At 46.6% G+C, this 125,481-nt stretch overlaps 1 protein-coding gene across 1 annotated transcript; it reads right to left on the reverse strand.

The window, feature by feature from the left end:
• Nucleotides 1-49,808: 49,808 nt before the first annotated feature.
• DCAF12 (DDB1 and CUL4 associated factor 12) lies at nt 49,809-106,084 on the reverse strand. The gene is made up of 9 exons (XM_040421177.1): nt 105,863-106,084; nt 72,171-72,425; nt 69,657-69,863; nt 67,767-67,827; nt 66,615-66,808; nt 65,818-65,883; nt 64,607-64,769; nt 62,295-62,467; nt 49,809-50,802 (listed from the first exon to the last, which is right to left on the reverse strand). The coding sequence occupies exons 1-9, from the start codon at nt 105,923-105,925 to the stop codon at nt 50,644-50,646; spliced, it is 1,341 nt and encodes a 446-aa protein (XP_040277111.1). The 5' UTR covers nt 105,926-106,084; the 3' UTR covers nt 49,809-50,643.
• Nucleotides 106,085-125,481: the final 19,397 nt, after the last annotated feature.

Here is a 125,481-nt window from a genome sequence, read left to right on the forward strand (position 1 = left end):
TCAAATACCTGGGCACGATGATCCCCAAGGATCTGAAGGAAGTGTTCTCTAGAAACTACATTCCCCGATTGAGTCGGATCAGAGTGGATCTCAAGAGATGGTCCAAAGGCCTATATACTTGGTTTGGCAGGTGCGCTATATCAAAATAATTGTCCTCCCACGCCCTATTATACTTATTCCAAACCCTCCCTATCCACATACCAGCTAGTTTCTTCAATTCTGCTCATCGTGACCTCTTCAAATTTATTTGGGCGGGAAGATATGCTGTGTATATTCAGATTCTATTGTCAGAATATCAATATGTTACTCATGTCTGTATGCCGGACTGGTTTCGGCTGTGCCATTTTGTTATATGTGATTTAACATGTTACAAGCCTTGTCATATTCTTGAAACTTATAAATAAAGAATTTAAAAAACAAAAAAACAAAAAAAAACAAAACCATCTACAAAACTATAGTGTAGTCTCTAACTTCAAAATCAATGAAAAAAACCCTCAAATTATGAGTACTGGCCTCCCCTCGCATGTCAAGCAGACCTTAAAGATTAAGTCACCCTACCTAGGTGAAAAGATAAGCCCATCCGTCCCTGATCTCTTTGCACTTAATTATACCCCCTTGCTCCAATCTATGTTTAAAGCCATAGACAACCTTAAAGGGATTCTGTCATCAGAATTTAGGCCTATAACCTAAACATATGGCGAGGTCCCTACTAATACACAGAATCCTAAAGTGACCTTATCAAATGCGCCTGTGGCTCTATAATCATATAAAACAGGCTGTAATCGGGCGGCCAAGGCAGGTTCTAGCGAAGTGCGCCGACCGGCGCATGCGCACTTCGCATAACGAGGCCGCTGCCAGGAGTGAACGATGAACTGAGGTAGGCGGCTCTAATGGAAGGGAGTGCGGAGATTTCAATTCAGAAGGCGGCGCTGGGCACCGAAAGGAGATGGCTGCAGCCGGGCACCCTGCATCATGAGACGTCCCCTTGGACAAATTTCTGACGTGAGTGACAGGTTATATAAACCTGTTTTGATATGATTATAGAGCCACAGGCGCATTTGATAAGGTCACTTTAGGATTCTGTGTATTAGTAGGGACCTCGCCATATGTTTAGGTTATAGGCCTAAATTCTGATGACAGAATCCCTTTAAATCTCCGTACCCCATACTTATCCTGGTTTGGACGTAAGAATCTCCTTTCGTCACTGATCATACCTCGTCTCACCTACCTCCAACAAGTTCTACCTATCCCTATACCTAAGCCATTACTATGAGTCTATTAGGAAAAAATTCAGATCCTTTATTTGGAATGGAAGGAAACCGAGGCTCTCATACTCCCAACTCTCAAAACCAGTGTCAGCGGGAGGATTGGACTCCCGGACCCTGAGGTTTATGGTATCGCAATACTCCTTTCTAGAGCAATTGAGTGGCTACGAAATAGTCCCGAAAAATCGTGGGGTCCCACTAGAACAACACTTAATGGCAGACCCCTACGGTCTTTACTTTTGGGAAGCCAAAATCCGACCTTCATGCCTAGTATGTCCCTCTTTACCAACCCTCACTCTGCCGCAACCTCGCTGCTCTCCCAGCCTAACCACTACAGTGCACACTTTTACTGCCATAATACTCCCCGAACAACTGCTTCTGCTCCATAAGAACCCTCTTCTCGGGATCTTACCCTTCCCTTGCAAGGACTCATATAATACACTATTAATTGGAAAAGGATACTATGACTCTTTGATAACTGTCAATACTATTGTGTATGTTGTTTGCCGAATTTATGCCACATTCTGTACCGCCCATTGGATTTGGTTATCCTGCTGATACAATCTTTATCAATGTCTTATCCTGTACTGTGTTACACGGTTCCTGTTGTTACACGATTATTGTCTCTTTACAAAAACTAATAAAAACTTTAAATATAAAAAACAAAAAAAACAAAACACATATGAATTCATACTCAAAATACACAGTGATAAATAATAAATAGTAAACCTGATAAAAATATACAAAAATATGGTGATTAAAAAATCCAGTGATACATTATCCAATGAGTGATTGAAAACCAAATAAATTAGTCTAATGAGTGATTGCAAACCAAATTAATAATCACCAACATTGAAAGAGACATTATTAAGAAAAAAACACACCCCTCAAGGTCAACATTCCTATATATTGATGAATGGTTTTCTTCAATCACAGCTGTTCCATCCTTCTTTTCCTAATCCTAAATCTTTTTTCTTCTTATAAGACGACTCTTTTTAGTGCGCTTCTCCACCATTTCAAAATGGATCAAGTCCACTTTCCCCACATTTTCTATTCTCTATAGAAATTGCAACACAATCTAATAAAATAATTTTATAAACATATAAAAAACAACAATGTCCCCTTATAACAATACTATCACTTTAGAAAAATGCGCTAAATCACTGATTTCATTTAAACCACTTGGTGCAATGATTCCCAACCTAAAAATCAATTTACTTTCCATTTGGGCTAGCTTTTTAGGCTACTTTCACACTAGCGTTTGACGGATCCGTTTGAAGGGCATTTCAAACGGATCCGTCAATAAACTGACTAAACGGAGCCAAACGGAAGCCATTCAGACGGATCCGTTTGTACGGATCCGTCTGATTTACGGATCCGTTTGTCACGTTGGTTTCCGTTTTGTCATCCGTTTAGCGGATCCGTTTTGGAAGGAAAAGCATCTTTAGGTTCCATCTTCATGTATTCAGATCTATAGGGTTGTAATGCTCCTATATTTCTCCAGGGCTATCTTGTTGAAGTTCCAAAGCTGGTCCGGCTTTGATAATGGACGACACCTTTTGGACTCTTGTACATGACTACATGCACTTAAAGATGTATAGTGTTCGTTAGAGGGCCATATGTCCCTGATCGTCATTGATCGTGCGTACAGGAGTACAGAGCATCATGATGCTGACCATGTTGTGCCGCAAACTGGGCTATTGTCCCACACTCATATGATCTATTAGTGCAAGACTATATCCCCGCGGGCAGCTCAACTTGCACAGGATGATTGTACACTATGATGCTGTGTGCTCTCGTGCGTACGATCAATGCCACTACGGGACATATGGCCCGCTCACGGACCGTATGTCTCTTGGGGCATACAGTCGTGTGCAAGAGGCCTTAAAGGGGTTTTCTCATCTCATACAATGGGGGCATACCACTTTAAGATATACCTACATTGTCTTATAGGTGCGGGTCCCACGGCTGGTACCCTCACATATATTGAGAACGAAGACAAGAAAGTAGATGAGGTCGCACTGTGCTGCCACCCTCCATTCACTTCTATGTGAGAGGCGGGGATTAGCGCTTGGTGGTGGACATACCATGGGAAATGTGTCCTACAGCAACAGTGCTCCCCGCTCCGTTCTCGATATAGGTGCGGGTCCTACCAATGTTTACCCACACCTATCAGACAATGGGGACATATTCAAGTGAAATCCCCCCCATTGTCTATGTGAATACCCCTTTAAAAACTGTATGTCCCTTGCGTGTCCCTTGTGGTAATCACACTGGTTATATTAGCGTCATCGGGAAATCATTAAACGTTAAAATCACAATTTATTAATGAATTCCTGATGATGCTGATGGACCGTGACTCCCACAAGGGCTCATATGAAAGGGCACAAGATTGAACAATGAACAAGCATTTGCTTGTTCATGTGCCAATCATAGGGTCTACGATCAATAAAGAGCCAAAAGATAGCTCATTATTGATGGTCAGGTTTTAATGGATCTTACGACATTGGCACTAATGCTGTTTTGATATAAAAACTACCAAGGGTGTTGTAATAAACGCACAGTAGTGAGACTAGGGTAGTTTTAATTTCAACACAGCTGTAGTGCCAAGGTTCCCTGTACAGGACAATAAACACAGACACAGTGCAGTAAAGTATAAACATTTTTTTATTTTTTTACAGAAAATAAATAAATAAAATAAACAAAAATTATATTTACAACTGTTCATAACGGTGAGGGGAGGTGGACTGTCGTGGGTTGATGGTCTGGGGCTGGCAATGGTAGCCCCCCTGTCCTGGCGATCCACTGAGGTAAAACTACGGGCCACAGGAAAGGATGCAGGGCGTGATTGCGGGCTGTGGAGAAAGGAAGGGTCTGAGTAGGAGGGGACCCGAGCATGTGTAGAGGTGGAGGGAGGTTGAAAAGAAGTAGGAGGAAAATACGGGGCAGGAGAAGAAAAAGAAGCAGAAGGAAACACATGCTCGGGGGGGTGGGAAGGGAAAGGTTGGCGGTACTGGCCACTCGTGTGGGATGGGGGGGTAGGTGTGGGATGGGGGGGGGGGTTGGGGGCGGTGCATGATTTCCCATGACCCGTTCTCTAGCATGCTCTTAAACTCATGCAACTGCTCGGGCGTCATTGAGTCCATCAAACTGATCATGCTTAGCCCAAAATGGTAGTTTGGGCTGCGTTGAAACGCCGACTCCGCCCCCTCCCAGCGGCGAATCAAGTCAGCACCAAACTCCATCTGATGTTGGGCAAAACCTTCTAGAGCGTCGGAAACGACCTCTACAAGGTTTGCATAATCAGCTCGATTTGACCTACCGGATCTCTGCCTGCTCACCAGGGCTCTCAAATTTTGACGAAAACCTAAGAGCCTCTGTTGAGCGGAGGGACCCGGTAGGGGACTCGGATTATCCTGAGCCGATGCATGAGGGACAGGAGGGCTGGCGATCTGTTCCGGTTCCGCCTCAGGAGGTTGGTCAGGCTCCCGAGTGCTGCTGGCACTTCTGTAGAAAAAAAAAAAGGGAAAGTTAGTAATTGTTCTTTAAATAAAACATCCATGTTCTATGCTATGTCTACCGTATACCATAGGGGGCTGGCCAAAACAGGGGAGCCAAACGCTCCGCTGTCTCAGACAGCCCCTTACAGTCAGACGGAGAGAACAGTTGTCCATCTGACTGTGGGGGGCTGGCCAAAACAGGGAAGCCAAACGCTACCCTGTCTCAGACAGCCCCTTACAGTCAGACGGAGAGAACAGTTGTCCCATCTGACTGTGGGGGGCTGGCCAAAACAGGGGAGCCAAACGCTACCCTGTCTCAGACAGCCCCTTACAGTCAGACGGAGAGAACAGTTGTCCATCTGACTGTGGGGGGCTGGCCAAAACAGGGGAGCCAAACGCTCCGCTGTCTCAGACAGCCCCTTACATTCAGACGGAGAGAACAGTTGTCCATCTGACTGTGGGGGCTGGCCAAAACAGGGGAGCCAAACGCTACCCTGTCTCAGACAGCCCCTTACAGTCAGACAGAGAGAACAGTTGTCCATCTGACTGTGGGGGGCTGGCCAAAACAGGGAGCCAAACGCTACCCTGTCTCAGACAGCCCTTACAGTCAGACGGAGAGAACAGTTGTCCATCTGACTGTGGGGGCTGGCCAAAACAGGGAAGCCAAACGCTACCCTGTCTCAGACAGCCCCTTTACAATTTATTTTTTGAAGGAACCCCAGGGCCGCCGTATGGATGTAGGTGGCCCCTGAGGTTCCTCTGGAGCCACTCGGGGCCTGAACCTCCTTGTTGTATCCCTCCTGAAGCGGTCCCGGATAGATCGCCAATGCGTTGTAACCAGTTTGACTATCGAAAAAAACAATAAAAACTAAAATCAGCATGATGAAAGGAAAAGAACAATATTTTAAAGTATTAAAATACATATTGTTTTACTTACCATATTTCTCCTGAGCCGCCGCATCTAGATCCCCCAGGTCTCAAAAACTGAAGCACAGATGTCCCTCCAGAGCCGCTGGGTACGACGATGATCGGCGTGGTGGCGGTCAGAGTGGTCCCATAATGCTGGACGCGCCTCCACCAGTCGGATGAGGAGCAGGTTATCTATGCTCGGAACCCCGAACTCCTCATCTTCCCTGGTGAGCCTACGGAACCCTGAAAAAAAGAAATACAAAATTTTATGTAAATCCTAATACAAAATGCTAATTAAAACTACTTAATTCAATACTTACACGTCTACGACCGCCACGCTCATTCCCGCGGACTCTGGAGGCGACTGGGGGATCCTCGCTGGCGGCTCTAGGTGCAGATTGCTAAAAACAAAATTTTTTTTTTTTTAGAAGACTGTACTTAAATTAAAAAAAAAATTAAGATCTCTATATATATATATACTTACTTCTTGACAGCCCCGGTCCGGGCTTGGTCCACCTCCCCTGGAGGCTGGCGATTCGGCAGGTGAGCCGGCCACAGATGGAGAGCCCTCCACAGACGATGATGAAGAAATCTATAATAAGAGCACATACTGATTAATGCAACGAATCAAACAGTAAAAACTCCAAATGTTGATTTTATACTTACCGGCCACTGAATATGGCGGCGACGCCTTCTGGGTGGGTCACTCCAGTCAATGGTTGTCTTCTTTGAGGACATCTGTACGCAACAGAATACCAGACAAAATGCAGATAACGTTAAGGAACTTGTAGAGCACTATTTCCCTCATATATCAACAATTTTTTTTTTTCAATACTACTTTTTAATGGGTTTCTGTCACCCCAAAACCCTCTTTTTTTTTTTTTTGGATATGTTAGATCCTTATAGGGCGATATAGGAGAATATAATAGTCTTACTTCCTTTTATGCGCCGATTCTTTATAAAACGAAGTTTATAATATGTAATGAGGCTCCCAGCAAGTAGGGCGTCTACTTGCTGGTAGCCGCAGCAGCAATCCGCCCCCTCGCCGTGTTGATTGACAGGGCCAGCCGGGATCTCCTCCTCCAGCCGGCCCTGTCAGTAATTCAAAAATCGCGCGCCTCTGGTCATTCGGCGCAGGCGCTCTGAGATGAGGAGGCTCGTCTCCTCAGTGCGCCTGCGCCGATGACATCACCGAAAGAGAAGACGTCATCGGCGCAGGCGCACTGAGGGAGTGCTGAGGAGACGAGCCTCCTCACCTCAGAGCGCCTGCGCCGAATGACCAGAGGCGCGCGATTTTTGAATTACTGACAGGGCCGGCCGGAGGAGGAGATCACGGCTGGCCCTGTCAATCAACACGGCGAGGGGGCGGATTGCTGCTGCGGCTACCAGCAAGTAGACGCCCTACTTGCTGGTAGAGCCCTCATTTACATATTATAAAACTTCGTTTTATAAAGAATCGGCCGCATGAAAGTAAGTAAGACTATTATATTCTCCTATATCGCCCTATAAGGAATCTAACTATCCCAAAAAAAAAAAAAGAGTTTTGTGGGGTGACAGAAACCCTTTAAAATATAGATCTGGGCTTGCCCACCGCAGATATTTTCAATTTTTTTTTTCTTTTTTTGGGAACGACCCTAATAATAAAATGATTAAAAAAATGAATCCGACAGGAGCCATGATCCCCCCCCCCCAACTGCCATAAACACCCCCAGAGACAGCAGCCCCGCATAGTGCTAGCAGCCCCCCACAATGACATCAGGCCCCCAGTTCCAAACAACCTTCCCACAGTGCCCTCAGCCCCCCCAATGCCAGCAGCCCCCACAGTTCCAGCCACAAACACCCCCGCAGTGCCAGCAGCAACCACAGTTCTAGCCACAAACACTCCTGCAGTGCCAGCAGACCCCACAGTTCCAGCCACAAAAACCCCTGCAATTTCAGAAGCACCGCACAGTTCCAGCCACAAACACCGCCGCAATGTCAGAAGCACCGCACAGTTCCAGCCACAAACACCCCCGCAATGTCAGAAGCACCGCACAGTTCCAGCCACAAACACCCCCGCAATGTCAGAAGCACCGCACAATTCCAGCCACAAACACCGCCGCAATGTCAGAAGCACCGCACAGTTCCAGCCACAAACACCCCCGCAATGTCAGAAGCACCGCACAATTCCAGCCACAAACACCCCCGCAATGTCAGAAGCACCGCACAGTTCCAGCCACAAACACCCCCGCAATGTCAGAAGCACCGCACAGTTCCAGCCACAAACACCCACCAAATGTCAGAAGCACCGCACAGTTCCAGCCACAAACACCCCCGCAATGTCAGAAGCACCGCACAGTTCCAGCCACAAACACCCACCAAATGTCAGAAGCACCGCACAGTTCCAGCCACAAACACCGCCGCAATGTCAGAAGCACCGCACAGTTCCAGCCACAAACACCGCCGCAATGTCATAAGCACCGCACAGTTCCAGCCACAAACACCGCCGCAATGTCAGAAGCACCGCACAGTTCCAGCCACATACACCGCCGCAATGTCAGAAGCACCGCACAGTTCCAGCCACATACACCGCCGCAATGTCAGAAGCACCGCACAGTTCCAGCCACATACACCGCCGCAATGTCAGAAGCACCGCACAGTTCCAGCCACAAACACCCCCGCAGTGCCAGCAGCAACCACAGCTTCAGCCACAAACATCATACCATTGCCAGCAGACCCCCCCCCAGTTCCAGCCACACACCCCTTCCCAAGTGCCAGCAGCCCCCCCACCCTAGAAATAGAGAGATAGATAGTAAAAAAAGAAAGATAGACAAACAGACAAAACTTCATACTTACCAGTCTCACCAAGTCGATAATCCAAAATGGCCAACGATGAGGGGGAGGGACAGGAAGTTACTGGGCATGTGCAGAGACGTGAACGGTTTCTAACGGATCCGTGTCAAAGCGGAGCCAGGACAGACGGATCCGTCCCCATTGACTTCCATTGTAAGTCTGAACGGATCCGCACGCCTCCGCACGGCCAGGCGGACATCAAAACGCTGCAAGCTGCGTTCGGGTGTCCGCCTGCTGAGCGGAACGGAGGCTGAACGCTGCCAGACTGATGCATTCTGAGCGGATCCTTATCCACTCAGAATGCATTGGGGCAGTACGGATCCGTTCGGGGCCGCTTGTGAGAGCCTTTGAACGGAAGTCACAAGCGGAGCCCCGAACGCTAGTGTGAAAGTAGCCTTACCTTTGTCCCCTCCTCTAGACACTAAATGAACCATATCAATACCTTTGAATCGCAGTAGGTTTGGATTACTGTTGTGGAAGATGTTGAAATGTTTGGGACTTTTAAACTGTTTACATCATCTTCATCATTTGCTTTTTCTATATCCCTCACATGTTCTCTAATACTTTTTCTTAATTCTCTTGTCATAAGACCCAAATATATTTTTTCACATGGATATGTGGCATGATATATTACTCCTGTAGAAGAGCAAGAAATATATTATCTGATCTCATATATTCTTTTCTTTTAGACATCTACAAAATTATTGTATCTCTCCATATTTTTGCATGCTTTACATGACCCACATGGAAAAGAACCTACCTTTCGTTTGCCAGTTTCCCTTTTATTTCCGGTATGTAATGGCTATGGACTAGGATGTTCTTTAAGTTTTTTTTTTATCTTATTGCTGTCATTAAAGGTCTGTCCATCATACATTTCCTTAAATTGATGTCAGTTTTTAATATTTCCCAATGCTTAGTTAATATTTCACTTATCTGTTTCCATTGTTTTTTATAGTTCGTTATGAACCTTGTCCCTAGATCTTTAGTCTTTTCAGATGTTTCATTCGGACATAATAGTTTCTCCCTTGGTTTTTGCCTTGCACTTTCAATTCCTTTTTTGATATGTTACTGTATCCTCTTTCCTGAAACCGTCTTTTTAGGTCACTGACCTGATTTTTGCATTGTGACTCATTAGAACAAAGTCACTTTAGCCTTAGGCCCCTTTCACACAAGCGAGTTTTCTGCGTGGAATCCGGACCCATTAATTTTAATGGGTCTGTGTACATGTTGCGTTGTTTTTCACGCATCACTTGTGCGTTGCATGAAAATCGCAGCATGTTCTATATTCTGTGTTTTCAAGTGCGGATGCGATGCGTTTTTCACTGATGGTTGCTAAGAGATGTTGTTTGTAAACCTTCAGTTTTTTATCACGCAAGTGAAAACCGCATCAATGCGAATTTCACCCGCGCAAAAAAAACGGAACCACTGAATGCAATTGCAGAAAAAACTGACTGAACTTGCTTGCAAAATGGTGCGAGTTTTCCTGAACGCATCCGGACCTCATCCGTATCGTTTGTGTGCAAAAGGCCTTAGGAACTGGCCTGTAGGAATTCCATTGATTGTCGATCTTGGATGTGCCAAATCAGCATGGAGAAGGGCGTTAACCGCTATTTGTTTTCTGTAAATATCAATCTCCGATTTCCCTTTTTCTCCCGCTTTAAAGGAAACCTGTCACCATGATTTTGCGCATAGAGCTGGGGACATGGGCTGCTAGATGGCCACTAGCTCATCTGCAGTACCCAGTCCCCACAGCTCTCTGCACTTTTATTGTGTTAAAAAACAGTTTTGATTTATATGCAAATTACCTGATATGAGTCCTGTAGCCGGAGATGAGTCAAGCGGAAAGAAGCCCAGCACCGCCCCGCGTCCTCCGAATCTCCTCCTTGCCGGCTGACGTCACAGAGCTGGAGCGCCGAAATCTCGCAATGCGCGAGCTAGCGCATGCGTAGTTCGTTCCCTGTGCTGATGCCAGCACAGGGAATGAACATGATGCCGACACTGCGCATGCGCTAGCTCGCGCATCGCGAGATTTCGGCGCTCCAGCTCTGTGACGTCAGCCGGCAAGGAGGAGATTCGGAGGACGCGGGGCGGTGCTGGGCTCCTTTCCGCTTGACTCATCTCCGGCTACAGGACTCATATCAGGTAATTTGCATATCACTCAAAACGGTTTTTTAACACAATAAAAGCGCAGAGAGCTATGGGACCTGGGTACTGCAGATGAGCTAGTGGCCATCTAGCAGCCCATGTCCCCAGCTCAATGCGCAAAATCATGGTGACAGGTTTCCTTTAATCTTCAGATCTAGGAAGTCTATTTTTCGCGCTGCCTGGAAAGTGAGTTTAATATTTTGATCATTCATATTAAGGACTTTCATAAATTTCTTTAGGTCCTCTTCCAACCCCTCCCACAAAAATAAAACATTGTCTATATAGCGCATCAATTATGTACCTTGTCAATCCTTGAATATTGTCATTATGGAAAATTTCTCTTTCTCAGGCTCCTAAAAATAGGTTTACATAAGATGGGGCACAAGTGGCCCCCATGGTCACTCCTTGGATTTGCAAAAATGTTTGTCTTTGAAGATGAAAAAAATATGTTTGAAAACAAAATCCAACAATTCCAAAATGAAATCATTACATTTTTGTTCCAAATTATTACCTTTTAAAAATCCTGCCACTGCTCCTAGGCCATCTTCATATCTAATACTTGTATAGAGAGACTCTACATCCGCTGTAACAATCAGCATTCCGTCATCTACTTGGATATTTTCCAATCTATTCAACGACATCGTTGTATCCTGTATGAATGAAGGTAAACTTACTACCAGTTGTTTCAGATGGCATTCAATTAATTTACAGATGTTTTCACTTAAACTCTCATTACCTGCAACTATAGGCCTCCCCAGTGGATCCAAACTATTTTTGTGATTTTTTGTAATTATATAAAAAGTTGGAATCTTCGGATGTGTCACCATCAGCATTTCCTTCACTTTTTTCAAAATCACATTTTCTTTTTGTGCCTGGTTCAAGATGTTATTCAACTCCTTTTGAAATAATGAAAGTGGGTTGTTAGACAGACTTCTGTAACACATCCTGTCTCTCAAAAGTTTATACACTTGTTTTTCGTACATTTCTGAGGTCCAACTTACTATATTTCCTCCATTATCTGCCTGCTTTATCACTATTCCTTAAACTTTTTTTTTAAATCTTCAAGAGCCCTAATCTCTGCTTTACTAAGATTATTTTTTTCTTTTGTCCTTGTCCTCTTTCCAATCTTGCCAAGTCCCCACTTACTAATTTGGTAAAGATATTAATTGCTGGGCAAATCTGAAATTGGGGATTGGTTTGTGACTTTTTCATGATCTCTTTGTATTAGGCTTACCTTTTCTTCATCATCTTTCTCATTTGCCAAATCCTCCAATATTTTTAAAGCATCCCTTTCTTCTTCAGTATTAAAAAATTCTTCCCCATAATTTTTGCTGTGTAATTTTTTTTAAAGTAATTTCATCGCAAATAAATGCATGTCTTTTATCACTATAAATAAATCCATATTAGATGTAGGAGAAAAACTCAGACCTTTTCTTAACACATTTATCTGATCTATAGTTAACTGTATAGAAGATAAATTGATTACCGGCAAAGCATTTTCTTTTCCTTTTTTATTTTTGTTTTATGTTTTAACATCAATTTTACGTTTTCCTCCTTGGTTTCTAATGGTCCAGTTGGTTTTTGCTCTCCCTGATCTCTGTACAAATTCATCATTTCTGGAGCTCCTTTCTGTTATTGAACTCACTGAAGAGAATGATGAGGTTCTTGAGAGAGAGCCTTCCCCTTCCATCTTTTTTTGCCACCTGAAAACCTTTTTATTGTTATAATCCGTAACATCTCGCTGAAATTTCTTTATTTTCTGTGTTGTTATCTCCTTTTCCCAAATTGTGAAGTTATTATTAATTTCTTCCTCGAATTTTCGAATTATATCTCCTGTTAGATCCCTTTCCATTTGTTTTTGCAATAATTCAATCTCATTTTCTAAACTAATTAATTTCCTACTATTGGCTTCCATGATTAAATCCATGAACTCTAGAGAGCATTTATTTGCCACTTCTTCCCATTTTTTTCTTCAGATCCTCATCTTCCAACCCAAAACTAGGGAATTTTTATATTTCTAGAGATGCTTTATTCCACCAGACTTTTGTTTTTTTTATGACAAAGGTTTTTATAATCTCTCATTAATTTCTTCCCCTTTAGCGTAGTATCATTTAAAACCAAGTTTGTTTCCTTACTGAAAATATTATTAGCTTGTGCGAGCCATGCTTGTTCTCTGGCTTCTATATCCATAGCTCGGATCGAAAAAGTGTTAAAAAAATCTCGGTTGTGATCACATGACCACCCAACTGGCTCGGGCTCTTCCACTGAAGACACAGGAGAACATCCAGTCAGAACCTCAGTGGAAGAAGAGCGTACAGCCAGTTGGGTGGTCACGTAGGAATTGCTAATGCGACAGAAGGCTAGGTACTGCTGAATCCCTCTTCCTTCAACAGGTTCCCGACTACCTCCCGGCTAGGAAATAGCAGACCGTCAGCGCTCGCCGTTTCAGTAGCTCCCATTGCAGTGCATGGGAATTAAAGGGGTTATCCAACCCCTATAATGCCCCCAAAATGCCTGGACACCTCGTACAGGTTACTTACCCCACGTCGCTCCTGATCCTCGCACGGCAACAATTGCATCTCCCCGTTGCGTGGATCAAAACATCTGGCAACGGGGGGGAAGCCAATAGCAGGCTGCGGCGGGGACAAGCCTCTCTAGTATCATATGTGACACTAGGGAGGCTCGTTGCCATCACGGGCTGCTATTGGCTGCCCCTCCAACACGGATGTTTTGATCCACACGATGGGGAGATGCAGTGGCGGCTGTGGGGCATCAGGAGCAAAGTGGGTGTCGGGGAGAGGAGTAAGTATAACCTGTATGAGGTGCTCGTATATTTTGGGGGGCATTATAGGGGTTGGATCACCCCTTTAAAGAAACAACATAGCACAGCAAGCTATACTACTCCCGAGTTAGGGAAACAGCATAGGAAAGTGTTCCACCCCTACTTCGTAATGGTGAAATGAGACAACCCCTTTACAACCAAATTGGCGGCACCCAGCACCCCTGCCGATTAGCTGTTTTCACAAGCTTTGGGCTCTGGTGCCAGAACCAGGCATCAGAACTACCCCATTCAAACATATAGAAGAGCCACAGACAGGGCCGGCGTCATAACCCGGCATCCCCGGGCAAGTGCCGGGGCCCAATGCTCCTGGGGGGGCCCACTGAGCTGCTATGAGCACTTCCATCAATACAGATGGGAGCTCTCACTGCTGTCATTTCACATACGCAGTACCCCTCTGGTGGGCCCTCTGAGCTGCAGAGACTCAGAACACGCCCCCTCTACACAGGACACGCCCCCTCTACACAGGACACACGCTGCCTGAGGAGAGAGACCGCAGCCTGAGGAGAGAGACCGCAGGGCTGGAGCTGGAGCAGAGAAGTGTGGAGACAGTCTGTGAGTGAGTCTGCACTGTGACTGTCTCTTCTCTGTGGGATAGAAGGAAAGGAAGGGGGACTCTTCGATCTGCTGCTTCATTCTATTTAGTGATTTTACTGTTTCATTAAGCTGTTTGTCTCCATGACACCTGCCCCCCCCCCCCATCCTGTCCTATCTCATCCTCATGGAGCCCCTGCTGTCTCCTTTCCTCCCTCATGTATCCAGAGCTCCTGTTCCACCTTCCTATTTCTGCCCTGCACAGACCTCCTGCCCCTACTTCTTGTATGAATCCCCCTCAGAGCCCCTTCCACCTACTTGCTGTGTCCACCCCTCCTGTCCATCCAGGGCCCTTGTCTCACTCCTCTGCCTCTCATTATGGTGGCATCTGAACCGCATTCACCATAAGGACCTTCTAACGTCACAGGGTCAAGTGACTGTGCCCCCCACCCTGTACAGTGCCCCCCACCCCGTTCTGTGCCCCTCACCCCGTACGGTGCCCCCTTATACCCTGCCTTGTGCCCTCCTACCACACCCTGTGCAGTGCCCATAGTCATTCCCTGTACTGTGCCCTCTTATACCCTTTTATCCGGTCACTATATGGCGGTGTTATCACTATATGGCGGTGGTATCCAATAATTGAATGGCCATAACTGTATCCCTTTCCCTGCCCACACCACTTTTTTTAGACCTGGCATGAGCGGGAAAAGATGCAGATTGCGGTGCTAAGGACCTTTGCGCCACAATCTGTGTCAGAAATACGCCTAACATAGACGTATTTCTATGTAATAAATGACCACCTAATTGTATTGTTATTCGGGGGTAGGGCTAATATCTTTATAGTATATATATTCTAGTGTATTATACTGCGCCCTGTATTTCCCAGTAGAAAATGATCCTTGGGAAGCACAGTCCTCACCCCTGACCACCAGGACCAGGTAGCGCTCTGTCAGTACATGGCGGCCTCCCTGAGTTCCGTCACAGGGGCTCTATACCGGAAAATAACTGATCAGCTTTATCCCCATGCATTCTGAATGGAGAGTAATCCGTTCAGTTTGCATCAGGATGTCTTCAGTTCAGTCGTTTTGACTGATCAGGCAAAAGAGAAAACCGCAGCATGCTACGGTTTTATTTCCGGCTAAAAAAACTGAAGACTTGCCTGAATACATTTTCCCATAGGAATGTATTAGTGCCGGATCCGTCCTTCCGGTATGCGCATGCGCAGACTGAAAAAAAAGGTGAAAAAATAAATGCCGGATCCGTTTTTGCCGGATGACACCGGAAAGACGGATCCGGCATTTCAATGCATTTTTTTCGACTGATCAGGCATTTTTAAGACTGATCAGGATCCTGATCAGTCTTACTAATGCCATCAGTTAGCATACGTTTTGCCTGATCCGGCAGGCAGTTACGGCGACGGAACTGCCTGCCGGATCTCTCTGCCGCAAGTGTGAAAGTAGCCTTATTCTGACACTAGGGCTGGGTTCACATCCTATTTTTTCCATCCATTTAACGAATACCAAAAATGTATGCGTTAACAGATGCCTCAGACTGATGCCGTACAGTGGCGTCCATTCACCATACAGTTCCATGGTAAAAAAACATATACCTTAACGTATGCATTTTTTACTTGACTCTGCAGGATACAAAAACATGGAGTGCTGCACATTTGTATACATCAAACCGATAGGAAAAACGTAATGTGAACACACATTGGGGGGGGAGGGGGGCGTACTTAATTTCGCTGTGGGGCCCAGTCAGTTCTAGCTACATCACTGCACATCTCCTTCTCTCCTCCAGGCCTGACCCACTGCTGCAGCGGGCCGGAGGAGAGAAGGAGCGCAGGGAGCTGCGGTTAGTGAATGACAGGACCACCAGCTCCCCTGCAATGATAGGTATGTGAGGGGGCCACTGGGGGGTCATTCATCACACTGTGAGGGCCCCTTACACAGTATAATGACTCCCAGTGCCCCCCATTTAGTATAATGATCCCCATTGACCCTCCATTTAGCATAATGACCACCAGAGCCCCCATTAAATATAATAACCCCTTGTGCCCCCTCCATACAGTATAACCCCCAGTGTGGGGGCGACTGGGGGTCATTATTCTGAATGGAGGGTCACTGTGGGGTCATTATACTGTGAGGGCCCTTTACATACTATAATGACCCCCAGTGTCCCCATTTAGTATAATGATCACCAATGACCCTCCATTCAGTATAATGACCCCCAGAGCCCCCACCATACAGTATTCCCCCAGTGTGGGGGCTGCTGGGGGTCATTATTCTAAATGGGGGCGACTGGGGGTTATTATTCTGAATGCAGGGCCACAGGTGGTCATTATACAGTGGGGGGGGGGGAATTGGGGGTTCATTATACTGTGTGAAGGGCCACTAGTAGTCATTATACTGTGTGAAGGGCCACTAGTAGTCATTATACTGTATAGGGGCCACTGGGGTCATTATACCGTGTAGGAGCCACAGGGGGACATGTCAATGTAAAAAATGCCTCATGGGGGCCCACTGGGATTTATCGCCCAAGGGCCCACATGAACCTGGAGCCGGCCCTGGCCACAGACATTACTAAGGCACGAACGTGTGTCGGCCGTTCCATGCATTGGGGACCCCTAATGCACGGGCACCATCCGCGCTGTTGCCGCAGGCGGATCCAGACCCATTCATCTTGAGTGGGTCTGTGATCCGTTCGCACCGCAAGAAAATAGAACTCTGCAGTGCTTCCGTGGGGTTCCGTGCCTCCACTCTTTCTGGATTGCGGGCCCATTCAAGTGAATACGGTCCGCAATACAGCCAATGGCTGTGTGGATGAGGCCTAAGGGAAAGCTAGGGGACTATAGCTGTGGTCTGTTTTAAAAGGGGGGAATTAAAGGGGTTTTCTGCTTTCTCCATATTGATGACATATCCTCAGTATAGATCATCACTATCAAATCGGCGGGTCCCTATTCCCGGCACCCCCGGCAATCACCCGTTTGAAAGGAACGCCACATTCTCAGTTCTGATATTGGTGACCTATCCTGAGGAAAGCAAATAACCCCTTTAAATTGTAAGTAGATGACTCTTCCGGGGTTCCTTTCTTTTATGATTCATTGGATGGTGACCCAGAACATTTGTTATTTGGACAGTCAGTCGTATAGGGGTTTCTTCCTGTGATAACATTAAAAGGCTACATTCACATGACCATATGTGTTTTGTGGTCCGCAAAACACTGATCCGCAAAAAATACGGATGACGTCCTGTTGGCATCTGTATTGCATCCTTTTTTTTTTGCGGATCCATTGTAACAATGCCTATTCTTGTAAAACTAAAGAATAGTCCCTCCAATTTGGGCTAGCAGCACCTGTTCCACAGTTCCGTCCAGAGTGAGCCACCGCCCCACTGTTTGTATACTATAACAATGCCTATTCTTGTCCGCAAAATGGACAAGAATAGGACATTCTCTATATTTTTGCGGGGCTACGGAACAGACATACGGATGCGGACAGGATGCTGTGCACATTTTTTGGGGACCCATTGAAATTAATGGGTCCTCATCCAATCTGCAAAAAAAACCGGAACGGACAAGGAAACAAAATATGTTTGTGTGAATGTAGCCTAAATGTATTTAGACCCCAAGTTAGTGGATCATGCGAAGTCTCTAGTGAATTGTCAGGTCCTGTGTCTCCATGGCAACACTTAAAGACACTGCATCCATCTACGCAGCCTTCCTGCCGCAGAAGCCCAGAGAACGGCCTTCTTGGAGCTTAGTTCTAACAGTCTTATAAACTGCTGCAATCTTACAAGGTTATTTCGCTAATAATGGAAGAAGAGAAACCGGCACAGAGACCGTGTCTTTATTCAATGCCGGCTACGCGGGTTGGGCTACTTTCAAATCTGTGCTTTTGCTGTCCGGTTTTGAGATTCGGCATGGGATCTCAAAACGACAGCAAAACGCTTCTGTTATAATAATACAACAGGCTGCATCCGTTCAGAACAGATCCGGTTGTATTATATCGAAAATGAAGAAACCGAATCCGGCACTAAAACCATTGTAAGTCATCTGTCAGCAGATTTGTACCTATGACACTGGCTGACCTGTTACATGTGCACTTGGCAGCTGAAGGCATCTGTGTTGGTCCCATGTTCATATGTGTCCGCATTGCTGAGAAAAATTATGTTTTTATATATGCAAATGAGCCTCTAGGAGCAACGGGGGCGTTGCTGTTACACCTAGAGGCTCTGCTCTCTCTGGAACTGCTGCTCGCTCTGCACTTTTATTGACAGGACTAAGCATTATGAGGTTTTCACTGCCTGGCTCTGTCAATCAGAGTGTGCGGCAGTTGCAGAGAGAGTAGAACCTCTATAGTCGTGGCCAAAAGTTTTGAGAATGACACAAATATTAGTTTTCACAAAGTTTGCTGCTAAACTGCTTTTAGATCTTTGTTTCAGTTGCTTCTGTGATGTAGTGAAATATAATTACACGCACTTCATACGTTTCAAAGGCTTTTATCGACAATTACATGACATTTATGCAAAGAGTCAGTATTTGCAGTGTTGGCCCTTCTTTTTCAGGACCTCTGCAATTCCACTGGGCATGCTCTCAATCAACTTCTGGGCCAATTCCTGACTGATAGCAACCCATTCTTTCATAATCACTTCTTGGAGTTTGTCAGAATTAGTGGGTTTTTGTTTGTCCACCCGCCTCTTGAGGATTGACCACAAGTTCAACGTTTGGGTCCCCGAGCCACTTAGTTATCACTTTTGCCTTATGGCACGGTGCTCCATCGTGCTGGAAAATGCATTGTTCTTCACCAAACTGTTGTTGGATTGTTGGAAGAAGTTGCTGTTGGAGGGTGTTTTGGTACCATTCTTTATTCATGGCTGTGTTTTTGGGCAAAATTGTGAGTGAGCCTACTCCCTTGGATGAAAAGCAACCCCACACATGAATGGTCTCAGGATGCTTTACTGTTGGCATTACACAGGACTGATGGTAGCGCTCACCTTTTCTTCTCCGGACAAGCCTTTTTCCAGATGCCCCAAACAATCGGAAAGAGGCTTCATCGAAGAATATGACTTTGCCCCAGTCCTTAGCAGTCCATTCACCATACTTTCTGCAGGAGATCAATCTGTCCCTCATGTTTTTTTTTGAGAGAAGTGGCTTCTTTGCTGGCCTTCTTGACACCAGGCCATCTTCCAAAAGTCTTCGCCTCACTGTGCGTGCAGATGCGCTCACACCTGCCTGCTGCCATTCCTGAGCAAGCTCTGCACTGGTGGCACTCCGATCCCGCAGCTGAATCCTCTTTAGGAGACGATCCTGGCGCTTGCTGGACTTTCTTGGACGCCCTGAAGCCTTCTTAACAAGAATTGAACCTCTTTCCTTGAAGTTCTTGATGATCCTATAAATTGTTGATTGAGGTGCAATCTTAGTAGCCACAATATCCTTGCCTGTGAAGCCATTTTTATGCAATGCAAGGTCACCATGGTTAACAATGGAAGAACAATGATTTCAAGCATCACCCACCTTTTAACATGTCAAATCTGCCATTTTAACCCAAATCAGCCTGACATAATGATCTCCAGCCTTGTGCTCGTCAACATTCTCACCTGAGTTAACAAGACGATTACTGAAATGATCTCAGCAGGTCCTTTAATGACAGCAATGAAATGCAGTGGAAAGGTTTTTTTGGGATTAAGTTAATTTTCATGGCAAAGAAGGACTATGCAATTCATCTGATCACTCTTCATAACATTCTGGAGTATATGCAAATTGCTATTATAAAAACTTAAGCAGCAACTTTTCCAATTTCCAATATTTATGTAATTCTCAAAACTTTTGGCCACGACTGTAGGTGTAACGGCAAACCCCGTTGTTACTAAAGGTTAATATATTAAAACATCATGTTTCTCAGCAATGCAGACACATATGGACATGGGACCAACACAGATGTCTTCAGCTGCCAAGTGCACATGTAACAGGTCAGCCAGTGTCATAGGTACAAAACTGCTGACAGATGCCCCAAGAGGTATAAATCATTTTGAGCATCTTCCTAAATTCTGCAGTGCCTCATTTTTTTTGCTCTTCTACACACAGTACATGTAAAATATGAATAAACTTTACGCCACGTTGTTACCACTACGTGACGATCATTATGCGATTGTCCATGACGATTGTCCCCTAGTAGGCAAAATTTTTAAAGGGGTTGTCTAGGATTACAAAGAAAGTTCACCTGTCTTTTCATTTACCCAGAAACATAGAAATGTCTGTTCATAGAAAATGGCCCTCCATAGTGTAAGGCTTCTTTCACATTAGCGTTAGGATTGTCCGGCAGGCTGTTCCAGCAGGGGAACAGCCTGCCGGATCCATACTCACGCTAGCCCATGTGTTCCGCCGGAAGTCCGCTCCGGCCCCAATCACTGCCGGCGGGCACACGTGGGCTAGCGTTAGTACAGAATCCTAACGCCAGGGTGAAAGAAGCCTAAACCATCCCAATAAGTTCAAAGGGTTGTGTCACTTCAGAAAATGGCATTTACCATGTAGAGAAAGTTAATACAAGCCACTTACTAATGTATTGTTATTATCCATATTGCTTCCTTTGCTCACATAGGCTGGCACATTTTTAACCTACATCCGACATAATAAATGCTGTTTGCTGATAATCCCTTTAAGGACTGCACAGCTTAATCTGTGCTTACCAGATGATCAGATAGTCAGGCATTGAAAATATCACATGGAGAACTTTCCTGGTGTCGGCGTCCCATGTATAATGACATTGGCTGCTGCTCCCTCTGGTTGGTCTCGTCGAGCTATGTCCTCAATTAAAATGCAGAATAAAATAAAAAATAACAGATTTGGAATGCTGCCAAAACAAATGAAGTAAAAAGCTTTATTGTTTAAAAAAAACAAAAAAACAATAGTAATCATAATTTAACAATAAAGCTATTTATACTTCATTCATTTTGGCAGCATTACAAATCTGTTAATTTTTTGTTTTATTCTGCATATGCTGTATCTGACATTGCAGTTCTGTGTAGCAAACCTAGAAATTTGCTATAATCAAGTGTTAGCTGTTGCAAAACTACAGCTGTTGCAAAACTACAACTCCCAGCATGCCATAATAGCTGTAGGCTGTCCAGGAATACTGGGAGTTGTAGTTTTGCAACAGCTGGAGGGTCACAGGTTGGGGATCGCTGCGCTATTGTCAATGGGGACAAAACTGAACTGAACGAAACGGAATGCACCAAAATGCATTCCATTCCGTTTGGTTGCGCTCCCATCACGGAGAGAAAGACGCTACAAGCAGTGTTTTTCTGTCCGCGATGTGGTGCGGAGCAAGATGGATCCGTCCTCACACACAATGTAAGTCAATGGGGGAAGATCCGTTTTCTCTAACACAATAGAAAACTGATCCGTCCACCATTGACTTTCAATGGTGTTCATGGCATCATGGCTATAGAAGATATATTACAACCAGATCCGTTACTGATGGATGCATGCGGTTGTATTATGGTAACGGAAGCGTTTTTGAAGATCCATGACGAATCCGCAAAAAACGCTAATGTGAAAGTAGCGTTAAAGGGGTACGACACCGGATCTCCTAAAAATGTCTTGCCCCAATGCTCATATCAGGGGGGCGGAGGGGTGAAGATGGGGATATGTCCGGGTTCGGCTGTATTGCGCAGGGCAAGGGAGAGTATCGGAGCTTGAAATGCTCTGATGCTCATATGAGGGCGGCCAGAGAAATAAAGATGGGGATATGTCCGGGTTCAGCTCTGAATCCGGACAACCCCTTTAAGAAATGGTTCCACGAAGGCCTCCAAATGGGAGCTGCCTCTTACTGCAGATAACTTGCAACAAGATCTTGGAATGTGTCAGTGAGATTTTGTGCCAGTTCCTCCCAAAGGTTTTGAATGGGGTTGTAGTCAATGTTATGAAGGGTCTTCCACATCAAATGTATGACGTCATGATGTGTTTGTTATGCTTTTTGCTAAATTAATAAATAAAAAGATACTATTAAAAAAAAATGTATGACGTCACATATTTATGGAGTTCTTTTTTTTGTACAAGCAAATAGTCATGCTGGAACAGGAAAGATCCTTCCCCAAATTGTCGTCATAAAATTAGAAGAGACAAACGTGTAAAGTGTTTTGATCTGCTGTAGCATTAATATTACTCTTCACTTGAAATAAGGGGTCAAACCCTGATAATCAGCCACATACCATTAGCTCTCAGGCACTATTTATTATATGCAAGTAGCATTCTTTGGGCAACTGCCAAACCTAGAATCCTCCATCGGACTGCCATGTAGTGAAATATGATTCATGACTTCAGAGAACACATGTTTACTGGTGAAGGGTGCAGTATGCTTTACAACACTCCAGCTAAAGCTTGACATTGTGATCAACCATGGAAACCCATTTCATTAAGCTCCTGACTCACAGTTCTTGTGCAAGCCATGATTGATATGTCTTTTTAAAAGGCGTTGCACCAGCAAATTTATAATGTACATTATGCAGGAAGCATATGTTATATCTCCCAAATGCAGTGCAGCCATAATGTTCCTGCCATTGTCAGACATCCCAACCTGCAAAAACTCATTTCAGGGAGGTGCACTTCTCATTTCAGGGAGGTTTTCTTTATTTTTCTTTCACAAACTTTTTATTACATTTTCCAGACATATGCAGTATCTGCACACTTTGCTCTATGGTGTGGAGGACCGGGCTCATTACCCTGCCCCAAATTATCATATTTATGTATATGATTAAAGGGATTCTGTCACCACCTATAAGCCCTGTGAGCTAAACATCTGCTCATGTCCAGGGCAGCATTCTGATTTCTATGGTGGCCTTATAAAAGCTATTTGCGGCTTTATTCTGCGGAAAAACAGGTTTTACTAACCGTCAATCATTGAATTAAGGTGCCCAAGCAGGGGAGGTCTGTGGATGCATGGTGCCCGGCCGCACGCATCACCGTTCGTGCCCAGCGCCGCCTTCTACTCCTCAGTGCCGCCTCTCCCTCCTCCCGCTTTGAGATCCCGCGCGTGCGCACAGGCTCAGCCTGATGCGCCGTTGCGGACTGCTGGCATTGGCTTCTTCTTGCACTGTGCGCACGCGCCGAGAAGGGGACACTGCTACAGGTTGCCGGAAAGGTTTACTGCAAGTAAACTAGAGATGGGAAGTTCGGATCTTTCACATGAATCGGTTCATTCGCTGAGCTGACAAGAAGCAAGGGAACCGAAGCTTAGGTTGCGCAATGCGCATGCGCTGATGACGGAAGCTTCGATTCACTTGCTGACTCGCTGAGTCGGCTCTTGGTCTGAGTCAGGAAGTTTATTCTTTAAAACCCTGTGTGTAATTATCTACCCCACTGTAGGAAAAAAACAAGCATCCAGGAGGTGAGAATTTAACACTGGGGTAAATAATATAATTAAAATCATTGAGGGTTAAATGTATTTAAAAAAAATACATCTCTCTCAATAGTTCTATAGCTAGTGAATGAGACAGAAGAAGGGATGCCTTTAACATATATATCTCCTTGAGAAGCCAATTTGACCCTAAAGGGTTAATTCAACCTGTAATCTAAACTCTGTCCTGTCACTTCTCTTATCTCTCTGCTCTGCTATCAGTAAACCTTTCCGGGATATATTGTCTCACAGGTGTCAGGGAGCCGCTATCTAATAGCGGGAGACTCCCTGAACCTCCGGGAGACTTGAGATCCCTGCATTGTTTCTGACCACGTTTCCCAGTTGTAGTTGACGGGGAGATATCCAGTGGCAAATTTGCTGCTTGACGCAGATTAGCAACTGGTCAGCTGTGTGGCTTCTCTCGCCCAGGCTCATCAGTTCTAAGACAGCATGGCAAAGCTGCAGTTTACACATATGATAGGAAGGAGGGGGAGCTGAAGTAACACTCTGTCCTGTTTCTTTTGGGTATGGGTGGATGTCCATTGAGGAGGAGGTGGATAAGCACCTGTTGCGGGGACTAGACTGGAGGTGAAACCTGACCTCATTGCTGCAGTGTAGAGTAACGCAAAACATTGACCCATTGGGCTGTCCAAGCTATGTACTGTCCCTGGGTGTAATTGCGGCTCCACGCGTAGATGGTTGCATGCACCGTGCCGCCCCGCAACAATTCCAAGGAGCAGCCCATGTTCTCTGCCACGTGAGAGTACTAGGGATGGTTTTAATTTTTTTATTAAATAATGGTGGCTAGGTATACTCCATTGAGGCTGAGCGCATGCCATCAGTTGCCTAAAGGCAGTGGAATCCACTAGGTGGTACAGCAACAACTGCACCGCAAGCTAGAGATGTGCAAATCAATTCGTCCTAAGTAATCAAATACATTAAAAATTTAGACTTCGTGAGCAGCGATGGGGTGGTCCCACTGCTCAAGAAACTTCCTCCTGCCCCTATGTTTGACAGGTGTTACCTGGCCCTGTCAATTTTGCACCAGTGCCATTGCTCTGAGTAGCTGTGCAAGCGCAGAGGCTCTGCTGCTGCTACCCAGGCAGCGCAGATGCCGACTGTGCATGCATCACTACACTTCAGTGTACCCAGAGCGGTGCAAGCACAGTGGGCATCTGCGCTGCTCAAGACTGATTTTTGAACAAATTCCATTCATTCATCTTTGCTGCAAGCAACTTGGCCAGGTGATGGTTCAGTTGGCACACAAATGGATTACTGGGCTCCTGTTGTTTCATGCCCACACATTCCATTATGCATGACTGACAATACGGTACTGGCCAGTTCGATATTTCCAGGTGATGCCGCCTTATCTGCTAAAGGACAACCATAGTTCCTTCATTTTCGGATGAACAGCTTTGTCTCCGTTTTTTTGCCTGCAGAGCTTGCATACTGCAATGCAGGGCTGGCCTTAGCGGGGCACTACCTATGCGACTGCACAGGGTGCACTTCCCTGGACTCCAGTTGGTCCCCTTTTTCAGGCACCCGTTCAACAGAATAATTAATCCGGTTTTCCGGGCACCGCTGTACTCAATTAAATCAGCGTCCACAGGACGCTGATACAATTGAATGCCATAGTGAAGCAGGGAGCTGTCAGCTCCCTGCTTCACTATAAACCGGCCTGTGCTCTCCAGCAGCATGCACAATGCAGGGACACATCGCCTGCTGGGCTGTGTAGAAGGAGCAGACAGGATGTGAATCTGCTGCTGGAGAGAGCGGGATGTTCACTCAGGGGATAGGAGACTGGTAGGTAAATATTCGATTTTTTTAAATTTTTTATTAACACTTAAAAGGGCAGCACTACTGGATGGGGACACTAAGGGGGACCTTTACTGTGTAGGGACACTACGGAGGCATTTTACTGTTAGGGGATACTTAAGTGGCATAACTACTCTGTGTGGTCACTAAGGGGGCATAATTAGTGTGTGTGGGTACTTGAGGGCATAACTACTGTGTAGTGGCACTAAAGAGGAATAGGTACTGTTCAGGGACATAAAGGGTGCTTTTTACTGTGTGGGGTCACTAAAGAGGCATTCTGCTGTGTGAGGGAGCACTAATGGGGCATAACTACTGTAAAAGGGCAGGCACACGCCAGAGCTGCAACATTCTGAGGCACACTATAGGAGAGAGCAGACCAGGAGACACTATAGGGCAGGGGTGGCCAACCTGCGGCTCTCCGGCTGTTGCAAAACTACAACTCCCAGCATGCCCAGACTGTCTACAACTATCAGCCTACAGCAGGGCATGGTGGGAATTGTAGTTTTACAACGGCTGGAGAGCCGCAGGTTGGCCATCCCTGCTATAGGGGGCACAGAACATGAGGTACTAATGGGGGGCACTGAGGAAGAGGCAGTATATAAAGGGGGCACATAATCTGACACCAGAACAGAAAATGGCAACATATTAAGGGGATACAGAGCAAGAGGTGCTACATAAAGGGGTCACAGATCCTGGCGCCAAAACCTGCCACTAAATACATTGGGCACAAGACGTGTGGCACTATATAAGGGGGCACAACCATTAAGGGCAGTGTGTATGTGGTACATTCTTTACAGGGGGCATAGTATGTGACACCACAGTGTATGCTATTATATTCAGGGTACAGTATGTGGCACTAAGATGAGTTGGTGTTAGTATATAGCTTGCCGATGTGTTGGTAAAGTGTGAAGCTGAAGACATCTGGGCGGCAAAATCTGCAGAGCACAGTGTATAACCGGATGGAAAGATAAGGAAACAGAACTCCAGAGGAGACGTCACCTGTAAGTCAATACATGTAAGTGTTTATTCTGCCACTGACTGTGTCTGATCTGTAGTCACTGGTATGGTCTGCAGTGTGATGATGGGTGGTAACATTCAGTTACCTTTACATCTATTCAGGCTATGCTGGGACTTGTAGTTTCACACTTTATATACTTATACAGTATGTCAAGGGCTAACTGGACTATGTCAATGATATCTGTATTGAGCTGTTTTGGAGCTGATGAGGTATACCGTATTTTTCGCCCCATAAGACGCACCTAGGTTTTTGGGGAGGAAAATAAGAAAAAAAATATTTTTAACCAAAAGGTGTGCTTTTGGTGGGTTTGGAACTAATGGTGGTCTATGGATGGCACTATTACTGGGGATCTGTGAAGGACACTGTTATGGGGGGATCTGTGGATGACGGACACTGTTATGGGGGGATCTGTGGATGACGGACACTGTTATGGGGGGATCTGTGGATGACGGACACTGTTATGGGGGGATCTGTGGATGACGGACACTGTTATGGGGGGGATCTGTGGATGACGGACACTGTTATGGCGGGATCTGTGGATGACGGACACTGTTATGGTGGGATCTGTGGATGACGGACACTGTTACAGGGGGGATCTGTGGATGACGGACACTGTTACAGGGGGGATCTGTGGATGACGGACACTGTTACAGGGGGGATCTGTGGCTGGCACTGTTACAGGGGGGATCTGTGGATGGCACTGTTAGAGGGGGGATCTGTGGATGGCACTGTTACAGGGGAGATCTGTGGATGGCACTGTTACAGGGGGGATCTGTGGATGGCACTGTTACAGGGGGGATCTGTGGCTGGCATTGTTATATATGTGCCATCCACAGACCCCCCCACCCCATAACAGTGCCATCCACAGACCCCCCACCCCTTAACTGTGCCATCCACGGATCAGCCCCCCCCCCCCAGTATACAAATATAAGATGTCTTATTCAATTAAAATGTATAACATATGCCCCCCTCACTCCTAAATTCCTAATAGTACCTTACATCCTATTCCTAATAGGTTCTGTACAATGCCGGTAGGCAGGCCGGGCGGCCGGCGCGTCACTCACTGACGTCACTTGCCTGCGCCACCTGCTTCATTCATAGAGTAGGCGGAGCAGGCACGTGACATCAGGGAGTTACGCTGCCGCCCGCCCGGTCTGCCTGCCGGCATTGTGCAGAACCTATTAGGAATAAGATTTAAGGTACTATTAGGAATTTAGGAGTGAGGGGGCATATGTAATACATTTTAATTGAAAAAGACATTTAATATTACTATACCGGAGCGGCGGGGCAGGGCTATAGTACACTGACTGCACCGCCCCGCCGCTATTCCGGCCCCCTGCTCCTCCTCCCAGTCCCTCCCCCGGCCCCCGCTCGCTCGTACATCGCATCCAGCGATGTTGAACTGTCAGCATTCGCCCCATAAGACGCAGGGGCATTTCCCCCCCATTTTTTTGGGGGGAAAAGTGTGTCTTATGGGGCGAAAAATACGGTATATTCACCATATTGGTTTTGGTGCTGTATTTATGTAATGAGCTTGGTATGACACGACTACTAATGTGCATGCATGGCGCACCCATCATTCACTGCTAAGGAACTGTAGCCAGTGTTCAGCTATTTTCTAAAGTCCTATAGTGGGAAATGGAACGGTGCTCACTCATGTTTGCAGAGGTATGTGTGTTTTGGGGGGACAGGACCCAAAAATAATTCTCGCCCAGGGTGGCATGTAACCAAAAGCCAGCCCTGCCGCAATGGTTTTGTCAGCCGTCACCGTGGAGCAGTGATACCCACTCAAGAGATACCCACCACCACCATGAACTAAGCTTGCCCTAGGTCTAACAGCTTTCGAACCTGCACCAACAGCGTCATCCATTCCTCAGCTGACCACAGCAGAAGCAGACCTGTTGCTGGCAATATTTTTTTGGAAGTTTTCCCCATTTACTGCTATGAGGCCAGGGCTATGTGAAAAAAAAAACCACACACACAATATAGAACATGCTGCAATTTTTCCTGAGGAGTGAAAATCAATGCGTGAATGTGTCAGAATTCAGTCCGGATGCTATGCGTTCACTACACGCTTCACATCCGGATGGAAAACTCACTCGTGTGAAATAGGCCTTAGTCGACTGAATTTAGCTTTTCTAAAGTTCCAGGAGTTCGTAGCTCCCTTTTGTTGGACTTTATTGACTATTATATTGAAACTCATCCTATTATGGTCGCCATTGCTGAAGTGTTCCGATATTGTATCTGGTCTGTTTGATAATACCAGATCCTGCAAATTGTCTCCTCTGGTTGGTTTCTAGAGCAGCTGCAAGAAGAAATTGTCTTAACAAAAACATACAGTTTGTAGCACAACCAGCAGGCTCAATGTTCCAATTAATGTCCGCCATAATAAGGACCCCCATTATTGCTCGCTGCCTTTCCTATCTGTCGCAGCATTTCATCCTCTTTTTGTTTGGCTATATTGGGGGGGGGGGGGGGTTTATAACAAATAATGTTGAGTGAATTTCAGGATAAATTCGATTCACCGCGAAGCCGAATTTCGTGCTTATCGGTACTAAATCGATTTAGCCTGAACTAAATCATACTTATCTGATCCATTTGCTCATGATGGGCCGGCCGCCGCCATCTTGCTTGAAGATGTCGCACGAAATCCCGTGCAAGGTGACGTATGACGTCGCCACGCCAGCCGGCATGATGACGTCATCACGGGCCGCGCAAGATTTTGTGACAGATCTTCACGCAAGATGGCGGCCGGCCCATTGCAAACAAATGGATCAGGTAAGTAGGATTTTTTATTTTTTTTATTTTACACACTGTTATTTATATCAGATGCCGTGATCAGCTGAGGGGTACAATGACGGGGGGCAGCGCAATCGCCGCTCCCTGTCATTGCACCCACTACTTACAAAGAAATGCGCTTCGTGACAAAGTAATTCTTCTTTTGTAAAATTCTGTGAAGTGGCAGAATCGCATTTTTCAATAATTCGCTCATCTCTAATAACAAACTACAATTATGTTCCTGTCTCCCATTATTGTTTTGTTATTATAGCAGTTATCAATTGGTTCTCTGAAGTATAACATGGCGCATGCCGTTTCACTGAATACCGGTCAAAGATGATAATTGCCTGTAGACTGATAGTACATGACAAATTTACATGGAGTGACAAAGAGCAGATAACTTATCATTCCACCATTTCCCAGAAGATGAGAATACGGTGGGGCTCAGTACATCGGCTTTAAAATATTTATCAAGTAAAATTTAGATCTCTTATTAAATCATTTGCCACAATCTAAAAAGGCTCAGATGGTTGCTAAGCAACAGGATTCAAAATGAAGAATTACGAGTTGTCTTATTGCTTGGCCTGCCACACAACGTAAAATCTTTTTGTTATGGTCACAAAGCTTCTCTCATCCCCGGGGGACACAATAGTCCTCCTGCTCCTCTTCCTTTATTTCATAAGGACAATCCAAATGATCAGTTTTGAGCAATTGAGCGGACGACTGTCGGGAAGAAAATGTTTCTTCCCGGCAATCGCCTGCTCGTCAGTGTAGGAGGAATCTGCATTTACAAGCAGCGATCCCCTCCACAGTATGGGTACAGGTGATCACTAATGCCATCGTTCGTCCTCATACATAATCATTGTTTTCCGGCAGCAGAGGCTGTTTAGATGGCACGATTTGCTGCCGGCAAACAATGATTTAGGTGACCGCACGAACGGTCCAATTACCCCATGAATGAATGTTTTGGCAGCACCATTCCACAGGCAGATTATCACTAACAAGTGTTCGTACGAATGCTTACTAGCGATAATCTGCCCAATGTTCAGACAATGTAAAGGGGCGTTTAGTCAGTACTCTTCCCTTACAAACTGATCTACTCTACAAACTGTGGTATTGCAAGGGTTAAATAGGTTGTCTCATCTTGGACACCTCTGGGACCCGCACCTTAGAACGGAGCCCACAAATTGCAGGAGGGTGCTGCAGCCACCCTACATTCATTTCTATGAGACTGCCGAAAATAGCTGAGCGCTGGCTTGGCTATTTCCGGCAGTCCCATAGTAACGAATGGAGGGTTGCCGCACATGCGCGGTGCTCCCTCCTGCACTTTACGGGCTCCGTTCTAAGGATAGGTGGGGGTCTCAGAGGCATTCAGCTCGGCATTTAAAACCATTGTTCCAAAGAAGCTGGTCCAGAAGCTGAGCAGACTGGGCCTGAACACCTCCATCTGCAACTCTTAGACTTCCTGTCAGGGAGGCCTCATACTGTTAGAGTAGAGAAAAACACCTCCAGAACTGTCACGCTGAGCACGGAAGCATCCCGGGGCTGCGTTCTCAGCCCACTATTGTTCTCTCTATTAACTCACGACTGCGCAGCAAAACATGACTCCAACCATATCATCAAGTTGGCAGATGACAAAACTGTGGTAGGCCTTAAAAGAAATAACGACGAGTCAGAGTATAGGAGCAAAGTGTAGTGGCTAATGGACTGGTGCAAGGAAAACAACCTGGTCATGAACATAGACAAAATGAAGGAGATAGTAGTGGACCTCAGGAGAAAAATGAGCACGCATCTGCCACTGTACATAGCTGGGGCCTCACTAGAAATTGTGGAACAAGGGTGTACACCTAACAGAGAAACTCACCTGGTCCACCAACTCCCTATGCAAGAAAGCACAGCAAACGCCTAGACTTCCTGAAATGGCTAAAGAAGGCGCACCCCCCCCCCCCCCCCCCCCCCCCTCCGATCTCATCACCTGCTACAGAGGGTGCATTATGAGCATCCTCAGCAGCTGTATTACTGCCGGTTTCAGAAACTGCAGCGTGAATAGTAGAAAAGATCATCGCCACCACTTTTTCTTCCATTGCGGACATCTATGTCAAGCGCTGTGTAAAAAGGCTCTGAACATCGTGGGAGACATTTCCCACCCTGCGAACAATCTCCTTAACCTCTTACCGTCTGGCAGGAGGTTCCAAAGCATCCGGACCTCCACCCCCAGACTACACAAGAGCTTCTTCCTACAAGCCATCAGATTGCTAAACGAACAAGGGCCAAACTCATCTGCTGGCATTGGGAAATGCTAGGCTCTGTGTACTATTTTATTAATCTACTATTTTACTAGTTGGGAGTTTTAAAGCAACTTGTGGGTCCCAGGGGGAACCGCCATTTTGTTTCTTATTATGTACCAATTACACTGTGTATAGTAGAAATGACAAATAAGGTGACTTATGTGGTATTAATAGCACTACTTCTGAAGGTCCACCAGCTATACACAGGGACAGGTCACGGACAAAAAATAAGTTAGTGTGAATAAGCTACAGTTGTGTTCCAAATTATTCAACCTCCAATGCTGTAAAGGGTTTTAGGGAATTTAGTGTACATTTGTAATTGTGTTCAGAATGAAATCTTACAAGGACTTTTTAAAGAACCAAATGCAACTAAAATGACATCAATTGTTTTTGTAATACAGTATTAAATGTTTTTTTTGTGATTTCTTCATTGACACAATTATTCAACCCCTTAAAGACTACCACTCTTAAGAACAGAGGTTCAATCAAGTGTTTTCGATCAGGTATTGAAAACACCTGTGGATGTCAAGGAGCAGCAATCAAGCATAATAAGCACCAATTAGGCAGATTTAAAAGGACTGTGATACTCAGCTCCTTCTAGACATTTACTGGTGTGTTTACAAACATGGTGAAGTCAAGAGAATGGTCCAGGAAGAAAAGAGAAGAGGTGATTTCTCTTCACAGGAAGGGCAATGGCTATAAGAAGATTGCAAAGATGTTAAAGATACCAAGAGACACCATAGGAAGCATCATTCGCAAATTCAAGGCAAAGGGCACTGTTGAAACGCTACCTGGTCGTGGCAGAAAGAAGATGCTGACTTCGACTGCTGTGCGCTACCTGAAGTGCAAAGTGGAGAAAAGTCCCTGTGTGACTGCTGAGGAACTGAAAAAAGATTTGTCAGATGTGGGTACTGAAGTTTCAGCTCAGACAATAAGGCGCACACTGCGTAATGAAGGCCTCCATGCCAGAACTCCCAGGCACACCCCCTTGCTGTCTCCAAAGAATAAGAAGAGTCGACTGTAGTATGCCAAAAGTCATGTGGACAAACCACAAAAGTTTCGGGATAGTGTTCTGTGGACTGATGAAACAAAATTAGAACTGTTTGGGCCCATGGATCAACGCTATGTTTGGAGGAGGAAGAACAAGGCCTATGAAGAAAAGAACACCTTGCCTACTGTGAAGCATGGTGGGGGGTCAATCATACTTTGGGGCTGTTTTGCTTCTACAGGTACAGGGAAGCTTCAGCGTGTGCAAGGTACCATGAATTCTCTTCAGTACCAGGAGATATTGGATGAAAATTTGATGCAGTCCGTCACAAACCTGAGGCTTGGGAGACGTTGGACCTTTCAACAGTACAATGATCCCAAGCATACCTCCAAGTCCACTAGAGCATGGTTGCAGATTAAAGGCTGGAACATTTTGAAGTGGCCATCGCAGTCACCAGACTTAAATCCGATTGAGAACCTCTGGTGGGACTTAAAGAAAGCAGTTGCAGCGCGCAAGCCTAAGAATGTGACTGAACTGGAGGCTTTTGCCCATGAAGAATGGGCGAAGATACACGTAGATCACTGCAAGACACTTGTGTCAAGCTATGCTTCACGTTTAAAAGCTGTTATAACTGGAAAAGGATGTAGTAATAAGTACTAAGATTGAATGTCACTTCGGGGTTGAATAAAACTGATAATGATGTGAGCACAGAAAAGACATTTGTGGTTATTTCATTATAAATGTTATGTTATATTTGTCTGACTTACAAGTGCCTCTTTGATTTAATTGTAAACAAGATGACTGAAATGATCAAAATCAATGTCAAACTGGCCAAAACACTCAATTTCAGTGGGGGTTGAAAATTTTTGAAAACAACTGTATATCTAAGAAATGTGATTTTATATATATATATATATATATATATATATATATATACACACATATATACACACACAGTACAGACCAAAAGTTTGGAAACACCTTCTCATTCAAAGAGTTTTCTTTATTTTCATGACTATGAAAATTGTAGATTCACACTGAAGGCATCAAAACTATGAATTAACACATGTGGAATTATATACATAACAAACAAGTGTGAAACAACTGAAAATATGTCATATTCTAGGTTCTTCAAATTAGCCACCTTTTGCTTTGATTACTGCTTTGCACACTCTTGGCATTCTCTTGATAAGCTTCAAGAGGTAGTCCCCTGAAATGGTTTTCACTTCACAGGTGTGCCCTGTCAGGTTTAATAAGTAGGATTTCTTTCCTTATAAATGGGGTTGGGACCATCAGTGGCGTTGAGGAGAAGTCAGGTGGATACACAGCTGATAGTCCTACTGAATAGACTGTTAGAATTTGTATTATGGCAAGAAAAAAGCAGCTAAGTAAAGAAAAACGAGTGGCTATCATTACTTTAAGAAATGAAGGTCAGTCAGTCAGCCGAAAAATTGGGAAAACTTTGAAAGTAAGGGCTATTTGACCATGAAGGAGAGTGATGGGGTGCTGCGCCAGATGACCTGGCCTCCACAGTCACAGGACCTGAACCCAATCGAGATGGTTTGGGGTGAGCTGGACCGCAGAGTGAAGGCAAAAGGGCCAACAAGTGCTAAGCATCTCTGGGAACTCCTTCAAGACTGTTGGAAGACCATTTCAGGGGACTACCTCTTGAAGCTCATCAAGAGAATGCCAAGAGTGTGCAAAGCAGTAATCAAAGCAAAAGGTGGCTACTTTGAAGAACCTAGAATATGACATATTTTCAGTTGTTTCACACTTGTTTGTTATGTATATAATTCCACATGTGTTAATTCATAGTTTTGATGCCTTCATAGTAATGAAAATAAAGAAAACTCTTTGAATGAGAACTTTTGGTCTGTACTGTATATATATATATATATATATATATATATATATATACACTCACCTAAAGAATTATTAGGAACACCATACTAATACGGGGTTGGACCCCCTTTTGCCTTCAGAACTGCCTTAATTCTACATGGCATTGATTCAACAAGGTGCTGATAGCATTCTTTCGAAATATTGGCCCATATTGATAGGATAGCATCTTGCAGTTGATGGAGATTTGAGGGATGCACATCCAGGGCACGAAGCTCCCGTTCCACCACATCCCAAAGATGCTCTATTGGGTTGAGATCTGGTGACTGTGGGGGCCATTTTAGTACAGTGAACTCATTGTCATGTTCAAGAAACCAATTTGAAATGATTCGAGCTTTGTGACATGGTGCATTATCCTGCTGGAAGTAGCCATCAGAGGATGGGTACATGGTGGTCATGAAGGGATGGACATGGTCAGAAACAATGCTCAGGTAGCCCGTGGCATTTAATCGATGCCCAATTGGCACTAAGGGGCCTAAAGTGTGCCCAGAAAACATCCCCCACACCATTACACCACCACCACCAGCATGCACAGTGGTAACAAGGCATGATGGATACATGTTCTCATTCTGTTTACGCCAAATTCGGACTCTACCATTTGAATGTCTCAACAGAAATCGAGACTCATCAGACCAGGCAACATTTTTCCAGTCTTCAACAGTCCAATTTTGGTGAGCTTGTGCAAATTGTAGCCTCTTTTTCCTATTTGTAGTGGAGATGAGTGGTACCCGGTGGGGTCTTCTGCTGTTGTAGCCCATCCGCCTCAAGGTTGTGCGTGTTGTGGCTTCACAAATGCTTTGCTGCATACCTCGGTTTTAACGAGTGGTTATTTCAGTCAAGGTTGCTCTTCTATCAGCTTGAATCAGTCGGCCCATTGTCCTCTGACCTCTAGCATCCACAAGGCATTTTTGCCCACAGGACTGCCGCATACTGGATGTTTTTCCCTTTTCACACCATTCTTTGTAAACCCTAGAAATGGTTGTGCTTGCTTGAAAATCCCAGTAACTGAGCAGATTGTGAAATACTCAGACCGGCCCGTCTGGCACCAACAACCATGCCACGCTCAAAATTGCTTAAATCACCTTTCTTTCCCATTCTGACATTCAGTTTGGAGTTCAGGAGATTGTCTTGACCAGAACCACACCCCTAAATGCATTGAAGCAACTGCCATGTGATTGGTTGACTAGATAATTGCATTAATGAGAAATAGAACTGGTGTTCCTAATAATTCTTTAGGTGAGTGTATATATATATATATATATATATATATATATACACATACACTGTATGTATATTAGACCTTATACTGAATCTATATATATAGTATACTGAATGAGCAATTACATGAAGAGAAATCCAAACTCACTGTCCACATTATCTTTTTGATTTTTTGTTTTTAAATGTTCCCTGCTCTCATAAAGGGGGTGGCCATACATATTTGTCACCTATAGTGGCTAAATAGTATTACTATCCTGTTACTGAACAAAACACTATAACACCATAGTGTTACTGAATACAAACACTGTAGAATATAATAATGCCCTGTGTGCTTCCTGGAAAGTAACTGTCACCCTTCTTTGCCCTTTACACAGTAAAGTGCCTCCTGCATGACTTTGTGAAGTTAATAATATCCACTTAAAATGTGATAATGTCCTGTGCTCCCCCCTAAAAATAATGATGCACTGTAAAGTGCCCCACACACAATAAAGTGCAACTGTTGTGCCCCAGAAAAAAAACAGACTCACTTCATCCAGACGAGTGTGGCAACTAAGTCCTCCTCTTGGCTGCACAGCTAGAATCCCTGCACAGGTGGCAGGATTCAGTGACGCCTAAAACAGTAGCTCCCTGCTGTATCTAGTTTTCAACTGTAGTTTTCCGCTTCCCGGAGGATCATTACTTTAAAAATAAAAAAAGATAAAAAAAGATCATTAGCAATATCGTAAAATGCCTGTAATATTAAAATATAAATATTTTATATAATAAATTTATGATAAACGTCGTAACAGAAAAAAAAAAAATAATGGCAAATTCTACAGCTTTTCGTTGCTTCACTTCCTGAAAATAATTTGAATGAAATGGGATCAAAAAGTCATACACATTCCAAAATCAATAAAAACAACAAATTGGCAAAAAATTGGCCTTTACACAGAAGGCAGAGATAAATATGAAAAAAATTATGGGGGGCAGTTTTTTTTTAAGCATTAAAACACAACAAAAACTATATGAATGTGGTATCGCTGTAATTGTACTGACCCACACAATGAAGGTAACAGGTCAGTTCTACCGGATAGGGAACACTGTAAAAACTAGAATTTTGTACTTACCGTAAAATCTGTTTCTCTTCTGTTCAATGTGGGGAAATGTAAAGAGGTATCTCCCAAGGAAGAGAACAATTTCGCTAATGCCACCTTGTGGAAGTGGCTCCCTAGGAGTCAAAATCTGACTTTTTAACAAGCCTTGGGATTTGACAAGGGAATATTGCCAAGTTAAATATCCATTTTGGCTAGATTCCCTTGTCAAAGCTTGTTAAAAAAAAATGCACTTTGACTTATAGGGAGCTACTTCCACAAAGAGAGAGATTCCTCTTTGCATATTCTTTACCCATGGAGCATTGCCAATAAGTCTCCATACCATGAAGTACTTCATTGAGATGAAAGGAAGATACCACTTTTGGAAAGGAGGAAAGGAGAGCAAAACAAAAGACCCGCAAGTTCCAAAACCCTACGAATCGAGGTTGACAGACAACAAAAACAGAACTCTGTAGGAGAGGAAATGGACACATTTGTTGTAGTGGTCTGAATGGTGGGGAATGGTGCTTCAAGCACTAAATTAAGATCCCACAGGGTCAAGGCGGTAAGAAGGTACAGAATAAGTAACCCCCTGCAGGAAGGTTTGAACCACAGAAAGAGGTGCCAGGTTACGCTGAAATAAAATGGAAAGGACTGAAACCTGGACTTTCAGGGAACTGAGAGCAAATCCCATTTCTAGGCAGGACTGGAGAAAAGATAGAAGTTTGGGGAGATTGTAGAGCATGGGAGAGAACTGTTTGTAACGGAAAAAGGACTTCCACATTCTATAATAGATCCTGGAGTAAGAAGGTTTTCTGGTTTGATTAACAAATTCCATAAAAGCTTGGGCTCTTAGAACGGCGGCTTGAACAGCCATGCTGTTAAATGCAGCAACTGTTAATTCGGGTGAAAAAGCGGTCCCTGGGAGAGAAGATCCTCTCAAATTGGAAGACTCCAAGGTTCGTCGTTGAGGCGGGCGATTAGAGAGGTGTGCCACACTGTACATGGCCAATCTGAAGCCAAGGTGAGCACCGGGAGACCCTTGGACTTGATCTTCAGGAGCAGCCTTGGAAGTAGAAGGCGACATACAGAAACATAAACTGAGTCCACGGAATCCTGAGTACACAGTTTGAAGCGGGAGCCATGCGGTCCACCTGTCACCGCCAGCTCTCTGAGAAGCTCTGGCAGACGTTCTTCTGTACCTCTTGCATGATGTTCTTTGTTTTAGTTTCACATTGTCATCTCTTTTCCTTCTCCCAGCTGTCACCTATTTACACTGATTGCCTCCCTTTATATTCCCTCCCATACTGCCTCACTTTGCGGTTTATACTACTTCCTGGATTGTGTTCACTGCTAGAGGCTGCAACTGCTGGTTCCTCAGATAAGTCTTTTTCCTTTATTTATGTTTCCGTGCTGGCTTGATTCTAGGTGACCCTGACTCCCTCCGTATTAAGTGCAGAGAGCCGGTGATTGTGTCCCCTCACTATTATAGGGTTTTCAGGTGTCACACAGCCTAGGTACGAGGGCATGCAATCGTCTATTATAAAGATCTTTGCATGGGCATAGCAGTCAGGGAGAGCTCTAGGGGTTTTATAGGGCTCACCCATATGTTCCTTAGTTTGGGATCAAGTCAGTCGGATGTTTATTTATAACTTCCAGTTTTCTGCAATACCATCCGTGACACCACCTCTGTCTGAACCTCTTCTCTGACAAATTGCATGAAACACTTGAGGGTGAAAAGACTAATTACCTGGATCTACACATCCTTAGCCAAGGAAATCCGCAATCCAGTTGTCAACGTCAGGGATGTGAACGGTCGACAGTGCTGGAACATAAAATTCTGCCCACTCGAGGATGCAAGCCATTTCTGACATCACCGCAGGACTTCATGTGCCGACCTGGTGGTTAAGGTAGACGACTGCCGTGGAATTGTCAGGTTGAATTTGGACTGGATGGCCCTGTAGGGGACCGATCCAAATGACTCAGAAATAGACAAATCGCCTTCAATTCTAAAATGTTGATCAGAAGAGAGCATTCTTCATGAGACCAAGTCCCAAGAACTGAGACATTCCAGAGTCTTCTTCCCCAGCCGTGGACATTGGTATCAGTCGTAACTAGAGTTGAGCGGACACCTGGATGTTCGGGTTCGACGGGTTCGGCCGAACTACACAAAAAAGTTCGAGTTCGGGACCCGAACTTGACCCCGAACCCGATTGAAGTCAATGGGGACCCGAATTTTGGAGCACTTAAATGGCTCTAAAAAAGTCATGGAAAGGGCTAGAAGGCTGCAAATGGCAGTAAAATGTGGTTAAGATTATGGCAAGTGCTCTGCAAACAAATTTGGATAGGAAAATGACTTAAAATAACATAACATACGTAAAAATAAAACATAATAACCTTGATCTAGGAGGAGGAGGTCCATATGGAGTAGGAGGTTGAGGAGGTGGTGGATGTGGCGGTTTAAATTTGGGTAGACCCCAAAACATTTGGAAATATAACCTGTGATAACCCCCTCCAGCCGTGCTAAACAAACGTTCAGACAATACACTGGCTGCAGGGCAGGCCAGCACCTTCAAGGCGTAAAGGGCAAGCTCAGGCCATGTGCCCAATTTGGAGACCCAGAAGTTGAAGGGGGCAGACCCATCAGTCAGTACGTGTAGGCGTGTGCACACATATTGCTTAACCATGTCGCACGTCCCCGTGACATCCACGATCCAATTGGTGATCATGGCTAGCGGGGATTCAGAGTTCCCGGCCGGAGAGGGAGCCTGAGAAAGGGATACCACATCCAAGGGAGGTCAATGGATGAAATTAAATGTGATCGAGCGGAAATGTGGGACAAATTATTGAAGCTGAAGCTTCCAAGTAAAGGAGTGGACGCGTGGCAATTGCCCACTCCCGACTCGGGAGGTAGTAACGATAAATAACAATACAGGACTCTTAAAATGCCCTGGTATTGGAATGATTAATAAAAAATTACAGGGAATGTCACTGGGGTATTTTGGATTTGAAAACGTTAGACAGGAGAGGCCATGCTGCCGCTTTGTTGACTCTTGATAACTTCTGCCTGATCGCCCGTCCCTGTGACGTCCACGATCCAATTGGATATCTTCTCTATCAACTTTCGATGTTCTTTTCTGCGCCTACCATGTTGATCACGGTTAGCGGCGAATCAGGGTTCCACGTCGGAGAGGGAGCGTGAGAAAGGTATACCACATCCAAGGAATGTCAATGGCTGAAATGTGATTGAGCGGAAATGTGGGACAAGTTGTTAAAGCGGAAGGATCGAATGAAAGGAGGTGGCGAGCGTCAATTAAAAACGAATTTTAGAAATTTAAGTCCGTCACTTATGCAGAGCAGGGGTTTTTCATCGGCAAAAATGGGTTAATATCATCCACCAATGGAACAGACGATTTTACAAAAATTAGGTCCCTGTCACCTATGCACAGCAGGGGTTTGTATACGGCAAAATTGGTAAAATGTCACTTGACAATCTAACAGATGATTTTTTTAAATTTTGGTCCCTGTCATCTATGCAGAGCATGGGTTTATTCATGGCAAAAATGTTAAAATGTCACCCAAGAATGTAACAGAAGCTTTTGCATCCTGCTCCCTCTTTTGCTGTGCTAGTGCCTCTGTGCGACCACCGCCTCTCCCTCCGAACTAGACAGGTCACTCGCATGACCTTAATTCCATGTAGGGTCTAGTATCTCATCATCCTCCACATCATCTTCCACCCATTCTTTTCCCTGCTCTTCTTGTCGGTCTGCAGAAAGCTGCAGCAGTTGGCACCTGTGTTTTGTCATCATCAGAGACGTGCTGCCGTGGTCTTCCAATGTCCTCATCCTGAAACATAAGTGGTTGGGCATCAGTGCACTCAATCTCTTCCACTTCTGGTGCAGGGCTATGTGGATGGCCCACATAAATCCTGCCAGCAGAGTGATAAAAAAGCATAACAGACGGTTGCATGACTCGGGGCTCAGACTGCTTGCCTGATTTGCAAGGGGGTGAGTTGAAAGACAGATGGCCATGGGCTGTAGGTGCCAACTCTGATCTTTTAGCAGGGGACTGGGTGGGAGACAATGCAAAGGAACTGTAGGCACTGTCAGCCCCCCGATCTACTATAGTCTATACTATAGTCTATAGCCTCACTATTCGTACTGTCCTAAATGCAGTGTAGGCCACAAATGTACTTTCTAGCGCAAAAGATGAGCATTTGGCACCCAACAATGTAACAGACGAATTAGTGAAATGTATTTCCTTGTCCACTAGGTAGAGCAGGGGTATATCACAGCCAAAAATTGGTGAATTTCACCCGACAATGTAACAGACAAATTAGTGAAATGTATTTCCCTGTCTACTAGGTAGAGCAGGGGTATATCACAGCCCAAAATTTGGGAATTTCACCCGACAATGTAACAGACAAATTAGTGAAATGTATTTCCCTGTCTACTAGGTAGAGCAGGGGTATATCAAAGCCCAAAATTTGGGATATGTAACCCAACAATGTATCAGACAAATTAGTGAAATGACTTAAAATATAATACGTAAAAATAAAAAAAAATAATCTTGATCTATGAGGTGGAGGTCCATATGAAGTAGAAGGTTGAGGAGGCAGTGGATGTAGCGGTGTAGGTGGAAGCGGCGGTGGAGGAGGAGGAGGTAGCCAACACTGTTTTTTGGCTTTAATTAAATTATTTTTAAATTAGAGTACACCCCAAAAGAGTGTGAAATATCAAAAATACAACAATGAGCAATTGTGCTGGAGTATAACAATGGCTGGGTAAGGCCGGTTTACATGTCTATTCTGCACAAGGTACGGACAAGTCCTGTAGGATCCATGCCTGGCTCATTTTAATGAACGTGAGCTTGTCCACATTGGCTGAGGACAGGCGGCTGCGCTCGTCTGTGATAACGCCCCCTGCCGTGCTAAACACACGTTCAGACAATACACTGGCTGCAGGGCAGGCCAGCACCTCCAAGGCGTAAAGGGCAAGCTCAGGCCATGTACCCAATTTGGAGACCCAGAAGTTGAAGGGGGCAGACCAATCATTCAGTACGTGTAGGCGTGTGCACACATACTGCTCCACCATATTGCTGAAATGCTGCCTCCTGCTAAGACGTTCCATATCAGCTGGTGGTGCTGGTTGTTGTGGCAAGCTGACAAAACTTTTCCACATTTTGGCCATGCTAACCCTGCCTTCTGAGGTGCTGGCGGTGCCCCAGCTGCGTTGGCGACCTCTTCCTCCTCTGCTTTCACCTTGTGCTTCCACTGTGCCCCCGCTGTCAGGTGGGAATGCCACCAGCAGCGCGTCTTCCAGTGTGCGCTTGTACTCGCGTATCTTACGATCACGCTCCAGTGACGGAATTAAGGATGGTACTTTGTCCTTGTAACGGGGATCCAGCAGCATGGCCACCCAGTAATCAGCACAATTTAGAATGTGGCCAACTCGGCGGTCGTTGCGGAGACACTGCAGCATGTAATCGCTCATGTGTGCCAGGCAGACCAGAGGCAATGACAATCTGTCCTCTGTGGGAGGTGCATCGTCTGTGTCCTCTGTATCCCCCCAGCCACGCACCAGTGATGGCATGAGCTGGTCTGGGTGCCACCCTGCTGTGAACACGGTTCCTCCACCTCGTCATCCTCCAGAACTGTGCCCTTGCTGACTAATTGTGTACCTGGCGTTTGTGGGTGCAGGAACCCACCCTCGGAGCCACTTGTGAATGACTGGCCTGAAACCCTTGGAAATGATCCCTCTTCCTCCTCCTGTGCGACATCCTCTTCCATCATCGCCCGAAGCGTTTTTTCAAAGAGGCATAGAAGTGGGATAGTAACGCTTAAACGGCGTCATTGGCACTGGCCATGTTGGTGGAGTACTAGAAACAACGCAACAAGGCACACAGGTCTCGGATGGAGGCCCACTCATTGGTGGTGAAGTGGTGCTGTTCCGCAGAGCGACTCACCTGTGCGTGCTGCAGCTGAAACTCCACTATCATAGAAACATAGAATGTGTCGACAGATAAGAACCATTTGGCCCATCTAGTTTGCCCAATATATCTGAATCCTATTAATAGTCCCTGGCCCTATCTTATATGAAGGATAGCCTTATGCCTATCCCATGCATGCTTAAACTCCTTCACTGTATTTGCAGCTACCACTTCTGCAGGAAGGCTATTCCATGCATCCACTACTCTCTCAGTAAAGTAATACTTCCTTATATTACTTTTAAACCTATGCCCCTCTAATTTAAAACTGTGTCCTCTTGTGGTAGTTTTTCTTCTTTTAAATATTCTCTCCTCCTTTACCGAGTTGATTCCCTTTATGTATATAAAAGTTTCTATCATATCCCCTCTGTCTCTTCTTTCTTCCAAGCTATACATATTAAGGTCCTTTAACCTTTCCTGGTAAGTTTTATCCTGCAATCCATGTACTAGTTTAGTAGCTCTTCTCTGAACTCTCTCTAGAGTATCTATATCCTTCTGGAGATATGGCCTCCAGTACTGCGCACAATACTCCAAGTGAGGTCTCACCAGTGTTCTGTACAGCGGCATAAGCACTTCACTCTTTCTACTGCTTATACCTCTCCCTATACATCCAAGCATTCTGCTGGCATTTCGTGCTGCCCTATTACATTGTCTTCCCACCTTTAAGTCTTCTGAAATAATTACTCCTAAATCCCTTTCCTCAGATACTGAGGTCAGGACTGTGTCAAATATTCTATATTCTGCCCTTGGGTTTTTACGCCCCAGGTGCATTATCTTGCACTTATCCTTGGAGCTGGCACTATCGTCTGCTGCTGCTCGCACAGTCTGGCCAGCATGTGCAAGATGGAGTTCCACCTTGTGGGCACGTCACATATGAGGCGGTGAGGGGGAAGGCCAAAGTTGCGCTGCAGCGCTGACAGGCGAACAGCAGCAGGGTGAGAACGCCGAAAGCACGCACAGACGGCCCGCACTTTCTGCAGCAGCTCTGACATATCGGGGTAATTTTTAAGGAACCTCTGCACCACCAAATTCAGCACATGCGCAAGGCAAGGGATGTGCGTCAAACCGGCTAGGCCCAGAGCTGCTACGAGATTTCGCCCATTATCGCACACCACCAGGCCGGGCTTGAGGCTCACTGGCACCAACCACTCATAGGTCTGTTGTTCCATGCTCGTCCACAGCTCCTGCGCGGTGTGGGGTTTGTCCCCCAAACAGATGAGTTTTAAAACTGCCTGCTGTCGTGTTCCCCTGGCTGTGCTGAAGTTGGTGGTGAAGGTGTTACGCTGACCGGTGAGGAGGCAGTAGAGGATGTGGAAGCGGAGTAGGAGGAGGAAGCAACAGGAGGCAAAGAGGAGCGCCCTGCATGTGGAAGTACATGCACCAAACTACTATCCGCCTCAGGCCCAGCCGCCACTGCATTTACCCAGTGTGCTGTTATATCTCCCTAACGTCCCTGACCGTGCTGATTCACGTATCCGTAGTTAGGTGGACCTTGCCACAGATGGCGTTGCGCAGTGCACACCTGATTTTGTCCCCCACTTGGTTGTGCAGGGAAGGGATGGCTCACCTGGAAAAGTAGTGGCGGCTGGGCACGATGTACTGTGGGACAGCCACCGCCATTAGGCTTTTAAAACTCTCCGCCTTCACCAGACGGAATGACAGCATTTCAAAGGCCAGTAATTTTGAAATGCTGGGATTCAGGGCCAGCGATCGCAGGTGGGTAGGGGGGGGTACTTCCTCTTTCGCTCCAGTGTTTGGGAGATGGAGAGCTGAACGCTTCCATGGGACATTGTAGAGATGCTTGGTGACCCAGGTGGTGGCATTGCTGGCAGATCCTCTGTTTGCGGGTTGGCAGGTGCCACTGTCACGCCAGAGGGGGATGAAGAGGCCGAGACTGCAGCAGAAGAGGAAGCAGGAGGAGCCAGAGACCTTTCTTGGTTTTTGAGGTGTCTACTCCACTGCAGCGCGTGCTTTGCATGTAGATGCCTGGTCATGCAGGTTGTGCTCAGGTTGAGAACGTTTATGACTCGCTTCAGGCTCTGATTGCACAGCGTGCAAACCACTCGTGTCTTGTCGTCAGCACATTGTCTGAAGAACTGCCACGCCAGGGATCTCCTTGGAGCTGGCTTAGGTGTGCTCGGTCCCTTGCTGCGGTGGGCAGTAGCAGGCGTATTGTCTAGGGGACGGCCACTCCACTTTTTCACCCGGCTCCCTCTTCTGCTGTGCTGGTGGCTCTGTGCGACCACCGCCTCTTCCTCCAAACTAGACAGGTCACTCGCATGACCTTGATTCCATGTGGGGTCAAGGACCTCATTGTCCTCCACATCATCTTCCACCCTGCTCTCCTTGTTGGTCTGCACACTGAAGAAAGCCACAGCAGTTAGCACCTGTGTTTCATCATCATCATCATTTGAGACATGCTGCGGTGGTCCTCCCATGTACTCATCCTGAAACTAAAATGGTTGGGCATCAGTGCACTCAATCTCTTCCACTTCTGGGGCAGGGCTATGTGGATGGCCCTGGGAAACCCTGCTAGCAGAGTCATCAAAAAGCAGAAGAGACTGCTGCATGACTTGGGGCTCTGACTGCTTGGCCGATTTGCAAGGGGGTGAGGTAAAGACTGAATGCCATGGGCTGCAGGTGCCAACTCTGATCTTTCAGCAGGAGACTGGGTGCGAGACAATGTGAAGGAATTGGTGGCACTGTCAGCCACCCAATCTACTAGCGCCTGTACTTGTTCTGGCCTCACCATTCGTAGAGCCGCATTCGGCCCTACCAAATAACACTGAAGATTCTGTCGCCTACTCGCACCTGAGGAAAGTGTTTCACTTGTGCGTGTAGCTGGCACAGATCGACCACGTCCTCTCCCTGCAACAGGAGCTCCACCAGCAGCACCACGACCGGGGCCACGTCCCTTATTTGACGCTCTCCTCACTCTTTGCGTTCACCCACCAAACTTACAGATGGTTTAGGTCAGGCGGTGTAACCGCCAATAGTCAACAATTAAGTTCACTGAGGGTAAGGCAGTGGCGGTGTCATAAAGATTAAACATTTCTTGAGGTCACACAACAGTGTGACAGGCAAATTTTATACAATTACTTCACGGTCACAAAAATGTTAATTTGTCAACCAACAATGTAACTGCAGTATTGACTGGTTGTATTTGACTGTGACAAATGCAGCAAAGGCCCCAAATGTACAATGGGTGTTTTTTTTTAAACCCAGAATATAACTGCAGTATTTAAAGTTTGTATTTGATTGTCACAAATGCAACAAAGGCCGCAAATGTATTATCTTGCCCAAAATGGGTGTTTTTTAAAAAAACCAGAATCTAACAGCAGTATCTAAACGCTTGTATTTCACTGTGACAAATGCAGCAAAGGCCCCAGATGTAGGGTCTTGCAAAAAAAATGGGTTTTTTTTAAACCTTGAATATAACTGCAGTATTTAAACCTTGTATTTGACTGTCATAAATGCACATATGCTGTGCTGGTGCACTGAACTTGCACAAAATGGCCGCCGCCGACCACCTAACTAACAGACGGATAAAAGTAATTTTTCTGTGATACTGGGCTCAGGGCAGGGTAAAAAAAAAAAAATGGTGCACTGCACCCACAAAAAAAAAATAAAAATAAAAAATCGCTGTAGATCATGGAGTTAACAAGCACTTCTGATAACAGATTCTTTCCTATTCTCTCCCTCACAGCAGCAGCATCCCTACACTAGTAAGAGCAGAGTGACGTGCAGCGCTACGTGACTCCAGCTGATATAGAGGCTGGGTCACATGCTGCACTGGCCAATCACAGCCATGCCATTAGTAGGCATGGCTGTGATGGCTTCTAAGGGCACACGAGTTAAACGCTTGTTGTTTGGCTACTCTGCAGCCTTTCAAAAAGCGCCATTAACTCCCCGAACACTGAACTCAAACTTTTACTGAAAAGTTCGGGTTCGCTCACCCCTTGTCGTAACTACTATCAATTAAAAAGGACTGAAGGAGTGGCCGATCGTCAACGTTGGTGACGATATCCACCATCTGAGAGTTTGATTAGTCGATGCAGGTAGAGGATGATCCCAGGATGCCGTGGACTTGTACCGTTTGGTTCGCTGAAGGGGTCTGGTGTGGAATTGGGCGTAAGGAACTGCTTCGATGACCGAGATAATGAGACCCAGTACTCTCATGCACTGGCGAATGGACATGGTCGCAGAGGGGGAAGCATATTCTGTTTACAGGTGAAACTCGAAAAATTTGAATATTGTGCAAAAGTCCATTTATTTCAGTAAAACAAATCAAAAGGAATTGCATTAATGCAGCTAAAAATGTTAATTTTTTTTAAAGGTTCAATATTCTAGGCTCAAAGTGTCACACTCTAGTCAGCTAATTAATCCATACCCAATGAGCGAAGGGTACCTCAAAAGTGTGTAAAGCTGTAAACCATAATCATCCACATTATAAACAAATAAAGGCTTGAAATATCTCATTTTGCATGTAATGAGCCCATCTCATATGTTAGTTTCACCTTTTAAGTTGCTTTACTGAAATAAATGAACTTTGCACAATATTATCATTTTTCGAGTTTTACCTGTAAGGTTGATGATCAGGCTTAACCAGTCCAATGCATTTAATGTGTCTGCAGACTGTCTAATTTAGAAGACTGCAGCGGTGTCAAGAAGTCATCCACATAAGGGATTGCTATGATCCCCTGCGCATGGAGAAGGCTGTAGAAACTATGGACAAAGGAGAGGGCCCCAAACTGGTAATGGAAAGGTCCCACTGCTAACTGAAGACAACACTGGTGGCTCACACATGACGTGTGCAGGTACGCTCCCTTGATATCTATTGAGGACCATAGATGGAATTATTGATTTAAGGGACCTTATCTAGAATCCTTTCACGCGGATGAAGTAACCGACTGCTTTGAGATTCAAGATCAGGTGAACTGTGTCGTCCTCCTTGAGAACTACAAAAAGATTGAAGTAAAAACAAACAGTCTTGGGAGGGTACCAGAACGCTCAAGACCTGAAAAAAAGGTACAAACCCCGGATAGAGATTTTGGGGGAGTAGAATGGAAAAAGACAGCCGGGCAAGTGGAGGCAAACTAGCTTGTACCCCTCCAAGACTACCTTGCGAAGACAAGCATTTGAAACATGTGCCAACCAGACCTCTTGAAACAAGTGTAGACAACCAACCCACTGAAGGGCTAATCGAGTAGGGGCCGCATCTCCGTGAATGGGGATGCTAGAAGGGGTGTGGTTTGAAGGAAGGTTTCCTTTTTTAGTCTATCCATGTGTAGGCTAAATGTAAATGAAAAAAAAAAAAAAAGTCTACCCTTTCTGGTCCTGCTGGAATGAGAGGTAGGAGTGCTTTTTCCTTCATAGCACCAGACAAAAGTAGGGCCGTGAGGGCCCTCTAGGATGCATTATCCACAGCCCAGCAGGAGAGCCAGAGGGTCCTAAGAGTTCCAACAAGGGGGGGGGGGCGATGAACGAGCTATAAATCTGGCCACATCCAATAAGCCCTCACAAAGATAAGTACTGGAGTGAAAAATCTGCAAGGCAATGTTTGCAAGTTCTCTAGGAGATTCTGTCGAGCCAATGCCCTGTGGCAATATGTTCACCCACTCCTCCGTAACTTTTCTAACCCAGGAAGAGGTGAACGCCAACCACCTCAAAAGGAAGATTTGGCAAAGGATTCCAGCATCTTGTCCCGTTGGTCTGAAAAGGAAGCTGCATCCACCATGGGCAAAGTGGTGCGATAAGCCAGACAATATAATGGCAGATCTACAGGGTAAGAGGACTGTTTTTTAATCAAATCTTCCTGGAAGGGATAAAGGAGCTCTAGACATTTTGGCATGGAGAAATGTTGATCCAGGAAGTTCCAAACTTTGGTGAGAGGAATCAAAATCCTCATGGTCAGGAAAATATTTTGATTAACGGCAGGGGCTCTGAAACAAACATCACCCCTCTTTGGGAAAAATAATCCTCGTCTTGAGGTGTCTCCACTACAGCCTCAATTATGCTAATGTCTAGCTCTGTGTTTAACCCACCTTTGAGCACACATCAGAGCGAGCATCTCTATAAGGAGGGGGAAAGAGGGAGGAAGCAGCGGATACAGAACATCTGGAAAAGTGGGACATTCTGGCCGTTTGTGTGGACGGCCACTGCAGGAGCCTGTAGTGGATTTCTCCGAGTCAGAATGGAGAGCATTCGGCTGTAAGGACAAGCGTCTCTGCATGCATTTCTACAATGGCCTTGTTGGTTTGAGAAATGTCCTGCACTATTTTGGAAAGGGAAAGTGTCCACTCAGGTTCTACCATCAGCTGGGAAGCAGGGACAGATGGGCTTGGGTCCCGGATGCTAGTTGGTGGCGCTGAGCAATAAGTGCAGAGGAGATCTGACTGACCACCGCAGCCTGTTTGGGGACAACAGCTCTGTGTTCCGACATTGTGCCGTGCTAAATGACCCTCCAGAGGAGGGAAAGACCTAGAATGAAGGGATGGGTGCGACTAGGGCAGCTGTTACCCAGTCTTCCACTTATGTTCCTCAAGGACTAAAATAACAGGAGTGGGTAGCGGAGAATGCAACCAACCTCCGGAAGCCTAGAAAAAAAAGGTATAATATAAGTGTTTATATTTGTGAGTTATAACCTCCATTCTGATCCTCAGCTGTGTCATGTAACTAGCAATCTGATCTCCAACTGACCCAGGACAGGAAGTCAGTTACTTCTTTATTCATTCCTATGAGATTGACATTGAGGCTCCCATAGAAACACACAGATAAACTGGTTTCCTGTCCACATATAAGGTGCTGTGTTATTTGGAGAGTAAGAGTGTTGGGCTCAGGATCAGAAGGGAGGTTATAACTCACAAACACTCACAGTCACTTGTTTTAGCTTAGTCCCTGTAGGAATTGTTTGTCTGGTGGGAGCAGCTCACACTTTTTGCTTACTGTCCGCCTCCTAGTGGCAGCAGCTATACCCCCATGGTCTTGCCCATGTCCCTCAAATTTTTTCCAGCTTCCCACTACATCGTCTGCAATGATGCAATATGAAATGGTGCCATTAGAAAGTACATCTTGTCCCACAAAAAACAAGCCCTCATATGGCTATGTCCTTCCAAGGGCTTATGGGATTTTCCAGGATTACTTTTTTTTTTTTTTTTAAACAGATATGCTCATGTAGTTTCTTACCTCATGTACATCTTCCAGTTTGGACTCTTCTGACCATGTAGATCAATCTCGCTTGTTTAAAATAAACCCCTTTAAGACAATTCTTTGTCCATCACAATCTTTCTCTCAGCAGGGTATGGCTTATGACACAAATAATGACCAGGTAATCCGTTTCTGTTACAATTTATTGTGTTGATTCTCTCAATATACAGTTTTGTTAGAATCTTTTACACTTAAAAAAGGAATGATAAAACAAGTCCCGCAATCAGGACCTAACGAATAAAGCCTTTTTGTATCAATTATGTTAATGACATGACATAGGTATTTACTCCCAGTAATTTAAATGCTTTGTACTTAACACAAAAAAGTACCCTGCAGGCACACACACACACGCATACACATACACTAGAATAGTTTCCAGGATTTTCACAGAAAACCTGGAACTGTCCACCAAAATATTACACATATTTGTCCAGAGCTAATTACAGCTGCAGTCCCACTTAGCCCATGAGCGTGCAATTTAAGTGGCCCCGAATGTGGCTTCTGGCTGGAAGGTGCATGAAGTGCACGACATCCACGATTACAGGAGGTGGCGGTGACGAACCAAGTGCTTAAAGCATTTAGAGGGTCCAGCAAATAACCTCATGTGACAGAGCGTACAGAACAGTTCACTTCTAACCTTGATTTTTTTTTTTCCAGGAAAATGCAGGCGTGATTTGTGGCGCCACAGGAGTGAAACAGTAGGGGACAAAGAAAAAAACAAAACGAAAAAAAAAAAAAATTCTTCTAAGAAACAGTTGTGTAAAAGCTTAAATTATACTTGACAGGATGGCCGAGGAGTATCACTGAAGAATGTGCCGAGTTTCACTAAATAAAACAAATGGACAAAAGGAAAGAAAAGGGGCGGACATTGTTTTGAGGCTGCCAGAGGATCTTTTGATGCATTGCACATTAGGAGGGAAAGGGTTAAAAGACTGCGCCACCTCTTGTAGGACCTCTCCCCTAGCTCCACAGGCTGGCATAGTTTCCGTGAAGACCCGTTGGCAAAGGACCGCCTGCCACAAAGAGTTTTGTTCCGGACGAGTCGTAGCAGTGGGTGTAAACAGCATTAGGGCAGCAGTCGATATCAGAGAAGTAATTCCTCCACATGTCATTGTGGTTCTGAGGAGACAAAAAATAAAAAAAAAAGTTAAATTTACCTTGTTGGCCAAGGGAGGACATTTATTGCATTACAAGGTTTGATAAAGAGCAGCTTCCTTTAGGCTACTTTCACACTTGCGTTGTGCTGTCTGGTTTTGAGATCCGGCACATGGTCTCAAAACCGCAGCACAACGCTTCAGTTTTGTCCCCATTCACGGGCAATGGGTACAAAACTAAACAAAATGAAACGGAGTGCACCAGAATGCATTTTGTTTTTGTTCGCTGCGTTCCCACGCCGGACACAAAATTGCTGCAAGCGGAGTTTTTGTGTCCAGCTTGGGAAACTGAACAAGCCAGATCTGGCTCCAGAAACCATGTAAGTCAGTGGTGTCAGATCCGTTTTTTCGAACACGAAAAAAAAAACAACAGATCCAGCGCCCCTTGACTTACAATGGTTTTAGTGCCGGATCCGGTTTCCTTCATTTTCAATATAATACAACTGGATCAGTTCTGAACGGATGCAGCAGGTTGTATTATTCGAACGGCTGCGCTTCGCTGTAGTTTTGAGATTCCCTGCCGGATCTCAAAACCATACAGCATAAACGCATATGTGAAAGAAGCCTTAGATGAACCTACATTGGTCATAAAAATGTATTAGTAAAACTGGTCCTTATATACACGGGAACAATCAGATAACAGGATAGACGTTTCCCAGAATATAGGCGCTGTTTATGGCGACCTGTGCTCTGCCTATGCTGAAGCAGGGACGTGCTGTAATGACAGCCTGTGCGTGCCAACAGACTGCAATAGGTTACAGTATTAGCTTCAAATCACTCTCGCTCATACATGAAGCAACTACCCAATTCACAAGCCTTTGTCCACCTTCTATCTACCATTTCCCACTCAGTCCAGGATCCTGTAATACACTGCACACTGTGGTTTTTGTCTGGCCGCCTCTCGGCATGTTTGCAGTGCTGCGGCCGCATCTTAGACCCCCCCCCCCATTATAGTGAATGGAGCCGGGCGGACTTCTGGTAGCACAAGTGTGCAAGCGTTAGTATGGATCCGGCAGGCTGTTCCTCTGCCAGAACAGCCTGCCAGACAATCCTAACGCTAATGTGAAAGAAGCCTTAAAAGGGTACATTCAAGTGTTTGGCAAGCACATAGATTTCTGCAAGCACCATTTGGATGAGTCGCAGAAACCCCATGAAAAAAAATCTGTGGGTCTGAATATCCCTTAATACACAGACTTTATTAAAATGTAAATTTTCCATGTGAGAGTGTAAAAACTTTTACAAAGCCAGATAAACCCTTTAAACAGATCCATTGAGATGGCTGCATGGATAAACTCATGAAAGTAGTCACTACCTATACAACTTTGGTCCCTAAGACCTCAGCTCAGACTGAAGACCTCAAAATTAGAGATGGCCTTGCAATTCGCCCAGCGGTCGTTTCGCGGCAAACTTTGCTTGTTTGCGATTCGCCGAACATGCGAAAATATGGAGATATTCGCACGCGCTATATTTTTTTGCATAGCGCCGAACCTTGACCCATGAAACATCCATCAGGTGGGACAGGACAGCCAATTGAGACGTTTCAGCACATGGACACACCCCCAACCTTATAACAGAACCCGATCTGGCAGCCATTTTACATTGTGTGTTTTTCCAGTGTAGGGAGAGGTTGCATTTTGGAGCAGGGACAGTTAGGGAAACCAAATGCTAGCTAATAGGGCCACAAAAGTCCCTTTAAGGACTGGTATAGGTGTGCTATCAATAGGTGCGATATAGAGGGGTGTGATATACTTATAATATACTTTCTAACATAGAAATTATATTATAGTGTAGTGTATTTGTATTGTGCAGTATTGTGAGCGGTTCTGTTGCGATATCGCAGCTAGATAGAGGGACAAACGCTATTGGAGTAACTAATTGCAACGGGTGTGATATACCTGTTAGCCTAAAAAAAAAAAACTGCTTGAGGGTTACGATATACCTTCTTCCACGAAATCCTGATTGAGGGGTGCTATATACCAGTTTCCACCAAATACTGATTGATGGGTGCCATATACCTTCTTCCACAAAATACTGATTGAGGGGTGCCATATACCTGTTTCTGCCAAATCCTGATTGAGGGGTGCCATATACCTTCTTCCACGAAATACTGATTGAGGGGTGCTATATACCTGTTTCCGACAAATACTAATTTAGGGTGCTATTGCTACATATCATCTTCCACCAAATACTGATGGAGGTCTGTGATACACCTGCTTCCACAAAATACTGATTGAGGGGTGCCATATACCTGTTTCCACCAAATACTGATTGTGGGGTGCAATATACCTTCTTCCACAAATACTGCTCTTCTCTACGGACTTAGGCAGAGGGTCATTTAGAAAAGGGAGGGATGGTAGGGGATGGGCAGGTGCACCAGACCGGAGCCTAAATGGGAAGTTGGAGAAGGCGCGTGCGATAACTTCAAAGGGCGCACCAGAGTTGGTTGAGTGGCTCACTCAGCCTTCCGCTTCTGTACCCTCCTCACTCTCTGCTGTGTGCACCCCCAAAGACACCACCACAACCTTAGCCCCTCCACTCGAGTCAGTGAAATTATTTTCCCATCCATTCCCAGACCTTACCGATGCGCAGCCATTCTTGGCATCAGATGAGGAAGAGGAGGTAGCAACGGCCGCCACCCAGCGGTCTGACCACAGTACCCAGATCAGCCCAAGGACGGTGGTCCCCGCTGTTGCTGCTTACTCCGAGATCTCTAATGTCAGTGGTAGTGAAGGTGACGATGACGTGTCGATGGACTTCACGTGGGTGCCCACAAGAGAGATAGAAGAGGGGAGAGACAGCAGATAGGGAGGAGAAGCAGGAAGAACTCGCAGTGCACAGGAGGCAAAAAAGCAGACTGCAAATGTATCTGGAGCGAGCCATCCACCATGCACGGTCACATCTTGCGCTCCCAGGATGCCGGCACATGGCTTCACAGTGTGGGCGTTTTTTTAACATTTCAGCTGCTGATAATAGTGTTGTCATCTGCAGTCTGTGCTGTCAATGCATAAAAGTCGCGGAAAGCCCAACACTCACCTAGGGATGACCGCCTTAAGAAGGCACCTAGCCTCCAATCCCCGAGTCCAGTGGGAGCAACGCAGTCAGAACCCACAAAGCCACACTCCCGGCGCTCCACGTTCTGCCTCTTCTCCTTCTCGTCTCTCCTCCCATTTGTCCTCCACTCCACCTTCCACGTGCCGTTGTCGCGTTCATCTGGCAGAAGACAGGCTTCCGTGGCCCAAATGTTTGAGCGTAAAAACAAGATTTTGTAAAACTTACCAGTAAAATCTCTTTCTCGCTCTTCACTGGGGGACACAGACCATGGGTATAGCCAGAGGTCGCAATAACGCCTGTACAAGCGCCATAGACGCCTGTTCAGACCATTTTACTCCTTGAAAAAAGTCCCTAGTACCAATACGCCTTAGACTTTTCCCCTACATTCAGCAGCTCAGGGCGCGCAGTGGACGGCACAGGTAGCGCAGAAATGCTGCCTGTGCCTGACATAACCAATAAAAAAGCTCCTCACAGCAAGGAGCTTTGTTATTGGTTGCTTTGAGCGGGCTGCCGACCATTCGGCACGCTACTGTAAAGATGTAGCGCGCAATCTATCTATATGTGCACACCATCTGCACAGGGCAGCCAGTGCTGCCCACACTCTACAACACTCGGAGCACCATGTGCAGAAACTAGAGCAGCGCTCGTCCTCCGGTCCCAGCTGCTGCTCAGGATGAGCCCAGTAAGTTAGCTCCTCTTCTCTTGCGGTGAGACGCGCTATAGGGGGCCACCAGGTATCTTCTCTACAATGTGTGCCACTGTCAATGCACCAAAAGAATGTTCTGAGGATTACCGGATGCTGTGAACTTGTATAATACCGGACTGTGCCAAGCTTTTCATCCTGTGACTGGGTGACAAAAAAGGTATTACTCTATCTCACTCAAAACCTGGGCCGATTTCCTGCTCAGGATGAGCCCAGTAAGTTAACTCCTCTTCTCCTGTGGTGAGAGGCACTGTGGGTACAGGGGCACCAGCTGTCACCTCTACAGTGTGTGTATTCATCCATGGTGTATGGGCACGGAAGGAGCTGTGGCACTCACTAGATAAGTACAACGGAGTATGTATTACGTATTGATGCGGACAATATCAGGACCGACCGGAGCAACAGAGGCCCATGGAGATGGGGGGGGGGGCGGGACGGGGACCCACAAGTGATGCTAGGAACCCCCTGGAAGACAGAGGATGTCATAATCAGGTGCGGAACCAGCACCAAAAAAAGGATGTAAGGATGAATAGCCCCTGTATCCACTGGTGGCACCCTTATAACACTAGGGTAAGAGTGTCGGGCGCCTGCGAGAACCAACTGTAGCCACGCCCTCTTGGAAATAAGCGAAGGCACCTAGAGCCGTAGAAGATGTTTAGTTACTCCCCGCTAGTGGATCACTAGTGGAAGGGGGAAACGCTACGGAAGCACGGTGATGTGCAACACTCCGCCTATGGAAGGATAGCGGACAGTCGGAACCGTATTCAATGGTAGAGTAATTAGCTACCTAAGGAAGGTGTGAGCATACGGCAAATACTGGTCAGTGGTAGGGAGAATACCCCACCTAAGAAGGGGGGCGAATGTCCATAGCGAACTAGCGCATATGGCGAGTCCTGGACCCCGTGGAGTGCAATAGTGCACCTAAGGGGGTAATGCATACAGCACATAATGTAACCAGTGACAATATCATCGCACCACCGATGGATCTGCATATGGCAGGTCCCGAACCCCAAGTCATTGTACTTAGTCCACCTATCGCAGGGGACAATGTATAAAGCAGGCACTGTATCCTGAAGTAGTGCAGTTAAACCACCAAAGGAAGTGGGTAATGCATACGACAGTACTACTGGCCACCTAGACGCAATCTCTGGAAGATTGCTTCGGACTCATATCAGGATCCGAATCAGAGATTCTCCCCTCTTTCTAGACAGACCCGCCCCAGTAAGGGAGGGTGTGTCTGAGCATGATTTTTAGGGAGGAAGAGTAGGGGAGCATAAATATTCGAGGAGAAAATTGTCCTGCTGCGGTTCGCTTTCGCGTAGAGCTACCCTTCAGAATCTCGCCCCTGGCAGTTGTGGACTGCGCAGGCGGGGACTTATCAACCAAACCACCCGAGGGTGGAACGGAAACTCCCAGAAGTCTCTCCACCAGATTGCGAAGGTGGTGCATTATTAACCAAAGAACCCCGGAGGGTGGATGGGAGATTTCAGCGGACCCCACTGGATTGCGCAGGTGGAGAATTATTAACCAACAACCAGGAGGGTGGATTGGGAATCCCAGAGGTCCTCCACTGTATGGCGCAGGTGGAGAATTTATCAACCAAACGGCCCCGTAGGACAGATTGGGATCCTGCAGAGAACCTTCACTGAGTTGCGCAGGTGGAGAATAATCAACCAACCCTGCGGTGGTCCGTCATTGGATTTTGCAGGTGGAGAATGATCAACCAAACGGCCCCGGAGGACGGATTGGGATCCTACAGTGGTCCCGCATTGGATAGTGCAGGTGGAGAATCATCAACCAAAACGGCCCCGGAGGACGGAATTGGGATCCTGCAGTGGTCCTTCACTGGATTGCGCTGGTGGAAAATCATCAAACGGCCCAGGAGGACGGATTGGATCCTGCAGGGGTCCGTCACTGGATTGCGCATGTGGAGAATCATCAACCAAACGGCCCAGAGGCGGTATTGGGAATTATGCGAGTGTGGCTGAGTAGGGGGACCCGTATGGACGGACATGTCCTATATTATTATTATTATTATTATTTTTTTTATAAAACTAGGAAGCCGGCCTCAATGACAAGAGGCAGTAAGGGGTTAAATCCTCCACTCATGTACAGTGTACTTAGGGGAAGGGCCCCAGATAATCAGGTGCCAGCCTAAGAATGGTCGGTGGCCATGAAGGGTTAAGGCAGTGGCTCAGCAGGCGACTGGGGGAGGGGGAGAAGGCTTTTCAGAGATTGCCTCCCCCCCACCTTGCTGCCCCCGGCCGTGTCACAGACCAGGCCGGGCCGTTGATAGCGGGGGTCAAGCAGAGAAGGCGCGGGCCGGAGCACCGATGCGGTGCACGGCCGATCGCGCTGTAGTTAACCCCTTCCGGAGCAGCGGCGTCCGCTTTAAGGGGTGTAATGTGGGAGGTGTCGGGGAGCGGAGTCTCCTCCGCATGTATGACCGTCCGCCCTGCTGGCCGCCATATTTTTTGAGCGGGCGGCAAAAATCTAAGTTAACCCCTTCCCGGAGCGGCGGCATCTGCTCCAAGGGGAGTTAATGTGGGAGGTGTCGGGGGGCGGAGCTCCTCCGCATGTGTGAACGGCCGCCCTGCTGGCCTCCATCGCGGCCGGAGCACCGAAGCGGTGCCGGCCGAACCAAGGGTGGTTAACCCCCTCAGGAGCGACGCGCCCGGCATCCGCTCCTGAAGGGGTGGAGAAAGGTAAATGCCGCCATGTCGGTGAGCGGAATATGTGCCACTCCTTGCTGCGCTCCGCGTCCTGCACCAAAGCACGATTCCTCCTATGTAAATAAGGAATTAGCACAAGGGAGTTACATAGTCCACCTAATTTGGCGCCAGTAAGCATACCGCACCTATTAACCCCCTATGTCCTCCTCAATCAACCAAACGGCCTGTGCCGGAGGGGAATGCTTCAGGGGTGCTGGGCTATGCGGAAGCCCTGTCTGGTCGCAGACTATTGCCACCAAGAGGGAGGCGGGACCAACCCAGAGGGTTAAATACTCACCTAGTCCCGTGTACTCACCTCTCTTCTCTCTCCTGACGCCATCTGGTCCAGCAGGGTCACCCCTTCAGCTACTGGCACCGTAGTGGCAGGACGCTGGAAAGGGGGGCTTGGATGGTTGACCCCTTGGCTGGCGGGATGCAGGGGAGCGAGGCTGCCCTGGTCCACCTTGTCTTCTGTGGGGGAGGCAGCAGTGCGGGACACCGGCACTAGTGCAACTCGACCCCGGGAGAACAGGGAGGCTAGATAAAGCTGTTTGCCCATCTGAAAAAGAAGGGAAAAAAAAAAAATCTTCAGGAGATCCCTGCGGAGCAGGGAGGTCTTGCCTCCTATTGACACTAGAAAAAACTTAAGCTCTCTCTCCAGGCTGGAGGGGGTATAGCTGCCAGGGGAGGAGCTAACAGCTTTATCTAGTGCCAACGCCTCCTAGAGGACATAGCTATACCCACGGTTCCTGTGTCCCCCAATGAATATGGGCGAGAAAAGTTGATGACGCTGGATAACCCTCTTGCCCAATGGCTGACTGCTGACCTGTCAGAACTGCTAGCCCACAAACTATTGCCATATAAACTGGTGGACTCGGAAGCCTTTAGAAAATTTGTGGCCATTGGCACACCACAATGGAAGGTCCCAGGAAGGAAATATTTCTACCAGAAGGGCATCCCAGAGCTATATATCCACGTTCAGCGGCAAGTGAATAAATCTCTGTCACAGAGTGTTAGTGCCAAGATACATCTGACCACAGACACGTGATCAAGCAAACACGGGCAGGGAAGGTACATAACTTATACTGCCCACTGGGTGAACCTTCTGACGGCCCTCAAGCATGTAACCTGTGGCTCCCATGTGGATTTGGTGTTACCGCCAAGGATTGCATGCAGGCCTGCCTCTTCTCCTCCTCCTACACCATCTCAGCTTACTCCTCCTTTTCCACTGCTACCGCCTCTTCCGCTGTGCCCCCCAAGCATCCCAGAACCTATTCAATGTCCCAGGTGAGACGTTGCCATGCTGTGCTGCGGCTGTTGTGCCTGGAAGCCAAGAGCCACACCGGTCCTGCACTGCTTTCAGCTCTGCGGTCACAGGCCAATCAGTGGCTAACCCCGCTCAATTTGACAGTTGGTAAAGTGGTGTGCGACAACGGTGCCAATCTGCTGAGTGCGCTGAAACATGGCAAAATGACACATGTGCCGTGCATGGCACACGTCCTGAACTTAGTCGTGCAGCGATTCGTTGCCAAATACCCCGGTGTCCAGGACGTCTTGCAGCAGGCCAGGAAAATCTCTGGCCATTTTAGAAGATTTTACACAGCCATGCCTTGCCTTGCTGACGTTCAGCGGCGACACCTTGCATATGCTTGATAGGCTGCTCCAGCAGAAACGTGCCGTTAACGACTACCTGTACGAACTCTACGGCAGGACAGGTTCTGGGGAGCTTGGTTTCTTTTCACCACGCCAGTGGCTGCTCATGCACAACGCATGCAGAATTCTGCGGCCGTTAGATGAGATCACCAAACTGGTCAGTCGCAGCCAGGGCGCCATCAGTGACATCGCCTTCTTTCTGGAGCGTGCATTGCATTGTGTCATTGATCAAGCAGTCAAGGAGCTGGAAGATGAGGAAGTCACAATGCTGAGTGAATTCCCAGGGAAGGAGGGCCTACTCCATCTGAGACAAGTCAGCAGGAGTCTGAAGAGGAGTCAGAGGAGGAGGATGGTGGCTGGAGGGAGGGGGAGGAGCATGAAGAGCAGACTTTAAACTTTTCGGGGATCCCTGGTGTTGTCCGTGGCGAGGAGCCCGAGCGCTCCACCGCTTCCAGATTAGTACAAATGGGGGCCATTTTTGCTCCAGTGTTTGAAGAGGGACCCCCGTATAAAAAGCATAAAGGTCAAGGACCTGTTACCAGCATCACAGTGGGCTGTCAGAATGCAGCATTTCCAGGCCTTGCTGCGAGAGATGCTGCATTCTGCTGTTGCGGGCAGTGGCAGAGGAATTTCCACCCACAGCAAAACAGGTGTGGGTACCAATCCTACAGCGCCTGCAAGAACAGGGTGCTTTGAAGATGTGTTGGTCACTTCAGATATGAGAATTCTTGCAGCCAACCTATTGACAGCTGCCCTCCGGATCCAGCCTCAGGGAACGCCTAGACCGGCAGGTGTCCGACTACATCGGGTTAACGGCCGACGTGGACGCTCTGAGAAGCGAGGAACCCCTTGACTACTGGGTGTGCAAGCTTGACCTGTGGCCAGAGCTGGCACAATTTGCCATGGAACTCTTGGCTTGCCCCTCTCCGAAAGGACGATCAGCACAGCAGGGGGGAACGTGACTGATAAGTGCACTCGCCTAGCTCACGACAGTGTGGACTACATCACATTTTTAAAAATGAATGAGGAATGGATCTCGGAGGAATTCAACACCGGTGATGACCACGTGTAATTGAATTTCCTCATGCCAGCCCACACATATCCGCCACCACACAAAACAAAGAATGGTCCTTGCCTTATGTATATATAGCGGAATAAAAGGCCTTTTATGTCAGGTGAATGCCTAATTTTTGGGGCCTGTACTGGCCGACAGTTACATTTTTGATCTCTAGCACATAATCACACCCTTGTCTCACTCCTCTGCCTCTCATTATGGTGGCGTATGAACCGCATTCACCATAAGGACCTTCTATTGTCACAGGGTTATGTGACTGTGCCCCTCACCCCGTACTGTGCCCCCTTATACCTGCATTGTGCCCTCTTACAACACACTGTGCAGTGCCCGTAGTCATTCCCTGTACTGTGCCCTCTTATACCCTTTTATCCGGTCACGGTATGGCGGTGTTATGCGGTCACTGTACAGAGAGGTTATCCGGTCAATGTATGGCGGTGGTATCCAATAACTGGATGGCCATAACTGTATCCCTTCTCCTGCCCATGCCATCCTTTTTTAGACCTGCCATGAGCGGGAAAAATATGCAGATTGTGGTGCTAAGGAACCTTGCGCCAAAATAGGTCAGAAATATGCCAAACAGACGTATTTCTATATAATAAATGACCACCTAATTGTATTATTATTCGGGGGTAGGGCTAATATCTTTATATTATATAGATTCTAGTGTATTATACTGCGCCCTGTATTTCCCAGTAGAAAATGATCCTTGGGAAACACAGTCCTCATCCCTGACCACCAGGACCAGGTAGCGCTCTGTCAGTACATGGCGGCCTCCCCTCTCTGCTGCTCCGCTGTGTACTGGTGCTTATTCTGACACTAGGGCTGGGTTCACATCCTATTTTTGCCATCCATTTAATGCATACCAAAATTGTATGCGTTAACAGATGCCTCAGACTGATGCCGTACAGTGGCGTCCGTTCACCATACAGTTCCATGGAAGAAAAGAAATTTACGTTAACGTATGCATTTTTTTAATGGTCTCTGCAGGATACAAAAACGTGGAGCGCTGCACATTTGTATACATCAAACTGATAGGAAATAAAAAATTTCTAGGCTCCAGCAGGGCACATTTTTGAGAGTTTCCCTTTAAGACGCATAAAAATTACCCCTGATTAAAATACATATTTTTTTGTGTGAATTTTTGCCAATGATCCCCCTCTGGTATATCACTGTCCATGTTGTGGGACGTTTGTGTCCTTCTAGTAAGTCTTTGTTGGCTGCAAATATGACCTGAAAGTTTTTCAGGTTCGCCTGCCATTAAAGTAGATGGGGCCCGCCGCGAACGCGCATTTTCGAATCGTCCTGATGATGTTCGTCCACCACTACTTAATATGCATCAGTCTTCAGCATCGTGGCTATTAAAGGGGGAGTTTGTCTTACATAATCAACTGGCATTTACCATTAAAAAAATTAAATAAAATTATATATAATATATTTTTTTAATATAAGCCACTTACTAATTGATTATATTTGTCCAAAATCCCTCCCTTCTCTTTCTTCACCAGATTCTGGCATCTCCCCTGGTTATTATGGACTACAGTCACCACTGCAATGCATTAGTGGTGGCCACGCTTGCGTACTGTCAAACAGTTCCAGCCTATCTGGTGGCCGGGATCGCAGTAGCTCAATTTCCAGCCACATCATAAATTTGCTTTCTAGTTTGTCTAAAACTGCTCCAAGGCATGTGCTGCCTATGAGCTCTTCTACACAAGGACATCTGCAATCCAGCGAAGGGACAGAATTATTATAGGTCCAGGGCTTACTCAATATTCCTGGACCTGTAATAAACCTTGCACGTACAAACAAGGGGCAGGATTACTTCATCTCCGCATTGCTTGCCAGTGCCATCATTCATACTAAGGGTCCATTCACACGTCTATATGTGTTTTGCTGATCAGCAAAACACGGACACCGACAATGTGCGTTCCGCATTTTGCGGACCGCAGATCGCCGGCACTCCTAGAAAATGCCTTTTCTTGTACGCAATTGCGGACAAGAATAGGACATTTTCTATTTTTTGGCAGAACGAAAGTGCGGATCCGCAAATGCGGACAGCACATTCCGGCCCCATTGAAAATGAATGGGTCCGCACCGGTTCCGCAAAATTACAGAACGGATGCAGACCCATTTTGCGGACGTGTGAATGGACCCTAACAGGCAACGCCCCCTACAGAGCAGGAAGTTCGAGGCAGGCTCTAAGCTGAAGAGGTGAGACAACCCCTTTAAAACAGGAGAATCCCTTCATCTGATTCCATTGAACTCACCAACCAGCCTTTCCCAGTCGTCAGTTTGAGGATCTCTCCTTTGGACTTCAAGCCGTTTAAATAACCAGTGGAATCATCCAAAAATCTCTGCGCCCGGATGTCGTAAAATAAGAGAGAGCCCTGACCAGTTCCCACAGTGATAATATGCTCATAGAAGCTTACAGAGCGGATACCTGCACAGAGATACAAACAACAAGTGATCAGAATTGTGTTCTCCCTATGTGCAGCAACCATAGAGTACATACATAATATTAATCTCTTTGTGGTATTATTCAGAGCAGAGCTCACAGATCTCCAATTTGAAGGACCTTTACTGAATAGAAAATGAAAATCTATTTTTATTTGTGGTACCCCTAATGTGACATAACTGATTCCAGCAGGTCCAAGCAGCTGAAGCATCAATATGCACCAATGCTGCTGGGGATAAAAATTAAGAGGATCATTCAAACTTGACTCTTTCAGACAGAAGTGAAGGGTCTGCCTCAAGCAAATTAAAGGGGTATACCCATCTCGGACATTGAATGCATATCGCTAGGATATGCCCCTAATGTCTGATAGGTGTGGGTCCCACCTCTGGGACCCGCACATATACTTAGAACGGAGCCTGCGAACTGCCAGAGAGCGCATGCGCAGCCCACCTCCACTTATTCCAATAGAATTTTCGGCTCCCCAATAGGAATGAATGGAGGGTGGCCAGGAATGTAAAGCGCGAATCCCACCTCTGGCGATATGCCCCCAATGTCTGAGATGGGAACATCCCTGTAACTGTTAACCCAGTCACAATGCCTTGTAGGGCTAGCTCGGATGAATGTATTGTTACCTTTTGAAGTACTTTTTAATCCATAGCAAAAAAGAAGAAAAGTGCACAAAAGGCGGGAAAGAGCCAATCTGCGCACCTCTCGATTCCTCTTCAAGCCCCTCCCTTTACTTAAGTGACAGCCAGGTTCCTGCAGTCTCATCTCTCAAGAAAAGGGTGGGGCTGACAGAGCAAGCAGGAGGAGAAAGTGCTCAGACACCATCTCCGTGCACTTAACTGCTCATTTCAATAAGGATTAAAAGTACTTTTTTCTCCAGAAGGAAGCAACGGATCACTAACTGAAAGATATCAATACATGCAGCTCAGCTAGCCCTACAAGGCATTGTGCCTGGTTTAACAGTGAATTTCCCGGGGACAGACTCTATTTGAAAGGGGTTCCTCTGACTTAAAGGCTATGGACACCTTTGGAGATCATTTTTATATTATTGCATTGTAATCATTTTGAGCTAAAAAATAATTTTTTTTCAATTGGTCTTTATTAAAAATGTTGAGCCTCTTTCTCTGTATAGCTTTGAGATTCTCTAGTAGCAGGCTCTGTATTTTTCCAGTGTTCCATCAAGCAGCTCAGCTGATGGCTCCTTATCTCTGCTCTCTGACCTTTCAGAACCCTCATAGCTAAATTCTTATCTTACTGATAAGAATGTGGCTTAAATGTAGCTAAATATTTATATATAATTTTTTTTAAAGACCAATTAAATATTTTTTTGGCTCAAAATGGGTAAATTGCAATAATAAACAAATTGCCCCAAAGGTGTAAATAGCCTTTAACCCCTTAATGACCAGCCTGTTTTGGGCCTTACTGACCATGCGATTTGGTCATTAGCTACAACTTATTTTTCTGTCTATGTAGCAGTATGGGGCTTGTTTTCAAGTTGTAGTTTTTAACAGTGTCATTTTGGGGTACACATAACTTACGGATTAACTTTTATTAACTCTTTTTGGGAAGGGGATGGATTAAAAACATTGTTACTCTTTTGCTCATGGGTGTATAATGAAAATGACACTTCTGCCTCTCTGGCTTAAAGTGGCTTTCCATGTTTTTAATATCGATAGCCTATCCTCAGAATAGGCCATCAATATTACATGTGCAGGGGTCTGATGCCCCGTACTTTTGCCGTTCAGCTGTTTCAAAGTAGCTCTGAAATGGCACAGCTCCGTCCATTATGTAGTGGATGGAGATGGTTACTGCAGTGGTGCTCCCATTAAAGTAAAAAGAAAGCAGTGCTGTAGTTACAAGCTGCGTCCACTACACAATAGATGGTCCTGGTGCTGACTTTCAGTACGGGAACTACTCTAAAGTAGCTGATCGCCAGGGGTGTGGGATGCCAGACCCCCGCCAATCTGATATCGATGGCATATCCTAAGGACAGGTCATCAATAGTAAAGGAGTGAACAACCCATTTAATACTTAATAGTCTCCTAAATAAGCTAATAGATTATGAGGGAATTATTTTTTTATATTATATGTAACCCATCAGTCTTCCCATATACTCACCACTGCCTTGCTCCCTGCAGTACACGGACCTAGTGTTCTCTGGCGGCTGCCGTGGATCAAGGAAAGACACATGTGCCTGGGATCCCACAGCATAGACGGACCACTCCAGACCATAGGAAAGACACACATTCTCTCTGCAATAGGGCAGCTTGGTAGAGAGCAGCTGAATGCAATCAGAAAAAGTGGAATCGGTCAGTAATTAGACATAAAATCATCAATTGCACCTTACAATGTAGTACCTGCCTCAACAAAAGCACACACACAATGTAGTAAAGCAGTACTGCCCAGGGTTACAACATGACAATCTGTGCCTAGATCCTAAAGCATGTAGAGATTCAACATTATGTGAGAAATACCGTATTTTTCGCCCCATAAGATGCATCCCCCCCCCCCCCAAAAGTGGAGGGAAAATGCCCCTGCATCTTATGGGGCAAATACTAATGAGCAGCTTCCATTATGGAAGCGCACATTAGTACCGGAGGACCAGGAAGCGGTGAAGGCTCTGTAGTCACCACTTCCTGGTCCTCGGTTGTTGGTTGTGAAATCTGCGCACAGCTTAAGCGCGCTCTGTGATCTCGCGCTGTGCGAGGCCTTCACAGCACAGCCGGCAGCAAGATGAAGAGGATTGCGCTGTGGGTGAGGAGAGGCGGTGTCTAGGAGCAGGAGAGGTAAGTGTTTTTTTATTTTGTGATCTGAGGCTGCTGGGGGCTGCTTATACAAAGGCTGGGGGCTGATATGAGGCATTGGGTCTCATCTGAGGTCTTATTGGGGGTCTTTATATTGGACTCTGATCTGAGGTCTTAATAACATTGGGGATCTGATTGGGGCTCTCAGATGAGGTCTGATTAATATTGGGGGTCTTATTGCTGATGTCATTGCTTTCTAATGAAAAATATTTTTTTCTTATTGTCCTCCTCTAAAACTTAGGTGCGTCTTATGGGGCGAAAAATACGGTAATTACATAATATGACTTTACAGAGCCCCAAATCCTCTGCTTTACTTCACACACTCACTGAGTAATGTAAGGAATTCAGCTTCCACTAGGGGGAGCTCAATAAATATGTACACTATGCAACTTCCATTGAACTCAATGATACATTTGTATTAAATAGTGAAATAGTTTGCCCCGACTTAGTCCTTCCCGACTAATATTCTATAGGTCCATCAGTACATATTTTCATACTGAAGTCCAAAACACCTCATTTACATACCTTGGCTAAAGTGTATTCTGCGGTCCACAAGTGGAAGTAACCATCTAGGGACACCGCTCCCAACTCCTGCAAAACAAAAATACTTTAATCATCTGAGACGGACAAAACAACCTGTCATACAAAGATAACCACACAGCGTCAGTTTTTATTAAGACACTTCATAGACATTAGTTTAGATTTTTTTTTTTATTATTTAAAACCAAAATATTTTTTCACAACTATTTTTAAATGTTCTGATTGGAGAATTTTTTAAAATGTAACTTTTTTGTACATCATTATAAAGGGCGGCCATCTTGCCGGAGCTGCTGCAATTCAGATATTTGCTTTACAGCACCCACATAGACAAAGAAAAATTGGTGCACATTTATTACAGCAGTACGTCACCATGTACGAAGGGCGCACAGTTTTGTGCAACCGGTATTTTGCACAAAATGAATTTTTGATATTTTTCATCGTTAAGGGGGTTTTCCAGGCACCCGATTTTAATTACCTATTCTCAGGTGAGGGTCTGGTAGCTGCTCCATACAAACAGAAGAACATAGGCCTCCTATCTACTGATCAGAGGGGGTCTGAACGCTGGCAAGTGGATAAGTTGTCATGGGACAACCCCAGGGCTATTTGAACTTAAAGGAAAACCCCTACTTTTGACATCAATGGAGTTCCCTTTGTGATGTCATGGGGGGGGAAGGGGTTCTTAAAACAGGGCAGAGATTTAAGGTTCCTTAGATCTCCGCCATTAGACTGGAAGACTAACTGACAGACTGCGGCCATCAGCTTTGGAAGAGAGACACACCTACCTTCTTCCAGCTGTTGAATGCCAGGGCGCGGACCTTGCAGTTTGAAGAATTGCTGCTCTCTTTGGGGATGTCCTTCAATGCTTTGTGGTAAATATGAGCATAGACTGGCACCCGGGAGTGGCTGTGTTGGAAGTTGCATTTATTCATCACCTCGTCGTTAATCTCCCACAGGGCCATCGAGCCATCACGGGAGCCTGAAATGGAAAGGGGGTTCAAACCAACACTGAGCATCTCTGGATGAAATTAAAGGGGTTGTGTCACTTCAGCAAGTGGCATTTATTATGTAGTATGTAGAGAAAGTTAATACCAGGCACTTACTAATGTATTGCGATTGTCCATATTGCCTCCTTTGCTGGCTGGATTTATTTTTCCATCACATTATACACTACTCGTTTCCATGGTGGCCGTGCTTGCACACTATAGGAAACAGTGTGCCGGAGTCCACATATGCCAGTGCTTTTTCCTATAGTGTGCAAGTACAGCAGCTGGATTGCAGGGTGGTCGTAACCATGGAAACGAGTAGTGTATAATGGAAGGGAAAAATGAATCCAGCCACCGAAGCAATAAGGACTATCACAATACATTAGTAAGTGCCTTGTATTAACTTTCTCTACATAATAAATGCTATTTGCTGAAATGAGACAACCCCTTAAAAAGGCCATTTGTGTTATAATAGAAGATTTATAGCCTATGTTCCCCTTTTACAGAATAAATGTACATAAAGATTTGTAATTTTGTAAAAAACATTGCTTTGTTGTTTTGTACTGATCTTCTGTTAGAGCCTGTATATCAGTCCAGAGCTGAAATCGTAATTCTGCTGATCACTACTGGAAAGAGTCAATATAAACCCCCTAGAACTTAGCTGAACTACTAATAGACTAAATTACATAAGATGCACATAGAGTGTCTGCTGTAAAGACACCACTTCTCAGAATGCAGAGCAAGCTCTGTGTAGACGATGCACAAGAAGGGAATGTCTGAAGTCTGCAGAATTGTTAATATAGAGAATTTTCACTGGATTGAAAACATGTTTTAGCACTGTCAGAAAATGTAAATGATGAACAGGATAAGGTGTCCAGTATATCAAAATAATAATATGCCTCATGTTTAATACTAATTAGTAATGTGTTTTTTTTGTTAAATATAACTCACCAGACACAACCAAGGTGTCACTAATCCATGCAATGGAGAAGATCCAGTCGTTGTGACCCTCCTATAAAGAAACAAGAAAATGGAGTTGCAGCAATACAGGTAAGAGATGTAGAGGTTTATGACAAAGTAGCATCTGATCACAGTATGGGAGTCCCCAGCAGCACAGAGCGGTGAAGTGGGAAGTCCCAGATTCCGTTAATCACAGCGTTCATCATCAAAGACTTGGGAGCATGTGACTCACTACATGCGGTAATAGCAAGCTCAGAAATGTTTAAAAAATGCATTTAAATATTTTACATGGAACAATATAAACTTTAAAGTGAATTTACATCATAGGGGACAACTGTTAGAACAGTGGAGGTCTGAGTGCCGAGACCCCACCGATCACAAAAACATGGGTCCTGTGTGACCCTTTATGAAAAGAGCACCTGGCATGCAGCCTGCCAATACATTCATCTATACAGGACCGCCAAAAAAAAAAAAAAAAACGCAATTTGCTACCTGTCTGTCTGTCACCACAAAATGCAGTGCCAGCATGTTATAGAGAAGGAGGAGCTGAGCAGACTAATAAATAGTTTTATGGGAAAAAGATTCATTATAACTTCAAATCTATACATTTATATCTCTGCTCTGTCCGATTTCATTGTTCACATGGAGGTGTTATAACTAACAGCCATCTCTGTATTCACACTCACACAGAGAACACTATCAATCACAGATGTACAGCTATCAATGACTGACAGCTACCTCTGTATGCACACTTACACAGAGAATGCCATCACTAATAACACCTCCCTGTGTACAGATATCAGTGACTGACAGCTACCTCTGTATACACACTTACACAGAGAATGCCATCAATCACTGATAACACCTACCCATGTACAGATATCAGTGACTGACAGATATGTATACACACTTACACAGAGAACACTATCAATCACTGATAACACCTACCCATGTACAGATATCAGTGACTGACAGCTATGTATACACACTTACACAGAGAACACTATCAATCACTGAAAACATCTCCCCTGAGTACAACTATCAGTGACTGACGGATATCTCTGTATACACACTTACACAGAGAATGCAATCAATCACTGATAACACCTCCCCCATGTGCAGCTGAAGTCAGAAATAGCAGATAAACAAATCTATAAATTAAAAGTTTTACTGAATTTTTACCCCCCAAAAAACTAACAAATTCTTGCATTAATACAATAAAAAGCTGTCTTAGAGATTGGCCACTCTGCAATAGTAAGGGTGGCTGCACACGGTGCAACGTGCAGAAAATCTGCAAGAAATCTCCCCCAAACTGGTTTGTGAATGGAGCCATTTCCTATGATGTCATCTTGAGGACCCAGTGCTGCCAAAACAGTGTAGAGGCACTATTTATAGGAGCAGCAACCTCGTCCTAAACCAGCAGGGCAGAAACACTAGGGAAGAAATTTAATGAAGATAACAGGAGCAGGGACATGAAACCAGTAAGTTAACTGTAAATATTAAAGAGTGGACAACCCCTTTAAGCCAACTTACAGCACTAACTGCCTTCTGTTTCACTGTTGAATTCAATGCATAAAACAGTATTGTGGGTTCCCTCTAGTGGTGGCTGCAGGAAGCCAGATTTTCATCACTTAACTATTGGGAATTAAAAAAATTTTCCCCCGAGAATGTGGATTGTGCAAAAATTAGCAACGTCTGAATGCTTCAAAGCTGGCGTTGAGCTACTGATAAATTCTCCCCTGTGTTTATGCTGCAGATCAGACAAATTTTGTATTAGACAAATAGGGCCCTGACCACCACAGGATATGAAGAAATTAATTAGCACAGAATTTACAGTATATATTCATGTATATGTAAACCTTTCATCAAAGTAAAACTCACATCTCCAACACAGACGGGATCGAGCGTCGGCAGCCGATACACTGCCAGGCTGTTGGGGTTATCTCCCCCGGTAGCCAGCAATGTGCGGGAAGGGTTGATCTCGATGGCATGGATTCCACAGCTCTGAGGAGTTGTATTAACCGGTTCACGATCTTTCAAGATGGGGATCTTTGTGATTTGTCCTGTCTGTATATCCACTACAAATAACTAACAAGAAAAGAAAAGAAAAACTAAAGAAGAATGACATTTGGAACAGAAACAATATACAGATGTAGCAGAGGTGAGATGATGATTTGGCATAAATATGTTAACATTTATCTGTTACGTTGCCTACTGTTACTGCTTTAACAGCAATATCTGCACTTGAATACCATAATTTACCTTTTAAATGAAATTTTTAATATATCAGTATAAGGGAGCATTCACACGACCGTGTTGGTTTTGCGGTCCGTAAATCACGGATCCGTGTGTTCCGTATGTCTTCAGTTATCTTTCCTTTTCCGTTCCGCAAGTCCGTATAATACGGACGTGGTGCTTCCGTGTGTCATCCGTTTTTCAAGGTCCGCAAAAAACTGAACTGGGACTGAAATGGGGTTTCCTAGAATGTTTTCAGTCCAGGGGTCCGTTAAAAACGGATGACACACGGATGCATTTCCGTGTGCTATCCGTTTTTCACGGATCAAATGACTTTCTATGGGGCCACGGACCGTGATTTGCGGCCAAGTATAGGACATGTTCTAAAAAAAAAGGAACGGACACACGGAACGGACAGCACACGGATGAGAATAAAAGGCATACCGCAATTTTCACGGACCCATAGAAATGAATGGGTCCGTGCATTGTCCGTCAAAATTGCGGAACGGACGCGGAAGAAAAACACGGTCGTGTGAATGCTCCCTTAGAGAGAGCTTAACAGTAGACGGCTTATTACCTAGGTTTGATACACTGAACTCAATAATTACAGTTCTAAGCTCCCCCTAGTGGCAGATGCGGGTAGCCAGCGTGTTCAGCTTCACAATATTGATGGCTTATCCTCAGGATAGCCGCCATTGGTGTCAGATCCCCAGCTGTTTTAAGGGGCCACACCACTCATGCGAGTGCTGCAGCCCTTTCAATGTTTACCTGCATGCCATACTTTATAGTGGTGCAGGGTAATTACAAATTTGTCCATTCACTTGAAATGGAGAAAACTACATTGTAGCAGTGGTGCAGGATAATTGCAGACAGCAAGCAGGAAAACACTGAGGAGGCTGCAGCACTCGTATGAATGCACGTAACCCCTTCAAACAGGTAATCGCCGGGGAGGGTCAGGGTACGAAAGTCGGACCCCCCCACGGATCTGATATGATCAATATCATAGCCTATTATGAGACTACAACATCAATATTCTAAAGCTGAAGTTCATCATGACAAATTTTTGGGCAAAATCACGACAGGACGATAAAAAGTTGCAGATAGAATTATTTTAACTCAGTTTAAAACTATACTAACTAGTGTCAGAGTAAAGATTTTGTATTGCATCCTAACAGCTTTATACTTCATGTATGGCCAAACAGCGCAACCATGCAAGCCGAGACGGTATTCATTTAATTTATTATAAATCGGATTGCTTTGTCAGCATTCATTGCTAATGGCTGTGTGGGTACAGTCAAATCCAAAAGCTGAATAAACAATCAGTTTCCAATGAGTTGAAGGCATTTCCCAGGAGTTCAGTATTGACAGCCGATCCATAGAATAGGTCAATAATTATCTGAACAGTGAGGGCCCGACTACCGACACCCCTGCCGATCAGCATTGTAGGATTCCCCATTTCAGTCATATTGCGCAATACGTCACACCTGAAACAGCGAATTCTACAGCACTGTGAAGAATTATCACCTGTGGTTCTGAGTGTTCACATTGGAAGTCGCTTTTCTACAAATTACACCAGTTAAAAGGGTATGTCCAGACGCTTGCCTCCTCCTGCATGTATAATAATCACTAGTTCAAACCACCTCCACTCTGTTACTCCCTGCCAGGCTTCCTTTTTTTTTGACTGCAGCAGCAACACACACCTAACAACTGCAGCCAATCAATGGCCTCAGTAGCCTTGTGCCATATACTGCTGAAGCTGTTGAATGACTGCAGCAGTCACAATTACTATATGGGCACGTCACTGCTGCAGCCAAGAACATAATGTCATAACTGCAGTGGCAGGGAGAGTTAGGGCGCCTTCACACGCTATGGATGTTGCTGCAAAATTTTCAGCGACTGAAAATCAGTTCCATTCATTTGAATGGGGTGGCAAGCACATGGATTTCCGCAAGCCCAATTCAGGTGAATGGAACGGATTTTCAGTCACGGAAAATTGTGCAATAAAATCTGCAGCGTGTGAAGGCGCCCTTAGTGTGAGGATGTTGAAGGGGAGGGGGGTTTTGAACCGGTGAGTATGTTATTTTATCATTTTAAAATCTTCCTCGCCTGTTTCCACTGCTTTTTTACACTCTGACAACCCCGTTGCATCAATAATCTTACCGTATTGCATTTGGTTCCACAAACGACTTGACGGTGGTTCAGCCATTGTGATGCGAACACCTTATTGAGGGTTCCAAGTTGGAACTCCTTCTCCTTTAGGATGCCAGGCAGAGTTTGAGCAGCGCAGCCACGTAACAGGCGATAGTAACTGGGGTCGTCCTGTGCCTTCAACTCTCTTGTCTTCAGATAAAACACCATAGACTTCTTCTCTGGAGGAAGCCGCCTCCGCTTCTGAATGGCATAGTCCCAATCGGCCTGCAATATGGCAGATAACAGTGAGTCAACTATTAAAAAGTTTGCAAAGCTGAGAATACGTTCAATCTGAATAAGTTCCGTAGCAGAGGAGGAGGAGGCAGGCCAGGAGGGCGACGCGTCACTCAGGACGTCATGCACCTGCGCCGCCCACTTTATGAATGGAGCAGGAGGCGCGGGCACGTGACGTAGTGAGTGACGCGCCACCCTGCCTCCTCTCTGCTATGAAACTTGTTGTAAGTCATACAGCTGGATTACACATGATTATTATATTTTAACAATGCCTACAGGTTAGATAGGATTTGCAACAGTAAGCGGGGCCAGTGCATTAGAATACAGGGACCGCACCGGTCCCCGCTGTCATTCCTAATCCAGATGCCGGCCCCCAGCCCCTGTATTGGGGGTCATTCACACTGCAGGGACACTTATGGGGGAGATCTGTGAATGGCACATAGCATAAGATGCTATATATGTGCCATCCACAGTTCCCCCCCCCCCATAACAGTGCCATCCAGTTCCCCCCCCCCCATAACAGTGCCATCCACAGTTCCCCCCCCCCCATAACAGTGCCATCCACAGTCCCCCCCCCCCATAACAGTGCCATCCACAGTTTCCCCCCCCCCATAACAGTGCCATCCACAGTCCCCCCCCCATAACAGTGCCATCCACAGTCCCCCCCCCCATAACAGTGCCATCCACAGTCCCCCCCCCCATAACAGTGCCATCCACAGTCCCCCCCCCCATAACAGTGCCATCCACAGTCCCCCCCCCATAACAGTGCCATCCACAGTCCCCCCCCCCATAACAGTGCCATCCAGTTCCCCCCCCCCCATAACAGTGCCATCCACAGTTCCCCCCCCCCCATAACAGTGCCATCCACAGTTCCCCCCCCCCATAACAGTGCCATCCACAGTTTCCCCCCCCCCATAACAGTGCCATCCACAGTCCCCCCCCCCATAACAGTGCCATCCACAGTCCCCCCCCCCATAACAGTGCCATCCACAGTCCCCCCCCCCCATAACAGTGCCATCCACAGTCCCCCCCCCCATAACAGTGCCATCCACAGTCCCCCCCATAACAGTGCCATCCACAGTCCCCCCCCCATAACAGTGCCATCTACAGTCCCCCCCCCATAACAGTGCCATCTACAGCCCCCCCCCCATAACAGTGCCATCTACAGTCCCCCCCCCATAACAGTGCCATCCACAGTCCCCCCCCCCCATAACAGTGCCATCCACAGTCCCCCCCCCCCCATAACAGTGCCATCCACAGACCCCCCCACCCCATAACAGTGCCATCCACAGTCCCCCCCCCATAACAGTGCCATCCACAGTCCCCTCCCCCATAACAGTGCCATCCACAGTCCCCTCCCCCATAACAGTGCCATCCACAGTCCCCTCCCCCATAACAGTGCCATCCACAGTCCCCTCCCCCATAACAGTGCCATCCACAGTTCCCCCCCATAACAGTTGCCATCCACAGTTCCCCCCCCATAACAGTGCCATCCACAGTTCCCCCCCCCCCCCATAACAGTGCCATCCACAGCAAATAGACCTCTTGCACAATTCCCTTAAAATATTGCATATCGTTATCGCAATTTTTAGGGCCCTAATCGCAATTGCACAAAATTCCCATATCGTGCAGCCCTAATGAGTACTTGCGATGGTTTTGGTGATCACTCCTCCCCATACTGTGGAGAAGATCCTTGCATGTAAATGTAGCGGTTTCATCCACTGACGAGCAGGTGATTATCTGGAAGGAAAAGCTTACGCCTCATCTGCTCAATTGAGCAGTGTAAAGGGGCCTTAACCTCTTAAGGACACATGACGTACCGGTACGTCATGATGTCCTGGTACTTAAGGACACATGACGTACCGGTACGTCATGTGTTGTTCCGATCACTGCCGCCCGGCCGGCAGTGATCGGAACCCGGTGCCTGCTCAAATCATCGAGCAGGCACCTAGGCTAAATGCGCGGGGGGGTCCCGTGACCCCCCCATGTCGGCGATCGCGGCAAACCGCAGGTCAATTCAGACCTGCGGTTTGCTGCGATTTCTGCAGTTTCTGATCCCTGCGGTCCCTGACCGCGGGGATCAGAAACTTTAGTATTCCTAAAATAGATCTGTATCCCTCCCCCTGCACCCCCCGAGTGATTTTAGCCCGGTGGGAGGTGCAGGGGGAGGGTTGCGGGCAGTGCGGGCGGTGCGGGAGGCGGGCGGTGCGGCAGGCGGGATTGCGATCCCCCGCCCGCCTCCCCTTGTATAATCGTTGGTTTCTAGTGGGTATACCAGGGTGCCAGCACATTGCTGGCACCCTGGTATAAACGGCTGACATCTGCGATGCGATGTCAGCCGTTAACCCTTTCCATACAGCGGTCCGTACGGACCGCTGTATGGAAAAGGTTAACAGCGCAGGGAGCTCCCTCCCTCTCCCATCGGGGGGCTGCTGTGCCTTTGCAGCCCCCCGATGGGAGAGGGAGAGAGCCCCCAGAGAGCCCCCCTCAGCCCTGTGCTTACCCTTCCCCGTCTGCGCAGTTCTGAGCAGACGGGGAAGGTTCCCATGGCAACAGGACGCCTCTCAGGCGTCCTGCTGTCCATGGTGCTGAACAGATCTGTGCTGAAAGCATAGATCTGTTCAGTGTAAGTAAAATACAGTACAGAACAATATATATTGTACTGTACTGTATTATACAGACATCAGACCCACTGGATCTTCAAGAACCAAGTGGGTCTGGGTAAAAAAAAAAGTTAAAAAAAGTGAAAAAAAAGTAAAAATCAAAAAACACATTTATCACTGATTAAAAATGAAAAAAATAAAATTCCCTACACATGTTTGGTATCGCCGCGTCCGTAACGACCTGATCTATAAAACGGTTATGTTACTTTACCCGAACGGTGAACGCCATAAAAATAAAAAATAAAAAACTATGATGAAATTGAAATTTTGCCCACCTTACTTCCCAAAAAAGGTAATAAAAGTGATCAAAAAAGTCGCATGTACGCCAAAATAGTACCAATCAAACCGTCATCTCATCCCGCAAAAATCATACCCTACCCAAGATAATCGCCCAAAAACTGAAAAAACTATGGCTCTTAGACTATGGAAACACTAAAACATGATTTTTTTTGTTTCAAAAATGAAATCATTGTGTAAAACTTACATAAATAAAAAAAAAGTATACATATTAGGTATCGCCGCGTCCGTATCGACCGGCTCTATAAAAATATCACATGATCTAACCCCTCAGATGACCACCGTAAAAAAATTAAAATAAAAACGGTGTAAAAAAAGCCATTTTTTGTCATCTTACGTCACAAAAAGTGTAATAGCAAGCAATCAAAAAGTCATATGCACCCCAAAATAGATGCCAATCAAACCGTCATTTCATCCCGCAAAAAATGAGACCCTACTTAAGATAATCGCCCAAAAACTGAAAAAACTATGGCTCTTAGACTATGGAGACACTAAAACATTTTTTTTGTTTTAAAAATGAAATCATTGTGTAAAACTTACATAAATAAAAAAAATTGTATACATATTAGGTATCGACACGTCCGTGACAACCTGCTCTATAAAATTACCACATGATCTAACCTGTCAGATGAATGTTGTCAATAACAAAAAATAAAAACGTGCCAAAAAATCTATTTCTTGTTACCTTGCCGCACAAAAAGTGTAATATAGAGCAACCAAAAATCATATGTACCCTAAACTAGTACCAACAAAACTGCCACCCTATCCCGTAGTTTCTAAAATGGGGTCACTTTTTTGGAGTTTCTACTCTAGGGGTGCATCAGGGGGGCTTCAAATGGGACATGGTGTAAAAAAAAAACTGTCCAGCAAAATCTGCCTTCCAAAAACCGTATGGCGTTCCTTTCCTTCTGCGCCCTGCCGTGTGCCCGTACAGCAGTTTACGACCACATATGGGGTGTTTCTGTAAACTACAGAATCAGGGCCATAAATAATGAGTTTTGTTTGGCTGTTAACCCTTGCTTTGTAACTGGAAAAAAAATATTAAAATGGAAAATCTGCCAAAAAAGTGAAATTTTGAAATTGTATCTCTATTTTCCATTAAATCTTGTGCAACACCTAAAGGGTTAACAAAGTTTGTAAAATCAGTTTTGAATACCTTGAGGGGTGTAGTTTCTTAGATGGGGTCACTTTTATGGAGTTTCTACTCCAGGGGTGCATCAGGGGGGCTTCAAATGGGACATGGTGCCAAAAAAACAGTCCAGCAAAATCAGCCCTCCAAAAACCAAACGGCGCACCTTTCACTCTACGCCCCGCTGTGTGCCCGTACAGTAGTTTACGGCCACATATGGGGTGTTTCTGTAAACAGCAGAGTCAGGGCAATAAAGATACAGTCTTGTTTGGCTGTTAACCCTTGCTTTGTTAGTGGAAAAAATGGGTTAAAATGGAAAATTAGGCAAAAAAATGAAATTCTCAAATTTCATCGCCATTTGCCAATAACTCCTGTGCAACACCTAAAGGGTTAACGATGTATGTAAAATCAGTTTTGAATAGCTTGAGGGGTGTAGTTTCTTAGATGGGGTCACTTTTAGGGAGTTTCTCCTCTAGGGGTGCATCAGGGGGCTTCAAATGGGACATGGTGTAAATAAACCAGTCCATAAAAATCAGCCCTCCAAAAACCATACGGCGCACCTTTCACTCTACGCCCCGCTGTGTGGCCGTACAGTAGTTTACGGCCACATATTGGGTGTTTCTGTAAACGGCAGAGTCAGGGCAATAAAGATACAGTCTTGTTTGGCTGTTAACCCTTGATTTGTTAGTGGAAAAAATGGGTTAAAATGAAAAATTAGACAAAAAAATGAAATTCTCAAATTTCCTCCCCATTTGCCAATAACTCTTGTGCAACACCTAAAGGGTTAACAACGTATGCAAAATCAGTTTTGAATACCTTGAGGGGTGTAGTTTCTTAGATGGGGTCATTTTTGGGTGGTTTCTATAATGTAAGCCTCGCAAAAATTGAGTTTTTGTAAATTTCTGAAAGATTTCAAGCTTTGCTTCTAAACTTCTAAGCCTTATAACATCCCCAAAAAATAAAATATCATTCCCAAATCAATTCTAACATGAAGTAGACATATGGGGAATGTAAAGTCATCACAATTTTTGGGGGTATTACTATGTATTACAGAAGTAGAGAAACTGAAACTTTGAAATTTGCAAATTTTTCCAAATTTTTTGTTAAATTAGGTATTTTTTGGTGCAAAAAAAATAATTTTTTTGACTTCATTTTACCAGTGTCATGAAGTACAATATGTGACCAAAAAACAAACTCAGAACGGCCTGGATAAGTCAAAGCGTTTTAAAGTTATCAGCACTTAAAGGGACTCTGGTCAGATTTTCAAAAAATGGCCTGGTCCTAAGGTGTAAAAAGGCTGTGTCCTTAAGGGGTTAAAAGCTAATTTCTTTATTTATTTTTTTACGATTGCATTTTACTCATTTGGGGCTAAAAACATTTTTAGCAATTGGTCTTTATTAAAAATATTGAGCTGTTCTGTCACACAGGGTTAACTGTTTTTCTAGCTGTGTGCATTAGTGTTAGTCTAGCACCAAAGTGCTCGAGTAGAACACCTTGGGATGCTCTGGTGCTTTACCGAGGAACCAAGCACAATGCAAGTCAATGGGAGAACCCGAGCATTAAACCAGGCACCCCCTGCCCTGAGGAGGAGAGGGTGTCTGGTTCATAGTAAAAGGTCAGAAATTGATGGAAACCCCACTGAAATGGCTCGGGGACAGCATGGGGAGGATGTCTGGATACATCTCGGACTCCCAGGTCGCTGCTGGGAACGATGTTGTCTGAGTAGTACGCCACTTTTACAGACTGACAATAATACGCACAAAACCGAAGATAAAATTCATTTTGGAGGAAAAATTGTTAGGAAACATTCTTTCCTGTATATTTACTTGTATATAAAGTGCAAGTGCTGCCAAAAATTACAAGGAAGAGGCACTCCGATACAACCTGTATATCACAAAGGAGGGCCTCATTCACATTGTGGTACAATTGTTCAGGTAGTGGGACTTCTACACTCATAAAGCCTATGCACTAAGTGAAAGGGCTGCCAAAAATTACAAGGAATCTGCATTACAATACACCCTTTATTACACATAAAGGAGGGCATCATACACACCCTTGAAAAATTATGATTGATGGCCTGCTGGTGACCCTCAAAAATATTAGGAGCGAGGGCAGCCTAATAAGCATGTTGATATGATTGAGGATGAGTAGCATGAGAAAAGGAAGCAAATTGAACCATATACCCTTTTTAGTAGTGAAGGGGTGCATGGGAATACAGTGTATTCAATATACCATAAAAGCCACATTTAAAGTGCCTTTATGTTCAGTCGCTTTCCTCTGCTGGAGTAGAGAAGTCAGGGGCAATCCAGGCCTTGTTCCTTTTGATAAGAGTCAATCGGTCAGCATTTTCAGTTGACAGGCGGATGCAGTTATCAGTTATGCCCCCAGCAGCACTAAATAGACGCTCTGACAAAACGCTGGCAGCGGGGCAGGCCAGCACATCCAAGGCGTAGAGCGCCAGTTCGTGCCACGTGTCCAGCTTGGACACCCAATAGTTGTAAGGCACACAGGGATCACTGAAGATGCTGACAAGGTCTGCTACGTTCTCCTTCACCATCTTCCAAAAATTTTCCCTCCTTGTGACATTAGGCAGCGCATCAGGTTAAGGGTGCTGGCGAGGTGTCATAAAACTGTCCCAGGCCTTGGAGAGCGTTGACCTGCCTCTGTTGGAACTGCTGCGTGTTCCCCTCGTCTCCCCTCCTCGACTGGCCAAGGAACTATGTACTCTGCAGCCAGCGTTGTCAGCTGTTAATTTTTGGAGAAATGTTTCCACAAGGACCTTCTGGTATTGCACCATTTTGCTCATTATCTCCACCACAGGAATGAGAGATGAGAAGTATTCTTTGTAGCGGGGGTCGAGAAGGGTGAACAACCAGTAAAATCGGTGTTGGCCAAAATGCGTACAACGCGAGGGTTACGGGAAATCCACGCTGAACAGATGGAATAAAACTTCCTTGGGTACTACCCTCTGTAGTGGAGGCAACAGTCGCCTGCTCCTCCTTATCCAATTTGCGCTGAGAAGACGAACTGAGGGTGGTCTGTCTGTCACCCCATGTACTGTCTTCCCCCATTTCCACCTCTTCCACATGCAAAGCATCCGCCTTAATTGTGAGCAGCGAGCGTTTCAGTAGACACAGAAGTGGGATGGTGACACTGATAATAGCGTTATTGCCGCTCACCATCTGTGTTGATTCCTCAAAGTTGCATAAAACCTCACAGAGGTCAGACATCCATGCCCCTTCGTCGCTTGTGAAGAGCGGAAGCTGACTGGAAAGGCGACGACCATGTTGCAGCTGGTATTCCACTACTGCCCTCTGCTGCTCACAAAGCCTGGCCAACATGTGGAACGTGGAGTTCTAGCGCGTGCTCACATGGCACAATTGTCGGTGAGCTGGCAATTGCAAGCGCTGCTGCAGCGTTGCCAGGCCGGCAGAAGCTGTCGATGATTTGCGGAAATGGGCACACACGCGGCGCACCTTCACCAGTAGCTCAGGCAAATTGCGGTAGGTTTTGTGAAACCGCTGAACCACTAGGTTGAACATGTGGGCCAGGCATGGTATGTGTGTGAGCTTGCAGAGCTCCAAATCCACCACCAAGTTACGGCCATTATCAGACACAACCATGCCTGGTTGTAGGTTGAGTGGCGAGAGCCACAGCTCAGTCTGGTCCCTTATTCCCTGCCACAGCTCTGCGGCGGTGTGCTGTTTGTCACCTAAGCAGATCGGTTTAAGAATGGCCTGTTGCCGCTTCCCCACTGCAGTGCTAAACTGCTTCCAGCTACTGACTGATGGCTGACTTGTACCGCAAGATGATAATTCAGAGGTGGAAGTGGAGGAGGAGGAGGAGAAGGGGGGGGGTTGCAGCCACTAACGTAGGTGGCGGCGGAAACCCTGATGGAAGTAGGGCCTGCAATCCTTGGCGTCGGTAGCACCTGTGCCATCCCAGGGTAAGACTCGCTCCCGGCCTCCACAACGTTCACCCAGTGTGCGGTCAGGGAAATGTAGCGTCCCTGGCCAAAAGCACTTGTCCATGTGTCAGTCGTTAAGTGCAACAAAGGAGAGAAAAGATAAAAAGAATGCGGCACTCACCAAAAAATACTCTTTGCAGCTTTATTCACAAAAAGGTCAGCGTCATGCAGGCAAAAACACAGCTAGAAGGCAACAGCCATTTCGCTTGAAAAGGCGCAACAAGCGCGAAACGGCTATTGCCTTTTAGCTGTGTTTTGCCCACATGACGCTGACCTTTTAATGTGAATAAAGCTGCAAAGAGTATTTTTTGGTGAGTGCCGCATTTTATTTTCTCTCCTTTGTTGCAAATACTACTTGTTTTTTATGCTGAGCACCACCACTACTTACATTCGATCAGTGCAGCACCAAATTAAATCTTACACCTACAGCAGTGCCGACCGTATCCTCTACATATTACTCTGTCGTTAAGTGGACCTTCCCAATAAATGCGTTGCTCAGGGCACGGGTGATGTTATGGGACACATGCTGGTGTAAGGCTGGGACTGCACACTAGGGATCGACCGATATTGATTTTTTAGGGCCGATACCGATAATTTGTGAACTTTCAGGCCGATAGCCGATAATTTATACCGATATTCTGTGAATTTTCATTTAAAAAAAAAAAAAAATCCTACACAAATCTGCTGAAAGTGAATATATGTTTATTGTTAACGTGTATTTTTTTTTTGTAAATCTTTCTTTCATTTATACTTAATATTTTTATTTTTATTTATTTTTTTACTAACTTTTAGCCCCCTTAGGGACTAGAACCCTTGTCCTATTCACCCTGATAGAGCTCTATCAGGGTGAATAGGACCTCACACTGTCCCTGCTGCTCTGTGCTTTGTGCACACAGCAGCAGGGAGCTGAACATGGCAGCCAGGGCTTCAATAGCATCCTGGCTGCCATGGTAACCGATCGGAGCCCCAGGCTTACACTGCTGGGGCTCCGATCGGAGGAGGAGGGGAGAGGGGATCCTGTGGCCACTGCTACCAATGATTAATACTGGGGGGGGGCACTGCACCACCAATGTTTTTAATACGGGGGTGGGGGGCGCACTGCGCCATCAATGATTAATACTGGGGGGCCACACTGCGCCACCAATGAAGATAAATATCGAATTTATTCATATACAGGAGGCGGGAGCTGGCTGCAGAATCACATAGCCGGCTCCTGACCTATATGAGCGGTAGCTGCGATCCGCGGCACCTGAAGGGTTAACCACCGCGGATCGCGGCTACTGCTCATAGAGTTCGGGAGCCGGCTATGTGATTCTGCAGCCAGCTCCCGCCTCCTGTTCAATTTGAATGAATGAGTAAGTTAATATCATTGGTGGCGCAGTGGCCACAGCCCCGCCCCTCCTCTTCTCATCTGTCTCTTCATTGGTGGCAGCGGCGGCAGCAGCAGCACAGGGGGAGGGAGACACTGCTTCCTTCTCCCCTGTGCTGCTGAGGGAACACGGATAGGGCTGTGTTCCCCATACGTTATCGGAATATGCCGCACCTATGGGGTTAACTGCCGCTGATTGCAGCTCCCTGTCAGAGGCAGGGTGTCGGGTACCGTATGCGATTCTGCTGCCGGCACCTGCCTCCTGTATTAAAAGTTAAAGACAACCTTTCATGGGTTCGGACTTTGTTAAGTTACCAAGCTACATAGAGCGGCGCCCAGGGATCTCCCTGCACTATTATTCCTGGGCGCCGCTCCGTACGCCCGCTGTGGCCCAGTTACCGTCTCCTGCTCTGTATGCTAATTACTATTATCGGAGCAATGGGGAACAACCCTACCACCGCCTAATAAAAAATTACACTGAATTAATGTCACTGATATTGAGGTTGCACAAACATTATACAGGAGGTATAGCGCAAGTAATGTCGCTGTCACCACCGCTTAACAAAAAATTTGACTGAATTAATGTCACTTATATTTAGGATGGGCAAACGCTATACAGGAGGTGTAGCGCAGGTAATGTCGCTGCCACCAGCAGCAAAAAATTTGACTGAATGTCACTGATATTTCGTACAGGTAATGTAACTGTCCTCAGCAGACACCTTCTACGGAAAAAGAACACTGGATTTCACAGATATTTTTAGGCTGCGCACACGTTAGATAGGAGATGTAGCGCAGATAATTGTTGCTGTCCGCTGCGGCCAAACAATTGCAAGCCATTTAGTGCAGATTGCGCTAAAAATATATATTGCTGCCACATACAACTATAGTCCTTAAAAGAACGTTTGGGTCTATAACAAGTATAAAAACTAAAATATTGCTATTTCAATCCCTACACTATCTCTCCCTTCTGCTCTCCCTGACTAAAACTGAGCGGAACACGTGTCATTGGGTGCTATATAGCACCCGATGACGCGTTTCGGCCAGCCAATCACTGTAATGCCAGCAGCCAACATGGCTACGGCATTACAGTTAATGGCAGTACTTAGCAGCCAACAAACGTGCGAGGAGGAAACTCGAGCATCGCACTCGAGCACACGAGGTATTTGGCCGAACACCACGATGTGCTGAGCATGTGCTGAACTAGTGTTCAACCGAGCATGATCGCACAACACTAGTGTGCATCCTACTTTCACCTTGTGCTGATCATCTAATAAACCTCATCACTAAACTACTAAGAGGTCATAAAAACACTTATTTAAGCCACATTCTTATCAGTAAGATAAGGACTGAGCTTAGATGAGTGTTTATAATGTCGGAGAGCAGAGATAACAAGATTTTTGTGAAACTCACATGTAAAATCTCTTTCTCGCGGGGTTCATTGGGGGACACAGGACCGTGGGTATAGCTTGCTGCTGCCACTAGGAGGCGACACTAGGCTGAAAAGTGATAACTCCTCCCCTGCAGGCTATACCCCCTCCAGCCTGGAGAGAGCATATCAGTTTGTGCCCAACCATAGGAGTAGGAGAAAATAACCATACGGTAAACAACCAACAACTGACCAACGCCAGTCGGATCAAACCAGAACTGGGGCCATACTGGCTCCACAACCGCCAACAATCACAGCAAACAGAAATTACTGGGTGGGAGCTGTGTCCCCCAATGAACCCCGCGAGAAAGAGATTTTACAGGTGAGTTTCACAAAAATCTCATTTTCTCGCTGGTATCATTGGGGGACACAGGACCGTGGGACGTCCTAAAGCAGTCCTCGGGGAGGGAACAAATCACATGCCCCTGGAGAAACAAACACCCTAGAGGATGCGTAACTCACTGCCGCCTGCAAGAATTTGCTGCCTGGAACAGTGTCCGCCGGTGCCTAGGAAGGCACCCGGTAAGACTTGATGAACGTGTGCCCGGAAGACCAAGATACTGCCTTCCACACTGGAAGCTACTGCATGAAGGAGATGGACCTGAGAAGCGCTGACCGCTGGTCGGGTGGGCCAAGACTCAGCTGGGCGTTGCCTACCCGAGGGCAAATGCCCGAGCAACTGTTGAACGGATCCATCTGGAAAACAGCCTTTGGAGGCCGTCAGCCTTGAAAAGGACCCCAGGATAAGAATTGGTAGAAGTCCGTAGGGCTGTAAGCGCTAGTCAAGGACAAGCAAGCTCAGAGGCCAAATCACATGGCTGATGGAGAGCTCGGTTCGTGTACTACGAGGGGGAAGAAGAGAAACCCATGTCTGTGAGGTGTGGAAAGGCAACCACCTACTGCGAAAAAAGAGGATCCTGGACGGAACACTGCCCTATGTTCATACTTAAAGAAAAAAATACGTACAAGAAAGGCGTATCAACTCAGAGAAAAAAAATAAAAAAAATAACGCCACCAAACAGCTGGCTCCTGGCCGCAGCTGTGGAAGTAGAACTAAAAGGCCAAGTCCGTAGGATTCACCTCTGGTCCAGAGAACGCCCCCTAGGGAGCGGAATATTGGTAGACCAACACCCTTATAGCCATAGAGGCTGGTGGTGAGATTTCTAGTGAGAGAAGCTGCCTGATAATCACTAAGAAACAAACGCCTGAGCCAGGCGTGCCCCACTGCAGGCCAAAGTATCAATACCACACGGGAAAGGTAAAGTAAAGCCAATGTGAGCACCGCTAGTGATGGGAAGCCCCGTCAGTGACTATATTTCAACAAAGCGGCAACGCTGCCTGGAAGGACAGATGAGTGGAACAAAGATGAGAGAAAAACTCTTGCCGGGTGAAGTTCGACTACACTCCACCCGTCTTGGGAAGGCTCTCAGTCCACCCCCGGAATGAGCAGTGAAAGAACAACCACCATTGGCTTGAGGTGACGTAGATATCACCGACATCTGAAGAGAGGTAGCACCAATGGCGTTACAGTATGACTACTAGAATCCAGGTCCCGCTTAGAACGGCAATCTAGTGTTGACGAGTGCCGTAGGGACTGATCTACCCAGTAGAACGCACTCAAAAAGTAGGTGCCACTCACTGTAGTCTTCAACAAAAGATTATGTCTTTATTGGTCACAAACAATACTCTGCGACGCGTTTCGGCTCACATCAAGAGCCTTTCTCAAGCATATGGATATGGATATGGATTAGATGTGGCAGAAGGACAACAGTTGTCAGAGCCACGGACCCTTATTGGTAGTAAACCAGAAAGAGGCCAGAACTAAAGCCCATTCCCATGTGAGACTGGAGCTCTACAGCGTCTAGTGGTGATGCGATACTCCGCCTGAAGGGGAGGCCCTACAAGGGAAGTCCCAAGAGTAATGCTCACGCCATACTCCAGCCGAGGAGTAGGCCACACCGTAGAGGTCACTGATTCTCGTGTTAGAGGAATCCGTTGCCTGACGAAAGAACTGTGCAGAAGGAACCTTAGCATGTAATGGTGACTCAAACACCCCTCGTGCGGTAGAGGTTACCGCATGCTCCGCCAGCGTGGACATGAGGGGAAGGCCTGAGGACATCCAGTAGAATTTCTGGTATCAAGCTGGCCCAGTTAGTAGAGCTAACCTTAAACCCTCCACCTGACAAGGGCGCTGAACAGGAGCAACTGCCGAATTAGTACCAGGGTAGAACCCCTACCTGAGGGGGGCTGTCTCGCTACAGCGACTAGGAGCATCTAGCCCTAGCGTGAAGACTACCCTGCGAAGGAGAAGCCGTTGTAGTAGCCACTGCAGATTGCCAGCATAACGCCCTCACCTAGATAAGGATGAGTGGTGGACGAAGCATCCGGAGTCGGTGGAATATTCTGCTTGCTGGATCTTGACCACAGTACTCTGTGCAGTGTGACTGACCTGAACGGTGGAGTGCTCATGGGGATGGGGAGTCTCTAGGACACCTAAGGCTGGGTGACACCCCTGAGAGCACAAAGGCCGCCATTTTTGTGACTCCAATAAGTGCATGAAGAAAAGAGGGATACAATATGGGAGTATCCACAGTATCCAGTGGCAGTATCCATATGCCACTAGATGAGAACATCAGGCACCAGCGGTACCGACTGTTGCCACGGACCACCTGTGAAGGAAACCAAGGCCTCTAGAGTCGTGGCGTAGCTGAAAAACAGCATGCAAAGATGCATAGTGATTCCCCCATTACTGAAACGTTTGTAGAGGGTAATGCCATAGGAAGTATGTGATGGCAAATGGGAGATGGAATAGTAACCAACGGAAGCGCAATCCCCCTGTTAGGGAAGGGGGTAGCGTGATAGTCAGAACCGCAATCTACGGAAGTGTAATTACCCACTCAATGGAGGGGGAAAAATCTACGGCAAGCACTGCGCCCAGTGGCAGTGCAAAGGCCTTATCTATGATCGGGAGTAACATATCCAGTAAGTACTGTAACCCGAGGTAGTGCAAATACATCACCCATCGAAGGGGGTAACGCACCTAGCAGGAACTTGCATATGACGAGTTCTGTACTCTGTGGGAAGTGCCATCATCCCACCCCAGAAAGGGTGTAATGCGTACGTAAACACTGCGACAGCAGTGAGAATGCCATAATGCCACCTATACAAAAGGTTAATGTATGCTGACGATACTGAGCCCAGTGGAACTTCAATTCCGCCACTCACAGAACGAGGGCACCTATGGCTGGCATTGAGGCCAATGCTAGTGAGGTCAGTCCACCTCAGGAAGGAGGTAATACCCAAATTAAGCACTGTATCTAGTAGAAGTGTAAGTAGTGCCTAAGGAAGGGGTTAATGCATACACCAGAACCAGAAAATTAATCCGGATTCATGTCAGAGTCCGAATAACTGTCCTGCTTCGGCTCGCTCGTGCGCAGTTCCACCTCTCAGCCTCTAGCCCATGGCTGTTGCAGGCTGTGGCGGTGTTGACAGAAGAACCAAACTACCCGGAGGTGGAATGGAACTAAAGTTCTGCTTACTGATTGCGCAGACGGTGCTCTATTAACCAAACGACCCAGGAGGGTGGGTTGGGAGCTTCCAGAGGTCCTCCGCTGAGTTGCGCAGGAGGAGAAACTCAAACAGACGCCCCCGGAGGGTGGATAGGAAGTTACAGTTGTCCTCAACTGGATTTGCGCAGTTGTAGTATTATTAACCAACCGGCCTCAGAGGGCGGATTGGGATCCTCCAGATGTACCCCACTGGACTTTGCAGTTGGAGCATTATCAACCAAACGGCCCGGAAGGCGGATTGGGGACTCTTCGGATGTACTCCACTGGATTTACGCAGTTGGAGAATTATCAACCCAACGGCCCAGAGGGCGGAATAGGAATCCCTCAGATGTACTCCACTGGATTTGCGCAGTTGGAGCATAATCAACCAAACGGCCCGGAGGGCGGATTGGGATCCTCCAGATGTACCCCACTGGAGTCACGCAGTTGGAGCATAATCAACCAAACGGCCCGGAGGGCGGAATGGGAATCCCTCAGATGTACTCCACTGGATTTGCGCAGTTGGAGCATAATCAACCAAACGGCCCGGAGGGCGGAATGGGAACCCCTCAGATGTACTCCACTGGATTTGCGCAGTTGGAGCATAATCAACCAAACGGCCTCAGAGGGCGGATTGGGATCCTCCAGATGTACCCCACTGGATTTGCGCAGTTGGAGCATAATCAACCAAACGGCCTCAGAGGGCGGATTGGGATCCTCCAGATGTACCCCACTGGATTTGCGCAGTTGGAGCATGGATTTTGTGGTCTGAGGAGGGCAGGATTTTTTGCGCGTAATTTTTTTTTTTTTTTGGTGAGGACCTAACCTCATATGGAGAGGTCAGGCTACTTTCACACTAGCGTTCGGGGCTCCGCTTGTGAGTTCCGTTTGAAGGGGCTCACAAGCGGCCCCGAACGGATCCGTCCAGCCCTAATGCATTCTGAATGGATGCGGATCCGCTCAGAATGCATCAGTCTGGCTCCGTTTGTCCTCCGCTCCGCTCAGCAGGTGGACACCTGAACGCAGCTTGCAGCGTTCGGGTGTCCGCCCGGCCGTGCGGAGGCAAACGGATCCGTCCAGACTTACAATGTAAGTCAATGGGGACGGATCCGTTTGAATTTGACACAGTATGGCTCAATTTTCAAACGGATCCGTCTCCCATTGACTTTCAATGTAAAGTCAAAACGGATCCGTTTGCATTATCATGAACAAAAAAAAAAAAATTTTTTTTTATTTATTTTTTTGTTCATGGTAATGCAAACGGATCCGTTCTGAACGGATCTAAGCGTTTGCATTATAGGTGCGGATCCGTCTGGGCACATACCAGACGGATCCGACCTAAACGCAGGTGTGAAAGTAGCCTCAGGAAGGGCTGTATACCGCAATATTAAGGCACATTGTGCCTGCAGAAAGAAACCTAGGGTAAACAGGGGCCTGAAAAAGGTGGCTGTGCAGGAAGGGTTAACCCTGCTCAGAGGACCGGAGCGGAGCTCAGTGGACACCTGGGGGAGGAGGGACAGCTAGTCGGGGAGGATTCGCGCCTAAAGGACGAACCCACCCCCTCTATAAATCGGAATGAAAGTTGCGGCCTAGTAGGCCGCAAAGCCGGGACATAAAGTTCGGCGCACAGCCGACCGGGCGGTACTGCCGGCCGGCTACCACAGAGGGACTTAAAGAGTAACTGCCGATACCCCCTACAGATCAGTGGGCAGATGTGTCCACCTGCTGCGGGAACCCATCCCGTGGCCGCAAAAAAACTGTACGGGCTGAGTTCCGGTAGGCCCGGAGAGAAGCCGGGGCCTAAATTTTTGGCGCCGGCCGAGTGAATAGCCGGCCGGGAAGTGGAGTGACCGGAGCGGCGCTCTCAAGCGCCGTGGCTGAACACCGGCCGCAGGTGCTCACCCCGCAGGCCGTATAACGTGCCGGCTACAACATTGGGGCCTGAGGTAATGTGGGGCCCTCATGAAGAAAAAAGTCCTCCATCTTATGAGGTGACCAAGGGGAAGGGGGGGGGGGGGCTGAGGTACTTACCCAATGAGGACTACTCACCCCATCTTCATCCTCTTCTCTTCACCCTTTCTCAGAGTACCAGCAGGGTCACCTCTTCAGCCGCTGGCACCCGAAGTGGCAGGGGACTGGAATGGCGAGGGTCTCGCCGGATTCAGGTGACCCCTTTGGCTGGCGGGAAGCAGGGGAGCTGGGCTGCCCTGGTCCACTTTTGTTTCTTGGGGAGGGCGAGCGGTGAGGGATTCCGACACCGGCCTTGCTCCCGGGGTAGACAGAGTGGCTAAGCGACTCTGTTTCCCCAAACCTAAAAAGGAAAAAGATAAAATAATAAAAATAACCGCCCTGCAAAAGCAGGGAGGTCTGCCTCCTACGACACTAAGCTAAAAACTGATATGCTCTCTCCAGGCTGGAGGGGGTATAGCCTGCAGGGGAAGAGTTATCACTTTTCAGCCTAGTGTCGCCTCCTAGTTGCAGCAGCAAGCAGCTATACCCACGGTCCTGTGTCCCCCAATGATACCAGCGAGAAAAGGAGACCTTCTGCTCCTCAGATGATGGAAAAGAGAAAATCCAGATCCCTCTATTAGAGCATCTCAGCTCTCTACAGAGAAAATGATTCCATATATTTTTTTATAAAGACAAATTAAAAAATATATATAAAAATACCCCCAAAGGTGTACATATCCTTGTAGTGAGTTCGCCATCCCCACCTCCCCTGGTAGAGAGCTCCATAGTCTCACTGCTCTTACAGAAAAGAATCTCCTTCTATCTTGATGTAGAAACCACGAAGATGTAGAGAATTCTCCTGGCCGCGGTCCTGGATACAAACAGGCCATAGGAGAGATCTCTGTAATGAGCTTTGATATATTTAAACACAGTAAATAAATCTCCCCTCATTCATCTTTTTCTGTAAACTAAATAGCTCTAATTTTGATGGCTCCTGTAGTCCACCCATTTACCATCTTTCATTAGCTGCTTGCCTTTACACCTGCTCAAGCTCGACTATATATTTTTTGTGCACAGGAGCTAACAAAGACACTGCATCACAAAGTGTAGTAGTAGAAAGAACATCCAGCTTCCACCGCAAACAATAGCAGTCTAGTAGAGGAAAGGGAGGAATAACCGGCACCGGTGACCGGCGTCCTCATCAGATCATAACAGTATAGGACATATTTACAGTGTAAATAGCATAAAACTGCAGCCAAACTGCAACAGTTAGTGACATCAAATGGTTTTGTGATGTCACTACCTGTTGCAGCCTGGTGTCAGTTTCTGCTATGTAACCACTTCCGGGCCATTAACCCCTTACCTGACCAGCAAATAATTTTTGCATATTTTTTGGGTTATACATGGAGCTTTTTTGTCATTATTATATAGGTTACAATATTATTATAAAGCAGGGGTGGGGAACCTTTTTTCTGCCAAGGGCCATTTGGATTTTTGTAACATCATTCGGGGGCCATACAAAATGATCAACTTAAAAATTAGCCTGTTATTATTTGGTCAAACATTTTTTTTGTATAATCTTTATTTATATACTCAATTTTTACAAATAAAGAACAGCACCCTGCATCACTGGACCCCTTTACATTACACAGTACCCTGCATCACTAGACCCCTTTATATTACACAGCACCCTGCATCACTGGACCCCTTTACATTACACAGCACCCTGTACCTCTGGACCCCTTTACATTACACAGCGCCCTGCATCACTGGACCCTTTACAATACACAGCACCCTGCATCACTGGACCCCTTTACATTACACAGCGCCCTGCACTGTGCAGGACATTAATACATGAGTTACCATGACCATTGACCGGTGCAGGACATTTACCTAGGGTTGCCACCTGTACGGGATTGACCCGGACTGTACAGGGTTTGAATCATGTGTCCGGGTCTCCTTCCGCCTTCAACCCGGACACATGATTCAAACTGTACTGTGGCTTAGCTGGTGGAGGAACACTAGTAGTTAAAGTTGGTAGGGGAAAGTTCTTATCCTTATACAGCAGTTCGGACAATTTAATCTGAGCCCCAATGTCCTCTTCTATACAAATACACTGAGTAATGTAATTGCCGGGATCAGCAGCACAAGGATTACTCTGCAGGGACTATTTGATGGTTTTCGGGCTCAGGCGGAGTAATCCTTGTGCAGAGGTTCTCAGTAATTACATTACTCAGCCAGGGTATCTGTATAGAAGAGGACGTGGGGAGATTAGATTGTCGGGACTCAGAACTGCTGAATAAAGATAAGAACTTTCCCCTAATGACATTGTGATTTTTTTTAATATGCAGCATGGGGGGAGGGGGTAAATGTCCTGCACTGGTCATGGTAACTTATGTATTAATGTCCTGTGCACTGTGCAGGACATTTACCCCCCTCCCCCCGCCGCTATGCTGCATATTAAAAAAATTTGCTGTATTTCATGATGCTGTCTGGCTGCCTTACTTGCTGCTGGAAATGGTTCCTCGTCGGTGGCGCTGGCTCGTCCTCTCTATGCTCCTCCCATCAGTGTCATCCCAGCCAGCATGAATGGTGATCCCCGCCCGGCGGCGTGACGTCACTCACGGCGGGCGGGGCTGTAAACCTAGGGAAGCATCTTAGCTGCAGTGCAATAGCTGGAGGCTGAGTAAATGCTATTGGCTGGCGCCGGCTAACAGGGGCGGGCCGCAGGAGCGGAGTAAATGTATTGCTAAACACACGGACAATGAATGAATGATCGCCATGATCATCCATTCATTGTCAGTGTGTTTAGCAATACATTTACTACGCTCCATAGTGACAATCGGCGGCGGTGTTTTACAATCGCATGGGGGGCCGGATTGAATGATCTCGCGGGCCGCAAGCGGCCCGCGGGCCGCAGGTTCCCCACCCCTGTTATAAAGGAACAAGTCTGTTTTTCACATGTTTGTCTCCTTTTCTCGGCTGTTTTGATTTAAGAGATGCATGGGTTATGGACGCTGAGGGGCTAGAGGCTACAGAGTGGATTTTTTAAATTGTTTCTTTATTTTACAGTTTAAGGTCATACAAGACCTGGGGGGGAGGGGGGGCATTAAACATTACATTTTTCTTATTATTTCAGATTTTGGTCTGACATATTAACTCCAGTTACCGGTGGAATACAGCCCATGCAGGCTTTAAAGGGAACCTGTTACCTCTACTATGCTACCCTCACTGAGCGTTTCTACATTTTCATTGTGTTACCCTAAACATATAAATTACACTTTTAATTTCATTTTTGTACTTCCTGCCTTTTATGCAAATCAACATAAAAGAGTCATATCTTACTTGTGTGACCAGAGAAGAGTCGTATTTTCAAGCTCTGACTCATCTCAGGATAATTTGCATACGCATCAAATCGTTTTGTTTTTTTTACACAATAAAAGCACACAGAGCTATGGGGACTGGATATTGCGGATGTGCTAGTGGCCATCTAGCAGCCCATGTCCTCAGCTCTATACACAAAATCCCGGTGACAGGTTCCCTTTAACAAGACTTTCGAGCCTCACTGCAGAGAAGATGTGGGTTTGCGAAGACCCAGCAGGTCAAGCAGACGCCCTTTCCCAGCAATCGCATGATCACTGGGACCGGAGCAGGAAGCCGCACTGCTGCCTCCTGATGTGTGCAAAGCACTCAACTCTGCAAATACAGCAATGGAGAAGGCAGGAACGGTTAAAAAATAAATAAAAAGTCCCTCCCTTCTCAGCTGTCACTGATTAGCCTGCAGCTGTTAAGGCTCCATTCACACGTCCGTGGTGTGTTGCGGACCCGCAAATTGCGGATTCGCAACACACCTGCCCGGCACCCCTATAAAAATGCCTATTCTTGTCCGCAAGCTGCAGACAATAGGACATGTTCTATCTTTTGCGGAGCTGGGGACCTGAAGATCGGGGCCGCGCTCCGCAAATGCGGATGGTGACAGCACACTGTGTGCTGTCCGCATCCATTCCGTCCCCATAGAGAATGAATGGGTCCGCACCCGTTCCGCAATGCGGAACCATTTGCGGACGTGTGAATGGAGCCCAACTCTGCAAGGACATTCAGGAAAGTCCTTGCAGAGTTATATGCTGACCATTTAGGCTACTTTCACACCTGCGTTTTGTGCGGATCCGTCTTGTACCTGCACAGATGGATCCGCACCGATAATGCAAACACTTGTATCCGTTCAGAATGGATCCGTTTGCATTATTCTTTCAAAAAAAAAGTCTAAGTCAAAACGGATCCGTCCTGACTTACATTGAAAGTCAATGGGGGACGGATCAGTTTTCAACTGCACCATATTGTGTCAGTGAAAACTGATCCGTCCCCATTGACTTACATTGTAAGTCAGCACGGATGCGTTTGGCTCCGTATCGTCAGGCAGACATCAAAAAGTTGCAAGCAGCGTTTTTTTGTCCGCCTCCAGAGCGGACTACAGGTGCAATGGAGCCAAACTGATGCATTCTGAACGGATCCTTATCCATTCAGAATGCATTGGGGCTGAACTGATCTGTTTCGGGCCGCTTGTGAGAGCCATGAAACGGATCTCACAAGCGGACCCAGAAACGCCAGTGTGAAAGTAGCCTTACATGCTGCTGATAATGGAACAATGAATGATGAATCTTTTTTTTACTTCAAACATAAAGTACAAAAAGATGACACATGGAAGTGATTTACAATATTAGAGCGAAAGGAGTTTATTAGGGAAATCTGTACAATTGAAAGGAGGCTCTAGGGTTCTGTCGAGCTGCCTCCAGCCTGGGTACAAGACGAGAAGTGGTTGGGTATGGAGGACACAGGCTCCATATGGTATCCTGCAGCACATATGCCCATGGAAGTAGCAGCTGGGCCTGCAGATCGAAGGGTGTTGAAGTTGGTGTCCCGGCTGGTCCCAGGAGGGGACACATTCCTGGGAAACCCTTGCTGTGGGTGAGCCCTATCCTGCGGAAAAATGCCAGTCAGAAGCCCTGCTATGAGAGGAACAGATGTGGTCGCAAGATGTAGCACAGCAGCGATGTATGGCAAGACCCTAACAGGACTCCTCAGAGTTAGGGCTCATGCACACGACCGTATCCGTTTTGCGGTCCACAAAACACTGATGACGAGTGTGACTTCAATGTGTCCATGGTCCACATTTTGCTGCCTAGTATAGGACATGTTCTACCTTTTTCCACAAAGAACACACAGATGTGGCCCCCGACTCCCTGTAAAAGCATACAGTCTGAATACTAATGACCGCCTCCATTATGGAAGCGGTCATTAGCATGCAGGAGGCACAGGAAGGTGAGAACAGCGCTGCGCTGGGTGCACTCACCTTCCCTGGTCGTCTTCCTGGCCCCGCTCTGTGTCCTGACACGTACAGAGTCAGGATGTATAATATATACATAGTGCAGGTGCCATTTTGTGCTGGAAGAATACTACACTCTGGCTGTTTTTTTAATTGAAAATTCTGTAACTTACCCCCAAGTCAATTATACGTTTGATCAAATATAGCAGTTAAATTTTTACGACTATTGTATGGCCCGCGACCGATATTACAAATATCCAAATGGCCCTGGGCAGCAAAAAGGTTCCCCACCAGAGGTCGCAATAACGCCTGTACAAGCGTCACTGACGCCTGTTCAGGCCATTTTAGTCTCTGGAAAAAGACTAAGGCCTCTTTCACACGGGCGATGCAGGAAAAGGTGCGGGTGCGTTGCGGGAACATGCGCGATTTTTCCGCGCGAGTGCAAAACATTGTAATGAGTTTTGCACTCGCGTGAGAAAAATCGGCATGTTTGGTACCCAAACCCCGTTTGGGTTAGGTGCTGGGTAGATTGCTATTATTTTCCCTTCTAACCATGTTATATAAGGGAAAATAATACATTCTTAATACAGAATGCATAGTAAAATAGGGCTGGAGGGGTTAAAAAATATATATATATTTAACTCGCCTTAAAGGGCTTCTGTCAGCCCACTTTTGCTTAATAATAACCCCTACACTGCGATTTATCCACACATAAGTAAAATAATAATTTTGGTTCAGTAGAATTTGCTAAAACCCTATTTTTATAATATGTAAATTACCTTACTACCTTGCTGCTGGTAGCAGCCGCATCCTCCGATGGTAATGACGCCCCCTCTGCTTGTTGATTGACAGGGCCAGCGGACGGGATCTTTCTCCGCTGGCCCTGCCTGTTTTCATTCAATATCTGGCGCCTGCGCCGCGGCCGTACCTTTCTTCAATCGGCGCAGGCGCACTGAGAGGCGGCCACTCACTCGGCCGCTTCATCCTCAATACGCCTGCGCCGATGACGTCACATCTACACCCGGCGCAGGCGCATTGAGGATGAAGCGGCCGAGTGAGTGGCCGCCTCTCAGTGCGCCTGCGCCGATTGAAGATAGGTACGGCCGCGGCGCAGGCGCCAGATATTGAATGAAAACAGGCAGGGCCAGCGGAGAAAGATCCCGTCCGCTGGCCCTGTCAATCAACAAGCAGAGGGGGCGTCATTACCATCGGAGGATGCGGCTGCTACCAGCAAGTAGCCGCCCTACTTGCTGGTAGCAAGGTAATTTACATATTATAAAAATAGGGTTTTAGCAAATTCTACTGAACCAAAATTATTATTTTACTTATGTGTGGATAAATCGCAGTGTAGGGGTTATTATTAAGCAAAAAAAAAAACAAAAACGGTTTAGTGGGCTGACAGAAGCCCTTTAATCCACTTGCTCGCGCAGTCCGGCTTCTCTTCTGTCTTCTTTTTTGCTGTGTGCAGGAAAAGGACCTGTGGTGACGTCACTCCGGTCATCACATGGTCCGTCACATGATCCATCACCATGGTGATGGATCATGTGACGGACCATGTGATGACCGGAGTGACGTCACCACAGGTCCTTTTCCTGCACACAGCAAAAAAGAAGACAGAAGAGATGCCAGCTGCGCGAGCAAGTGGATTAAGGTGAGTTAAATATATATATTTTTTTAACCCCTCCAGCCCTATTTTACTATGCATTCTGTATTCAGAATGCTATTATTTTCCCTTATAACCATGTTATAAGGGGAAATAATAATGATCGGGTCTCCATCCCGATCGTCTCCTAGCAACCGTGCGTGAAAATCGCACCGCATCTGCACTTGCTTGCGGATGCTTGCGATTTTCACGCAACCCCATTCATTTCAATGGGGCCTGCGTTACGTGAAAAACGCACAAAGAGGAGCATGCTGCGATTTTCACGCAACGAACAAGTGATGCATGAAAATCACCGCTCGTGTGCACAGCCCCATAGAAATGAATGGGTCCGGATTCAGTGCAGGTGCAATGCGTTCAACTCACGCATCGCATCCGCGCGGAATACTCACCCGTGTGAAAGGGGCCCAAGGCGTACCGATAAGCCTTAGGGCTCATTCACACGAATGTGTGCTGCCCGTTGCCGTATTGCGGAACCACACGTGTGAACGAGCCCTTAGACTTTTACCTGACATTCAGCAGCAGGCCGCGCTGTGCACATTATGGGCAGCGCAGCCAATCTGCCTGTTCCTGAAATGACAAATAGCAAAGCTCCTTACAGTAAGGAGCTTTGCTATTGGTTAGTTTGGGCGCGCGCCGGAGCGATACAGGTCCTGCATCAGTGGAAGCTGGCGAGAGCTGGAAGGAGGAGGGGCCGGCTCCCGGAATTTTCTTAAGTAAGGAGAGCGAGCGCGCTGCACAAGGACCCCGGGAAACATGCCGGCGGAGGAGCTGAAGAGGACTCCTCAGAGGTGAAAAACAGCCCCAAACATGAAGGTGACAACAGTGTGTAGTGCAGTGTGTGATCATCACACACATCTCACACTAATGCATGCAGTGCAGTGTGTGTCATGTATGTAGTGCAGTGTGGAGTGAAGGTAGGCAGGCTATTATAGCCAAGTGATAAAGTACAGGGTTAATTCCACTATATTGGACTGGACTTTATCACTTGGCTAGAATTGCCTGATGTTATTTACACCAGTAATGGTTCCCCCGCAGAAATATGCACCGCTATCACACCACCCCTATACATTTGTTGTTCTACTCCGTTAGATGAGCAGAGCAACAAAAACCTCATACATTAACGGACGCCTCAGACAGATGCCATACTGTGCAACCATCTCCATGGACTTCCATTGTAAAAAGAAAAAAAAAAAAAAAAAAAAAAGATACTTTTTTTTGCAGAACTCTGCAGGATGGGACAGTGTAGAGTACAACGTTTTTTCTATCCTGCAAGGTTCAGCAAAAAACGTGTAGGCTAACGTATCTTTTTGTTTTTGCTTACAATGGAACTCTGTCTGCGGCGTCAGTTAAAGTATACATTTTTTGTGTACATTAAATGTATGATAAAAATATGATGCGAGCCCAGCCTGACTGACAGGGAAGAAGCTGAACAGACCCCCCCCCCAGTTTTCCGCGCGGGTGCAATGCGTGACGTGAACGCATAGCCCCCGCACTGAATCCTGACCCATTCATTTCAATGGGTCTGTGTACATGAGCGTTTTTTTCCCCACACATCTCTGATGATTTCCGGATGCAATGCGTTTTTCACTGAAGCCCCATTTACTTCTATGGGGCCAGGGCTGCGTGAAAAAAGCAGAATATAGAACATGCTGCGTTTTTCACGCAACGCAGAACTGATGTGACATCCGTTCTGCGTTGCGTGAAAAACACAGCATGTTCTATATTCTTCATTTTTCACGCAGCCCTGGCCCCATAGAAGTAAATTGGGCTTCAGTGAAAAACGCATTGCATCCGGAAACAAGAGGGTTGCTAGGAGATGTTGTTTGTAAACCTTCAGCTTTTTATCAAACGTGTGAAAAACGCATCAAAACGCATTGCACCCGCGCTGAAAAAACAAAACAAACGCAATCGCAAACAAAACTGACTGAACTTGCTTGCAAAATGGTGCGAGTTTCACTAAACACACCCTGAACGCATCCGGAGCCAATCCGTATTGTACGTGTGAACGGGGCCTTAGTCTGTTATGTGCTTTTGAACAAGTGATTCCATGGACGACCTACCAGCCGCCTTGTGGCTCATCTATCGTTATCCATCCAGAGAATTGGCCAGACAAATACAACTGTGCGCGACGGTTTTAGTCCAGAACCGCTTGCCAGGGCTGCCAAACTAAGTTCACTATTCCATACTAATCCATTGTGTAATAAAAAAAAAATAGTAACACTTTTTAACATGTCTGTCTGAGGGCGGTGGTTTCTGCTAAATGCATGCGACCGAGGTCCCAACAGAAGCCTTGGACACAGACTGCGACAGTGTGAAGAGGCCCTTACTCTGCTACAAGTCACTGTGCTCTGCTCGCTTCCCTCTATCAGATCCTGACATGTAAGGCTCACTTCAAAGGGGGTTATCCCCTGGAGAGCTGATTGGGGGCGTCTCTGAATATTCTGCCACTGCTCCATTCAGAGATAGGACTCCCCATTTTCAGGATAGGGGAGGCCAGACCCCCCATGATCCGATATTTATCACATGTTCTGTGGATAGCCTAATAAACACTTTCCATAAGCTAATCACTTTAACATCAGTCCTTCCTGATCTTCATATTAAAGGGGTTTTCTGGGACTTCTATATCGATGAATGGTTCATTAAAATCTGAACGGTGGGGGCCCGACTCCTGATACCCCTGCCAATCGCTATTTGAAGAGGCTACAGAGCTCCAGTGAGTGCTGCGGCCTCCTCACAGCTTACCAAGCAGAGCGCCATCCATTGTATAGTGGCTGTGCTTGGTACTGCGGCTCAGCCTCATTCATTTGAGCCGGACTGTGACCGATGAACGTAACGTCACAGGCCTCAGAAAAGGCTGCCGTGGTCTCTACAAACAGCTGCTTGGTGGGGTGCCAAGATGTTGTACTTCCGTAAATCTATTGATGACCTATCCTGAGGAAAGGCCATCAATATAAAAAATGTCAGAAAACCCCTTTAACCCCTTAAGGACCCATGACGTACATGTACGTCATCTCTGGCCGTGACTTAAGGACCAGAAAGGTACATGTACGTCATGGTGATCGGACGGGTGCAGAAGCTGCGCCCGCCAGATCAGCGGCAGGGGTCCGGCAGTCACTGATAGCCGGACCCCTGCTGCATGCGTCGGCATCGGTTAAATCACTGATGCCGGCGCATTAACCTCTGCACTGCTGCGGTCAGCGCCACGTGCGATGTCCGTGCAGGGAGGAAGCAGCCATCGGGTCCCCGTGCTGCTGTGACGGGGACCCGATGGCATCGAGGCTGCCTTCCGGGAGAGCCTGTGAGATCTAGCCCCCTGGATCTCACAGGCAGGAAGGTTGTAAGTTAGGGCTGCACAATAAGGGAATTTTGTGCGATTGCGATTAGGGCCCTAAAAATTGCGATAACGATATGTGATGCAATATTTTAAGGGAATTGTGCTAGAGGTCTATTTGCTTGGATTTTCAAGGCAAAAGCACACAAATGACTGATAATGCTGACATGTAGTTATGCTTAAAGGGAGTCTGTCACCAGCATTTCACTTTAACCCTTCCCATAGCTCCCTAGCATGCTTACAGTTAATAAAAACGTTACCTCTGGCATCAATCCTGGACTTATAGAACCATCAAAAACGATCTTTATAAGATATGCAAATGAGGGCTCGCAAGTGCCCAGGGGGCGGCGTTACCCTCTTAGGTGCCCTGCTTGCTCAGCCTTTTCATTGCGTCCCCCCGCCCCTTCCTACCCTCCGCCCGCCCATCCTTTCCCTCTGACCGCCTTTCTACTAACTTGTTATTCTGCCGATATCCTGCGCCTGCGCACTCATTCCTTTGGCCGGCGCATGCGCACTGCGATGCCCATTCCTTGTATGGCATCAAAGTAACTATTGCGCATGCGCAGGCTAACGACGCGAAAACACAACAAAGGAGGCGGTCCATCGGCGCATGCGCAATAGTTACTGTATAGTTAAAGATCGTTTTTGATGGTTCTATAAGTCCAGGATTAATGCCAGAGGTAACGTTTTTATTAACTGTAAGCATGCTAGGGAGCTATGGGAAGGGTTAAAAAAGTGAAATGCTGGTGACAGACTCCCTTTAACTCAAGAACTGAAATGCACAGTGTTTTTCAAAATAAAACATCTTTTGCTAAATGAAATAACATATTTGCATTACTGCAAAAAGTACAAAATACAAAACTTGCCATTTTCTTAAGAGCAAATTAAATAGAAGAACATTTGTTCATTAAAATAACGACTTGCCTCCAGCACCTCCTCTCTCCCCGCACTGTAACTAATGTATCGCCGGCCGCGCTGTGCAGCATAGCGGCCGGCGATACATCTGTGTCAGCCATCGCTTTATAAGACGCACTGCCATTTCCCCCCCACTTTTGGGGGGAAAAAAAGTTTGTCTTATAAAGCGAAAAATATGGTAATACAATTGCAGCATTTTTAGGTCGGCCAATTGGCGATATGGCGATTTCTTTGGCGATATATTGTGCAGGCCTACTGTAAGTGTATTACACTTACAGCCAATGCATTACAATACAGAAGTATTGTCATGCATTGTAAAGGGGACCAGACCCACAAAAGTTGAAGTCCTAGAGTGGGACAAAAAAATTAACTGCGTCCCGGCAGCCATGGTAACCAGGGCCGCTGATAGGCCAGTACAGCTGGCCCAGTTGTACCGGGCCCGGCTGGCAGGGGGGCCCGGGCAGCCTCGACATAACCAATTAACCACCTCCGGACCGCTGTACGCAGATTCGCGTTCCGGAGGTGGCAGCCCTGCGCTCAGCGACGCATATACGCGTCATCTCGCGTGAGCCGGGATTTCCTGTGAACGCGCGCACACAGGCGCGCGCGCTCACAGGAACGGAAGGTAAGAGAGTTGATCTCCAGCCTGCCAGCGGCGATCGTTCGCTGGCAGGCTGGAGATGTGTTTTTTTTAACCCCTAACAGGTATATTAGACGCTGTTTTGATAACAGCGTCTAATATACCTGCTACCTGGTCCTCTGGTGGTCCCTTTTGTTTGGATCGACCACCAGAGGACACAGGTAGCTCAGTAAAGTAGCACCAAGCACCACTACACTACACTACACCCCCCCCCCCGTCACTTATTAACCCCTTATTAGCCCCTGATCACCCCTGATCACCCCATATAGACTCCCTGATCACCCCCCTGTCATTGATTACCCCCCTGTCATTGATCAACCCCCTGTAAAGCTCCATTCAGACGTCCGCATGATTTTTACGGATCCACTGATAGATGGATCGGATCCGCAAAACGCATCCGGACGTCTGAATGAAGCCTTACAGAGGCGTGATCAATGACTGTGGTGATCACCCCATATAGACTCCCTGATCACCCCCCTTTCATTGATTACCCCCCTGTCATTGATCAACCCCCTGTAAAGCTCCATTCAGACGTCCGCATGATTTTTACGGATCCACTGATAGATGGATCGGATCCGCAAAACGCATCCGGACGTCTGAATGAAGCCTTACAGGGCTTACAGAAGGCGGCAGCTGGGGAGGGGCCAAGGGCGGGGCCAGGGGTGTGGCTGAAGGAGGGATCAGGGGGTGGAGCTGAAGGGGGCCCCGTCATGTATGCTGTACGGGGCCCCATGATTTCTATCAGCGGCCCTGATGGTAACCATTCAGAAAAAGCTAAACTTCGGGTCCGGCAATGCGCCGAAACGACGTTTAGCTTAAGGCCGGATCCGGATCAATGCCTTTCAATGGGCATTAATTCCGGATCCGGACTTGCGGCAAGTGTTCAGGATTTTTGGCCGGAGCAAAAAGCGCAGCATGCTGCGGTATTTTCTCTGGCCAAAAAACGTTCCGGTCCGGAACTGAAGACATCCTGATGCATCCTGAATGGATTTGTCTCCATTCAGAATGCATTAGGATAAAACTGATCAGGATTCTTCCGGCATAGAGCCCCGACGACGGAACTCTATGCCGGAAGAAAAGAACAACGCAAGTGTGAAAGAGCCCTAAATGGAGAGTAATCTGTTCAGGATGCATCAGGATGTCTTCAGTTCAGTCATTTTGACTGATCAGGCAAAAGAGAAAACCGTAGCATGCTACGGTTTTATCTCCGGCGAAAAAAAAACTGATTACTTGCCTGAATGCCGGATCCGTCATTTTTCCCCATAGGAATGTATTAATGCCGGATCCGGCATTCAAAATACCGGAATGACGGATCCGTCCTGCGCATGCGCAGACCTTTAAAAATGTGAAAAAAATAAATACCGGATCCATTTTGCCTGATGACACCGGAAAAACGGATCCGGTATTGCAATGCATTTTTCTGACTGATCAGGATCCTGATCAGTCTGAAAAATGCCTGATCAGTCAGAAAAATGACATGCGTTTGCATACAGTTTGCCTGATTAGGCAGGCAGTTCAGGCAACGGAACTGCCTGCCGGAATCCTCTGCCGCAAGTGTGAAAGTACCCTAAGACAATCACCCAAAAAATAAAAATAAAACTATGACTCTCAGACTATGGAGACACTAAAACATAATTTTTGTTTACAAAATGATAGTGTAAAACTTAAATAAATAATAAGTATACATATTAGGTATCGCTGCGTCCGTAAGAACCTGCTCTATAAAAATATCACATGATCTAACCCCTCAGATGAATACAGTAAAAAAAATAAAAATAAAAACGGTGTCAAAAAAGCAGTTTTTTTGTCACCTTACATCACAAAAACTGTAATAGCAAGCGATCAAAAAGTCATATGCACCCCAAAATAGTGCCAAACAGTCATCTCATCCCGCAAAAATGATACCCTACCTAAGATAATCACCCAAAAACTGAAAAAACTTTGGCTCTCAGAATATGGAGACACTAAAACATATCACTGTATAAAACTAAGAAACTAAGGCTGCATGCACACGACCATATGTGTTTTGAGGTCTGCAAATTCCAGATCCGCAAAAAAACCCAAAAAAAAACGGATACCATCCGCATGCCACCTGTTTTTTTTTGCGGATCCATTGTAACAATGCCTAAAACGGACAAGAATAAGGCCTCATGCACACGACAGTTTTTTTTTCCGGTCAGCAAAAACGGGGTCCGTTGGTCCGTGACCGTTTTTTCGTCCGTGGGTCTTCCTTGATTTTTGGAGGATCCACAGACATGAAAAAAACAGTCGTTTTGGTGTCCGCCTGGCCGTGCGGAGCCAAACGGATCCGTCCTGAATTACAATGCAAGTCAATGGGGACGGATCCGTTTGACGTTGACACAATATGGTGCAATTTCAAACGGATCCGTCCCCCATTGACTTTCAATGTAAAGTCAGGAGTTAATATACCATAGGATCGGAGTTTTCTCCAATCCGATGGTATATTTTAACTTGAAGCGTCCCCATCACCATGGGAATGCCTCTATGTTAGAATATACCGTCGGATTTGAGTTACATCGTGAAACTCAAATCCGACAGTATATTCTAACACAGAGGCGTTCCCATGGTGATGGGGACGCTTCAGGTTAGAATATACTAAAAGAACTGTGTACATGACTGCCCCCTGCTGTAGTTAACACATTGGTGGCCAGTGCGGCAGGCCCCTCCCCTGTAGTTAATTCGTTGGTGGCCAGTGGGCCCCTCTCCCTCCCCTGTAGTTAACTCATTGGTGGCCAGTGGGCCCTCTCCCCTCCCTCCTAATTAAAATCTCCCCCCCTATCATTGGTGGCAGCGGAGAGTACCGATCGGAGTCCCAGTTTAATCGCTGGGGCTCCGATCGGTAACCATGGCAACCAGGACGCTACTGCAGTCCCGGTTGCCATGGTTACTTAGCAATTTGTAGAATCATTATACTTACCTACGAGCTGCGATGTCTGCGTCCGGCCGGGAGCTCCTCCTACTGGTAAGTGACAGGTCTGTGCGGCGCATTGCTTAATGACCTGTCACTTACCAGTAGGAGGAGCTCCCGGCCGGACGCAGACATCGCAGGTAAGTATAATGGTTCTACAAATTGCTAAGTAACCATGGCAACCGGGACAGCAGTAGCGTCCTGGTTGCCATGGTTACCGATCGGAGCCCCAGCGATTAAACTGGGACTCCGATCGGTACTCTCCGCTGCCACCAATGATAGGGGGGGGGAGATTTTAATTAGGAGGGGGAGGGAGGGGAGAGGGCCTACTGGCCACCAACGAGTTAACTACAGGGGAGGGAGGGGGGGCCGGCCGCACTGGCCACCAACGAGTTAACTACAGGGGAGGGAGGGGGGCCCACTGGCCACCAACGAGTTAACTACAGGGGAGGGAGGGGGGCCCACTGGCCACCAATGTGTTAACTACAGGGGGGGGCTGCAGGGGGCAGTCATGTACACAATTCTTTTAGTATATTCTAACCTGAAGCGTCCCCATCACCATGGGGACGCCTCTGTGTTAGAATATACTGTCGGTTCTGAGTTTTGTATAAAAAGTAACCTACGGCCACGGACACGGATGCCAATCTTGTGTGCATCCGTGTTCTTTCACGGACCCATTGACTTGAATGGGTCCGTGAACCGTTGTCCGTCAAAAAAATAGGACAGGTCTTATTTTTTTGACGGACAGGATACACGGATCACGGTCTCGGCTGCAAAACGGTGCATTTTCCGATTTTTCCACGGACCCATTGAAAGTCAATGGGTCCGCGAAAAAAACTGGAAAACGGCACAACGGCCACGGATGCACACAACGGTCGTGTGCATGAGGCCTAAGACATGTTCTATTTTTTTTTGCGAGGCTACAGAACGGACATACTGATGCGGACAGCACATAGTGTGCTGTCCGCATTTTTTGCGGACCCATTGAAATTAATGAGTTTGCATCTTATCCGCATAAAAAAAAAAAACGGAACGGACACTGAAACAAAATACGTTCGTGTGCATGAGGCCTTACAGAAATAAATAAAAATATTAGGTATCGCCGCGTCCATAATACCCTGATCTATAAAAATATCACATGACCTAACACCTCAGGTGAACAACGTAAAAAAATAAAACGGTGTAAAAAAAAGCAATTTTTTGTCACTTACATTACAAAAAGTGTAATACCAAGCGATCAAAAAGTAATATGCACCCTATAGTAGTACCAATCAAACAGACATCTCATCCCGAAAAAAAATGAGCCCCTACACAAGACAGTCGCCCAAAAAAAAAAAAAAAATACAGCTTTCAGAACGTGGAGGCACACAAAAAAAAAAAAAAAAAAATTTCAAAATTGCTTTGTTATGTGAAACTGAAACAAACAACTAATGCCGCCGCCGCTGCGATGCTCTCTGCCGGGGACTTCTAAATGGCGCACGGTTCGGGATGAGTGTTGAGCGAAGTTGTGTTTTAAGTTCGGGTTATCGAAGAATCGCGTTATGGATTCTAAAATTCCGTTATTGTCCGTGGTAGCGGAATCCATAACGCGATCCTTCGATAAGCCGAACTTTAGACACTAAACTTAAAACACAAGTTTGCTCAACACTACTCGGGATGTGTAAAAGCTCAGAACTTGAGTGCGGCGCTCTGATTGGATGCGCTCGCAGCGAGGGAGAAGATAACCACACCCAGGAGAACTTCAAGTCACCGCCTAGTTGAACAGAATCACCTCGTTAGCATATGAAGCGCCAAAACAAATGGGGACCACAGCGGACAAAAGGGGGGGGGGTGGTGCACCTTTGAAAAAAAAAAAAAAAGTGGCCATCGGAATTTCAATACAAAACAATGGAAATCGGTAAATGCATTGCGGACCCGAGATCTGTCCAGACCGGCGGCCACAATCGACACTATAATCCCTGCTCCAGCCTAATCCCTACCGTCAACCTGAACACCGCTCTTCAAACAGAACCATCTACATAAAAAGCCAAAACAGCTTGTAAATAGCTTGCATTACTTGTTGTATTCTCCAGAGCTGCACTCACAGTTCTGCTGTTCACACTGCGGTGACAGCTTAGGCCACTGCAGTCATAACACACAGAGCAGCAAAGAGGAACCAGCCTCCTTGCCCCCCCTAATTGGGCATTACAGCCCCCCAGCCTCGCTGTATCTGACCTCCCTCATTAATAGTCAGACAACCCTCCATACGGCCTCCCCCAGCCGCTGGCCTCTCACCCACCTGTTCTCCGGGGCCTGGTCCAGGCGCCGCTTTCCTCTTCCTGCTAACTGCTCTCCGGGTCATGCTCTCGCCCGCAGAGCCACCGCGCCCGCATGGAGAGAGCCCAGGAGGCCGGATAGCTCATATAACGGGAGGAAGAACCGAGAGCAGCACAGAGTACGTCCAGCAAAAACCTACGGCCACTACCGTGACCTCTCACCCCCAGCGCAGCGTATTGACGTCATCCTACGCGTCACTCGGACCACGCCTGCGTCTCCTAGCAACGGAGCGGTTGCAGGACCTGGGGCGGAGAATGAGCGGTTGGTTAGCAACCTTGCTTGATCGACGCGTCGGTGGGCGTGTCCGTCCCGAGGTAATTAGTGATAGGTTCTGTGCCAGTTCACACTAAGTTTATGGCGCTGATTATGGCGCGTTACCTTCTCGAAACAGCCTCCCATTCATTTCAATGGGAAGCAGAATTTGTTTTTTTGTTTATTATTATTTTTTGTGTGGAAAAAAGAAGCACTCGATATTATAGGGCAGACTCCACACTGAATCTCCCATTAAAATGAATGGGAAGTGTCAGAAGAAGACAATCAGCTGCAACCTCCAATCGAAGCTCCAATTTTTTTAATACAAAGTGATCAAAAATTCACACAAACATCAAAATGGTATCACTGAAAAGTATAGATCGTCCCACAAAAAATGAGCCCCATACAGCTCTGCGCGCAAAACTACTAAAAAGTTATAGGGGTCAGAATATGGCGATGATAAAAAATTAAAACACAAGAATGGCGCCATTACAAAGTACATCTTGTCCCGCAAAAAAATAAGCCCTCATAAGGCTATGTGAACGGAAAAATAAAAAAGTTATGACCCCGGAAGGGGACAAAACGGAACAGAACGTAATGCTCCAAAATGCATTCTGTTCCGTTCTCGTACCGGAGAGAAAACCCCAGCATGCTGCGGTTTGTTTTCCGTCTTGGGATGCAGAGTAATGACCCACAATGCAAGTCAATGGGGGGGATCCGTTTTCTCTGGCACAATCATGACAGATCCGTCTTGCCAATGTTACAGATAAAACCGTATCCATACAAAATGGATGCAGACGGTTGTATTATCAGTAACGGAAGCGTTTTTGCTGAACCCTGCCGGATCCAACAAAAACGATAGTGTGAAAGTAGCCTTAATCATGACTAAGACGTTCATAAGATGTTCAGTCGAAACGGTTGGACCTTTGTTTGTCTGGTCAGCTTATGGATCTTATAAGGAAACAATAAAGAAACTGGATTTTATCCTTGGCCTGTCTGCTGGAATTTCCTCGCTGTTTACTCGTGATTGTTCCCCAGTCCGTGGTATCCGTGCATGGCTGCGGAGTACGGTGGGTGAGCTGAACTTTTCTATACTTTGCTACCACGAAGGGCTAATGTACAAGACCATATGGGTTTTGCGGTCCGCAAAAAAACAACTTGCAAAAATACGGAACGGACACAGAAAGAAAATACGTTCGTGTGCATGAGCCCACGACTTGGCTTCCAAAACTGCATGAAGAAACCTTACCGTGTGGCCGTACCCTGAGGGATTGGGGGGTCCCGAAGCAGAACACTTTCCTGAAACCAAGGTTAAAAGTTTTAAAGGGGTTTTCTGGGAGTTTTATAACTGATGACTTGTCCTCTGGACAGGTCATCAGTATCTGATCGTGGGGTCCGACACCCAGGAACCCCGCCTATCAGCTGTTTGAGAAGGCAGCGGCGCAGGCAGTAGCACCGCGGCCTTCTCTTAGCTTTTCCTAGGCCAGTGACGATGCGTTCAGCGATCACATAGCCTAGGCCAGTGGTGGCGAAACTATGGCACAGGTGCCAAAGGGGGCACTCAGAGCCCTCTTTGGGGGCACCCCGCGCCTTGGAAAAAGTCTAAGGCGTACCAATATGCCTTAGACTTTTCCTGCCATTCATCAGCGCAGGGCACGCTACAAATGGCACAGGTGGCGCATTGAATGTAGGCAGGCTATTATAGCTAAATGATAAAGTAAATGGAAGATATACAGGGAGTGCAGAATTATTAGGCAAGTTGTATTTTGAGGATTAATTTTATTATTGAACAACAACCATGTTTCTCAATGAACCAAAAAACTCATTAATATCAAAGCTGAATATTTTTGAAGTAGTTTTTAGTTTGTTTTTAGTTTTAGCTATTTTAGGGGGATATCTGTGTGTGCAGGTGACTATTACTGTGCATAATTATTAGGCAACTTAACAAAAAACAAATATATACCCCTTTCAATTATTTATTTTTACCAGGTGAAACCAATATAACATCTCAACATTCACAAATATACATTTTCTGACATTCAAAAACAAAACAAAAACAAATCAGTGACCAATATAGCCACCTTTCTTTGCAAGGACACTCAAAAGCCTGCCACCCATGGATTCTGTCAGTGTTTTGATCTGTTCACATCAACATTGCGTGCAGCAGCAACCACAGCCTCCCAGACACTGTTCAGAGAGGTGTACTGTTTTCCCTCCTTGTAAATCTCACATTTGATGATGGACCACAGGTTCTCAATGGGGTTCAGATCAGGTGAACAAGGAGGGCCATGTCATTAGATTTTCTTCTTTTATACCCTTTCTTGCCAAGCCACGCTTGTGGAGTACTTGGACGCGTGTGATGGAGCATTGTCCTGCATGGAAAATCATGTTTTTCTTGAAGGATGCAGACTTCTTCCTGTACCACTGCTTGAAGAGGTGTCTTCAGAAACTGGCAGTAGGACTGGGAGTTGAGCTTGACTCCATCCCTCAACCCGAAAAGGCCCCACAAGTATCTTTGATGATACCAGCCCAAACCAGTACTCCACCTCCCACCTTGCTGGCGTCTGAGTCGGACTGGAGCTCTCTGCCCTTTACCAATCCAGCCACGGGCCCATCCATCTGGCTCATCAAGACTCACTCTCATTTCATCAGTCCATAAAACCTTAGAAAAATCAGTCTTGAGATATTTCTTGGCCCAGTCTTGACGTTTCAGCTTGTGTGTCTTGTTCAGTGGTGGTCGTCTTTCAGCCTTTCTTACCTTGGCCATGTCTCTGAGTATTGCACACCTTGTGCTTTTGGGCACTCCAGTGATGTTGCAGCTCTGAAATATGGCCAATCTGGCTGGCAAGTGGCATCTTGGCAGCTGCACGCTTGACTTTTCTCAGTTCATGGGCAGTTATTTTGCGCCTTGGTTTTTCCACACGCTTCTTGCGACCCTGTTGACTATTTTGAATGAAACGCTTGATTGTTCGATGATCAGGCTTCAGAAGCTTTGCAATTTTAAGAGGGGTGCATCCCTCTGCAAGAGATCTCACTATTTTGACTTTTCTGAGCCTGTCAAGTCCTTCTTTTGACCCATATTGCCAAAGGAAAGGAAGTTGCCTAATAATTATGCACACCTAATATAGGGTGTTGATGTCATTAGACCACACCCTTCTCATTACAGAGATGCACATCACCTAATATGCTTAATTGGTAGTAGGCTTTCGAGCCTATACAGCTTGGAGTAAGACAACATGCATAAAGAGGATGATGTGGTCAAAATACTCATTTGCTAATAATATGCACGCAGTGTACTATATTGGACTGTAGTTTTCAGGTTACATTGCCATGTGGGCACTTTGCGATAAATAAGTGAGGTTTTAGGTTGCAGTTTGGGCACTCGGTCTCTAAAACGTTTGCTATCACTGGCCTAGGCACAGCTAGCTCCATTGAAGTGAATGGGGCAGAGCTGCAATACCAAGCACCGGCACTATACAATGTACAGCACTGAGCTTTGTGAGCACAGAGAAGGCTGCTGATCGGCAGGGGTCCTGGGTGTCAGACCCCCACCGATCAGATACTGATGACCTATCCAATTAAAAAATAAATATATAAAAACTGTGCTATATATTTTTTGTCACCTCGCCTTACAAAATGCATATCGAGTGATCAAAAAGTCATATGTATCCCAAAATTATTACAATGAAACCGCTCAAAAAATAAAAACCAATGGCGCCTGTAAACCAATCCATAAAATATGCCCTGCAAAAGCCATTTGGCGCTTCTTCCTTTCCTGCCATGTGCCCCTACAGCAGTTTACCACCACATATGAGGTGTGGCCGTATTTAGGAGAAAATGGGTAACAAATTATGGGGTGCTTTTTCTCCTGTGAAAATGAAAAACTTGGGGCTAAAGCAACATTTTATTGGAAGAAATAAGACTTTTCATTTTCATAGCCAAGTGTTTCTAAATTCCATAAAACACTTATGGGGTCAAAGTGCTCAGTACACTTAATATATTCTTTGAGGGGTGTAGTTTCCAAAATGGGGTCACTTTTTGAGGGTTTCCACTGTAGGGGTGCATCAGGGTCTCTTCACATACATGGTACCCCCAAAATCTGCCTCAAAAACCATATGGCGTGCCTTTCTAATCCTAACCACTGCCATGTGCCCCGACAGCAGTTTACTAGCACATATGGGGTATTTCTGTAAACTGTAGAATCAGAGTAATGTATACTTGAGGTTTATTTTGCTGTTAACCCTTGCTATGTTGGAAAATAAATTGATTAAAATAAAAAATTAACAAAAAGATTGAAATTTCGAAATTTCACCACCATTTTTGTTTAATTGTCGTCGGAACCATCTCAAGGGTTAGCAAAGTTTGTAAAATCAGTTTTGAATAATTTGAGGGGTGTAGTTTCTAAATGGGGACATTATGGGTGGTTTGTTTCATTACATAAACCCCATACAATCACTCTATAAACTAAATTGGTGTTAAAAAAATGGTTTTTGGAAATTTTCTTACGAACTCGAAAAAATTGCTTCGAAAATCTAAGCTTTTTAACGTCCTACAAAAAATTAATGCAGATAGGAGATTATGTGATCGGCACACCTTTACGAGATGTTCAGGGTGCATGAGGAGGGCATTTACCAAATCAACATATGAAGTAATCCGCGGCACACCTGAAGTTTGTTCAGTGCTTATTTACTTTCTTAGGCTCATGCACATGACCGTTGTTGTTTTGCGGTCCTTTTTTTCACGGATCTGTTGTTCCGTATCTAAGTTTTATTTCCTCTGATTTAAGTCCCTCTTCCGTTTCCGTTATTCCACAAAACATATCTCATTATAGTTTCCATATGCGATCCGTTACTGTTTGGACTCTGCGGAATACGGATGGCACCAGATGGCATACGGATGTGTTCCGTGTGCGTTCCGTATTTTTGCGGACCCATTTGACTTGAATGGGGCCTCGAACCGTGATTTGTGGACAATAATAGGACATGCACTACTTTTTTGCGGAACGGTAATCCGGAAATAAGGAAACGGAATGCACACGGAGTACCCTTCCGTTTTTGCGGACCGCAAAAATAACCTGAACGGAAGCGGAAAGAAAATATGTTCGTGTGCATGAGCCCTTATTCAGATATTAGTGAACATCTACATCAATTCATATCCAGTGTAAATTGCATGATCCCTCATGATCTTAACCCCTATTGGACTTTTCTCCTCTTTGCTAAGGCTAAGGCAAAGAGGAGAAAAGTCCAATAGGGGTTTAACATTTTTTTCCCCGTTTACATTCCGTTTTTTTTGCGTTCCGTATACGGAACCATTCATTTCAATGGATCTGCAAAAAAAAATGGAAGGTACTCCGTATACCTTCCGTTTCCGTATTTCCGTTTTTCCGTTCCGTTCAAAGATAGACACATGTCCTATTATTGTCCGCATAACAGACAAGGATAGTACTGTTCTATCAGGAGCCAGCTGTTCCGTTCCGCAAAAAACAGAATGCACGCGGACGTCAGCTATATTTTTTGTGGATCCGTTTTTTGTGGACCGCAAAATACTGAAAGCCATAGGGTCGTGTGCAATAGGCCTTACTCCTTCTTCCTACTTAATCTACATACTCAGTTCATGTCCCTCCTTTTACTTATCATATTGTGGGGCTTCGCTCTGGTAGTTAGGACTAGTGGATGCAGTATAGAGGCAAAGTACACAGTTCTTGAATCAAACAGCGGTGTTTATTCACACATTGGTGTATAACAAAATGCAGATAAGGTGTATCACAAACACAGGTGGCTTGGTGTTTGTTAAACACACAAGGAAAGTCCATAAACAATAAAAGGTCACTTGTCTCCTGGTGTTAATTTACACCCTGTTAGACGTTCAGCCTCTTCATGTCCATAGTCGGGCCTGTTCGCTTTAGATGGGCCTGAGTCCTCCAGCACGGCTCAAACCTCAAATCCCAGCACAGCCTCAGTTCACAGCACACGCCTGAGCTCCACTGTCCGAGGGAGGTAAATCCCACACACCTGCGCAGTGCTGGCTGGTGTCTTATGCCTGGCAAAACCAGGCCTGGAGCATGGGGAGTAGTCCCCCACCCCAGCACTTTGACTACTCCCAGTAAGAGCTGTCCTGGATAAGCTATGACAGCCATTCTAAATCTCAAGGTGTTAATTAGCAATAGCTGCTGCTGACACATAAAATACCGGCTCTTACTTCACCGAAGCCAGGAACCTCGGTGACACATACCTTCCATCCATGATGATTCTAGGTACCTTCTTACATACCCCCCCTTGTTCAACCCTGAGGTGTCGAACACCTTCCATACAGTATACCCGGGACAGGGCATCCGTGTTTCCCTGCAACCGGCCTGCTCTGTGTTCCACAGAGAACTTAAAGTTCTGTAAGGACAGTAACCACCTGGTGACTTGGGCATTTCTCTCTTTGGCCTGGCTCATCCATTTGGGAGGGGAGTGGTCAGTCACCAGGCGGAACTTTCTCCCCAACAAATAGTAGCGGAGAGACTCGAGTGCCCACTTGATAGACAGGCACTCTCTCTCCACTATACTATTCCTGGTTTTGGCTGGGGTGAGTTTGCGGCTTAAAAAGACAACGGGATGCTTCTCCCCGTTGACTTCCTGAGAGAGTACAGCACCGAGGCCTACTTTGGAGGCATCTGTCTGTACCACGAACTCCCTATTGAAGTCGGGCGTCACCAAAACCGGTGACCCGCACAGGGCCGACTTCAAAGTGGAAAAAGCCTCTTCCGCCTGCTCATCCCAGCGAACCATCACTGATTTTCGTCCCTTCAAGAGCTCTATAGTGGCAAAGTGGGGAACAAATCTTATGTAATAGCCTATCATTCCTAGGAACAACTTTACTTGTTTAGTGGTGACAGGTAGGGGCCAATTTCTTATCGCCTCTATTTTGTTTACTTGGGGTTTGATCACTCCGCGCCCAATGACATACCCCAGGTATTTTGTCTCCTTTAACCCTATCGCGCATTTTTTGGGGTTAGCGGTTAGTCCAGCTTTTTGAAGGGAGTCTACTACAGCCTGCACTTTGGGCAGGTGATTTTCCCAGTCGGTACTGTGGATGACAATATTGTCCAGGTAAGCCAAAGCGTACCGACGATGTGGTCGCAGCACAATGTCCAATAGCCTTTGGAAAGTGGCGGGGGCGCCATGCAGACCAAAGGGTAACACCTTATACTGGTACAGCCCCTCCGGTGTGATGAAGGCCGTTTTCTCTTTGGCAGCATCCGTTAAGGGTACCTGCCAGTACCCTTTGGTGAGGTCCAAAACAGAAAAATACCGGGCTTGTCCTAACCTCTGAATCAGCTTGTCTACCCGGGGCATGGGATATGCGTCGATACCTCGTTTAATTTTCGTAAATCGTTACAAAACCACAACGTCCCGTCTAGTTTGGGTATCAGTACTATAGGGCTGGCCTACTCACTTCTAGACTCCTCGATGACGTCTAGTTGCGGCATTAGTTGTACTTCCTCAGAGATGGCCTGTCGCCGAGCCTCGGGTACCTGGTATGGTTTTGTCATGGTCTTACCTTCTTGCTGTTCTCCTTCGTTTGACATGTGCTGCCGGCCATCTTGGTTTCTGGGTTTCTTGTAGCCTCCCACCCTGCGGCTCCTCCTTCCCACTGGGAGGAGCTGGATGCCCAGCTCATATATATAGGAGGTCTGTGGCTTCAGTTCCTTGCTTGGTCCTCCTGTGTTCTCATGCTTCTAGACTGCTGCTGCTTCTGGTTCCTGATCCTGGTTTCGTCCGACTACCCTGCTGGTTCCTGATCCTGGTTTCGTCCGACTACCCTGCTGGTTCCTGATCCTGGCTTCGTCTGACTACCCTGCTGGTTCCTGATCCTGGCTTCGTCTGACTACCCTTCTGGTTCCTGACCTCTGGCTTCGCAAAGACTCTGCTTCGGTTTCGCCATCCGTTTGAACTTTTGCTTTACAGCTTTATTTTCAATAAAGCCTTCTTATTTTCACTTATCCCTTGTTGTACGTCTGGTTCATGGTTCCGTGACATTAGGACCAAGCCATGAATTCTGACGGTACAGGGCCATCCTCGCTAACCCTGCTTGAACGCACGGCTCATTTCGCTCCCGTTGCCGATGGGTCGGTTGTCGCTCCTGGGCCCGCTCCTACTGCCGCTCCGGTTGTTGCGCCAGAGTCTACCCCGACACCTGTTGTTGCACCTGCGGTGTTTCGGGGTATGACCGGTTCTGCCCCTCTTCCACAGCGCTTTGGGGGAGAGCCAACTCAGTGCCGAGGTTTCCTTAACCAGGTGGGCATTTATTTCGAGTTGCTGCCACATGCCTTTCCCACTGAGAGATCAAAGGTGGGCTTCTTGATCTCGCTGCTCTCGGACAAGGCCTTGGCCTGGGCCAGCCCTTTATGGGAGAACAACAATCCGGTGGTTGCCGAGTTTTCCGGTTTTGTTGCTTCTCTTCGGAAGGTATTCGATGTGCCGTCTCGTGCTGCCTCTGCTGCGAAGCTCCTTATGTCCATCAGACAGGGTTCACGATCCGTAGCTGAATACGCCATTGAGTTTCGTACCCTGGCAGCAGAGGTGGGCTGGAATAATGAGGCTCTGGTCGCTGCTTTCTCTCATGGTCTCTCGGATGCCTTGAAGGATGAGGTTGCAGCTAAGGACCTACCAGTGGAGCTCGAGTCTCTTATTTCTTTCCTGATTTTGATTGACACCAGACTCAGGGAGAGACCTTCCTTTAAGGAGAGCCTGCGGAGGTTTTCTAACAGATTGGCGCCTACGTTTGCTGTCCCACCCGTGCCTCCCTCTCCTCCCACGCCTCCTGGGGATGACTTGTCTGGGGGTGAACCCATGCAGCTGGGGTTTGCTCGCCTGTCCGAGGGGGAGAGGGTACTCCGGAGACGCGAGGGCCGATGCATGTACTGTGGTCTCGGTGGGCATTTTCGGTTGGCATGTCCGAACCGTCCGGGAAACGCTCGCACCTGAGATCCTGTCGGGGGCAGATCTTGGGTGGAGTCTCCTCGTCCCTGGTTTCCCGTGTTGACAAACCACTGATCACTGTTGTCCTCTCCTGGGTCGGGGGCTCGGTGACGACCCAGGCGTTGGTGGACTCTGGTGCTGGTGGTTTGTTCATTGATAATGTGTTCGCTGCCGCCAATTCCATTCCTCTGCAGGCTCGAGGTTCCCCACTGGCTCTTGAGGCGATAGACGGCAGACCCCTTCTGCCGCCACACGTGACTCATGAGACCCTTCCAGTGGGGATAGCCATTGGTGCCGTTCACAGAGAGTCGGTCTGCCTCCAGGTTATTTCGTCTCCACACTACTCGGTGGTCTTGGGGTACCCCTGGCTCCGGAAGCATAATCCGACTTTCGATTGGAGATCGGCCGAGATCCTCTCGTGGTCACCGCAGTGTGGGGCTAGTTGCATCCATGGGTCTGTCAAGTTGTTGTGTACTTCCTCGGACTCTCTGTTGCCTCCTGAATACGAGGAGTACCGGGATGTATTCGATAAGGTGCGCGCGATTGCCCTACCTCCGCACCGCCCATACGATTGTGCCATAGAGTTACAACCTGGTGCCGTTCCTCCTCGTGGCAAAGTCTATCCACTGTCGGTAGCGGAGAATGAGGCCATGGAGGAGTACGTGAGGGAGGCGCTTTCACGCGGACACATTCGCAAATCCTCGTCCCCGGCAGGGGCTGGATTTTTCTTTGTGAAAAAGAAGGGCGGTGAGTTGAGGCCTTGCATCGATTACAGGGGTCTCAATCGCATCACGATCAAGAACGCTTACCCGATACCCTTGATTTCCGAGCTGTTCGATCGCCTTAAAGGGGCCACGGTCTTTACCAAACTCGACCTGAGGGCGGCATATAACCTGGTAAGGATCAAGGCGGGCGATGAGTGGAAGACCGCGTTTAACACCAGGACCGGTCATTATGAATCCTTGGTTATGCCCTTTGGGTTGTGCAATGCGCCCGCAGTCTTTCAGGAATTCATCAACGATGTTTTCCGTGACCTGTTGCAGCAGTGTGTGGTGGTCTATTTGGATGACATCTTGGTATATTCTGAATCCATGGAGGCCCACATTCTGGATGTCAGACGAGTGTTGCAACGGTTACGAGAGAACAAGCTGTTCGGTAAGCTTGAGAAATGCGAATTTCACCGATCCCAGGTAACCTTCTTAGGTTACATCATTTCCGCTGAGGGGTTCTCCATGGATCCTGAGAAGGTTTTCGGCTGTCTTACAGTGGCCCCAGCCCAGTGGTCTTCGTTCCCTGCAGCGCTTTTTGGGCTTCGCCAATTATTATCGGAAGTTCATCAGGGACTTTTCCATGCTAGCCAAGCCTCTCACGGATCTGACCAGGAAGGGCAGTAATTCCCAGGTCTGGCCGCTCGAGGCCATCCGAGCTTTTGAGGCTCTAAAGTCCGCCTTTGTGTCGGCTCCGATTCTGTCGCATCCCAACCCTGGGTTGCCCTTTGTCCTCGAGGTGGACGCGTCTGAGACGGGAGTAGGCGCCCTTCTGTCTCAGCGTAGAACACCAGAGGGTCCTCTGCTTCCTTGTGGGTTTTACTCCCGGAAACTGTCTTCCGCGGAGTGCAACTATCAGATTGGTGACAGGGAGTTATTGGCCATCGTGCAGGCCCTTAAAGAATGGAGGCACTTGATCGAGGGTTCGGTGGTTCCGGTCCTCATCCTGACGGACCACAAGAATCTGACCTACCTTTCTGAGGCCAAGAGATTGACACCACGTCAGGCCAGATGGGCTCTGTTCTTGTCACGTTTTAATTACGTGGTCTCCTACCTACCCGGTTCCAAGAACATCAGGGCGGATGCCTTATCACGGCAGTACTCCGAGCTGTCCAGGGAGGAGTCGATTCCGACTTCGGTCATACCTCCGAATCAGATCTTGGCCGCCATTCGCACCAGCCTGACCTCTCCCCTGGGTGAGCAGATTTTGGCGGCTCAATCTGGTGCTCCCTCTGGGAGACCCAACGGCAGATGTTTTGTGCCTGAGGAGTTGCGCACTCGGTTGTTGCGAACCTACCATAACTCCAAGACCGCGGGGCATCCTGGAAAGAATCAGCTGTCCTGGGCTGTTTCACGTCTGTTCTGGTGGCCTTCCCTACGTTCCGACATCGCCGCATATGTAGCGGCATGCTCCGTTTGTGCCCAGAGTAAGTCCCCTCGGCACCTTCCGTTGGGCCTTCTGCAACCCATAGCCACCGGGGAGCGCCCATGGTCACACCTGGGAATGGATTTCATTGTGGACCTCCCTGCATCCCGAGGCCATACGGTCATTCTCATGATTGTGGATCGGTTTTCCAAAATGTGCCACTGTGTTCCTCTCAAGAAGTTACCCTCTGCACAAGAGTTGGCCACGATTTTTGCCAGGGAGGTCTTCCGGTTGCACGGTTTGCCCAAGGAGATTGTGTCGGATCGGGGGAGTCAGTTTGTGTCCAGGTTCTGGCGCGCCTTTTGCTCCCAGTTGGGGATTCATCTCTCCTTCTCCTCGGCCTACCACCCTCAGTCCAATGGGGCCGCAGAACGATCCAATCAGGCCTTGGAGCAATTCCTTCGTTGCTATGTCTCCCATCACCAAGACAATTGGGTTGACCTCCTGCCTTGGGCTGAGTTTGCCAGGAACACGGCGGTGAACTCTTCCTCTGGGACGTCTCCCTTCATGGCCAATTATGGGTTCCAACCTGCCGTGTTACCGGAGGTATTCTCTCCCCAGGATATTCCGGCTGTGGAGGATCACCTTTCCGTCCTACGTGCTTCTTGGGTACTGATCCAGAAGTCCCTTGAGGTCTCTGCGCAGCGCCAGAGACTCCAGGCTGATCGCAGACGAGCGCCTGCTCCTTCCTACCAGGTCGGAGACCGTGTATGGTTGTCCACCCGCAACCTCAACCTTCGAGTGCCCACTCCCAAGCTGGCGCCTCGCTTTGTTGGTCCCTTCCGAGTGCTTCGCAGGGTAAACCCGGTAGCCTATGCCCTTGCGCTTCCTCCTGGCATGCGGATCTCCAACGTGTTTCATGTCTCCCTGTTGAAGCCACTGGTGTGTAATCGTTTCACTTCCTCGGTTCCTCGGCCTCGTCCGGTCCAAGTGGGTAATCGTGAGGAGTATGAGGTGAGCAATATCCTGGACTCACGCCTGGTCCGCGGTCGGGTGCAGTTTTTGGTCCATTGGCGTGGTTATGGTCCAGAGGAGCGTTCCTGGGTTCCCTCCGCAGATGTCCATGCTCCTGCCTTGCTCCGAGCCTTCCACGCACGCTTCCCTCAGAAACCGTTCTTTACTCCGCGGAGGAGGGGCCCTTGAGGGGGAGGTACTGTCATGGTCTTACCTTCTTGCTGTTCTCCTTCGTTTGACATGTGCTGGCGGCCATCTTGGTTTCTGGGTTTCTTGTAGCCTCCCACCCTGCGGCTCCTCCTTCCCACTGGGAGGAGCTGGATGCCCAGCTCATATATATAGGAGGTCTGTGGCTTCAGTTCCTTGCTTGGTCCTCCTGTGTTCTCATGCTTCTAGACTGCTGCTGCTTCTGGTTCCTGATCCTGGTTTCGTCCGACTACCCTGCTGGTTCCTGATCCTGGTTTCGTCCGACTACCCTGCTGGTTCCTGATCCTGGCTTCGTCTGACTACCCTGCTGGTTCCTGATCCTGGCTTCGTCTGACTACCCTTCTGGTTCCTGACCTCTGGCTTCGCAAAGACTCTGCTTCGGTTTCGCCATCCGTTTGGACTTTTGCTTTACAGCTTTATTTTCAATAAAGCCTTCTTATTTTCACTTATCCCTTGTTGTACGTCTGGTTCATGGTTCCGTGACAGGTTTGAACTAGATTTTGGCCTGAGGCTCAGTGACAATGTCATGCTGGATTATGGTAGTGTGTCCAGGGTGGTCTGAGAACACATCTGTGTTCCTGCTGACGAACTCCCTGGCCTCCTGAGTCTGTTTAGAGGAGAGGCTGTCAGCAATCTTCACTGTGGCAATCGCTTCCCTTACATCAGACTTAGTGTCCGGAATCGCTCCCCCTAGAAAACTCGGCCGTGGGCTATCGTCAGTACTGGTCTCCCTATCCTTCCACGGTTTGAGTAAATTCACATGGTACACTTACTCTGGCTTCCGCCGCCCTGGCTTGTGTACCTTGTAGTTTACTTCTCCAACCTTTTCGATTACCTCATAGGGTCCCTGCCACCTAGCCAGTAACTTACTGTCCACTGTCGGTACCAGAACCAAAACCCGATCTCCCGGGTTAAAGATCCGGACCTGAGCCTGCCGATTGTACACCCGACTTTGAGCTCGCTGAACTGCCTCCATATGTTTCTTTACCAGCGGCAACACGGTTTCCATACGTTCCTGCATCTGGGTGACGCATTCAACAACACTTTTATATGGTGTGGGTTGTTGCTCCCACGCCTTTTTGGCTATGTCCAACAGACCACGTGGGTGTCTGCCATATAGTACACTGCGTGCAGAATTATTAGGCAAATGAGTATTTTGACCACATCATCCTCTTTATGCATGTTGTCTTACTCCAAGCTGTATAGGCCTGTAATTAGAAGGGGTGTGGTCTAATGACATCAACACTCTACATTAGGTGTGCATAATTATTAGGCAACTTCCTTTCCTTTGGCAAAATGGGTCAAAAGAAGGACTTGACAGGCTCGGAAAAGTAAAAAATAGTGAGATATCTTGCAGAGGGATGCAGCACTCTTAACAATCATCGAACAATCAAGCGTTTCATTCAAAATAGTCAACAGGGTCGCAAGAAGCGTGTGGAAAAACCAAGGCGCAAAATAACTGCCCATGAACTGAGAAAAGTCAAGCGTGCAGCTGCCAAGATGCCACTTGCCACCAGTTTGGCCATATTTCAGAGCTGCAACATCACTGGAGTGCCCAAAAGCACAAGGTGTGCAATACTCAGAGACATGGCCAAGGTAAGAAAGGCTGAAAGACGACCACCACTGAACAAGACACACAAGCTGAAACGTCAAGACTGATTTTTCTAAGGTTTTATGGACTGATGAAATGAGAGTGAGTCTTGATGGGCCAGATGGATGGGCCCGTGGCTGGATTGGTAAAGGGCAGAGAGCTCCAGTCCGACTCAGACGCCAGCAAGGTGGAGTACTGGTTTGGGCTGGTATCATCAAAGATGAGCTTGTGGGGCCTTTTCGGGTTGAGGATGGAGTCAAGCTCAACTCTCAGTCCTACTGCCAGTTTCTGGAAGACACCTTCTTCAAGCAGTGGTACAGGAAGAAGTCTGCATCCTTCAAGAAAAACATGATTTTCATGCAGGACAATGCTCCATCACAAGCGTCCAAGTACTCCACAGCGTGGCTGGCAAGAAAGGGTATAAAAAAAGAAAATCTATTGACATGGCCTCCTTGTTCACCTGATCTGAACCCCATTGAGAACCTGTGGTCCATCATCAAATGTGAGATTTACAAGGAGGGAAAACAGTACACCTCTCTGAACAGTGTCTGGGAGGCTGTGGTTGCTGCTGCACGCAATGTTGATGGTGAACAGATCAAAACACTGACAGAATCCATGGATGGCAGGCTTTTGAGTGTCCTTGCAAAGAAAGGTGGCTATATTGGTCACTGATTTGTTTTTGTTTTCTTTTTGAATGTCAGAAATGTATATTTGTGAATGTTGAGATGTTATATTGGTTTCACTGGTAAAAATAAATAATTGAAATGGGTATATATTTGTTTTTTGTTAAGTTGCCTAATAATTATGCACAGTAATAGTCACCTGCACACACAGATATCCCCCTAAAATAGCTAAAACTAAAAACAAACTAAAAACTACTTCCAAAAATATTCAGCTTTGATATTAATGAGTTTTTTGGGTTCATTGAGAACATGGTTGTTGTTCAATAATAAAATTAATCCTCAAAAATACAACTTGCCTAATAATTCTGCACTCCCTGTAGTTTGAAGGGGGAGAACCCAGTACAGGCCTGGGGCACTTCTCGCACTGCGAACATAAGATAGGGCAGAAGGAGGTCCCAGTCCTTTCCATCCTTAGCTACTACTCGTTTCAACAAAGTTTTTAACGTTTGAGTAAACCTTTCTACTAGGCCGTCAGTTTGCGGGTGATAGACGGATGTCCGTATCTGTTTGATATTCAGCAACTTACAGAGCTCCCGCATGACCTTGGACATAAAAGGAGTCCCCTGGTCAGTCAGAACCTCTTTGGGTATCCCTACTTGGGAAAACATCTCCATAAACTTTTTTGCTAGTTTGGTCGATGTATGTCGCAGTGGCACTGCCTCCGGGTACCGAGTGGCGTAGTCCACGACGACCAAGATGTGTTGCTGCCCCTTAGCGGACTTCGGTACTGGGCCTATGAGATCCATAACGATTCTCTCAAATGGTACCTCGATAATCGGGAGGGGCACTAAGGGACTGCGGAACAGGTGCTGGGGCTAGTGGTTTTGGCAGGTCAGGCAAGACTTTCAAAAGTCATCCACCTCTCTAAAGAGACTGGGCCAGTAAAGCCGTTGTAGTATCCGGTCCTGTGTCTTCTGCAGTCCCAGATGACCCCTGAGAACATGAGTTTTCAATAGGCCCCGGGCACCACCAACTGGTTTACCTGATATAGCATATTTTGGTGGACCACAAATCGGGGAAACATCGACTCGGCCCTAGGTTGTTGGGGTACACCATCAAGTATTATTCCTGTCTCAGGGGTATCCCTAACTCTCACAACCGGCCATAGGGCAGGGAAACCTGGAAAGTCTCTCCCTATTATGAGTTCATAGTGGAGTTTTGTGGCAACTGCCACTTCGTGGGTCCACCTGCCGGCCACTGTGGTCAGAGACACCGGCGCAGTGGGGTAGTCTTTCAAGTCTCCATGAATGCACATCACCCCAACTTTCCGGCCAGTATACTCAGCAGACTTCACCAGGGTAGCCCTTACCAGGGTCACCAAGCTCCCTGAGTCCAGCAGCGCCTCCGCTTGAGTGTCTCCCACTTCCACCTGGCACAAGTGGTCTAGAGCCTCCGGGGTACCTGTGGCAAACAGTTTCCTAGCACATAGCGATTGTCGGTAACAACTATTAGTGTCCATGGGCTCAACCCGATGAGGACACTCACCCCTGGTGTGGCCAGGTTCTTGACACCGCAAGCAGATTAACTGGGTCCGGCCCATAGGGGGAACCTCCCAGAGGGGTTTCATTGGCTCATGCCGGTGGGCCTGAGGTGGGGAGTTCTGGAGTTTGCCTGCCCTCCTCCCAAAACCCCCCCTTGAGATTCTTGGTGGCCTCATAGCGTTCCACCAGGTCCACCATTTTCAGGAGATACCTGGCTAATCCAGTGCTGGAGATGGGGTGGCAGCGCCCTCCAGAATATGTCATCCAATAGTCTATCCAGCATATCTGTGGGACTCAGCACATCAGGCTGTAGCCACTTTTGCAAAAGGTGGAGTAAGTCAAAATACTGGGGTCTTGCGGGCTCAGCCGGTTTAAACCCCCACTGATGTACCCGCTGGGCCCGGACCAACACGTCCTCCCTTTACCTTCGGGTAGTCGGTCGATTGATCATCAGGCAAGTTGAAATACACCCGTAGGGACTCTGATGCCAGGAAAGGAGCGACGAACTCAGCCCACTGGTCTCGGGGCAGCTTTTCCCTGGTGACCACTTTCTCGTACATCGCCAGGTAGGTTTTAATGTCGTCTGTGGGTGTCAGCTTAGGGATCGTTGCACGGACTGCTTTCCGGGCATCGTGGACACTTGGGGTTGCTCCTGCTGTCTGCAAAGCCATCACGTTGGTTGGTCTCTGGCTGCTGCTTATTAGCCTCCCATTGGTGCAGGTTTAGTCTCTCGCTGCTGAAAATTAGCCTCCATGAGGGCCTTCACAATAGCCTCCATTTTGTCGTGGGGCACAGGTTGAAATACAGCTGGTTTAATGTACGACATACAACTGTGCCCAAAAATGCAAACCCAAAAATATATCAGCGTTCACACCAGCCTCACTGCGCTTGCCTGCATCCTCCACCAATTTTGGGGATTCGCTCTGGTAGTTAGGACTAGCGGATGCAGTATAGAGGCAAAGTACACAGTTCTTGAATTAAACAGCTGTGTTTATTCACACATTGGTGTATAACAAAATGCAGATAAGGTGTATCACAAAATGCAGGTAGCTTGTTGTTTGTTCACACACAAGGAAAGTCCATAAACAATAAAAGTCACCCACCCAGCACTTTGACTACTCCCAGTAACAGCCGTCCCGGATCAGCTATGACAGCCATGCTAAATCTCAAGGTGTCAATTAGCAATAGCTGCTGCTGACACATAAAATACTGGCTCTTACTTCACTGAGGCCAGGAACCTCGGTGACACATACCTTCCATCCACGATGATTCCAGGTACCTTCTTACAATATGTATATATCTTATTGCAGAGTCTGTTGATAAAGATCACTAGATGACCGGAGCATACGGATATTGATTGTGGTTCTATACAGCATGAAATTTACATGGGATATGAATTGGTGTATGATATTCACTAATATCTGATTAAGGCTTCATGCACACCACCGTATGCATTTTGCGGTCTGCAAAAAACAGATTTGCAAAAAATATGGATGACGTCCGTTTGCATTCCATATTTTGCGGAACAGAACAGCTGGTCCCTGATAGAACAGTACTATCCTTGTCCGGACACACGGACATACAGAAACAGAATGCACACGGAGTACCTTCCTTTTATTTTTTTTGCAGACCCATTGAAATGAATAGTTCCATATACAGTCTGCAAAAAAAAGGGAACGCACAGGGAAAGAAAATACGTTTGTGTGCATGAGCCCTAAGAAAGTAAATAAGCATTGAACTAACTTCAGGTGTGCCGCGGATTACTTCATATGCTAAAAAAAATTATGACATCTCAATAACTGGCTGCAACAAGCCACTCCCTCAGTGGGAGAAGTAATCACTCAGGTTAAATGGTGTTTAAACAGAGAACTTTTTTCGGCGGAACAAAATACGGATAAAGCTCTACAGAAATTGATGTCCAAATGGAAGAGTTTTATAGTCAATGTTTTAGATAGCACAGAAATTAAAAGACTAATAGATCCCTTGAAACACACATCCTGGTATTTACTGGGGCAAATGAAAGGCACTTTGGGTAAATTGGAGCAGTAGAACTCTTATGCAGCGCTGTAGGGGAGAACCTAGGAGAGGTATAGATAGTTAGGGATATTCTGGTAGCTGATCTTCTTGAAGCTAGGGGGGGGGTAGAGGAAGGGTGGGAATTTTAGGGATTACTTTTGTTATCTGGGGGAGGGGAGGAGGGAAAGTTGGAAGGTTTCAAAAATAAAAAATGGATCTAGGCAGTCTTTTTGTTTCCCTTAGACATACGGTGATGGATATTAAACCTACATTTTCCTGAATGTACATGTCATATCTATTTGTACTGAATCGATCATTGTATGTACTGTATTGCTTCTTGTATAACATTGCCAATTGCCAGATCTTAATAAAAAACTTTGATTTAAAAAAAAAAAATTATGACATTTATAAAATGTTGCAAATATAAAGTAAACATATGGATAATGTAAAGTAATAACTATTTTGTAAGGTATCACTATCTACCATAAAAGCAGAGAAATTCATACTTAGAAAATAGTGAATGTTTCCAAATTTTCTGAAATTTTGGGATTTTTTATTAGATAAAGGTAAAACATATCAAATGTATCATGAATATGAAGTACAAAGTGTCACGAGAAAACAATCTCAGAATTGCTTGGATAAGAACAAGCTTTCCAAAGTTATTACCACAAAAAGTTACACATGTCAGATTTCCAAAAAATGACCTGGGATTTAAGGTGAAAAAGGGATGTCCCACTTCAGCAAATGGCATTTATCATGTAGACAAAGTTAAAGAGTCACTGTACTTTCACACAATTTAATTCAACTTAGTATTTGAATGGTGTAGCTAGCACATTTCCAAATCACTTCATTTAAAAAATAGATTGTAAGCTCTTGCAGGCAGGGTCCTCATTCCTCTTGTAATTATTGACTTGTCTGTTGCTATGTTATTTATGACTATATTTCCAAGAAACCCTAAACTGTAAAGCGCTGCATCCACCTGGAAAAAAAGCTGTAAAGTCATGGCCACTAGGGGTCTCCCTTTTACCTAATTTGAAGTCCACTACCTGTTGTAAGGCAAGATCCGTCCCTGGTAACAGAGCATAGGAGACGACTCACAGGAAAAAGGGTGTGTGTATCAGACAGAGGTGCACCACCGATGAGGCCAGGTGAGGCGATCGCTTCAGGCAGCACCAGGAAGTGGCAAGAGAGGGACAGCAGAAGGGCCATGGGCAATGAGCGCTTTCATTGTGGCAAAG

The sequence above is a fragment of the Bufo bufo genome, chromosome 2, assembly GCF_905171765.1.
Source record: "Bufo bufo chromosome 2, aBufBuf1.1, whole genome shotgun sequence".
Classification (NCBI taxonomy): Eukaryota; Metazoa; Chordata; class Amphibia; order Anura; family Bufonidae; genus Bufo; species Bufo bufo.

Coding starts and splice junctions, on each gene's coding strand:
- DCAF12 (XM_040421177.1), bottom strand. CDS start 105,925: ATGACCCGGAGAGCAGTTAGCAGGAAGAGGAAAGCGGCGCCTGGACCA. Junction 67,828..69,656: donor ATCCCGTCTGTGTTGGAGAT/GTGAGTTTTACT, acceptor GTTTCTTTATAG/GAGGGTCACAACGACTGGAT. Junction 62,468..64,606: donor CTGCAGGGAGCAAGGCAGTG/GTGAGTATATGG, acceptor ATCTCTGTGCAG/GTATCCGCTCTGTAAGCTTC.